Raw genomic sequence first — 144,179 nt, 5'->3', positions numbered from 1 at the left:
ATTGCTAGTTAGACTTGTAGAAATCCTCCCCCCTGAGGACTCTTAAGTGGGTTTCGAATAGAGGATAAGGGAATCTCAAAGAACCAAATCACAGAATAAGAAACCAGATTATTTATTCCTGACAACAATACCTAATACAGACGTCCGGGCTTATCTGCAGTCCCTGTATGCCTACAAGTAAGCATACATATTGAAATCAGATCAAATTATCAGTGAGGAGCATCGCTACTTTTAAAAATATCAGGGCACCTCAGCTGGGCGATGCTAGTTAGACTTGTAGATATCCTCCCCCCTGAGGACTCTTAAGTGGGTTTCGAATAGAGGATAAGGGAATCTCAAAGAACCAAATCACAGAATGAGAACCAGATTATTTTATTCCTGACAACAATACCTAATACAGACGTCCGGGCTTATCTGCAGTCCCTGTATGCCTACAAGTAAGCATACATATTGAAATCAGATCAAATTACCAGTGAGGAACATCGCTACTTTTAAAAATATCAGGGCACCTCAGCTGGGCGATGCTAGCTAGACTTGTAGAAATCCTCCCCCCTGAGGACTCTAAGTGGGTTTCGAATAGAGGATAAGGGAATCTCAAAGAACCAAATCACAGAATGAGAACCAGATTATTTTATTCCTGACAACAATACCTAATACAGACGTCCGGGCTTATCTGCAGTCCCTGTATGCCTACAAGTAAGCATACATATTGAAATCAGATCAAATTATCAGTGAGGAGCATCGCTACTTTTAAAAATATCAGGGCACCTCAGCTGGGCGATGCTAGTTAGACTTGTAGAAATCCTCCCCCCTGAGGACTCTAAGTGGGTTTCGAATAGAGGATAAGGGAATCTCAAAGAACCAAATCACAGAATAAGAAACCAGATTATTTATTCCTGACAACAATACCTAATACAGACGTCCGGGCTTATCTGCAGTCCCTGTATGCCTACAAGTAAGCATACATATTGAAATCAGATCAAATTATCAGTGAGGAGCATCGCTACTTTTAAAAATATCAGGGCACCTCAGCTGGGCGATGCTAGTTAGACTTGTAGAAATCCTCCCCCCTGAGGACTCTTAAGTGGGTTTCGAATAGAGGATAAGGGAATCTCAAAGAACCAAATCACAGAATAAGAAACCAGATTATTTATTCCTGACAACAATACCTAATACAGACGTCCGGGCTTATCTGCAGTCCCTGTATGCCTGCAAGTAAGCATACATATTGAAATCAGATCAAATTATCAGTGAAGAGCATCGCTACTTTTAAAAATATCAGGGCACCTCAGCTGGGCGATGCTAGTTAGACTTGTAGAAATCCTCCCCCCTGAGGACTCTAAGTGGGTTTTGAATAGAGGATAAGGGAATCTCAAAGAACCAAATCACAGCATAAGAAACCAGATTATTTATTCCTGACAACAATACCTAATACAGACGTCCGGGCTTATCTGCAGTCCCTGTATGCCTACAAGTAAGCATACATATTGAAATCAGATCAAATTATCAGTGAGGAGCATCGCTACTTTTAAAAATATCAGGGCACCTCAGCTGGGCGATGCTAGTTAGACTTGTAGAAATCCTCCCCCCTGAGGACTCTTAAGTGGGTTTCGAATAGAGGATAAGGGAATCTCAAAGAACCAAATCACAGAATGAGAACCAGATTATTTTATTCCTGACAACAATACCTAATACAGACGTCCGGGCTTATTTGCAGTCCCTGTATGCCTACAAGTAAGCGGGCCTTATTACAGCGCAGCTGCAAAAAAAGCACCTTTCCTTTCCCTGCCCGGTCTTTTATACATTCGAGGCTGGAGTCCTGATGCTAGAGTCCTGGACCAATCAGCTTTCGCCACTGTTTTTTGTTTTTTGTGTGTGGGTGCGTGTATCCTTTATATCCAAAGTATTCTTTGTATTTATTTATATGTGTTTTGCTTTTATCTTTAGCTAACAAAATTGAGCAAATAGCTTCAGACTGAACTCCACTTGCCACTTCCTTTTCCTTTGACTTGGATCTTTTCCAGACGCTTCACATGACAGGTCTTGTGCCCCCCCCTGTTTGTTTTTGAGTCCATGCATTATCGACTAGTTACGCGGTGCATTGTACAGAACATAATGTGCTTTCCTTCATGTGGGCTTTAAATGAATGTGAGAAGACATTTCTATTGCAAAAAGTCCCCTCGGGTGGGTGGTGTCCTCCTAATAAAGCTTGCTTGGTGGTGGGAAATAAGAAGGATGAGGAGCTAAATGGAGCCTCTGTGGGTACAGTGGTGTTGGCTTCACTCTCATGACCCCCCCCACCCCCCACCCACCCACCTCACATTCACCTCACACCAAGTCATGTGACATCCCCTTTGTCATAACTAATGTCCAGTGTTCGGGGCCTGTCCGATTGTGGCATGTTGGCACTTTTTTCAGGAGCAGCTGTGAAAATGTTATCCTGACATTTTGTTTTCAAAAGCGCCACAGATGTTTGGGACGCTGTTGTCGCCTCGTTGCACAAGTGGCCTTTTCCTTTGCTTTTCCTTTTTTTTTTTTTTCCGGAGCATTCCAGAGTGTAAAAGCACTGACCACAATATTAGGTAGACAGGTGTGCCTTTACTTTTGTAATTTTAAATGATAACATTGACTTCATGGCTGCACGGTGGACGAGTGGTTAACACACAGGCCTCACAGCTAGGAGATACGAGTTCGATTCCATCCTCGGGCATCTCTGTGTGGAGTTTGCATGGGTTTTCTCCGGGTACTCCGGTTTCCTCCCACATTCCGAAAACATGCTAGGTTAATTAGCGACTCCATATTGTCCATAGGTATGAATGTGAGTGTGAATGGTTGTTTGTCTATATGTGCCCTGTGATTGGCTGGCCACCAGTCCAGGGTGTACCATGCCTCTCGCCCCAAGACAGCTGGGATAGGCTCCAGCACCCCCGTGACAATAAGCGGTAGAAAATGAATGAATGAATGAACATTGACTTCATGGCTGCACGGCGGTAGAGTGGTTAGTGCGCAGGCCTCACAGCTAGGAGACCCGAGTTCAATTCCACCCTCATGTTGCATGTTCTCCTCGTGCATGCATGGGTATTCTCCGGGTACTCCGGTTTCCTCCCACATTCCAAAAACATGCTAGGTTAATTAGCGACTCCAAATTGTCCATAGGTATGAATGTGAGTGTGAATGGTTGTTTGTCTATATGTGCCCTGTGATTGGCTGGCCACCAGTCCCTCTCGCTTGAAGACAGCTGGGATAGGCTCCAGCACCCCCGTGACAATAAGCAGTAGAAAATGAATAAATGAATGAATGAACATTGACTTCATGGCTACACAGAGTTCGAGTGGTTAGCGTGCAGGCCTCACAGCTAGGAGACCCGAGTTCAATTCCACCCTCGGTATGTTTGCATGTTGCATGTTCTCCCCATGCATGTGTGGGTTTTCTCCCGGGTATTCCGGTTTCCTCCCACATTCCGAAAACATACTAGGTTAATTAGCGACTCCACATTGTCCATAGGTATGAATGTGAGTGTGAATGGTTGTTTGTCTATATGTGCCCTGTGATTGGCTGGCCACCAGTCCCTCTCGCTTGAAGACAGCTGGGATAGGCTCCAGCACCCCCGTGACAATAAGCAGTAGAAAATGAATAAATGAATGAATGAACATTGACTTCATGGCTACACAGAGTTCGAGTGGTTAGCGTGCAGGCCTCACAGCTAGGAGACCCGAGTTCAATTCCACCCTCGGTATGTTTGCATGTTGCATGTTCTCCCCATGCATGTGTGGGTTTTCTCCCGGGTATTCCGGTTTCCTCCCACATTCCAAAAACATGCTAGGTTAATTAGCGACTCCAAATTGTCCATAGGTATGAATGTGAGTGTGAATGGTTGTTTGTCTATATGTGCCCTGTGATTGGCTGGCCACCAGTCCAGGGCCCGAAGACACCTGGGATAGGCTCCAGCACCCCCGCGACCCTCGTGAGAATCAGCGGCAGAAAATGAATGAATGAATGAACAATAAAACACTACCATGAAATGGTTTGAATCCGTGGATGTATTCCCATGACTGGCACAAGAGTCAGGACCACAGGGAGTTAATCAGCGGGGTCATTTTCCTGCAAATCATTATGCAACATGAGTCCAAATCCTGACCCGTGAGAACAAAATGTACAGAATTCTTTTATTTCATTCCCCACCCACTCTGTGTGATTTCACCCTCGGAGTGCTCTGCCCTCTCCCAATGAGACGGAAGTGAAAAACATTGCTTTGTGTATCCACCCAAGGGTTTGGACGTGCTCCCATCATCAAATGGGCTCTCCCTCGGTCCGCTATTTAGCCAACAAATCCAAACCGACAATGAAAAGATCTCGCAGGAACATGAAGTATAACACAGCTGATCAACAAACAAAGATCCTCCCCTGCCATCCACGACATAATAATGCTCATCCTTCCTAATTAAAAGTTCCACTTCCACGCAATTGGAGCGTGCAAGGCCTGCCCCCCATCTCTGGTTCTAATCAGCACTGTGTTGCTTGTTTGGCGAACGCCATCTGCTGAACCCCCCCCCCCCCCCCACCCCAGCCCCAGCAGGGTGAAACTCAATCCAGATGCCTGCTATTCTATTTGGCAACGCAAAGCGACGTCCCATCCGACGCCACATACGCCCAACGGGGCCTCCGGTGCCTCTGCTAGCATGACAACAACGACAAGCGAAGGCTTAAAAGTAGTGAATGACGCAGGTTGGAGATTCCACTTGAAGTGAGTCATTGGGATTGTGACTGAGAACGATTTCTGGCAACATCATGGTTGTACTCGTCTGGATATGAAGCACGTATGATCCCGCAGGGACATGAACTTAATCATTCTTCTACATCTTGATGCAAAAGGACAAAAACACTGGCAGAAAAACATGTACTTGCATTTTAGCAGTATTGCTATGACAGTATATCTTCTCAAGGGGTAAAATAAAAATATACTTTAGAATAGTCAGTGTACAGCTCGAGTATGAGTCCTGCCAGCAGTAGGGGAGAAGCGGTTGATTGACAGGAAACATGAATTGCAACACAAGTGGGAACCAAAACAAAATATGTATTGCCAAAGTCAAGCATGGTGATAATAGTGTCACGTTCTAAGGCTGCATGAGTGCTGCTGACACTGGGCAGTTGAGGTTCAAAAAGGGAAACATGGATTCCAACACACGTGAGTAGCAAGCTAATTGTGTATTGCCAAAATCAAGCATGGTTGTGATCGTGTCAGGGTCTGGGGCTGTACGAGTGCTGCCAGGAGCAGAACTTCACTGAAGGAAAACATGGATTCCCACACACGTGAGTAGCAAGCTAATTGTGTATTGTCAAAATCATGCATGGGGGTGGTCATGTCACGATTTGGGGCTGCACGAGTGCTGCCAGGAGCAGAACTTCAGTGATGTGAAACATGGATTCCAACACATGTGAGTAGCAAGCTAATTGTGTATTGCCAAAATCAAGCATGGTGGTGGTCATGTTAAGGTCTGGGGCTGCACGAGTGCTGCCAGGAGCAGAACCTCACTGAGGGGAAACATGGATTCCAACACATGTGAGTAGCAAGGTAATTGTGTATTGCCAAAATCAAGCATGGTGGTCATCATGTCACGGTCTGGGGCTGCACGAGTGCTACCAGGAGCAGAACTTCAGTAATGTGAAACATGGATTCCAACACATGTTAAGTCTGGGGCTGCACGAGTGCTGCCAGGAGCAGAGCCTCACTGAGGGGAAACATGGATTCCAACACATGTGAGTAGAAAGCTAATTGTGTATTGCCAAAATCAAGCATGGTGGTCGTCATGTCACGATCTGGGGCTGCACGAGTGCTACCAGGAAAAGTTTACTGAGGGGAAACTTGGATTCCAACACAAGTGAGTAGCAAGGTAATTGTGTATTGCCAAAGTCAAGCATGGTGGTGATTGTGTCACGGTCTGGGGGTGCACGAGTGCTGCCGGGAGAAGAGGTTTACTGAGAGGAAACATGCACTCCAACACACATGAGTAGCTAGCTAATTGTGTATTACAAAAGTCAAGCATAGTGGTGGTCGTGTCACGGTCTGGGGCTGCACGAGTGCTACCCCAGCTACAATAAAGGCTGTGTGTTTCATCGTCCTATGAAGATAGAATAAATTGCATGCTGAAATGTGAGCAGTGCGTGATTTGATTCGAAGTGCGTGCCTCGCATGTAGATTATATATTCACATGGCAGCCTTGTAAAATGAAACACACCCTGGCATGTGGCGCAGCGGTTAAATCACAGCTTGATGAGGCCAAAAACAGTAAACAAAGCTGCACAGAAGAAGAAGAAGAAGAAGAAGTATCACTTTGGGTAAGTCTAATTCTGGTCAAAAGGGATGGAAACACTTTTTTTTTTCCTGACGTCTTCATCTGCCAGCTTAAAACTTCCACAGTTTAGCTTGGAATCTTGCATGCAAAGTTTGTTCATTGATGAATGTTGTCATGCTTTTTGTGTGTGTGTGTGTTTTCAGTCATGTTGTTAAGCGGGAGACTTAATCTGTCATCTTATTGATAATTAACACTTTGGGTTTAAAGCTCTTTTCAATTCATTTTAATAATAACACTTCATTTTAATGAATAGCCTTTAAATGCAAACTGCAGGTTTACAGACATACATGCCCCCCAGGAAGGTGGGGGGGGGTTCGATATAATGATAGCTTTTCTTTTCTTGTGGAGTTAATCATCCTGCTTTTATTGGATTGAATATTACAGCCCCGCGCTGCCAAATCTCTTGACATAAAACACACAAAGATTATGGAAAAATAAACATGCTTATGTCTCCTGTGTTATGCTGCACATGGGTGGTCTATTGTAATATTTCATTGTGATGTATTGTACTGTAAATGTTGTACTCTAATCCATTTATGTTTTAAAATGTGATTCATTTAGGAGCAGGAGGCTAATGAACGGAAGTCTGTGTGAAAGGCACAGGAATGCTCATGGAGGGCGTTCATATTCGCTGACCCGGACTTAGTCTTATCTGATCCCCAAGGCCGAGAGAAGCCCCTATTCATTTGTGCAGACTTTCTTCTACAAGCTAGTAAAGCCTGCTTTTCCAGCGCTGTGTTTTACTTAGCCAAACGTCATAAAAAAATATACATATATGCATTTCTTTATTAAACCCCATAGGTTGTATTGACTTGAAATTTCTCATACAGCTTTACAAAACACACACAGTAACTTTAGCATGTTTGGAAACATCCCAGCAAAACTTTTCTCTTATTGTGTCCATTATTCCATATTGGGTAATACGAGTGTAAAGTAGTAAGCTAGTAGTATTGCCAAAGTCAAGCATGGTGGTGATTGTGTCACGGTCTGGGGCTGCATGAGTGCTGCCAGGACCGAAGTTCACTGAGGGGACACATGGATTCCAACACACGTGAGTAGAAAGCTAATTGTGTCTTGCCAAAATCCAGCATGATGGTGGTCATGTCACGGTTTGGGGCTGCACGAGTGCTGCCAGGACCGAAGTTCACTGAGGGGACACATGGATTCCAACACACGTGAGTAGAAAGCTAATTGTGTCTTGCCAAAATCCAGCATGATGGTGGTCATGTCACGGTTTGGGGCTGCACGAGTGCTGCCAGGACCGAAGTTCACTGAGGGGACACATGGATTCCAACATACGTGAGTAGAAAGCTAATTGTGTCTTGCCAAAATCAAGCATGGTGGTGGTCATGTCACGGTCTGGGGCTGCACGAGTGCTGCCAGGACCAAAGTTCACTAAGGGGACACATAGATTCCAACACACGTGAGTAGAAAGCTAATTGTGTCTTGCCAAAATCAAGCATGGTGATGGTCATGTCATGGTCTGGGGCTGCACGAGTGCTGCCAGGAGCAGAACTTCACTGAGGGGACACATGGATTCCAACACAAGTGAGTAGCAAGCTAATTGCGTTTTGCCAAAATCAAGCATGGTGATGGTCGTGTCATGGTCTGGGGCTGCACGAGTGCTGCCAGGAGCAGAACTTCACTGAGGGGACACATGGATTCCAACACAAGTGAGTAGCAAGCTAATTGTGTATTGCCAAAATCAAGCATGGTGATGGTCGTGTCATGGTCTGGGGCTGCACGAGTGCTGCCAGGACCGAAGTTCACTGAGGGGACACATGGATTCCAACACATGTGAGTAGAAAGCTAATTGTGTCTTGCCAAAATCCAGCATGATGGTGGTCATGTCACGATTTGGGGCTGCACGAGTGCTGCCAGGAGCAGAACCTCACTGACAGGAAACATGGATTTCAACACACGTGAGTAGAAAGCTAATTGTGTATTGCCAAAATCAAGCATGATGGTTGTCATGTCACGGTTTGGGGCTGCATGAGTGCTGCCAGGTAAAGGTGACTATAGGGGGTGTTATTGTTCAAGGGATTACTGTCCAATCATCAGTATGAGCACCATCTTCTTCCAACGGTCTCACCAGCAACCATCTGTCATCCCGAAAAACTCGAATGCATTTGAAGGTACAATAATTCACACATTTTCCAAAATCAGGTCCAAAATTTGATCAATATTGGTTAACAAACATGGCCGCCATCAAGCATAAAGGCCGGGATGTAGACACTAATAGTCCATAAGTCACTGACCATTTATTGATATCTGTATCACAAGGAGGCCAACATGTCTTCCACAAGCACATCCTGTTGCCGCAAAAGTAGGAAACAGGAAGTGGGGAAGCCATTGAATGTGACACACACAGGTGAGCTCCAGAAGGCCACATGCTGCAGAAAACAGGAGGAATATTACCACACTCATAAAGTCTGCTTTATGAATTATGCTTGGAAATCCTTCAGCATCAAAAGTAAGAGCTGTTTTTATTATTCCAAAATCTTGTTGTTGTGTGATTTGCGTGAATTTGCTGTGTTGGTTTCAATGTTAGCTACACATGCTAATGTCTGTTTGATAAGCCTTAACTTAACCTAGCATGATAATGCTGTTAAAATGTGACAGTAACGTTAGCACTGTAGCTATGCTATGCTAGCATTGCTAACATTTGTGGCTGTGCCTGTCCTACTCAATGTTATGTTGTACATCTTATATGGCAACTACAGTATTATTTTGGACAAGTGTAGCATCACAGTGTATGCTAATCCCTCATTTATCACTGTTAATTGCTAATGGTAATGGTTTTATTTCATTTGAACATGCATCAGATTACAATTGAATGCATCACATAATAAGTTCATAGTTCCACATGTCCAAAAGGAGTAGGAAGAAGCAAAGCTTATTAAATCCTACCCCTCCATCTGGCACTTTTACAATCAGTAACTGTTACATTTGTTCACTTCCTGCTTTCCATAATACAGTTTAAGGTTTTTTTGTTTTTTTTTTTAATTTATTTTTTGTCCCGTACCGAAGTACGAGGTGACATGACCATACAATGACATCATGGTTACCATAGTAACTGTCAATATAGTGATATATATATAGCACATCATGACTGGTTCAAGACAAGATTTGTTCACTTCCTGCTTTCCTAATATATATTTTTTTAAACTTGAAACAATTATTTTATTTATTTAATTTTTAAAATATTTTTATTTTTTAATTTTATTTAATTTTATTTTTATTTTTTTAATTTTATTTTTAATTATTTTTTTGTGACGTACCAAAGTACAAGGTGATATGACCATACAATGCCATAATGGGTACCATACCAAGTGTCAATATAGTGATATATATAGCACATCATGACTGGTTCAAGACAAGATTTGTTCACTTCCTGCTTTCCTAATATATATTTTTTAAAACTTGAAAAAATTATTGTATTTATTTAATTTTTAAAATATTTTCATTTTTTTAATTTTATTTAATTTTATTTTTTTAATTTAATTTTTAATTATTATTTTTTTTGTCACGTACCAAAGTAGGAGGTGATATGACCATCCAATGACATAATGTGTACCATAGTAAGTGTCAATATAGTGATATATATAGCACATCATGACTGGTTCAAGACTCTTCATCCTTGTATTGAGCAAACATCAACTGCTTGTATTGTTTCTTGAATTGGCTCATCGTTGTGCATTGTTTGATTTCCTTACTCAATCCATTCCATAGTTTGATTCCACATACTGAAATGCTATAGCTTTTTAACGTAGTCCTAGCATATAAGTGTTTCAAATGTACTTCTTCCCTGAGATGATATTTCTCCTATGATTGGATTGTATTGGATTGGACATTTTTAGCTAATTGGTTATTTTTTAGCCTTATGCATTATTTTGTGCATTTTTGAAGATGAACTATATCAGCAAGTTGAAGTATTTGTGATTTTAGAAATAAGGAGTTAGTATGTTCTTTGTAGTCGGCATTATGAATTATCCTTACTGACCTTTTTTTGCAGTACAAGATTGCTTTTGTAGTTATTACCCCATATTTCCACATAATAAGTAGTCTGTGTTTTTATTGGGGATTATTCTGCCTGTTGTGACGTCATTAACGTCATTGACATCTGTTGCTCTAGCCATCAATCATATTTCATGAACATTAAAGCTATACAGACAGTCCTGTATAGTATTTGTGCTGCAGTGATGTGATCCCAAGTATGTGTGTGTGTGTGTGTGTTTCCGTGGAGCTCACAATCCACACAATGCATTCAAGCAAGCGTTAAATGGCTCTCTTGGCAGTCGGAGTGTGGAGTGAAAAAAAAAAAAAAAAAAAGATCAGAGATATACGAGTGTGGATTTTTACTCCGCTGCTCCGATAATGTTAATGTTGCTTTCATTTTTTGGTACCTTTTAAAGGCAAAGATGCTGATACTAATGAGGCAAAGCTGGATGGAGCCTGCACAGCTGATAACGCAAGGCAAACAAAAAACACATGAACAATAGAAAGTTAGAGGGGCTTTAGTGGGTGGGGGGCCCAGAAAAAAGGGGGGGGGCGTGATGAAAGGTTCATAGCAGGAGTAGATGTTGACGCTGCACAGGACTTTGCAAGCAGGCTCTTTTGTTTTTTGCATCCAAGCGTGTGCTAAATTAGTAGCAACCCGAGTATTTTTTTTTTATGTTGACGTTGACGTTAGGCCAAATTAAATTTTACGTATTCTTTACTTTTAAAAATGGCAAAATTAACAAATATACAAATATAAGGCATTCAAAAGACACATTCAAAGACATTATGATGATCCATCTATCTATTTCCTGTCTTCTTTGTAATGATATGTAGTATTTTACACTGGTCACTGGATGTCAGTAATATTACTGTAATGTACAATGAGACGCACAAGCACCAGACCCGATCACCCAAACAACATGCTTTTATTACAGGTTGAAATAATCTCACCACAGGCGCAATAATCTCTAACTTGTGCATGTAATCCTAATCATCGACTCTGAACCTCTGACATCACTTCCTGTCCTACCTCATTTGAATACTCACATGAATAAGAGTCTTAATTATGTCTTCATTGGCTTATTATTATTATTGGGTAATAGAAGTGTAAAGGTGACTATAGGGGTGTTATTACCTGTCTAGAGGGCTCTAATATTGTTAAAACTGTATTTAGAAGATCGTTCTCTTATTGTGTCTATTATATCGGGTAATACAAGTGTAAAGGTGACTATAGGGGTGTTATTTCCTGTCTAGAGGGCTCTAATATTGTTAAAACTGTATTTAGAAGATCGTTCTCTTATTGTGTCTATTATATTGGGTAATACAAGTGTAAAGGTGACTATAGGGGTGTTATTTCCTGTCTAGAGAGCTCTAATATTGTTAAAACAGTAGAAGATTGTTTTCTTATTGTGTCTATTATATCGGGTAATACAGGTGTAAAGGTGACTATAGGGGTGTTATTTCCTGTCTAGAGGGCTCTAATATTGTTAAAACTGTATTTAGAAGATCATTCTCTTATTGTGTTTATTATATCGGGTAATACAAGTGTTAAAGTTGACTATAGGGGTGCTATTTCATGTCTAGAGGGCTCTAATATTGTTAAAACTGTATTTAGAAGATCGTTCTCTTATTGTGTCTATTATATCGGGTAATACAAGTGTTAAAGTTGACTATAGGGGTGTTATTTCCTGTCTAGAGGGCTCTCAAAATTGTTACAACTCTATTTAGAAGATCGTTCTCTTATTGTGTCTATTATATCGGGTAATACAAGCGTAAAGATTACTATAGGGGTGTTATTTCCTGTCTAGAGGGCTCTAAAAATTGTTAAAACTGTATTTAGAAGATCGTTCTCTTATTGTGTCTATTGTATTGGGTAATACGAGTGTTAAAGTTGACTATAGGGGTGCTATTTCATGTCTAGAGGGCTCTAATATTGTTAACTGTATTTAGAAGATTGTGCTCTTATTGTGTCTATTATATCGGTAATACAAGGGTAAAGGTGACTATAGGGGTGTTATTTCCTGTCTAGAGGGCTCTAATATTGTTAAAACTATATTTAGAAGATCGCAAATAGGTTTTCTGTGCTCTAACATTCTGTCCTATACTCACATGATTATGAGTCTTAATTATGTCTTCATTGACTTATTGTCTCTTATTGTGTTTATTATATTGGGTAATACAAGTGTAAAGGTGACTATAGGGGTGTTATTTCCTGTCTAGAGGGCTCTAATATTGTTAAAACTGTATTTAGAAGATCATTCTCTTATTGTGTTTATTATATCGGGTAATACAAGTGTTAAAGTTGACTATAGGGGTGCTATTTCATGTCTAGAGGGCTCTAATATTGTTAAAACTGTATTTAGAAGATCGTTCTCTTATTGTGTCTATTATATCGGGTAATACAAGTGTTAAAGTTGACTATAGGGGTGTTATTTCCTGTCTAGAGGGCTCTCAAAATTGTTACAACTCTATTTAGAAGATCGTTCTCTTATTGTGTCTATTATATCGGGTAATACAAGCGTAAAGATTACTATAGGGGTGTTATTTCCTGTCTAGAGGGCTCTAAAAATTGTTAAAACTGTATTTAGAAGATCGTTCTCTTATTGTGTCTATTATATTGGGTAATACGAGTGTTAAAGTTGACTATAGGGGTGCTATTTCATGTCTAGAGGGCTCTAATATTGTTAAAACTGTATTTAGAAGATCGTTCTCTTATTGTGTCTATTATATCGGGTAATACAAGTGTTAAAGGTGACTATAGGGTTGTTATTTCCTGTCTAGAGGGCTCTAATATTGTTAAAACTGTATTTAGATCGTAAATAGGTTTTCTGTGCTCTAACATTCTGTCCTATAGTCACATGATTGAGTCTTAATTATGTCTTCATTGGCTTCTTGTCTATTATATTAGGTAATACAAGTGAAAGGGTGACTATAGGGGTGCTATTTCCTGTCTAGAGGGCTCTAATATTGTTAAAATTGTATTTAGAAGATCATTCTCTTATTGTGTCTATTATATTGGGTAATACGAGTGTAAAGGTGACTATAGGGGTGTTATTTCCTGTCTAGAGGGCTCTAATATTGTTAAAATTGTATTTAGAAGATCGTTCTCTTATTGTGTCTATTATATTGGGTAATACAAGTGTAAAGGTGACTATAGGGGTGTTATTTCCTGTCTAGAGGTCTCTAATTATAATGAAACTGTATTTAGAGGATTGTAAATAGGTTTTCTGTGCTCTAACATCGAAACATGAAAATTGGCACACAGTCAGGTCAAGGGATTACTGTCCAATAATCAGTATGAGCACCATCTTCTTCCAACGGTCTCACCAGCAACCATCTGGCTGAAGGTACAACAATTCACACATTTTCCAAAATCAGGACTTGATTAGCCGTCTCTTTAACACATTACCTTGTACCACTGTGGAACATGTGGTCCTGGCCTGTGGTTTGGAGGCTACAAATAGCTGCTGGTCGACGCTACGTTTCTTTCGCTGGTAACCATTTGGCGCACCGCAAGAGTGTAGAAAGATAAATCTTGGTGGGGGTTTTGTGTTGTTTTAGCCAGATCTGGCAACCACAGCATTTGAAAAGCATTGAGTTTTTTTTTTTATGGCAGTACATGTGGAGCACATATGTAGCACGACTGAATCCAAAGTATCTTCTAGAACAAGGGTCTCAAACTCAATTTACTTGGGGGGCCACTGGAGCTAGGGTATGGGTGAGACTGGGCCGCATCAGGTTTTCAAAAAAAAAAAAATGCATTTATTAAAAACAGAAAAATTAATAAACTTTGCTTTGGTTCTGATTTTCGACAAGAAAAGCTCTGATAAAAAAATTCCACTGTTCTCAAATATTATTTTTTTCTACACAAAATAAGATGAAAAATAAACAAATCAAGAATAAAGAAAATCAATCAATCAGTAATAAATAAATAAATATAATAATAATAATAAAACAGCAAATAATAAAAACTTAAGAAACCACATATAGTTGGTGGGTAGACAAATTATTTTTTTCAGATTAAAATGAACAAAGCATTATTAGAGCCCTGTAGACATGACAAAACACGACTATAGTCACATTTATACTCTTTTTATTTACAACATATTGCGCAACTGCAGGGTCTTGAGACACATGCTAACTCGCAAAACTAGAGAGCTAGCGACCTAAACGGTAGCCTTCAAGTTATTTCCTTTCAACTTAAATCGCCAAAAAACTTACCACTTCCACACGGATAGGGAGGATAACTCTTAACAGTTATTTAACCTTTAACATGAACATTAATCAAACGTAATAATTTTTTTTTCTGGGTACATGATACCATACGGCATCCATATCAAACTTGCGCGGGGCCTGCACTAACATTAAACTTTCATATCAAGGCGGGGGCCTCAAACTAGTGTCCTGCGTGCCACATTTGGCCCGCGGGCCGCGTGTTCGAGACCCCTGCCATACAGCATCCATATCAAACTTGCGCGGGGCCTGCACTAACATTAAACTTTCATATCAAGGCGGGGGCCCTCACACTAGTGTTCTGCGGGCCACATTTGGCCCGCGGACCACATGTTTGAGACCCCTGCTTTAAATGTAGGAAAATGTAGGAAAAAGTCAACAAATCAATAAAAATTGGCATTATTCAATACATTATTGATTGTATTATGATACATTTTGCATTAAGCAAGTCTGTTTGCTGTACATTCAAATACATTTGGATTGCCAACTTTCCTATTTTTTATTAATTTTATTTATATATATATATATATATATATATATATATATATATATGGTGTTACCTGTTTGCCCTCAGTGCAAGCTGTGCATTTTCTTGTAAGCAACTTCCAGTATTCCCTCGGCGATCACACAATACATAACACAAAAGTGCAGAAAATAGTCCTGTGAAGACTTATTGTTTTTTTCCCACACTTCCCGTCTTCCTGTTTCACATCCGTTCCAAAAAGGTGGGGAGGGGGCGGCATTGCAAGGTTTTCTGTTCCTGGAAAACACAAAGGAAGTTCATTAGAAGGTACCTAGTTATCTGACAAAGTGCCAGGCAAAGAACACTTTTAACAAGATAAGTAGCTTTAGATGGGGGTTGGGGGGGGGGGTGGGGGTGTGTAGGCGGCAACTCTTGACTGTGATTAAAGACGACGGACGTCATGAAAAAGTAATGATCTTGTTCACTCCTCGTCCTTTTCTTTTAACGAGCTCATGAGACGTAGAGCCTGGAAAAACATCAGCTGACATGGAGGTGCTTTCATGCATGGCCGCCATCTCCTTTTACGGATCACCTCCAGACTAAACAAGGCCTTTTTTTTTTTTTTTGCAGCCAGGTAGAGCGTCTATCTTACATATACAAGTGCAGTACATATACACAAGGGGCTGTACGTATACACAAACACGCTGAGGCTGCAGTGTGTCGGCGAGCTGACAGGAAGCTCAGCGTTTTTTTAGAGGGCGGCCTAAACCGCAACATCAAACGGGAAGAGAGACGTTCAGTCCAAACAGTTGTTGAAGGGGATGTGTGTGTGTGTGGAATGAGAACTTCCAGTACAGGGAAAATGTTTGGAAAGGTCAAATTCCCTGGAAATTGAGTGAAATTAGAAAAAAAAAAAAAAAAAAAGATGAGACGAATCTGATATGATGTAATAAAACACTCACCTACGCCATCTGCACGTTGGAAAAGTGGTGTGGGTTGCTGCTGAGGTTGGATGCCGTAAGATTTGAAACGTCTTCCAAGATCCTGAAGGTGGCGCTATTATGATTCAAGCTTATGTCAAGCTTCAGGTTGTGCAGGGGCGTCAAATGGCGGCTATGCGGAGATGTTGTAGGAGGAAACACATAGTCCTTATGTGTAGTTTTTCATCAGGTTTTTAAAATTTTATTTTTAAAATGAATTTAATTTAAAATTTAATAAAATGTAAAAAAAAATTAAATAATACCACATTTTTATTTTTAAAATGAATTTAATTTAAAATTTCATAAAATATAAAAAAAATAAATAAAAAAAAAATGATCCTTAATTGGCATTTTAATCCAAATTTTCAGTCCAATAACCATCAGGTGGCGCTATCATGAATCTTCAAGCTTCAGGTTGTGCAGGGGCGTCAAATGGCAGCGATGCAGAAATGTAGGGGGAATCGTAGATTTGAGGAATGAAATGGATTCTGTGTAAGTCCTTATGTGTAGTTTTTCATCAGGTTTTTAAAATTTTATTTTTAAAATGAATTTAATTTAATAAAATGTAAAAAAATAATTAAATAATGCCACATTTCTATTTTTAAAATGAATGTAATTTAAAATTTAATAAAATATTTTTTTTTTTTTTAAAGATCCTTAATTGGCATTTTAATCCAAATTTTCAGTCCCATAACCATCAGTTGGCGCTATCATGATTCTTTAAGCTTCAGGTTGTGCAGGGGCGTCAAATGGCAGCTATGCGGAGATGTTGTAGGGGGAATCGCATATTTGAGGAATGAAATGGGTTCTGTGTAGTCCTTATCTGTGTAGTTTTTCATCAGCAGGTTTTAAAATTTTATTTTTAAAATTATTATTTTTTTAAATGTAATAAAATGTAAAAAAAAATTAATAATTATCCTTAATTAAATAATACCACATTTTTATTTTTTAAATGAATTTAATTTAAAATTTAATAAAATGTAAAATAAAATGAATTTAAAAAATGATCCTTAATTGGCATTTTAATCCAAATTTTCAGTCCAATAACCATCAGTTGGCGCTATCATGATTCTTCAAGCTTCAGGTTGTGCAGGGGCGTCAAATGGCAGCTATGCGGAGATGTTGTAGGAGAAATCGCAGATTTGAGGAAGGAAATGGGTTCTGTGTAGTCCTTATGTGTAGTTTTTCATCAGCGGGTTTTTAAAATTTTATTTTTAAAATTATTATTTTTTTAAATGTAAAAAAATAATAAATACATAATGATCCTTAATTAAATAATACTACATTTTTATTTTTAAAATGAATTTAATTTAAAATTTAATGTTTTAAAAAAAATTATTTAAAATTTAATAAAATGTAAAATAAAATAAATTTAAAAAATGATCCTTAATTGGCATTTTAATTCAAATTTTCAGTCCAATAACCATCAGGTGGCGCTATCATGATTCTTCAAGCTTCAGGTTGTGCAGGGGCGTCAAATGGGTCCTGTGTAGTCCTTATCTGTGTAGTTTTTCATCAGCAGGTTTTTTTATTTTTATTTTTTTTATTAATTTAATTAAAAATGTAATAAAATGTAAAAAAAAATTGGCATTTTAATCCAAATTTTCACCAAATTTCAATGGGTTATTTGTCATTTTCTTCAACACCCTTTTATGCAAAATGAAATAAAATGTAAACAAACTATCAGTGAGTCATCAAACATGGCGCGGTGGTGTTTAATGCCAGTTTTGTTGCCAAAACATCCCGCTTAGTCATGCTTAAAAGCTCATGAGGCCCATTACACAGTGAGGCCGCTCATCCAAACTGTCAACGATTCCATTTTGAATTCCACAAATGTGTCCGACATGACAAATGTTATTTTGCCACCCTTCCTGAGGTTTTTTTCGACTGTTTTCCAAGGCTCATAAATCCTACTATGGATCCTGTGAGTGCCAGGCTATTTTATTCCTAAAAGGTTGAGACACTTCTAACCATGAGACAATTATCATCTGCCGTCATCCACCCACTCCTCTGTCCTTTTGGGGTTGTTTACTGTAAATAATACCGCATGTTCACTGTGACCACTTTGCTTGGCAGCGTTATTTGTACTTCTTCACTTTTTGTCCGATTGCTACTCTTGTTGCAACAAACAGACGCACAATGCAAGGTACTGCATACTCATGTACTTCATTAGTACACCTGCACAATCGCAAGGCATGGTGGGCAGCTCATGCATGCATTTTCTCAGCATAAGTTACCCAGCATGCCTTGTGGGTTATAAATACCAGTTTTGTTAAGTGTTTATTTCGATCATATGTTGTTTTTGTTTAGGTTGATGAAATATTTCATCTTTATTCTACTAAAATTATATTTTTATTGTCAGAAAATTGCAATTTTTTGAAATGTTAATATTTTCACTATATTCTTGTAAAATAACTGTTAATGTTTACATTTTTAATTATATATTTTCCTTTTTTAAATAATTATATTTTGAGAATGTACAAATAATAATGACCCACAAGGGTCATTATATGGAATATTTCATCTTTATATTACTAAAATTATATTTTTATTGTCATAAAATTGCAATTTTTTGAAATGTTAATATTTTCATTATATTCTTGTAAAATGACTGTTAATGTTTACATTTTTAATTATATATTTTCCTTTTTTAAATAATTATATTTTGAGAATGTACAAATAATAATGACCCACGAGGGTCATTATATGGAATATTTCATCTTTATACTACTAAAATTATATTTTTATTGTCAGAAAATTGCAATTTTTTTAAATGTTAATATTTTCATTATATTCTTGTAAAATGACTGTTAATGTTTACATTTTTAATTATATATTTTCCCTTTTTAAATAATTATATTTTGAGAATGTACAAATAATAATGACCATGGGGGTCATTATATGGAATATTTCATTTTTATTCTACTAAAATTATATTTTTATTGTCATAAAATTGCAATTTTTTAAATGTTAATATTTTCACTACATTCTTGTAAAATGACTGTTAATGTTTACATTTTTAATTATATATTTTCCTTTTTTTAAATAATTATATTTTTAGAATGTACAAATAATAATGACCCACGGGGGTCATTATATGGAATATTTCATCTTTATTCTACTAAAATTATATTTTTTATATTTTTATTGTCATAAAATGCAATTTTTTAATGTTAATATTTTCACTATATTCTTGTAAAATGACTGTTAATGTTTGCATTTTTAATTATATATTTTCATTTTTTAAATAATTATATTTTTAGAATAATAATGACCCATGGGGGTCATTTTATGGAATATTTCATCTTAATTCTACCAAAATTATATTTCCCTTTTAAAAATAATAATATTTTTAGAATGTACAAATAATAATGACCCCCAGGCCACACTTTGGACACCCCTGACCAAGCGAAACTATTCATGTTTCAGGCAATACAGTGTGACTACTTTCTTGCTGTCTGCGGCTGGAGAGACGTCCAAACTGTGAGGTCAGTGGGAGGGGAAGGTGGTGGAGGGTGTGAGCCAAAAAGGAGACAGAGTAGAGGCCAAGAGGCCAGATCATTATGAAAGACCCGAGCACACAGCTGTGTGTGGACAGCCTCCCACTGTTCTTGCCTATCCACCACAACATCCCGCCTAATCCCGCTTAGATGTGCTTGTCGGCACCCAGACAGTGTACATCCAGTGGCACTGCAGCATCTGGGTTTTTTTTTGGGGCGGGGGGGACCACACGGGTGGGTTAATCTGAGTGTATGCCCATTGCGGGATAAGGATGGGGGGCCCTCAGTGTACCGCTACTCGTAAAGGCTAGTTTATAGAGTACCATTTTGTATCCTGCGTGCCACATTTGGCCCGCGGGCCGCGTGTTTGAGACCCCTGCCATACAGCATCCATATCAAACTTGCGCAGGCCACACTAAGATTAAACTTTCATATCAAGGTGGGGGCCTCAAACTAGTGTCCTGCGGGCCACGTTTGGCCCGCGGGCCGCATGTTTGAGACCCCTGCCATACAGCATCCACATCAAACTTGCGCGGGGCCTGCACTAACATTAAACTTTCATATCAAGACAGGGGCCCTCAAACTCGTGTCCTGCGTGCCACATTTGGCCCGCGGGCTGCGTGTTTGAGACCCCTGCCATACAGCATCCATATCAAACTTGCGCGGGGCCTGCACTAACATTAAACTTTCATATCAAGACGGGGGCCTCAAACTAGTTGTCCTGCGTGCCACATTTGGCCCGCGGGCCGCATGTTTGAGACCCCTGCTTTAAATGATCAAAAATAAGCTAAGATGATTGTGCAAACTTGCGCGGGGCCTGCACTAACATTAAACTTTCATATCAAGGCGGGGGCCTCAAACTAGTGTCCTGCGGGCCACGTTTGGCCCACGGGCCGCATGTTTGAGACCCCTGTCATACAGCATCCACATCAAACTTGCGCGGGGCCTGCACTAACATTAAACTTTCATATCAAGACAGGGGCCCTCAAACTCGTGTCCTGCGTGCCACATTTGGCCCGCGGGCTGCGTGTTTGAGACCCCTGCCATACAGCATCCATATCAAACTTGCGCGGGGCCTGCACTAACATTAAACTTTCATATCAAGACGGGGGCCTCAAACTAGTTGTCCTGCGTGCCACATTTGGCCCGCGGGCCGCATGTTTGAGACCCCTGCTTTAAATGATCAAAAATAAGCTAAGATGATTGTGCAAACTTGCGCGGGGCCTGCACTAACATTAAACTTTCATATCAAGGCGGGGGCCTCAAACTAGTGTCCTGCGGGCCACATTTGGCCCGCGGGCTGCGTGTTTGAGACCCCTGTCATACAACATCCATATCAAACTTGCGCGGGGCCTGCACTAACATTAAACTTTCATATCAAGGTGGGGGCCCTCAAACTAGTGTCCTGCGTGCCACATTTGGCCCGCGGGCCACATGTTTGAGACCCCTGCTTTAAATGATCAAAAATAAGCTAAGATGATTTCGGAAGGGTTCAAATGTCAGAACTGCTGGTAAAAGTTGGCCCCAGTAGAGGACCACAGGACACCAACCAACCCTCCGTGTGACCTTTAGAACTGATCCACAAACATCCTTTTGATGGAGTAACAACATGGAGGTGCTATCACGGCGTGATGCCCGCTTTGTGCTGCTGGAACCACCGAGTGCATCAAAGGAGTGGATGAATCACAGGAGGTGATTTGGAGCAAAAATAATGTCAGCAAACAACATTCATGGTGGTGGTGGGGGGGAAGATCTAAAGTCTTAGAAGAACACCATGAATCAAAGCCGCATTCAAATGGAAAACAGTGCATCCTGACCCATGGAGAACTATGTCAAAAAGTACTACAATACAATCAACTTGGAGATTACTCGAGTTGTTTAGTGTACGTACTTGAAATTCCAAGGGGACCACAAACTCACCACAACTTTGCTGAAAAAAATACCATACAGTATATTTCCAGCAAACAAAGCACAACGGCGACTACTGTAGCATATTAGCGATAAATCCCATAAATTCTTAGCTAGATTAGGTACAAGAGGATTTGCATGACCGGCCCCGACCCAGACTGGGCAGCTGTGACCAAAGAAAGCAGCTGAACTGGACCTAATAATCTTTTTTAGTACTTTTTAGTCAACTGTATACAGTATTGTTTGACGTTGATCAGACTCTATTGGATCATATTCATATTCAAAAGCTGCATTAAAATGGCCAACCAGTAAATATACTATATTTCCCGAGAGTGGAAGGGAATTGAACATGCAAGGAATGTGCTGTATATAAAAAGCCGCTCACTATTTATGCATGCAGTGGAGGTGGATGTTGTCGAGAGAGGCTACACAGCAAAGTTGACTTGAGGTCAATTCCTTACCAGCTCTGTTTTTCCGCCTACAGTACATCCGAGCATGGCATCTCCTTTATTTTTGTTCTGCCCACCTCTTATTCCAGGAATGTTATCAAGCGTATCACAATATGTCTACTATATTGGGTTATATGAGTGTAAAAGTGACTATAGGGGTGTTATATCACGTCTAGGGGACTCTTATAATGTCATAAAGGCTCCGCACAGGTTTTGTGTGGTGTTATATTTTGGTTTAGTTGTGAACTAAGCAAACTAGAGGGTAGCCAGAGTAGACACCTGAGGTACACCGCATTAATGGCTAATGGCTGCCACCATTCTCTCTCTATTAGGATGGTAATGGTAATGTTTTAATTTCATTTGAACATGCATCAGATTACAATTGAATGCATCACATCATCAGTTCACAGTTCCACATGTCCAAAAGGAGTAGGAAGAAGCAAATCTTATTAAATCCTACTCCTCCATCTGGTACTTTTACAATCAGTAACTGTTACATTTGTTCACTTCCTGCTTTCCTAATATAATTTTTTCAAAACTTTTTTACATTTATTTTATTAATTTAAATTTTTAAATATTTTTATTTATTTTATTTAATTTTGTATTTATTTTTATTTTTATTTTTATTTTTATTTTTATTTTTATTTTTATTTTTATTTTTATTTTTATTTTTATTTTTATTTTTATTTTTATTTTTATTTTTATTTTTATTTTTATTTTTATTTTTTTGTCACGTACCAAAGTACAAGGTGATATGACCATACAATTACATACTGGTTACCATAGTAACTGTCAATATAGTTATATATTATATAGCACATCATGACTGGTTCAAGACTCTTCATCCTTATATTTAGCAAACATCAACTGCTTTATTGTTTCATATTTTTCTATATTGGGTTATATGAGTGTAAAAGTGACTATAGGGGTGTTATTTCATGTCTAGGGGACTCTTATAATGTCATAAATATATTTTAGAAGGCTCCTTACAGGTTTTGTGTGCTCAAACTTGATGGAAATTCACTGATCACGGTCAGAGATTATATTAGTTGTGAACTAAGCAAACTAGAGGGTAGCCAGAGCAGACACCTGAGGTACACCCCCATTAATGGCAATGGTAATGGTTTTATTTCATTTGAACATCAGATTACAATTGAATGCATCACATAATCAGTTCACAGTTCCACATGTCCAAAAGAACAATCAGTAACTGTTACATTTGTTCACTTCCTGCTTTCCTAATACGATTTAAGTTTGTTTTTTGTTTTTTTTTTTTGATCTGGTTGTGGAATTTTGTACCCTAATTCATAGCGTCTTCCAGTCAGGACTTTGCTTCAGGTTAAGGCAGGGCAAGGATCAGGCTAAATCTCCAGGAAATGAACATGAGTCGACGTAAAGTTCTTTGAAGTCATGGAAACTTCCTGTCCTTTTAATCAACTCACTTTTTTAAAATTGCTTCCACAGTCCTTACAAGATTGAATGTCAGCCTTCATGTTTGACTACCATTTTGTACTCTTGGATGCTGTTCTTGTGGCCATTATACTTCTTATTCAAGGACATACAAGCATCACTTGTATTCATAACATCAGAAAGGATAAGCCCGAGACAGATGGGATAGGAATATTAAAATTCATCATCAAAACTCTTCAAAAACACAGAAGCACCACCAGCTTAGAAGACAGGCTTATGTAGTGTTAATCCAAGCTGTTTTTAGTCTTTTCTGCAACAGTTTCCTGTATATTCTGTACATGGGACACTGTGTGAAAGTGCATAAGACACACAATAAAACAGTGTTCATGTCGACCGCAAGTGCATTTTTTTACCTCAAGGGAAAAGCCTCTTTTCTGGGAAATCTTCTGACGAGATGACAGATCTCAGTGTGACACAAACACAAAAAGCAAACCGGAAAGGTTAATAGTGACGTATGTATGAGCTTGGTTTGTCTTGTGTAATATTGAGCATTTCTATGAAAAATTAAAAAATGGCTTTACCCCAACATAATGATCTAACCCTCTTGCAGAAAAAGTCAATTGACTGAGTTTAAATTGGTAATTGTCAGTAATTAATGGCTGCTTGAAGAATTACAGTTGTAGGAGTCCTGATCTTAGAGAATACCATAATAACCATAATAGGTGAAAACTGACAACTAAAAACCCAGGAATGTACTACTTGGCTGCAACCAGCACAGACGCTGTTGAGTCGGTGTATTCTTATTGCGGTTAATCATTTCCAGATAAATAAAAAAAAAATTGCGATCTTCTAAAACAAATGTTTATACTATTAGAGCCCTCTAGACATAAACTAACAACCCTATGTTCACCTTTTACACTTGTATTACCCATTATAGTAGACATTCATTCATTCCTTTTCTACCGCTTATCCTCACGAGGGTCGCGGGGGTGCTGGAGCCTATGCCAGCTGTCTTCAGGCTGGACTGGTGGCCAGCCAATCACAGGGCACATATAGACAAAAAACCATTCACACTCACATTCATACCTATGGACAATTTGGAGTCGCTAATTAACCTAGCATGTTTTTGGAATGTGGGAGGAAAACGGAGTACCCGGAGAAAACCCACGCATGCACGGGGAGAACATGCAAACTCCACACAGAGATGGCCGAGGGTGGGAAAAGACAAAATAAGAATCCAAAAAATTACCACTTCCACAAAAAATAGGAGGAGAACTCATTAATTCATTCATTTTTTACCGTTTATCATCACAAGGGTCGCGGGGGTGCTGGAGCCTATCCCAGCTGTCTTCGGGCGAGAAGCGGGGTACACCCTGGACTGGTGGCCAGCCAACCACAGGGCACATATAGACAAACAACCATTCACACTCATATTCATATCTATGGACAATTTGGAGTCGCCAATTAACCTAGCATGTTTTGGAAGCAAGAGGAGAACATGCAAACTCCACACAGAGATGCCCGAGGGTGGAATCAAACCCCGGTCTCCTAGCTGTGAGGTCTATGCGCTAACCACTTGAACACCGTGCAGCCCTATAGTAGACATAATAAGAGTAAATAAGCCATTTAACACATACATAAGACTGATGCACATGTGTGTTGCAAAAAATGTGTTCCCTAGGGGAGCAGAGCGAGGGGGGGCAAACAGGAAGTGATGTCAGGGGTTCGAAGTTATTATCACGCCTGTTGTGGGGTAATTCAAATCTGGAATAAAAGCCTGTTATGAACATAAGGGGTAACATTACTGACGTCCAACAAAAAGTTAAGTCTTTGAATGCGTCTTCTAAATGCCTTATATTTTTATTTCAGTTTATTTCAGTTGATGCTTGAAAATGCTTCACTAAAGCAGACACTTTGCTTCAAGGTGCATATGTTTTACTACAAATAGCAGGATTTATTTGTATTTTTTTAAAAAAACGTGACAAAGTGAAACAATTGCTGAAAACAGAAAGTACAAATTTGATAACCAGAAGATGCTGCCATTCTAAGCTGAATATTCTGAGATGTCCCAAGCACTGGACGTCGGTGTCTGGTCCCGACCACACTACAAGCACTTAATGAGCTTAATGTGCACTCCCGGGTCTTGCAGCTTAAATGCATGTGCACTATATAGTACTGCTGTAGTCACCGCTTGGTGTTGCATGACAGTCTTTGCTCCTTAAAATGTTTTTCCCATTGAAATGAGTTCAATCTGATAAGAAATCATTAGACGCTCACATTACTTGTCCGTGACCATCTGGTGCCAAAGTAATTGTGCAGACAGCTGACAAGCATCTGGGGGTAGGGGGGGGGGCTGACTGAGAACTCAATACATAGACTTTCATTTATAAACAAGGCGCGTGTGTCGTCATGTGACCTAGGAGTCTTTAGCGCCTTCAGGGGAGTACAGACTCTAGAGCCTTGCAGTGCCGCTAAAGTGTCCAAGAATAGGAAGAGATTTTACAGCCTGATTGGAGATAAAGTGTGCTTTAGCCCTCAAGCCTAAACCTTAACGCTAATGACATCCATTTTCTCCCATGTTGCAGCAAACCACCGCACAACACAACACAGCAGTTTCATTAATTGACACTCATAGTGGATGACTCAGCATAAAATATTAAGTGTCCCGCTCATGGTCATCACACTCAAAATGCATTTAATTCTGGTTCTACCATATCTGACTTCATTCATTCATTCATTTTCTACCGCTTTTGCTCACAAGGGTCGCGGGGGTGCTGGAGCCTATCCCGGGCGAGAGGTGGGGTACACCCTGGACTGGTTGCCAGCCAATCACAGGGCACATATAGACAAACACCCATTCACACTCACATTCATACCTATGGACAATTTGGAGTCGCTAATTAACCTAGCATGTTTTTGGAATGTGGGAGGAAACCGGAGTACCCGGAGAAAACCCACGCATGCACGGGGAGAACATGCAAACTCCACACAGAGATGGCCGAGGGTGGAATTGAACTCGGGTCTCCGAACTGTGAGGCCTGCGTGCTAACCACTTGTCCGCCATGCAGCCTGAGAAGAAGCACATAAAAGCAAAAAAAAAAAAACACATTAAAAATACCACTTCCACAAGGAATGAGAGGAGAATTTTTTTTTTACATCCTGGACTGGTGGCTACCCAATCACAGCACACATATAGACAAACAACCATTCACACTCACATTCATACCTATGGACAATTTGGAGTCGCTAATTAACCTAGCATGTTTTTTGGAATGTGGGAGGAAACCGGAGTACCCGGAGAAAACCCACGCATGCACGGGGAGAACATGCAAACTCCACACAGAGATGGCCGAGGGTGGAATTGAACTCGGGTCTCCGAACTGTGAGGCCTGCGTGCTAACCACTCGTCCGCCATGCAGCCTGAGAAGAAGCACATAAAAGCAAAAAAAAACCACATTAAAAATACCACTTCCACAAGGAATGAGAGGAGAATTTTTTTTTTACACCCTGGACTGGTGGCTACCCAATCACAGCGCACATATAGACAAACAACCATTCACACTCACATTTATACCTATGGACAATTTGGAGTCGCTAATTAACCTAGCATGTTTTTGGAATGTGGGAGGAAACCGGAGTACCCGGAGAAAACCCACGCATGCACGGGGAGAACATGCAAACTCCACACAGAGATGGCCGAGGGTGGCATTGAACTCGGGTCTCCGAACTGTGAGGCCTGCGTGCTAACCACTCATCCACCATGCAGCCTGAGAAGAAGCACATAAAAGCAAAAAAAAAACCACATTAAAAATACCACTTCCACAAGGAATGAGAGGAGATTTTTTTTTTCACACCCTGGACCGGAGTACCCCGAGAAAACCCACGCATGCACGGGGAGAACATGCAAACTCCACACAGAGATGGCCGTCATATCACCTTGTACTTCGGTACAAGGTACATTATTTAAAAAAAAAAACACCAAAAAAACATACTTTATTATGGAAAGCAGGAAGTGAACAAATGTAACAGTCACTGATTGTAAAAGTACCAGATGGAGGGGTAGGATTTAATAAGCTTTGCTTCTTCCTACTCCTTTTGGACATGTGGAACCGTGAACTGATTATGTGATGCATTCAATTGTAATCTGATGCATGTTCACATGAAATAAAACCGTTACCATTACCATAATTACAGTTGAATTAGCTCAACACTTGTCCAAAACCAGCTCACCTTAAACCCCCCGCGCATAAGCATCACGCAATGCAATTAATCCCGCACATAAGACGATTGAGGAATTATAGCATTAGCTATTCCGCACCTTTGCAAATATGTTATTCATATCCGGGTTTGCAGGTGATGACATGTTTGTTGTTGCAACTGGGGGATGTGGGAGATAATCCGTCAGATCTTCACCATCAGCAACACTTAATACATGTAGTGTTTTTGAGTTGCATTGAAAAAAATACTACTCTTTTACTCTACTGTTCATGCAGCTGTGGGAAATGTAGTACTCATTTGTAGTACTCGCTTAAATGACATGCAAAAAAAATAATGAACTGTCTACGGGCTTGCTCACTAACTAATTAAATTCCATTGCAAATGTGCATTATTGTAATTCTTCATATGGTCCCTGAAACTGTAGCGTGAAACAGATATTGCGCATATTGTTTATTAATAATGCAGCGTCAAGACACAGGTGGCTCAAGTAACAGATATATATTACCAAAAGAACTACTTCCTGTATTTGTGCTGTGGATTCAGGATAAATGATATCAGTGTTTTTTTTGCATTCTTCCTAAATATAGCTTATGCTGGTTCTTGTTGGTACATTGCTTGAGTGCCTTGCTCAATCCGCTGCATAAATTTACTCCACATATGGATGTAATAAAAGTTTTTCATGCTGTGTGGGCATACAGATGTTTTGTTTTCATTCCCCCTCGGAGGTTTCTTTTTCTGTTTGAATTGATTAGTTATAGAGGGTTTGTCTTTATATAGAGCGACATCCCACAGGTAGCCTGGAAAACTTCAGTTTTGTTCTGTGAAGTTGCAGCACTTTTGTTTAATTGTTTAATTTTTTTTTGATATTTTGTGTTGTTTTTTTTAATAATTTACCCTTGTGGACCACCATACTTTGTACCTATACTACCACAGTAATTATTTTTGCGTGATTTTGCAGCAGTTTCCAAATAACATTATTTAATAAAGTAATATTTGGGATAAAATATTGCAAAACAGATAACTAACTCTATTAAAAGCTTTTAACTTCTTTTCCAGCACTGAAAACACGAAGATGTGTGTGCCTGTGTGTGTGTGTTATTCCTCCTCTCTATAAAGTCCCGCCCCTTGTGCCTTCTGGCCAATCAGAGCGTACTACGTCATCTGGTGGCTCGCGACCCGAGCTCAGCAGCTCAGCAGGGAGAGAGGGGGGCGTCAAGTGGGGGGAGGGGTCACATGTGTACACATTGTAGATCGTAACGTCTACAACGGACGGCCCACTTTTTTCTCAACAAGCAAGGGGAAAAAGTTGATACTCGAAGGCTCTCCATTTGGATTTTGCTGTCTGATTACTTTCTCGTAAAGGATTTTACAAGCGCTGGGAGGAAGGAGAGGTTGTTTTTTTATTTAAAAAAAAATTGTGCTCCAAATGAAGCCATTGAGAAATGCCAGTGGAAATGCTACATCCTGACCCGATGCCTCCGTAGGGTTGTCGGACGACAGGCAGCCAAGTCTCCAACGTCTCTGGTAAGTTCTTTTATTTGACTTATCCCTAAGAAAAAAATTATATATTTTCTACTCTTTATGTTTGTCCGCTAAAGGCATAAAATGTTGAGTAAACCGTGACAGCTAGCTAGTATCTGTGGCATCAAGTGCCATAAAGGTTAAGACAAATATTCCAGTTTGTGTCCATAAATACTGTACAACGTAGTAGTATTTTAATAATAATTATGTAATAGTACATTACATGATTAGCAAGGATGCGTATAACGGCGTGGAACTAGTTTTGACAGTTTTGTTTACTTTTTGTTGTGTGGTTTTTTTAGATAAGATACATATTACGCTATGTGATGTAGCATTTTTTACAATTGAGCTTCTTAAATTAACATTTATCTTTTAAGTCCTTTTGAATACTGCTTAATTCCAATTTTAATTTAACCAGGATATTTATTGGTGGATTCTGTGCAAAAAGTACTGAAACATTGAGCAGTTTGGACATGTGCATTGAACGCATCATCACCTATTAAGGTTCTACCCAAAAGTCCTAACTTTCTGTTGGTGTATCTACTTAACATAAATGCCAGTATTTGTCTGTTTATTTAACAGGGACAATGAACATATTCACATTTATACCAGATAAACCAAACCTGAGTATAGTGTGAAATCAAATACTACTTAAAAGTACTACAAGAACAATTAAGACAAATTCAAAACATAATCATAGATCCGCTGTGGCGACTCCGGAATCAGGAAAAAGCCGAAAGAAACAAACAAAACACAATAAATCTGTCTGATGTGAAGCCACTTTTAACAGTTTTTATCATGTATTATTCCCTGTATTTTTTTTGTGAATTAAACAAAACAAAACAAAAAAAACATGTACTAGGATACACACACCACTCCAAAAATCCAATACAAGATGTATATAAAACTCCTATCATTCAAAACCAAACAGGCTGGAGCCTATCCCAGCTGTCTTCGGGCGAGAGGCGGGGTACACCCTGCACCTGGTGGCCAGCCAATCACAAGGCACATATAGACAAACAACCATTCACACTCACATTCATACCTATGGACAATTTGGAGTCACCAATTAACCTAGCATCTTTTTGGAATGTGGCCGGAAACCGGAGTACCCGGAGAAAACACTTACCAGTCACTCAATCCAATAGACAGTTGATAAAGTTGATAATTCCAATCTGTTTGACACTGAGGGGTATTAATTAAACGATATGTTGGACTTGTAGTGGAACTTCACTGCATTATACGGAGAAAATACTGTAGTACAACTCCATTAAAGTGTACTTAGCTATGTTTGCATAGGCAACGTTTTGGATACATAGTTACATCACCTCATTGTGTGCTTAGATGTGTGTGTTTTGTCAATGAATACATCACCTGGTCGTTTGAGCGTCCTCTCCCATGAAACCCAACTCAAACTGTGCGTAAGACAATCACAATATCCATATATATATATATATATATATAAGCAGCAGTAGAAATATAACGTTGTCTTACGTGTAATTGCAAACAGATGACTGCGTTTTTGAGAGCGAAAGCTACAGTTTGACAAAATACTTTACCGCTGTAATCTTCCCCGCTCAGCACATTAAACGCCGCTTGAGATTTAAGGCCCCTAGCCGTCAACTTTATCCACGTGACCAAAGGCGACATGAGCGTGCCGTGTGTGACGGGGGGGGGGGGGGGGGGTGTGGCGTGGCTTAAGTGCGCTTAAGCCTGCTTTGTGCTGACCACTGAACTCTGACTCTTGTTGACGACTGTGACAGTTCAAAAACACCGGCATAGTGAAGACTGTTGAAAACGTGATCAGGTCTTGACTGGAGGATGTGGTATTATACGGCATAACGGCGCAAAAAACACAAAAAAAACATCCTTGGTAAACTGTAAAGTGGATAAGATCGGGGTAATTATGATGCTCGGGTGCTAAATGTACAAGCTAGTTGACTAAACACATCAGTACACCAGTCGGTGCTAGCGAAAAAAAGGTACGACCGTTAGTCGATCATCAGTTTCAGGAAGTAAATGTGGTTTTTCGTCCTTGTCGCAGAACACTGGACCAGTTCTACAACCTTGCATGGGTACTGAAGTGTGCACGGGAGTTTGTCCAACATGTGCTTTGTGGACTTGGAAAAGGCATTCAACCGTGGCCCCTTCAGGTGTCCTTGGTTAGCATGCTACCATGTCCATTCATTGCTTGTATAAGCGGCACAGGATCCCGGTTCACATTGTCCAAGGCTGCCATTTTGTCACTGATTCTGTTCATAACTTTTATAGTCAGAATTTCTAGTTTCAGCCAAGGCGTCAAGGGCGTCCAGTTTGGGGACCTTGCAAATGATGTAGTCCTAATGACCTCATCAGGCTGTGATATTCAGAATTTATTTGGGCGGTTTGCAGCTGAGTGTGAGTGTTTTTGTAAACACTGAAAATTGCGGGAAAGGATCATGTATTTTAATATTTGTATATTATTTAAATACCACTCACAATGGTATTACTATAGCTCGGATTGCCTCGTTGTTAAACTTGCAAGAATTATCAGCAGCTGAGGAAATGGCCCCGGAGACATTGAAGGGACTTTTTCTTGAAAGATCCTTTGGTATTTTAATGGTCTCTCAGAAGTAGCTCTGTGGTTCTGATGTGGTTCTTTTGCTGTGAATTATACACCAAGAAAAGAGAAGAAGGAGGGGGGGTAAAAATATGCACTGAATGTCACTTGACTCCTGTCAACGCCGCACAACCACAAAGTTTGTGAATGTGAGTCACGTAGTCTTGTTTTGATTTGAGTAGTATTTCTCCCGACGCTCCTCTGTACTGTTGCAATGAATCATGTGACACAAAGCGGTCATTTCTCAGAAATGTCTGTAAATTCCTGTACGGATATAAGACAAGAGGGTGTGGCCCCCTCGGCGTGTTGCAGTACTCCCATCAGACGGCCAAGCGCTGACACATGGAGCACGTGGGGGTCACACTCTTACGACAGCGTGTTTGGTGGGCCTTCCCCATCTGGGAATAGTTGACTCCCATCATGCTTTGACGCAAAAGCGGTGTAAAAAGTTCACACTGTGGGCTGGACTGCCGACATGTGCAACAAGAAGCAAAACAATATGTCTTGTAATTGTTATTGTGGTGCCATAAGGCTCAATATAATTAATTATGTGTTGTTTACTGTGTCTTATTATCCGAGGGTCGTTTAAGATTCCTGATGGTAGCGGACCATTAGCATGTAAATACTGTATGAGCTTTTTAGCAGGGAAAGTTCTAGTAAATGATTCACCTCGTGGTGTTTGCATGAGGGTAGCTTCTGAAAACAGACTTTTGTAAAAAGTAACTGGATACTTTCTCTTCCTGCTGACCCTGTTTCCAGTCCAAATTTTTTTTTTTTTTTTTAGTTCCAGCCTTCAGCACAGCCTCATTATAGCCAGCTGGAGAAGTACAGAGACGGACTGACGTCTCTCCCCCCCACTCTCCTTGAGACCAAAACAGCCCACTCTGTAGTGGCTCTCTTACGTAAGTGAAGGGGGGGGGTGCTCCCCCTTTACTGGCAATGAAAACACAACCGCCTTCCTGCACTTTGTTGCTGGTTATTGTCAATCTCTGCAGAGAATCTGCAGCCATTAGCGCATGTTTTGTTTCAGAGGATATTTACTTATCAAGGTAAAGATTTTTTTTTTTTTTTGAATGGAAACGGCGCCCATTTTCCTTGACCTTGCCTTGAACTCCCAGTGCGCCTCCACCGCACGCCTGCTTCAAATTTCACTCTTTATAAATCTCGTCTTCGCCGTGTGTCCCAGTCAACAGAAGCGCAAAGCCGAGGACGCTATGCCAAATTGTCAACATATTCTAAAATGCACCCGTGCATGTTTTAAATGAACAGGATTCCTATTGGGCCAACACACATTTCTAATGAGAAATGGCAATGTAGCATAAAATAAGGCATTAGTTAGAAGTACAGAACCAAAGTAGTCCAGTTCTGAAGAATCTTGTTGTAGAACCAGGACTTCATATGTGCCAACACACATTTCTAATGAGCAATGACAATGTAGCATAAAATAAGGCATTGGTTAGAAGTACAGAACCAAAGTAGTCCAGTTCTGAAGGGTCTTGTTGTAGAACTAGGACTTCATAGATTCACAACAAACTGGACAATAATTGCCGTGAGAACTAATTCCCATTTTTGACCTACTCCATATGTTTACAAATCACATCCAGTATCATGGATCATCATATTTGCACCGCTCCATATCATGTTTACAAGTCACATATCCTGGATCAACATATTTGCACCACTCCATATCATGTTTACAAGTCGTGTATCATCATATTTATAAATAAGCCGCTTTTCCGTCGTCTTGTTTTATGTCTTCATGTGCACTCCCGTTGCACCAAATTTCATTTGACACTTTTAATCCCAATGTGTCTTGTTTCTGTTGTAGGCAGGCATAGTAATAAGATGTACGTAAATAAAATGCAGCATACAGAAGTGAAGCAAACTAACTGTACTGTTTGGTTGCAGACGGGGGGGGGGGCTTAAATGTCATTGTTAGGCCATGTGGAAAAGCAGCGAGCCCGCATGTGACCGTGACAGACAGACAGACAGACAGACAGACAGCCAGGCAGAACAGAAGCTTGCAGAGGCGTCAAGACAATTGAGTTTTGTGTGCCGCCACCAGAACAAGGCCATCATTGGCGGCAGCTATCAGTTTTTTGTTTTTTTTTAGGGCCTATGCACACTGCGAGCTGTTCATATTCAGCCAGTCGGATGCAGTGAAGTGAAATTAACTGTGTTACTCGGGGTTGAACAGTGCTTTGTGTGTGTGTGTGTGTGCGTGTCGGGCTGCTTGACTAGCGAACATATATGTATGTACAACGACTTAATATTTAATGCACTTTGCCAACAACAACAAGTCTTTTTCAAGGCTCTAAGGTACCTTCTGGAACATGTGTGCTTGATCATATAAGACACGCTTGTGCTGAAACGTTCAGTAAAAACAAAGAAAGCCATGCAATGAATCAGTGTGCAGTGTTTCTCACAGGGCTGCAATCTACTTGTGGCAGCATGGTTAGCATAATTAGTTGCATGTGTGGTAGAGGCACAAAGTACATGAAAGCAAAAAATGTTATATAATGGATATAGAAATTAACTTTCTTCTTTTGTTTATTTTTGTGCTTAATATAGCAACAATGTGTTGATGGCAGGCCGTCACAAACTAATGTGTAAAACACTGACGCTAACCTGCATGGTGGGCGAGTGGTTTGCACGTAGACCTCACAGCTAGGAGACCCGAGTTCAATTCCAATTGTGTGGAGTTTACATGTTCTCCCCGTGCATGCGTGGTTTTCTCCGGGTACTCCGATTTCCTCCAACTCCAAATTCATCCGACTCCAAATTGTCCATAGGTATGAATGTGAGTGTGAATGGTTGTTTGTCTATATGTGCCCTGTGATTGGCTGGCCACCAGTCCAGGGTGTACCCCGCCTCTTCGCTCGAAGACAGCTGGGATAGGCTCCAGCACCCCTTGCTGCCCTTGTGAGGATAAGCGCTAGTAAATTAATGAATGAATTAATATTACTAGAGCCCTTTAGACATGAAATAACACCCCTATAGTCACCTTTACACCTTGCAATGTAACTTAATGGACACCGACTGACCCCTAGTGACCTGTGTGAAATACCTTATAGTCGTATTTTAGTGAAGTGTAGCCATTTTTATGCTTTATTAGCAACTACAAATTGTCCATAGGTATGAATGTGAGTGTGAATGGTTGTTTGTCTATATGTGTACTATGATTGGCTGGCCACCAGTCCAGGGTGTACCCCGCCTCTTGCATGAAGACAGCTGGGATAGGCTCCAGCACCCCTTGCTACCCTTGTGAGGATCAGCGGTAGAAAATGAATGAATGAACATGTTCACGAGGCCAGAGTGGGAGACACAAAAAGCCAAAGAAAAAGCAAAATACATGCACTGAGCTGAGGTCTTGTACTATGACTGGCTGTTAATGAAGTTCTGTGTCACGTTGGAGGCATATTTCTGTCTTCTCTTTATGGTAGAAGTCCAAATTGGACAGTCCAACGCCTAGGGCGTCCAGCTGGAAAAGTTCTGCTTGACTTCCAGTTAATAACTTCTGTGGTATTCCTAACGAGTTTCCTAACGAAGTCTTCTTTTCCTGCTTGCAGTCCACCTGCGGCGAGCGCCTGTCCTGGTCCCAGCAATGTGGATCTGCATGGTTTACAATGAGACGGAAAGCAGCGTGGACTTCCGCCTCTGCCAGGACTTTGGCCTCATCCTGTCCGTGCTGTCCCTGGTCTACCTCCTGGTCTGCTTCCCGCTGGGCCTGTGCTACAACGTGCTCCTGGTGGCCGTCAACCTCTCCAACAAGGTGTCCATGACCATGCCGGACGTCTACTTCGTCAACATGGCCATCGCCGGCCTGGTGCTCAACGTGGTGGCGCCCGTGGAACTGCTGAGCTCCACCTTCACCCGCTGGCACGCGTGGGAATACACCAACGAGGTGTACATCACGCTGCTCATCCTCTTCAACATCTCCTCGCTGGTCATCATGTACTCCACCACGCTGCTCAGTCTGGACTACTACATCGAGCGGGCCTTGCCGCGCACGTACATGTCCAGCGTGTACAACACCAAGCACGTGTGCGGCTTCATCTGGGGCGGCGCCGTGCTCACCAGCTTCTCCTCGCTGCTCTTCTACGTGTGCAACCACATCTCCACCAAGATGGTGGAGTGCTCCAAAATGCAGAATAAAGAAGCGGCCGACGCCATTATGATGTTCATCGGCTACGTGGTCCCGGCCGTGGCGGTGCTCTACGCCTTTGTGCTCATCCTGCGCATCCGGAAGGAGTCCACACCTCTGGACCAGGACTCGGCACGCTTGGACCCGTCCATCCACAGACTGTTACTGGCTTCAGTGTGCGTGCAGTTCATACTGTGGAGTCCCTATTACATGACGCTGCTGGTCCACACGGTCGCCGGCGCCCCCGGCTACGTCGGCAGCACGCATTACTTCCCCACTTACTACTTCCTGAGGTGCGTGTCCAAGCTGATGGCGTTCTCCAGCAGCTTCGCCATGCCGCTCATGTACCGCCAGATGAACAAGAACTTCTCCAATAAGCTGCGCCGGCTCCTCACAAGGGTGCGCTGCCGGGACCAGTCGTGCCCCCACGAACGATCCACAGTTCAGCAAGTGGTCACGTGAACCCCCCCACCCCCCTGCTCTTCTTGCCTCTACTAAGCTAAGCCGGCACTTATCTCCCCCGTCTGCCCCGCCTACCTCCCCACAGAGCCAGTATCTTGCCGCCGCGCCCTCGCCGCTCTGGACTGCGTTAAAGTGCGACATAGCAAACTGTGGAATTTCCTGTCACCTTCCAGAGCGCAATCCAAAGGATCAGTTCTGCAGAGCAAAAAGAAAAACCACTAAGTGCTGACATTTTTTTGTGTGTGTGTGTGTGTGTGTGTGACTAAGGGAAGCGTTCCACTCCGTCACTTTGGCTTCTTGTTGTGTGTGTGTGGTGACTTAGCGCCTACGCTAGCTAGCTTTTAGCTCCTTGCAGTGGCCTGAATCCTGGCAATGTGACCAACGTATGACGGAATGTCGCCCGTACATTCACTAAGCTCTTCCGCTATGTAACAATGTATCTCGTCTGATCTATTTAGCTCCCCCGCGTTTAGCAAGGGGGATCGTATCGGAATATAAGAAGTAGCTCACGCCACCGCGCAGGCGACATGCGTGTTGATTCTAACTATGAAATGAAGTCGAACATTAGCTAGCATGTTCACAAAGCACTACGCGTACCAGGTAAGCTGCTCGGCCTTTAAGTGTATCACATTTTAACTCGGAAAAAACTTACTCTTCTAGTTGACGGATCTCCTCTCGGGGTACAGCGGAACCTCCGTAATCAAACACGGGTTTTAATTTCAATTTTTAAAAAAATTCCCAAAACTGTCATTAAGTGTGCAGTCAATCTTCTAAGCGTCATTATAAAGGGGACCTATTAAGCTCATTTTTGTATTGAATTGTGGACTTCTATAGAGCAGCTACACACAATAACCCCCACAGAAAGCTTTCTAGATCTTCCAGAATCTGCACCAGCTGTATTTTCTTGGATTTCCAAAACGGTCTGTTTTAGTTTATTCCATCCGCGGTTGCGCCTTTTTTTCCAAACCTGCACAAATATTTCTTACAAGCCATTTTTCCGTGCTAACAAAACTCTCCGAAACTCTCTTGAGTACACAGAGCCATCCCAAACTTCTTTCAGGACACCATTATGTGAAACACAAACATAATCGAAACATAATCAGTCCCCTTTAACATACCTAAAAAGTGTAAAAACGATGTTAACCACGAAACCAAAATACTACGAGACTTCTATAGAGCAGCTACACACAATAACCCCCACAGAAAGTTCTCTAGATCCTCCAGAATCTGCACCAGCTGTATTTTCTTGGATTTCCAAAACGGTCTGTTTTAGTTTATTCCACCCACGGTCGCGCCTTTTTTCCAAACCTGAACAAATATTTCTTACAAACAAAACTCTCTGAAACTCTCTTGAGTACACAGAGCCATCCCAAACTTCTTTCAGGATGCATTATAAATAAAAACATAATCGAAACATAATCAATCCCCTTTAACATACCTAAAAAGTATAAAAACGATGTTAACCACTAAACCAAAATACTACAAGACAAATAAATGTGAGTGCTACTGTCATCTAGTGGCATTCTATAGGTATTGCAGGAATCACATACAACTTGTGGGATACAGTGGAGTCCCTGTAGGGCAACACTATCCACAGGTTGACTTTCAGGTTGTTCTAATTTCAAGATTAATTCAGTCCAGACTCAAACTGTCGCCATCATAAAACCTTTTTATTAGGTGTACAGGCAAGTTTATAAGTCATGAGTGTAACATAAACGATGTAAACCACTATATAATAAAACTAAAATCAAGTAAAACTACTCCTAATAGACATTTAACAGGGGAGGAACATGAAAATATGTTTCTACAGTTTGGAGGTTCCGCTGTATTTTGACAGAACCCCTGCATGCGTATTTAAAAAAATAAAAAATAAAAATCGAAATACCTTAACCGTTGTTGACGGTTCCAAACAGAACCGATTTACCTCATTTACATTAAATCCTCCGAAACCCCTAAGAACTTCAGCTGGAAACCCTGGAACCTGGATTTGTGAAGCTATCATTTTGGTTTGCTACTGAGGGTGCCCCCCGAGGGATTGTTTGGTACATTCCCACTTTCTCATTACAGAGGGATGTATCTTCCCCCCGACACCTGCAAACAATTACAGTATAGCACTTGGGTGGGAGGGGGGGTCACCTTGTGTGAATTAGAATTTATTCAATACCGTATTTCCGCAAGGTTATGTTATATACTCAACTGCAGAGAGTACCAGGCATTTAATATCACGTCCTTTATGAGCAGAGGCCACTATTTGAGGGATTATGGGAGTTTTCATTTCAAAGTACACACACAATGCTGACCCTTATTATGTGTGTACCCTAAAAAAACAATTTTTTTTTAAATGGCAAAAAAAAGCATCTTAAGTCACAATTTCAGTTCATTCAAGTGAGCTTTCTTCTCCATGTTCTACTCACCATGTTGTTGCAGTGCCACCTGCTGGGAGAACACCTAGCATGTTTGGGATTTTTTTTTTTAGCTTTAACAACCTCAAAGGTCTCCAGTGTCTTTTTTTTTTTTTGGCTATTTCAACATCAAAACCTCATCGGGTCCAAAAACGAGTCAGAAAGTGAGGCTTTTTCCTGTTTTATGAGTGTACAGTATGATGTGAAATGACTGTGTGTGTGTATATATTGAGATTTTACAGTACAGATACTGTATAGGGTGCTCTTTGGAACACATAGCAGTATTTTTGGGGGGGATTTGTGAGAGATTTATTTAGATTCTTTAAGTAATCTACTGTCATCTGAGTCAAAGACTGAATAAACGATAAACTAACAACGACCTCTTCTTGTTTATTTGGGTCGTAAGCATCTATTTAGTATGTTTATTATTCTGCCTTGCGCTGTAGATCATTTGCATATTTACTGCTTGACTCGCTGATAAAAACACGAGGGTCAAGCTAGCATCTTCTGTATGTGTGTGTGTGTGTGACCTGGATGGAGCTGTTGCCTAGCAACCTGAGAGGACACAGCCAGTATCTCATTGTCAGACCAAAGCGGTGTATCGGGATGACAGATTTGATCATAAACCGATCAGTGTGATTTACAAAAAGGTTGCAATGATGTAACAAGTTTAATCTAATAATATTACATCATGTAACATAAGGGATATCATTAATACATGAGCTGTGCCTTTAAAGAAGAAATCATGCATTTTTTATGCACTTTTAAATGCCTTTATATGTGATTATAGTTTGTCATTAAGTCAAATTACACTACTGGACCATACAGGCATTTTTAATATTTTAGTCACTATATTTACCAAACACAAAATGAATCAAATATTACAAAAAGTTCAAATAATCAGCATAAATGCTTCAAATTATATGAATGATAATGGACATTTTTGCACAATTTTTCAAACAAAAGCATTCAAAATAATGTCTGTGGCTGTTTTGGTCACCTAAAGACGTACTTTTCTCTCTCGTTATTTCCAATTACGCTTTTAACTGGGCACAAATGAGCTACATTGACGCCATATCAAAGGCTGTTAGGCTTTGGCTTTGAAAAAAAAAAATGTTTCCTCTCAAATTGCATGGAAGTGAACCAGGAAAAGCTCTTAACCCAACAAGCATCGGCGGGGGGAATAAGGTTACGCTGACATTGCACTCCTGGTGTACAGCTTCCTCCATTAGGCTTGTTTTTCTTGTTGTTTTTGAGACACCAAAGGTACACGGACCACCCGGGTGGATGGCATTTGGTTTTGAAATGTTTTATTTGGTCAGTCAAGTCGTAACTTGACACCCTTTTTTAAGTGTTGAGTCAAGGAACAGGACAGTGAAGGATGCTTCACACCTATGAACAATTTGGAGTCGAACCTAATGTTCTCATTACTGCTCTCAACTTCATTTTGCATGAACCTGTTTCAACTTCAAGCACAAATTAGTCTACATGTTTTTGTAAGCACTAAAGACGATTCAGACTTCAACAAACCAAGAGTGTACGTTTTTGAAGTTGATTCAGTTTCTGACGAATCAAACGTACACAGTTTTTGCAAATATAAAACCTGAATTAGTCTTCAATGTATCCACCGTATCCGGTTTTGCAAGCACTGAAGACCATTCAGTCTTCAACAAATCAAAAGTGCACACTTTTGAAGTTGAGGTTGATTCTTTCAAAATTCAAAATATATATTTTTTTCCATTAGAGCCCTCTAGACATGAATTAACAACCCTATAGTTAAATTTTCACACCTATTACCCGATATAGTAAACATAATAAGAAAAACTAACCCATAAGTCATAAGTGTGTGTTGCTGTAAATGTGCTCCAATGTTAGTGGAAGTGAGTTGGGTACAAACAGGAAGTGACATCAGAAGTTCAGAGTTGACTTTTAGTTTGGTCTCAGCTTTGGCTGAAACAGTTACCCAATATAGTAAACATAAGAAAAACTAACCCATAATTCATACGTGTGTGTTGCTGTAAATGTGCTCCAATGTTAGGGGAAGTGAGTTGGACACAAACAGGAAGTGACATCAGGGGTTCAGAGTCGAATTTTGGTATTGTCTCGGTTTTGACTAAAACAGTTACCTGATATTGTAAACATAATAAGAAAAACTAACCTATAAGTCATAAGTGTGTGTTGCTGTAAGTGTGCTCCAATGTTAGGGGAAGTGAGTTGGACACAAACAGGAAGTGACATCAGGGGTTCAGAGTTGAATTTTGGTATTGTCTCGGTTTTGGCTAAAACAGTTACCCAACATAGTAAACATAATAAAAAAAACCTAACCCATAAGTCTTAAGTGTGTGTTGCTGTAAATGTGCTCCAATGTTAGAGGAAGTGAGTGGGGTACAAACAGGAAGTGACATCAGACGTTCAGAGTTGACTTTTAGTTTGGTCCTAATTTTGGCTATAACATTAGCATTAACATTTTAAGGATTTTTATCATGGCTTATTGTGTCTGTTTACATTTTTACATTTCAAGTCTGGTGCTTGTGTGTCTCACTAAAAATTACAGTAACATTACTGCCACCTGGTGACCAGTGTGTAATACTACATTGTCAGACATTGACTGGGCCTTGTGCAACCCACCCAGAAAGGATCCACGGCTGATCTGGATGACAAAAATATGACTTACTTGACGTGCTAGTTCCATAAATCCACCAGAGCATGTCGGGCCTTCATCTTTGACCCCGCCTACTTCTGTCTGCATCATTCTCCATCTTCTCCTTGCTGTAGAAAGAAAAATGGCTGAGTCAGCAGTGCATAAGCGAGAAAAGCTGGACTATGGCAGGTTTTTTTTGGGCGGGGGCAGGGGGGGAGGGGTGTTGTGTATGTGGTTGCGCGGTCTTGGAGATGTTGAGATGCTGTCGCTTGCTTCCAGGCGGATAAGTGGAGGCAGATGAGGTGTGGGGTGGACCTCCCACTCTCATCTAAAACCACAGACTGAACCCCACTCCATTTTAACACCACTGCTAACTTAATTCAGGCTTCATTTAGGTGCCACTGGGTGCTCGGGAGTTTTTTTTTTGTATTAAAAAAGCTTATTTTGACTCTATAAAACATTTAATTGTGTTTACTGTTGTGCTACACTCACAGTGAAGCAACAGTGCTTAATCATATTAGCATTGTAATGAATCTCACCAATATTCTACCATTGAGTATCATCAAATATCTTATTTTATAGTATGTAATGTGTGATGGTGAAGTTATTAACACAAATAAAGTCCAAACAGACACTAGAATGTTAGAAAATATGAAATATTATTACCACATCGGTAGTTATGCTAATGTCAAATCCGTTGTTTATGCTAGGGGTCCCTCTAGCGGAAGTACACCGAAAGTGCATCTTTAGTCATCCTCGCCAACCGAACTAGTCTCAGTTAAATGACCTTTCACCCCAATTCCCGCGCTATCTAGTTCTTGATAGCGGTGCTTTAAAGTAATTTATTGTGTTAGCTTCCTAGCTAGCTATAGGATTTACCTTAGCCGCCGCAGTCGACCAATCAAGTAAAACTTCGGAGTGGGCGTGGCTTGTATATCCTTATTTTTTAATTGGCCTCTTCAGATGAGCTCTCAATGAAATCTGCCTAGCAACAAGGCAACTATACACTTAGCGAGATACAGAGGTGCAATTTTAAAGTATTAAGTGATTAAAAAAACAAAACAATATTTATTAACAAGTAATTTGCATTGACTATGTGATTTTTTTAAAATTAATTGTTTAGATGACAAGAGAGAGCATATGCATGCTTAATATCCCTGTTAATTTATTTTAACATGGACGCCAAAGGCAATCAAGTTGCCACTAGACAGGCCTCGGCATAATCAAGGCATTTAGATTAGATATTGTGCATATACGCATCTCAGGCTTCAGTGCTAGTTAGATTAAAAAAAAGCCTGTCTTGTTGTAGCATGTTGTATGAATATAATTGATTATGACTGGGGAGGAACAAAAATATACATAATTAAGACTTGTTTACCTTCTTTTTGCGGTGAGGGTGACCCATTTTGTTTCTGTATTTTTATTATTTCAAGTTTGTTAAATGTTTTTCCAGGGTATGCTGGAGCCTATCCCAGCTGACTTCGTGCAAGAGACGGGGTGGACCCTGGACTGGCCGCCAGCTAATCAAAGTTTAATTACTGTATATTAATATTTATAATACAAACATTATTTTTAAAAATACATATTTTTTGTTAATTTTAAATATTAAATAAACATAATAAGCATAAATAAACATTCATTCATTCATTCATTTTCTACCGCTTTTCCTCACGAGGGTCATGGGGGGTGCTGGAGCCTATCCCAGCTGTCTTTGGGCAAGAGGCGGGGTACACCCTGGACTGGTGGCCAGCCAATCACAGTTTAATTGCCATATATTCATATTTATAATACAAAAAATATTTTAAAAATACCTATTTTTTGTTTATTTTAAATAAATAACATAAATAAAGAAAATTTTAAACACAATTTTTAAATGTGTTTATTGTTGTCTGTAAAGTGTCTAAGGGATGTATAAAAATAATAATAAAATAGAATATTGTTATATATGAATATTTTTATTTCAATAGGTAAGGTAATAGGTAAAAATACAATTTGATTGATTGATTAAAAAAATCTTAACTACATAATAATATTACTTTATTATTAATCTGGTCCTCGTGTTATTCAACCAGGAGCTATGGTTGTGGTCTGTTTAACTAATTGAGGTATATTATATTATATTGTATTATATTTATTCATATTGTATTATAATTCTTATCTAAATGTCATATTGAGATTGTCCAGTCAATAATAGTAGCTGGCAGTGATGTAATAAGAATGAATGAAAAGAAAAGAATAAATAAAAAAAAATACACATACTGGATAAATAATGAATATAATAAATAAAAATAAAATTTTGTTAAATTGTTAACTAGTTGTTTGAATTAACCTTTAAAAAAAATAGCGAAGAAAAAGGATGTCGGATGACATTTTGTCCAACCCGCGTCCCCTCCCCAAAAAACAGGCAGTGGCGGGCGGGTGTGGGTTGTGGGGGGGTGTTGGGGGGGTCAAACAGCAGGTGGTGAAGCAGAGGAGTCGGGACATGGGATTTGGAAATCATCGCTTCGTGATAAGGGGAAGAGAAATCCGAAAAAGTAAGTTAATTACTTCTTAATGTTAACTTAATTTGTGCCAATTAATATCATGTATATATTTCATATAAATCCATTTATGCTGTCTTTATATTAGCTCATTTTTTTTTCATGATGCGGTGGTCAGGAAAAAGTTGTGGTTCACAAAGTTTTTTTTTTTTTTAATCGGAAAAGTTGATTTTTGTGTAGTTTTTTGCATTAAAAACTCAGTTAGCATTTATGACCTATTTAGTTGTTATTCTTTAAATCCTGCAGATATTTTTAATTCAAAACATTACCATGAAATAAATATATTGATTATATTTGTAGTATTTATGTTCATGACCAATGCTTCTCTAAATAATTATATTGCATAAATTCAACACAATAGGTTGCAAAGCCTCCGTTTACTATTTCAAGCAAACCTATCCCATCTTTGCTGCAAAGTGCATGCATGTTGATGACGCCGTCTCTTTAATAAGGATGCATTCATTTTGCCGAGAGTTTCCCCGAGGGCTGGGAATGTTTGCTAAAGGTCACGTTTGCCAAACAGATATCAGTGTTTCTATCCTCCCGGGAACGTCTGAGATTTTTGGGATCCACGAAAGGAAAGAACAAGTAGATAATTAAAAAAACAGTAATGTTTTTACTGATAATAATAATGGGAGCCGGTAACACATAAAAACACTTTTCATGTTTTTCGCCTCGCCATCTGGATAAACGCGTGAGCCGGAATCGGCGAAAGGAATTTTAAAGGGAGAATTTCAATGCATCTGTTTAAGGCTGCCGTTTGAATTTTAATGAAGGCGCTTAGTTAGGACACCTTGGAAGGAACCGCAAAAGCGGCACATTTCTGCCATTTTTTTTTTTTTTGGTTTCTGATCTTGTGCAATATCCAATAATTCTAATGGTAATGGTTTTATTTCATTTGATCATCAGATCATCAGATTACAATTGAATGCATCACATAATCAGTTCACAGTTCCACATGTCCGAAAGGAGTAGGAAGAAGCAAAGCTTATTAAATCCTACCCCTCCATCTGGTACTTTTATAATCAGTAACTGTTACATTTGTTCACTTCCTGCTTTCCTAATATAGATTACTTTTATAATCAGTAACGGTTACATTTGTTCACTTCCTGCTTTCCTAATATATTTAAAATGTAAAATTTTACATTTAAAATAAAAAATTAATCCATCCATTCATTCATTTTCTGCCGCTAAAAAATATAATAAAAAAATTAAAAATGTAAAATGTAAAATGTAAAATTTAATTAAACAAAAAATAAATTTAAATAAAAAAATAAAAAATTTAAAATGTCAAATTTAAAATGTCAAATTTATTTTTTTATTATATTTGTAATATTCCGCGACCCTCATGAGGAAAAAGCGGTAGAAAATGAATGAATATAATTACATTAATTATTTCAATTCAAATAATAACAATTAATAATAATAATTAAAATAATTAATTATTTAATTATTTTTAATATAATTTTTTATAAAAATATAATAAAAAATTAAAATTTTAAATTAAATTTTTTATTATATTTTTGAATGAATGGATGGATGATTTTTTTATTTTAAATGTAATATTTAAAATTTGTAATTTTTAATTTTTTTAATTTAAATTTTTTGAATTATCCTTACTGACCTTTTTTGCAGTAAATTTAGCGAGTGAAGATTTTTATAGTTATTGTGATTGCCAGAAATGTATTTTCGTTCACCTTTTCAATGTCTACACTGTCTTATTTGTATTTGCTGGTGCGTGTCCTTTCTGCTGTAAGCAAACAGCATGATTTTAGTTTTATTTAAGTTCAATGATAATCTATTATTAAATAATTATATCAATTTTGTTTTGCTTTAGACTCTTTTGTGTGTTTTTTTTTAAACAATCATCAGCATCGTCTCCTGCTGAGGTGCGCTGAATAAAGATGGACTCCGGTTTGGAAGTCGGCGCCCCGTGACTCGGAAAAGACAGCTGAGGCCAAAGGTGACATGGAGCTCCTTCGGCGTTGCGTCTGGAGTCGGTCGCTCGCCTGACCTCATTGCGACATCGATGAACCGGCCCGCCCATCGCAACCATGTAGCAGCGACAACCTCATCGAGACATTCCGACGCAAGCTAGCATGGAAGTGCAGACCACCTCTCTGGTTTGGATTTACGTCAACGGTACCGTGGCAGCTAACGCCTCCGATGAGTACAACGCCACCGATATTGCGGAGAAGTACCACTCCTACGTGGTCGGCCTCTTCCTGTCCTGCCTTTACACAATCCTCCTCTTCCCGATCGGCTTCATCGGAAACATCCTGATCCTGGTGGTCAACCTGAACCACCGCGAGAAAATGACCATTCCCGATCTTTACTTCGTCAACCTGGCGGTGGCCGACCTCATTCTGGTCGCCGACTCGCTCATCGAGGTGTTCAACCTGAACGAGAAGTACTACGACTACGCCGTGTTGTGCACCTTCATGTCGCTTTTCCTGCAAGTCAACATGTACAGCAGCATCTTCTTCCTCACGTGGATGAGCTTCGACCGCTACGTGGCGTTGGCTAGCTCGGTCAGCTGCAGCGCGTTGAGGACCATGCAGCACGCTAAGCTAAGCTGCGGCCTCATCTGGATGGCGTCCATCTTGGCTACGTTGCTGCCTTTCACCATCGTGCAGACGCAGCATCGCGGAGAGTTGCATTTCTGCTTCGCTAACGTCTTGGAGATCCAATGGCTGGAGGTGACTATCGGTTTCCTGGTGCCGTTCTCCGTCATCGGTTTGTGCTACTCCCTGATCGGACGAATCCTAATGAGGGCTCAGAAGCACCGCGGACTGTGGCCGCGTCGGCAGAAAGCGTTACGTATGATCGTGGTGGTCGTGATGGTCTTCTTCATCTGCTGGCTGCCGGAGAACGTCTTCATCAGCATCCAGCTGCTGCAGGGCACCGCCGACCCGGCTCGGAGGACCGCCACCACGCTGTGGCACGACTACCCGCTCACGGGGCACATCGTCAACCTGGCGGCTTTCTCCAACAGCTGCCTCAATCCTATCATCTACAGCTTCCTGGGGGAGACCTTCAGGGACAAGCTGAGGCTCTTCGTTAAGCAAAAGGCCAGCTGGTCGCCCGTGGATCGTTTTTGTCACCACGGCCTCAATTTGGGCCTCAGGACTGAGGTGTCGGAGGTGTGAGGGCAACCCCCCCCCCAACTTTAAGTCGACGAGGAACCTGATCACTTTCTGAACAAAAGTTTAGAGTAGTCTGTGTACAGCTTGTATAGCAGTATACATTAGGGATGGAAGAAAATATCGTTTCAGCGATACTTTGTTCCACGATACTGTATTGATATTAAAAATAAAAATAAATAAATAAATAAATAAATAAAAATAAAAATAAAAATAAAAATAAAAATAAAAATAAAAATAAAAATTTAAACAAGATTCACGAGTTAAATGTGTCGGTGTCGTGTTTTCCCGAATAAAGTATTCGGAAAACACGACAAATCTGCGAGTCCACTTATCGAGACACCATGAGGACCTGCCGCTAGCAAGCAATGCCAAGGTCCTTTTGTATACTACAGAAGTAGTACTGTGATATTGCAGGTATTTTGTTTTTCAAATTGATATCACTATTTCATTAAATAATTATTAAAAATTATTTAAAAAACATTTTAAAAATATTAAAAATTATTAAACAATATAAAAAAATATTAAAAATATAAAAAATTAGTAAAAAGTAGTAAAACATTTGTAAAAAATTATTAAGAATTATTAAAAATTATTACAAAGTATTTAAAATTGTTACAAATTATTACAAATTATTAAAAAATATTACAAATTGTTACAAATTATTACAAATTATTTAAAATTATTTAAAATTATTTAAAATTATTTAAAATTATTTAAAATTATTAAAGTATTAAAAAATATTTACAAATACTTACAAATATTTAAAAATCATTAAAAAATATTTTAAAAACATATTAAAAAATATTACAAATTGTTAAAAAATTGTTACAAAATTGTTAAACATTGTTACAAAATTGTTAAAAATTATTACAAAATTATTACAAAATTCTTAAAATTATTATAAAAATTATAAAAATATATAATTATTTCAAGTATCCTAAAAGGACTTTTTACTGATGTTAGTTACTTTGTTCCACAAAAATACTCTTCTGATGGTGTATAAGTCAGGGACTGTATAGCTTGAAAAAGAATTTAATTTATTTGTTTTTTATGGGGTTTTTTTTTTGTAAATTTAAAGCTTTATTTATCCAAATGCTTTTTAAAGAGTTTTACAGCCTAACATACTCTTCTAATCAAATAAAAATGTGTTTAGTAAGTTCATATTGCTGGTGTAATTCAGTTTTTCCAGGAAATAATCTTTAATTACAAGAAAAACAAAAAAATATCGCCTTGTTAACAGTATCGTGATACGTATCGTATCGCCAGATTTTTGCCAATACACAGCCCTAGTATACATATCAACATCCATCATCTAAATTACTATAACAGTAAATATAGTAAATATACACTGTGATACAAGCTGTACATTGACTACTCTAAAGTGTAGTATCCCTTGAGAAGATATACTGAAATATGAGGGTTGTATTGACACTTCATATACACATTTACTACTTATACACATAAGCGTTATGTAAAAGCTGGCATTTTACCACCTTTTTTCGTCATTGTTCTGTATGAACAGCACCCAACTCCTGTGTAAAAAGGGCAATTCTGCACTTTTCACGCTAATATTGTGTCGAAAGGAATTGTCGGACAATTGTCTCACAGTGTTCCGATCTCCATTCAGGCTAAAGACGACTCCGCCAAGACCGGACTCTTATGGTTGACTTTCAACGTCAACGATTCGGCAAGTCGTGTTTGTGTTTCGGTTTCGTTCTTACGCCGTATCGGTCACATTTATCCGGGTTTGGGACCGGCAACGGACAGCCCCAATGGGTTAGTTTTTAGCTTGGATTTAAGCTAACCTGGGTACAAAACCCCTACCAGTACAAGGCTAATGCTACATTATCATAGAAGTTGATGCTGTTCAACTTTTGGCCATTAGATGGGGGTATTTTGCATTAAATAGTAGCCAACCGAGAGACATCAATTCAGGGTCACGCCACAATTATTAAATATGATATCTGTATCAAATTTTCTTCCCGATCATGAAAACCGATTTCACGTTACACATATCGGTATCAGTATCATCTGATATCGGTATCGGACATTTTTTGACCACGTCTCTCATCTATGTTTTTATGTTCAGACTTAAATGTTAGCGTAGTTGGTGACGCCGATAAATACATACATTTCTATCAATACATACTTTTCATATATCTTTAAAGTGCCTATTATCTGACTGTAAGTGTGCGCATACTCTATAATATACACCATAAATACCATTATACTGTATGCCAACTTAAAGCACTGCATTGTGTATAACGTTTGAGCATAATGGCTTACAGTATAAGAATTATGTAACCTGTCAATAACTTTGGTTCTTCACGGCTTTCATCTCTTTATTGTTTTATCACTTTCATGTTTTTAGTCGCCCCTTTATGCACATTTTTAAAATATCTTTTCAAAAGAGTTTGCTTTTATTTTTGCCAATAAAGGTGAGAAAAATGTTTGATGTCTTAAGGATGTCATAAAGTGGAAAAAAAAAAAAAAAAGGTCCTGTGATTGGACTTTGAGCTTTTTATGCAACGTTTGTGGAAAATATCTGAACTTTGCTTTCTCTTTGTCAATAATTACAATAAAAAAAATAGTCGTTGGGATTCCAATTTCCAAGACCCGTCACTGATACGCTGGAGTGGAAGGAAGGAAAAGAGCGGAGCTAATAGATAAACGGGTGTACAGTATGAGTCTTATGTTGTTTGTATGTGACGCAGCTTGTGTCCAAACCACAAGCTGTTGTTGCAGCTGTAAGCGGGGCCCAGAAGCCTGGGAAAGTAGCACGGGTGGGTTATTGTTTTAACTAGTTTTCATTAAAAGGGGGGAAAAAAACAGGCCAGAATCCCGTCTATTATTACATAATGTTGTTGTCGTCAGTGTGCGGAAAAAGGCATACCCAGTCCATATGACAATACTATGTCTTTAAGATAGTAAATGTGCTTATAGCTAGTAATATTATGGTACATTGTGGTACATTTTCTCATAAAAATGAGGAACTCGAACCGTAAAAGTTGTGAATCTGGGAGAGGCTGTGTGTGCAGCTGAGACGACTGAGGAAGGTTAAAGGTCACTGCAGTCGCTGACGTTCCTTTAGGCAACACAACTTTAGCAACTTGTAATGACACAATCCATTAGAAAGTCACAATAGTAGTCATAGAATAATAGAAAGGTGCAAGATGATCAAGGGCCTCCGGGTTACTAATGTACCTGCAAGGTTCAAGAGGATCAAGAACCCTGACGAGTTTCTAATATACTTGCAAGATGTAAGATTATCAACATCCAGTGGGTTTCTAATGCATATGCAAGGTTCAAGAGGATCAAGATCCTGATGAGTTTCTAATATACTTGCAAGATGTAAGATTATCAACATCCAGTGGGTTTCTAATGCATATGCAAGGTTCAAGAGGATCAAGGTCCTGACGAGTTTCTAATATACTTGCAAGATGTAAGATTATCAACATCCAGTGGGTTTCTAATGCATATGCAAGGTTCAAGAGGATCAAGATCCTGACAAGTTTCTAATGTACTTGCAAGATATAAGATTATCAACATCCAGTGGATTTCTAATGTACCTGCTAGGTGCAAGATAGAAGAATAGAAAGGTGAAAGATGATCAAGAGCCTCCGGGTTACTAATGTACCTGCAAGGTTCAAGAGGATCAAGATCCTGACAAGTTTCTAATGTACTTGCAAGATATAAGATTATCAACATCCAGTGGATTTCTAATGTACCTGCTAGGTGCAAGATAGAAGAATAGAAAGGTGAAAGATGATCAAGAGCCTCCGGGTTACTAATGTACCTGCAAGGTTCAAGAGGATCAAGATCTTGACAGGTTTCTAATGTACTTGCAAGATGTAAGATTAACAACATCCAGTGGGTTTCTAATGTATATGCAAGGTTCAAGAGGATCAAGATCCTGACGAGTTTCTAATATACTTGCAAGATGTAAGATTATCAACATCCAGTGGGTTTCTAATGCATATGCAAGGTTCAAGAGGATCAAGATCCTGACAAATTTCTAATGTACTTGCAAGATGTAAGATTATCAACATCCAGTGGATTTCTAATGTACCTGCTAGGTGCAAGATAGAAGAATAGAAAGGTGAAAGATGATCAAGAGCCTCCGGGTTACTAATGTACCTGCAAGGTTCAAGAGGATCAAGATCTTGACAGGTTTCTAATGTACTTGCAATATGTAAGATTAACAACATCCAGTGGGTTTCTAATGTATATGCAAGGTTCAAGAGGATCAAGAACCCTGACGAGTTTCTAATATACTTGCAAGATGTAAGATTATCAACATCCAGTGGGTTTCTAATGCATATGCAAGGTTCAAGAGGATCAAGATCCTGACAAATTTCTAATGTACTTGCAAGATATAAGATTATCAACATCCAGTGGATTTCTAATGTACCTGCTAGGTGCAAGATAGAAGAATAGAAAGGTGAAAGATGATCAAGAGCCTCCGGGTTACTAATGTACCTGCAAGGTTCAAGAGGATCAAGATTCTGACGAGTTTCTAATGTACTTGCAAGATGTAAGATTATCAACATCCAGTGGATTTCTAATGTACCTGCTAGGTGCAAGATGATCAAGATCATCTGGGTTACTAATGTACCTGCAAGGTGCAAGAGGATCAAGATCCTGATGGTTTTCTAATGTACTTGCAAGATGTAAGATTATCAAGATCATCTGGGTTACTAATGTACCTGCAAGGTGCAGGATGATCAAGACCCTGTGGGTTTCTAATGTATCTGCAAGTTTCAAGAGGATCAAGATCCTGACAAGTTTCTAATGTACTTGCAAGATGTAAGATTATCAACATCCAGTGGGTTTCTAATGTACATGCAAGGTACAGGATGAACAAGACCCTGTGGGTTTCTAATGTATCTGCAAGTTTCAAGAGGATCAAGATCCTGACAGGTTTCTAATGTACCTGCAAGGTGCAAGAGGATCAAGATCCTGATGGTTTTCTAATGTACTTGCAAGATGTAAGATTATCAAGATCATCTGGGTTACTAATGTACCTGCAAGGTGCAAGAGGATCAAGATCCTGACGGGTTTCTAATGTACTTGCAAGATGTAAGATTATCAACATCCAGTGGATTTCTAATGTACATGCAAGGTGCAAGATGCTCAAGACCCTGTGGGTTTCTAATGTATCTGCAAGTTTCAAGAGGATCAAGATCCTGACAAGTTTCTAATGTACTTGCAAGATGTAAGATTATCAACATCCAGTGGGTCTCAAATGTACATGCAAGGTGCAGGATGATCAAGACCCTGTGGGTTTCTAATGTACCTGCAAGGTTCAAGAGGATCAAGATCTTGACAGGTTTCTAATGTACTTGCAAGATGTAAGATTATCAACATCCAGTGGGTTTCTAATGTACATGCAAGGTGCAAGATGATGAAGATCCTGCAAGTTGCGAATGTATCTGCAAGGTTCAAGAGGATCAAGATCCTGACGGGTTTCTAATGTACTTGCAAGATGTAAGATTATCAACATCCAGTGGGTTTCTAATGTACATGCAAGGTGCAGGATGATCAAGACCCTGTGGGTTTCTAATGTACCTGCAAGTTTCAAGAAGATCAAGATCCTGACGGGTTTCTAATGTACTTGCAAGATGTAAGATTATCAACATCCAGTGGATTTCTAATGTACATGCAAGGTGCAAGATGCTCAAGACCCTGTGGGTTTCTAATGTATCTGCAAGTTTCAAGAGGATCAAGATCCTGACAAGTTTCTAATGTACTTGCAAGATGTAAGATTATCAACATCCAGTGGATTTCTAATGTACATGCAAGGTGCAGGATGATCAAGACCCTGTGGGTTTCTAATGTACCTGCAAGGTTCAAGAGGATCAAGATCTTGACAGGTTTCTAATGTACTTGCAAGATGTAAGATTATCAACACCCAGTGGGTTTCTAATGTACATGCTAGATGCAAGATGATCAAGACCCTGTGGGTTTCTAATGTACCTGCTAGGTGCAAGATGATCAAGATCCTGCAAGTTGCAAATGTACCTGCAAGATGATCATGATCCTGAGAATTTCTAATGTACGTGGAAGGTTCAAGAGGATCAAGATCCTGATGTATCTATATACAGGTTGCTAATATACAGTAGCAGCAAAGATTAAAAACAAGCTCAGCTGTAGTTGAAACTGTCAGTAACGTATTCAATTAGCGATTATTGTGGTTTTAAGATTATAGTGGTGTAAAACGTCATAATTTTAATTTTTTGTTTCAAATGTACAGACAAATTAAACATGCAAAATCTAAAAAAAAGTGACATTTCCCTCCAAAGCAGGAGAAGTATTGGACAAAGTGTGAGAGAGGGTGTCTGGGTCGAGCATGCCAAGGTAATTACAAGAGCCAGGCCGATGCATAATTACGAGGCAGGGCACCCAGTGCACCTCAGTGGCTGAATAATGGATTTAAAGTATAATTGCATTTGTAAATTGAAATCCCTTATGAGTGGAGGGGGCAAAAAAAAGAGTGTGAAGAGAGTCGCACATGGAAAAATAACTCAAAATGTTCACATGCAGTGTAATGATGATAAATGAATGTCAACAATACATTGCTACAGAGAGTATATGAGATACCAGAGATGGATATTGTTTTAATTTCTCCAGGAGAGCCACCATAAAAGTACCTTTAAATCAGAGTACAAGTTTCTTTTGTAGTTTTGAGTTAATATGTTGCTTACTTTTACTCGTATTGGAGTAAAATCTCAGCAAAGAGATGTGCTTTTACTTTATTGGTATTATGAAAATGTCAACGGTTATCATTAAGAACTTGTGAGAAATGACATTTGAAGTTCGACGTTTGAGTTCCACTGCGGACAAAATTACTTTAAAAAAAAATAAATTATATTCTATTTTATAAATTATAAATTTATAATTTTTTATTTTATTCTAAATTGTAACAAGTTGTTGTTGTTGTTGTTGTGATATTATCATAAAGTAAACATGCTATCATTTTTGAAAAATAAGTCGGAATTAAATAAACAATCAAATTAAAACAAATTTAAAAAAATAAACAAATAATAATACAAAAATAAAAAATAGAAATAAATAAATAAATAAAAACAGAGTTACAAAATAATGAAAATGAAGCTCCATTACAATGACAAAATAGATATAATAGTAATTTTAAGAGAACAAATGTTGAACACATGGGCATAATATTAGAGGTAAAAGTCATACTTTTATATATTATTATATACATAATTTTATACATAATATATATTATGTATAATTATTATTATTGTGTATATATATATATACTGAATTTTATATGTATTATATACATAATTTTACAAAGGGGTATAGAAAATGTGTGGCATCTTTTTTGTGTTATTGCATTGTTTTTTGTAAAAGTGATACAGTAACAGTAGCTTAAAATAGCCCAAAAATTATTGCAATTAGTTGCCTTGAGCAAGGCAATACTGGAAATAAAATTATAATATCAAGTCAGAATTGTATGTCAATAACGGAAGTTATGATTGATTTGATTTGATGCCAGACAGAGATTTTAATTGAGTTTGAGTTGCATTTGCGGTAATCCGGACAAACCATATTCGTGTGTTTACAGCAACCCCACACGTTCACCACTGGAAGTGCGCGCGCTTGTGTGGGGAAGCGACGTGCATGCGCTGGAGCAACAGATCCCCCCGCGCATGCGTATTTGATTGTTTTGACTGAAAATGCCGTCGGTTTCGAAAACGGCGGCCAATGCGTCTCCTCAAACCGAGAAACCTACCCACTATACGTGAGTACACAGCCGCCGCCTACACAGACGGCAAACCTCGGCCTCGAAAAGCGTCGCTTTCTTGTTCCTTTCTCCCGCGTTGTCTAAACTCTTTATGTGTGCGCGCTGAAAAGATGGTTGCTTTGTGACTGCCTTAACATTGCATACCCCCCCCCTAAAAAAACAGTCGATACGCCAGTGCTTTAACGTCAATTGACTAACCCACCGTGAGCGGAATAAGTCAAAAAACGTTTCTTTAAGGTGTAAAATCGCATTTAGGTATCTTTTACGCGTCGTGCCGTCAACTTTTTTCCCGAGCTCGTCTTTGTAGCCAGGAACTGACTTAAGCTAGCCCCGTCTGCTTGTAAATAGCTCGGCCTTATTTTGTGTTCCCTCTCGCTACGCGCTTTTATTGACGTACGCTCAAGGGATTCCCACTGGAGTTGCGTCGGAATCCGTACGCAAGTTGCTATGTGAATACCCAACCAACGTAAAGCGACCCAAAATACAACAGGCTTGTCTTGCGTCATTTCGGGACTCATATTTTTATGTTTTGCTCGTCAATTGAACATTTTTATTATCACTTGACTTATTTCCCCCTCTGCTCTCTTCGTTGTTTTCAGCTACTTGAAGGAGTTTAGGACCGAGCAGTGCCCGCTGTTCCTGCAGCACAAGTGCACGCAGCACAGACCGTTTACGTGTTTCCACTGGCACTTTCTCAACCAGAGGAGGAGGAGACCCATCAGGAGGAGAGACGGAACTTTTAACTACAGCCCGGACGTCTACTGCACCAAGTACGACGAGACCACCGGCATCTGCCCCGATGGAGACGAGTAAGTTGATTTGGTGCTGTGGCCCTTTAAAAAAATGTCCTAAGTTATGTTTACATAAGTGGTCTCCAACAGGTGGCGACCCGTGTTAGAGTACAAGCATTAGTACATTACAATGTACATTACAAACTTTCTTTGACGGACCCGCACATGAGTGCAGGGTCAGGAAGTGTGGACAGGAAGTGAAAATTGTGGACAGGAAGAGGTGTAAAAATTGTGTTTACAAAATTTGTGTTTGTATGTAAACATGTTTACAGGTGGCTTGAGACCCGTGTTAGAGAACAGCCAAAATAGAGAATTACAAACTTTGTTCTGTCACTTTTTCTTTGACGGACCCGCACATGAGTGCAGGGTCAGGAAGTGTGGACAGGAAGTGACATCAGAGGTTCAAAGTTGACTTTTAGCTAGATTACAGCCACAACTAAAGCCTGTGTTGTTATGATTATCATGGAAATTTGTGTTATTATTATTATTATTATTATTATTATTATTATTAGGGCAATTATGACATAATTCAAACCTGCAATTTAAGCCTGTTGTTCCAGTGATCAAGTCTGGTATGTATGTTACCAGTGACCACCGGCATCTGCCCCGATGGAGACGAGTAAGTTGATTTGGTGCTGTGGCCCTTTAAAAAAAAAATGTCCTCGGTGATGTTTACATAAGTGGTCTCCAACAGGTGGCTTGAGACCCATGCTAAAGTACAGCCACATACTTTCTTCTGTCACTTTTTCTTTGACGGACCCGCACATGAGCGTAGGGGTGAGTGGACAGGAAGTGACATCAAAGGTTCAAAGTTGACTTAGCTAGATTACAGCCACAACTAACGCCTGTGTTGTTATGATTATCATGAAAATTTGTATTATTATTATTATTAGGGCTATTATGACATAATTCAAACCTGCAATGAAAGCCTGTTGTTCCAGTGATCAAGTCTGGTACGTATATTACTAGTGACACCCAGTGACCACCGGCATCTGCCCCGATGGAGACGAGTAAGTTGATTTGGTGCTGTGGCCCTTTAAAAAAATGTCCTAAGTTATGTTTACATAAGTGGTCTCCAACAGGTGGCGACCCGTGTTAGAGTACAAGCATTAGTACATTACAATGTACATTACAAACTTTCTTTGACGGACCCGCACATGAGTGCAGGGTCAGGAAGTGTGGACAGGAAGTGGAAATTGTGGACAGGAAGAGGTTAAAAAATTGTCGCAGGTTATGTTTACATACAGGTGGCTTGAGACCCGTGTTAGAGAACAGCCAAAATAGAGAATTACAAACTTTCTTCTGTCACTTTTTCTTTGACGGACCCGCACATGAGTGCAGGGTCAGGAAGTGTGGACAGGAAGTGACATCAGAGGTTCAAAGTTGACTTTTAGCTAGATTACAGCCACAACTAAAGCCTGTGTTGTTATGATTATCATGGAAATTTGTGTTATTATTATTATTATTATTATTATTATTAGGGCAATTATGACATAATTCAAACCTGCAATTTAAGCCTGTTGTTCCAGTGATCAAGTCTGGTATGTATGTTACCAGTGACCACCGGCATCTGCCCCGATGGAGACGAGTAAGTTGATTTGGTGCTGTGGCCCTTTAAAAAAAATGTCCTCGGTGATGTTTACATAAGTGGTCTCCAACAGGTGGCTTGAGACCCATGTTAAAGTACAGCCACATACTTTCTTCTGTCACTTTTTCTTTGACGGACCCGCACATGAGTGTAGGGATGACTGGACAGGAAGTGACATCAGAGTTTCAAAGTTGACTTTTAGCCAGATTACAGCCACAACTAACGCCTGTGTTGTTGTTATGATTATCATGAAAATGTGTATTATTATTATTATTATTAGGGCTATTATGACATAATTCAAACCTGCAATGAAAGCCTGTTGTTCCAGTGATCAAGTCTGGTACGTATATTACTAGTGACACCCAGTGACCACCGGCATCTGCCCCGATGGAGACGAGTAAGTTGATTTGGTGCTGTGACCCTTTAAAAAAATGTCCTAAGTTATGTTTACATAAGCGGTCTCCAACAGGTGGCTTGAGACCCGTATTAGAGTACAGGCAAAAAGTGAGTAAAAAAAACATAAAACGGAAAACACATGTATTGAGAATTACAAACTTTCTTCTGTCACTTTTTCTTTGACAGACCTGCACATGAGTGCACAGGAAGTGACATCAGAGGTTCAAAGTTGACTTTTAGCTAGATTACAGCCACAACTAAAGCCTGTGTTGTTAAGATTATCATGAAAATTGATATTATTATTAGGGCTATTATGACATAATTCAAACCTGCAATGAAAGCCTGTTGTTCCAGCGTCATTTACATATGTTACTAGTGACACCCAGTGGCCCACGTGGAGTACTACATTTAATCGTCTTTTAATACCGCATACAGTAATGCATTTGTATTTTTGTTCACCATTTTCATGCTTGAAAATGCTTAATTTAGTACAAGAAAATGTCAGATTTGCTTAAATCAGCACATTTTTGACTAAAATGTGGCACTTTTGTGAAAATAAAGTCACACTATTATGATCTGTTTAAAAAAAATATGATTAAGTATAAGTGTAATTAAGTATGGCAACGATGTAATTTTAGGTCCCCAAGATTAAAGCTGTAATTTTTGTACATTTTTGGAAGAGGATTACGTATTCTTCCTGTGATGGAACTTTGAAACTTTATCGCTCCTGTACACACTTATGTGTACATAATGCAGTAATGCAAAAATTCATGAAAGTAATTATTTGTGCCTTGAGTCTTTATTACGTATGTTCTATCATTTTTAATATTTTTAGATGAGGGCAACTCCACTACAGTATGTACTTGCAATCGAACACTTTGTTTTCTTTGTTTCTGTGTGTGTTTGCATACAAAGTTATTCTTTTCCCGGCGGCTTTTTTCCTTTTGAGTCAAAAATTTGGCAAAGACGGGACGTGCTAGATAGTAATGGATAATGAACGACTGCAGCTCCCGCCTCTGACAATGGCAGCTATTTTTGTATGACCTTACCTGTTGCCATGGCAACTGTTGCTGCTCAAGATAGAGGGAGAAATGGATGCAACTTTTCTGGCTTTTTTTTTTTTTTCCTCATACTTGCAGGGTTGCCCAATACCGTTGTTGTGCTTTATCATTTCCAGGCTAACAAATGTTGTGTTTTTCCGCTCCCATGCCGTCCCCAGTTGTCCTTATTTACACCGGACCACCGGCGATACAGAGCGCAAGTACCACCTCCGCTACTACAAGACAGGCACGTGCATCCACGAGACGGACGCCCGGGGACACTGCGTGAAGAACGGCCTCCACTGTGCATTCGCTCACGGGCCGCATGATCTCCGGCCTCCCGTCTACGACAGCAGGTTCTTGTTTTAACATTTTATTGTTTGTCTATATGTGCCCTGTGATTGGCTGGCCACCAGTCCAGGGTGTACTCCGCCTTTTGCCCGAAGACAGCTGGGATAGGCTCCAGCATGCCTGGGACCCCAGTGAAGATAAGTGGTAGAAAATGGATAGCTGGAGCCTATCCCGGCTGTCTTCGGGCGAGAGGCGGGGTTACGCCCTGGACTGGTGGCCAGCCAATCACAGGGCACATATAGACAAACAACCATTCACACTCACATTCATACCTATGGACAATTTGGAGTCGCTAATTAACCTAGCATGTTTTTTGGAATGTGGGAGGAAACCGGAGTACCCGAAAAAAAAACCCACGCATGCACGGGGAGAACATGCAAACTCCACACAGAGATGGCTGAGGGCGGAATTGAACTCGGGTCTCCTATTTGTGAAGCCTGTGTGCTAACCACTCGTACACTGTGCAGCCCCTAAAAGGTTTTATTTCCTTTTATTTACAAAATTGGGTAATAAGAGTTTAAAAGTCAATATAGGGGTGTTATTTCATGTCTAGAGGGCTCTAATAATGCTTAAATATCCATTCATTTTCTACCGCGTATCCACATGAAGGTCGCGGGCGGTGCTGGAGCCTATCCCAGCTGTCTTCGGGCGAGAGGCGGGGTTACGCCCTGGACTGGTGGCCAGCCAATCACAGGGCACATATAGACAAACAACCATTCACACTCACATTCATACCTATGGACAATTTGGAGTCGCTAATTAACCTAGCATGTTTTTTGGAATGTGGGAGGAAACCGGGGTACCCGGAAAAAAAAAAACCCACGCATGCACGGGGAGAACATGCAAACTCCACACAGAGACGGCCGAGGGTGGTTATATATATAATATATATATATTTTTTTTAACAGATGTGTCTGCACCTACTTCACCAAAAACAAATTCCTAGTATGTGTTTGATCATACCTGGCAATAAAACAATTTCTGGTTCTGATTCTGATATAACGTTTAATTATCATAAAAAAATAGATTTTATTTTTGTTATGATAATAATAAAAAAAATTCAATCTGTTCCAATAATTTTTCCTATTTTAATTTAGTTTCCACGTGTTGAGTATATTGCAATGTGCCATGTCTAATGTCCACACAATGACCCGTGACAACAGAGAGATCCAAGCACAAGAGGCGCTCCAGAATGGACAGCTGGGCTCCGGTGAAGGCATCCCTGACCTCCAACCCGGCGTCTTAGCCAGCCAAGCCATGATTGAGAAAACGCTGACTGAAGACCCCAGGTGGCAAGGTGAAAGACCACCCACTCTCCACTTTCTGTCATTTTAACCTTTTATATGATCACAGAAGAAGACAACATGAGCCTTTTTTTTTTCTTCTTCTGCAGACACAAACTTTGTTTTAGCCAACTATAAAACCGAGCAGTGCACCAAGCCGCCCAGACTTTGCAGACAGGGCTACGCTTGCCCACACTACCACAACAGCCGTGACCGCAGACGCAATCCACGCAAGCACAAGTACAGGTGAGCCTCAAAGCCCGCCTTGGGTCTCAAAAGAACCAAATTGCTATCAATGGAAGCGCAGCAGTGGGGGAACCGGATGTGACCTTGTATAAAAAGGTTGTGACGTTCTAACAGGTCGACTCCGTGCCCCAGCGTGAAGCATGGCGACGAATGGGGCGAGCCCTCCAAGTGCGACAGCGGCGACACGTGCCAGTATTGTCACTCGCGCACGGAGCAGCAGTTCCATCCAGAGGTGTGTGTGTGTGTGTGTGTGTGATGTCTCTTTTTAAATAAAGGCAGCACTCGAGTCTGAAGCCGCCATTTAACTGACTTTGCTGTTTTTCGTCTTCAAAAGATCTACAAGTCCACCAAATGCAACGACATGCGGCAGACGGGCTACTGCCCCAGAGGGCCCTTTTGCGCGTTCGCACACGTAGAAAGTGAGTCCCGACGGTTCATTTTATCCGCCACACGTGACCCTGACAGTCTTTGACCCCCCACTTGAATGTTTACCCACAGGGATCCCCTCCACAGAGGAGACCATGAGCTCGTTGCTGACGGCGATACAGTCCGGTTCGCAGCCTCTTCTCGGCTCTCAGCATTATCCAGAGTGTCCGGTGGGCGAGTGGACGACCGGATGCTCCAACAACAGCAGCAGCAACGGCCAAGTGGCGAATGTATGCACGCTGAATATCGATGTAGATTTGTAGCGTTTGTGTTGTTTTGGGGTAGAACATTAGGTACATCTGCACTAACACATAGAGGTGTTTCTACTATTTTGGTCATTTAGCTACACACAGTGGCGGCACGGCGGTCTAGTGGTTGGCGTGCAGACCTCACAGCTAGGAGACCAGGGTTCAATTCCACCCTCGGCCGTCTCTGTGTGGAGTTTGCATGTTCTCCCTGTGCATGCGTGGGTTTTCTCCGGGTACTCCGGTTTCCTCCCACATTCCAAAAAAAACATGCTAGGTTAATTGGCGACTCCAAATTGTCCATAGGTATGAATGTGAGTGTGAATGGTTGTTTGTCTATATGTGCCCTGTGATTGGCTGGCGACCAGTCCAGGGTGTACCCCGCCTCTCGCCCCAAGACAACTGGGATAGGCTCCAGCACCCCCGCGACCCTCGTGAGGAAAAAGCGATAGAAAATGAATGAATGAATGAATGAGTTTTCCATAGCCGTGGCCATGTTCTTGAGATTTCTTCAGCCCGCCCCGCCCCGTTAGCCGAGGAGTCAGCCGCTCTGCATAGACCTCTCTAAGAAAGCGTCCTGTATGATGTGCATGATGCATACTGCTTAATCCTTTCATGTACAGTATCAAACTTTATGTAGTTAAATTCCTTGAACATGGCTAAAATTGTGTGTGTGTGTGCAAAATGCGCTACTGTTTGTGTCAGCGGTCGTCAAATAAGACGCCATTGCACAGTGAGTCAAAGTCAAACTTTGATGTTTTGCCTGTCTTGGCACCAGTTTAACATCAGAACCGTTGCGTCTATTCAGGATTCGAACCAAGACAAACAGGTTTGTGAGTACAATCTTTAAACATCATGCATATACAGATGTGGACTTTTTAGCAGGGGCGAAGTCCACCCTGATTTGTTTTTGTTGTACCAGCTGTGAAATATTGAGTCAGGTTTACAATGTATTAAAAGTAGCAGCAACAATTGCAATCAATTGTTTGTGATAACTTGCAATGACCCTCAGTTTGGACCAAGTTTGGACACCCCGGTAAACCCGAATTGTATCGATTTAAAAATCAACACTTGTCTTTGTTTACTCCGTTCAGACTCAAAACACTGTATTCAGCGCCGTGAACCCCCTGGCATCCAGCTTCACCTCCAGCATAACGTCCAGCTTGGCTTCCAGCATCGGCTCGGACAGTTCCTCCCCCACCACCTTATCCACCATGAACGCGAAGGCCACGCCCTTCTACCCGGGGAGCAACACGGTGGAGTCTGTCATCGGTACGTCAAAACGTGAGCTCCTGCTGTGCTGTTTTTGCCGCACATCTTGATGAGTTGTCTTTTTTTTTTTTTTTGGTCTCTCTCACCCCCCAGGATCCGCCCTGGACCTCAACTTCAGTGACATTAACGTGGCATCTCTTGACAAGGAGCTAGAAGAACAAGACAATCACATTGGGCTGGAAAGTAAGACTAATGACAAAATACAGAGCTCATATTCATAAGTCAACTCATAATGTCTTTATTGTGTCGCCGGTACGTAGGTCAAAGGGTGCTCGGCAGCTCGGCCCCCGTCAACATTCCCGGCTCGCTGGCGCGCTCGTCCTCCTTCAATTCCTCCTCGTCGCTGTCCACCTCGCCGCTGAGCTCCCTCTCGCAGTCGCTCTCGCAGTCCCTTCTGTCGGCGGCCGTGTCGCAGCAAAATCACACCGCTAGCATGCTAGCCAAGCCGGAGCACGGCCTCCTGGGAACGCCCACGTCCTCTTCCCAGAACTCCTTAGGTAAGCTTATAACAACTGGAAATGCTTTGAGAAAGGGAAAAATATGACAAAACCTAATATCATGTTTATTATTATTATTATTATTTTTAAAGAATGGGATTGAATAATTCCTCATATAGCTGGCATCTATAAACAAAACAGTGGTAGTTATTTATTTGACTATCGTCACTGCCATTGGATTCCCATCAATGCATTAAAGTGCACATATCAGCTGGTTCCCATGGATATCAGATACATCATTCCCATCTTTATTTTTCAGGAAAAAAAAATCAGTCGGGATTTCACAAGAATACGTCAAAACATTCAGAACAAAACATCAGAATTTTACAAGAGTATGCTGTAGTATTATGAGGAAAAAACCTTCATTTTAGTAGTATAAACCATAATGCTGATAATAGAGAGCATTTTTTGTCCTGAAATCCGAATTCTTCAAATTTTCTTATCTGGTAAACCTTCAATCAGGTAATATAAAAAAACAATAACAATAATCTGCTACCCAAAAACATCATACAAAGGGGGGTCGGATGAAATTAGCTTTGCATCTTCCTAATCCTTTTTAGACGTGTGGAATTATGAATTGTCACGTGAAAAAATCTAATTAAGCCGTTACCATTACCCTAAATTTGAAATATTAAACAAAAAGTACTTAATTTATTTTTAAGATCCAACTATTATGAGAAAGAATAAACCAATTTCGATTATTTTCTCTGACCAGGCTTGAACGGCACAGGCAACATCTGGGACTTTGTGAGCGGCAGCTTCTCGCCAAGTCCGTCGCCGGTCTTCAGCAGCCTGGCGTCGGCGAGCAGCGGCGGGGGTGGCGACGTGGCGCGTCTCTTCCGGGAACTGGACGAGGCCAAAAAGAAGATTAAGCAGTGGGAGGAGGCCTGGCACCAGGTCAAACAGGTAATATAATATAAGTCCACCCGTTGCTGGAGACTACCCCTGACTTGGGGCGGCGGGGCGGGGGGACAACACCCTGTACTGGTCGCCGGCCAATCACGAGGCACAGAAGCATTCACGCTCACATTCACACCTATATGAGTCCTATCTGATCAGGGCATGCCTAAATATTTGATATATTGAGCATCTCCGGTCACGACATCGACTTGTCTCCAGGCTTACGAGGCCTGTCAGAAAGACGCCCGCGAAGCCAAGGAGCAAGCCAAGACGGCGGAGGGGGAGCGGCAGCTGGCCGAGCAGAAGTGGGAGGAGACGGAGCGCAAGCTGAAAGAGCTGCGGGGGGACTTTGACGCCGTTTGCCGCGGGCCGGGAACGCCGCTCCTGCGCGGCTACGGCGAGCTGGACCAGCTGCCGCTGTCCAAGCTGCACTCGCTCAAGAACCAGCTACGCAACGACCTCGACCTTATAGATGGGGTGAGAAAGACCACGACACACGCACACACACACACCAAACTGAACATTTACCACCACACATGCACTTCCTGATGGTTCTCTTCTCCGCCCCCCCACAGGTAATATATCAACTTCAGTCAAAGAAATGTGTAGTTTGCCAAAAGCATGACCGATGCATTGTGCTGCAGCCTTGCCAACATTACGTTCTATGTGAGAGCTGTGCGCCTGGCAAAGCCGAATGTCCCTACTGTCGAACAAAAATACTCAAGTGGTGATGTACCACCAACGCAAAGGTACTATGTAAAGAATTTAGCCTATTTTGGGTATTTTTTGGGGGGGGGGGCGGGGGGTCAAATAATAGATATCAAATTTTTATATAGCTCATGAATGAAATGATGTTTGACTCGTACACGCAGGGGGATATTGGGATGTGCAGTTTTTTGCTCATTTTACGTGTGTACAATGTGTCGTCTCGACTGCAGATACTCGCAGTACTACTCGCCCTTCTGGAGGTTTTACTGCGAGTGCTATTGAAAGTTTTCTGACAGAACTGAATGTGGGGATCTCCTTTATTGAATGCACTTAATCGTTACAACCCACACATTTCATTAAAAAAACACACTGCAGAGATCCTGTTAAATAGTTTTTTTACTAAAGAGAACAAAACGTAACTTTGACACCTGAAAATAGTACCGTAAATCCCGGACTACTGAGCGCACCTAAATATTTTTATACCTGTATACTGAAGGCCGCACTTATAATACATATAAGCCCGTAGATGTCCATGTTGTAATATGGGTTATTTACACAGAAAGACACACTATAAACCTTGCAATCTTACCTGCACTGTTTCAAGAAACTGTAGTTCTAAACTTGATCAAAGTTACTTAAGACTTGTCAGATCAAAACACAATCCCTTACTGAATCTGCACTCTAATCTAAACACCATGTGAACTGTTGTTAAAAACATAAATAAGTAGTGGCTTACAGTTCCGAATTTACGATGCATATAGTTTACCACCTACACAGAAAGACACTATAAACCTTGCAATCTTACCTACACTGTGTGTTCCCAACATTACTTTTTGTTGCCAATGAGACGTGAGACGATTTTGCCGCGCTTCCAGCAGTTCAAGCAGAAGCTGTAGTTGTTCTAAACTTGATCAAAGTTACTTGAGATTTGTCAGATCAAAACACAATCCCTTACTGAATCTGCACTCTAAACACCATGTGAACTGTTGTTAAAAACTTTAAAATAAGTAGTGGCTTATAGTCCCGAATTTACGATACATATAGTTTACAACCGACACAGAAAGACACACTATAAACCTTGCAATCTTACCTACACCGTGTGTACCCACCATTACTTATTGTTGCCAATGAGACGTAAGACGATTTTGCAGCGCTCCCAGCAGTTCAAGCAGAAACTATAGTTGTTCTAAACTTGATCAAAGTTACTTTAGATTTGTCAGATCAAAACACAATCCCTTACTGAATCTGCACTCTAATCTAAACACCATGTGAACTGTTATAATAAGTAGCGGCTTATAGTCCGGAATTTACGATACATATATTTTACAACCTGGTCTGCAGTCATTCAAGAGCAATACCGTTTGGCTGATGTGTGGTTCACTCAAAAAAAAAAATTACCACCTAAAATGGGCAAAACTGAAACCGCTATTTAGTAAAAGAGGGACAAAATCAAGTATTCACTCATTTGTATTTGGGGGACTATAACAAAAACACTATGCAGATGTACAAAAAAAAAAAAAAACTATCAGAAAAGAAGTATTGTTCAAAAAAGAAATTAGGTATTTGTCGCAAATGCAGTGTTCCTCTTTCAGTACAGAACAAACCCACGTGTTTTTATGATTTATATTACCAGTCAAGCATCATTATTTTGACCAATTTCCTGAAGAATTTCTTAATTAAAAGCACTTTGTTAACATGGGACTATTATAAAAGGGTATGTAGACATTTTCTGTAAAGCTGCTTTGTAGGTATTCATTTTTTTTTTTTAAATTAGCTATACTTTTTCTTAATAAATATACCCATAAATAAATATATATATATACATATATATATATATATATATATATATATGTATAAGCTAATGATATTGTGTGTACTGTGAAACATCAATGGAATATTTCATGTTTCCTATTGTTAATTCATAGCATGGTTCTACATATTGAGGTTTAATAGATGGAGAGAGAAAAAAAAAGTATTTAATAGTTTCTACTTTCATAGTTAGATTTATAAACAATTTCAATCAAATAAGTGCAAATTTAAGATTTTTTTTTTTTTTTGGTATATTGTTCTTAGGCATAACCAGCAGCTGTAAGGATATCTTGTCAAGGCACATGCGCTACATGTCATTCAATCAAGTTACTTTTTTTTTGTCAAGATTTCTATAGAATAGTCCTTAGAGGAGCATGTATTGTAATTACTAAGGTTTTTCTTGTTTGTTTTTTTGGGTAGGAAAACTAGCCTCTAGAACATATCGGCCTCCAGCTCGAAAAAAAAAGTGCCTTGCCTTAAGCTCTCAATTTGTCGTCGGAGCAGGATTTGAAAAAAACAAAACAAAACAAAAAAAAAATGCCACAGTGTATTTGGCCCAGTCTCGTTGTTTTATTTTTATTTTTTATTTTTTTTCATTGAACATTGCCAGTGCCTGTGACTTTAAAAAAGCTCATTCCTTGGCCGCGGTGCTCCTTCAGTGCAGCTTCACTCTTTTTTGAGATTAGCTTGTTTATTTTCTTGATTTTTTTTTTTTTTTTTTTTTTTCAGGCCATATGCAAAACAAAGGGCACATGCATTTTTGTACAGGCTCATACAAACATCTCTGCAACCATTTCAGTCCATTAAGACTTTGACTTTGGAGCATGGAGTCCGTCTAATTAAAATGACCTTCTACTGTGCTTAAAAAAAATGGATATCGCTTTAAAAAGAAAATAGAATCAATAAGACGTAGTATTTCCAGGTACAATTTTTGCTACTCATTAACGCATCAAATTGAAATTGTTTACATAGACACGGACATGCGAATGATATGGAAACAGGTATTTTTATTGTAATAAAAAAAAAAGTGGACGTAGCTTATGTGTTTTTATGCGGTTTATAAGGACCCTTCCACTTTTTTTTCAGACTTTATGGATGTTATAATGTCTATTCACTCAACATTTTCCAGCAGGAAGATGCTTTGACAACACGTGATGTTGTGTAACTAACTGCACGTTTTTGTACGTTTAATTTCTTGACGTGTAAAAATCTATTTAAAATGTCTATAACTGTGTTATACGGTTTAGAGCATGGGTGTCCAAAGAGTGGCCCGTGGGCCATTTGCGGCACACTGCTCATTTATTATTGGCCCACGACACATTGTAGAAAATAACATTAAACATTAAAAAAAAAAGCAAATGGCACAGTGCAAAGAATAAAAGCTGATGTGTTGATAAAATAAAAGTTAAATTAACTTTGTAATATTATGAGGATTTTAGTAGCTAAAGGTTGAAATATTAAAGAATTTTTTTATAGGTCTTAATATGACAAAAAACGCATGGAACAAATAAAGTTAAAAAAAAATTAGAATGCGGAAAAAGTTAGGAGAATAAAGTCAAAATATTGTTAGAATAAAGTCTTAATTATGAGAAGAAAGTTTAGTAAGTTTTTAAGATTTTTTTTTCAATTCATTATATCAGAAACAATTATTTTTGAAAAATTAAACTGAGGAAAATAAATATGGTTTAGAGCATGGGTGTCCAAAGAGTAGCCCGTGGGCCATTTGCAGCAGAGAATTTTTTTTTAATAGGTCTTAATATGAAAAAAAAAAAAAACGCATTGAACAAATAAAGTTTTTGGAAAATTAGATTGCGGAAAAAGTTAGGAAAATAAAGTCAAAATATGATTTGAATAAAGTCATACTTATGAGAAGAAAGTTTACAAATTTTTAAGAAAAAAAATATTTTTAAAAATTCATCATATCAGAAACAATTATTTTTGGAAAATTAAACTTAGGAAAATAATATATTATTATGGGTATAAAGTCAAAATATCACACAAGAAAATTTACCAAGATTTTTTAAGAAGAAAGTTGAAATAGTCAGATTTTTTTTTTAATAACGGTAAAAAAATGGGGGAAAAAGAGGCCAGTTCATACTCAAAATATGTGTAATAATCGATAGGCCTGCTGGCCAGTAGGAAGAATGACAGCACAGGAAGCTACGTCCACTTCTTTTACATATTTTCATAAAAAGCTGTGTTAAAATGTCCGGTGTCGCATGGAATGATTAGCAACTACAGGAAACAAACAAGTTCAATACCCCCACTGTGTCGCACTGCCACTACGAGTAAAGCTACTTTTGTATTTGTAGGAATTTATCGTTGGATTTGGTTGTTCATCAATTGTAACTTGTGCAATCGTTTTTATTTTTTTTTTAATAATGTCGCAGATCCGTACTGCTGTAGATTGTCCAAACTTTAGGTTAAGTCAACTCTTCATCCATAAAAAAAAAAAATAATAAGAACGATGAATGATGTGTTGGTGCGTGAAAGTTAGATAAATGAACCAAAGTGATGTCCTAGTAGCTGTCCAAATATTCACAATATTTCATTTTTTGTCTTTTAAACAGTTATTATTTGCTTTGATAAATCATTCAACCCTCTTAACGGCGCTAAAAAAATGGGATTATGCCAAAAAAAATTTATTTGGCTTCTAACGTCAGCCCGTGTTTGTTGCAGTTTTACCAAAGACCCGTGCTTGTTATTGTTTTTTGTTTTTTCCCCACTAAGAAATCTACATAAATTAAGTCTAAAAAGAAGAAAATAAAAAAAATCACCTACTACCTTAAAAAAAAAAATTGCTGAGTTGACAAAAAAAAAATTCAGTGGTCACAGTTTCGACATATTTCGATTTGTTGTGTGTGTTAATTAATTTTAGTTCGGTAAAAGTGAAGGAATTTAATGTGCAGCTGAAGTGGCCATATCAAGTTCGTTTTGGCGTATACCGACGGAGGGTTACATGTTCGTGGTCCCGGTAGGACGCTGTAACCTGCTTTTTTTGAGCGCCCATGGCAGATACAGACCTGAGTTTTTCCCATTTGGAACAAAGCACAGTGGTTTATTCCCACTTTGTGAATATTTGTGCCTTTTAGCAACTGGATTTCCGAGAGCGAAAAAGTCAAATTCCCCTCCTCAAATTTGAAGCCGAAAAATGGAGTGCCTTAAGATGCTCAGTGATCGAGGATTGAGCTAAAAATCCCACGTCTCCACCTTAACGCCACCTGTATTCGCTAATTTCCGCTAAATACGGCTAATACAAATCATTAAAGCAGGTGAACATTCGAGCAATTTTGCCCAATAATCGATTAAGAAAATTACAAGTCTTACAAGAGCTAGCATACAAGCTAAGTGCAAACAACAGATTTTCTATCGATTCCCCATCTGATGCTATAAAAACCTCAAAAGAACTTGAAAAACCGCTATCTGAAGCGCTTATCTTGGCTAATTGCATAGCCCAGAATGCTAATGCTAATGCTAGTGCTCTTGGATGATTTATTCACATAAAAAATAACCCCCAGTGTGTCTTTTATCGTAACCACAAGAAACCGTGTGGTTGTTAGATACGTATGCTAACTTAGCCTCGTTAGCATGGCCGTATATGCTAGCAATGCCGCTTCGTAGCTGCGTTGCATTGGGTACCAACGTTCCAGATTTTGCCGAATCTGGCAAAAAAAAAATAAATTCATGGATAATTGCTTAGCCGACGGTGCTAATGCCAGTGAAGCTTGTTTGTTTTCCCCTCATTTAGCCTGGTTAGCGAAGCGGCCCGTGGTTAGATACGTATGCTAATAACTTAGCCTAGTTAGCATGGCTGTATGCTAGCAATGCCGATTCGTAGTAGCGCTGCATCGGTACCAACGTTACAGATTTTGCCGAATCTGGCAAAAAAAAAATAAATTCATGGATAATTGCTTAGCCGACGGTGCTAATGCCAGTGAAGCTTGTTTGTTTTCCCCTCATTTAGCCTGGTTAGCGAAGCGGTCCGTGGTTAGATACGTATGCTAATAACTTAGCCTAGTTAGCATGGCTGTATGCTAGCAATGCCGATTCGTAGTAGCGCTGCATTGGTACCAACGTTACAGATTTTGCCGAATCTGGCAAAAAATAAATAAATTCATGGATAATTGCTTAGCCGACGGTGCTAATGCCAGTGAAGCTTGTTTGTTTTCCCCTCATTTAGCCTGGTTAGCGAAGCGGCCTGTGGTTAGATACGTATGCTAATAACTTAGCCCAGTTAGCATGGCTGTATGTTAGCAATGCCGATTCGTAGTAGCGCTGCATCGGTACCAATGTTACAGATTTTGACGAATCTGGCAACAAAAAAAAAATGTAATGGGTAATTGCTTAGCCGACGGTGCTAATGCAAGTGAAGCTTATTTGTTTCCCCTCATTTAGCCTTGTTAGCGAAGTGGTCCGCTAGCGACGCCAATGTTAGCTGTTTTATTCATCAACGTTCACTTAAAAAAAAAATTATTATTTTTTTTTACAAAAATGCTACGACTGTCACAGAAATGTTTCTGACATATTCTTTCATGGCTAGCTGCATAGACGAGTGTGCTAATGCTAGCAAAGCTCTAATTGAACTCATGAACGAGTAAATAAAGGTCAAATTAGCAAAATTCTAATACTAAATTCTAATAATACATTTCTAAAAAAATTGTCTACAGTGGTTAGTTTAGAAAAGCGGCTTTAGGTCCTATTATTTATTTTTAATTTTTTCTGTGAGATCCTTTTTGGACAAATTTTGAACACGGTAGCATTAGCGAATACAGGAAGTTACATCAACGTGAAAAAAAAGCCTTTATTGTTAGTCGTAAAGGTCTGTATCTACCATCCCGATGTTCAAGAAAGCAAAACTAAACAGAAATACCCCGCCACCGTGGAATTCAATCTTACTGTCAACACGTAAAACGGAACAAAACAGCAAACTAGGAAGAACTTTGTAAATGAACTGTACTTTGTGTATAATCCTGCTCTACGTACTTGGAATCAACATTTTTACATTATTTCTTGCTATTCTAGTACGTCGTGTCGTCTGTCTTTTTTATTTTATTTTTATTTTTTTATAAATACTATGAACATTAGAGCCTGAAGATTTATGCAATCTTGTACCTTGTATGATGTTGGAGTCACACACGTAAAAAAAAAAAAAAAAAAAAAGCGTGAGTGTTCAATTGAATGTGGAACCAAGTGAACGTTCCATGTACTGTAATGTAGTTCTTGTTATTTCTTAACATTCTGAAGCCCGGGAAATATTGAATGTATTGTTCTAAATTAGATATTCAATGAAGAGGTCACTGGAATTAATATTATTATTATTATTATTATTATTATTATTACGGAGCGTTCATTTTCATGTAGCATCTACTTGTAAACTCATATTCAATAAAAATTAAAAATATGTATAGGTTTCATCAGAGGGAAATGAGACTTTTTCTTTTTTAATTTCCAGGTTATTAATGCAGTGATTTAATGGAGGATGTGTTCAATCTGTGGATTTAATAGCTTTTGATATTTATAGATTTAAAAACAAAAGGTCCCGTTTTGTGACACCATGTAAGGATTATGTAAGAATTCAACCTGATAAATCACAAGAATTCTTCTGTGGGTATCTTGATGACGTGTTGTGAACACAGAAATATCATAGATGCAAATCTTAGAATGACTACCAGATTTTTTTTTTTCCCTCGATTTATTATGATTTTTTTTCTACATTAAAACGATTGTGTAATGCATATTTTCTGTAGTGTATGACTAGTTTGTTAACACTTGTTAAATTGTTACACTACAGTGTTGTAATGGTTTACAGAGTTCACACAATTATTTTTTATCATCTTGACAATTAAACAAAATTTTCATCTGCTATGTTGCCTTTTTAATTAATTATTATTATTAATTTAATTAATCAAACAGTGTACGACCGGGCAAATGTAACTTTATAGCAAAGAACAAAATGGCTATAATTTTACACAATATTAAAAAATATTTTAAATTATTTTCAATATCTAACATTTAAATAATTATGTATTTTTTAATTATTTTGTAATTATTTTGCCACAAAATATGCATAAAAGCATGATGGGATTTTTTTTATTAAAAAAATATACATATAGCTGTGATACATAATAGTAAGAGTGTGACGCTGTTTTTACAAATTTATTAAATATGTAATTATGTTAAATGATGACTATTTTTATCAAATAATTTAATTATACTGTGAAAGTTAATGCAGTTTTCTTCCCTACCACCAGATGGCAGCCTAGCCTCGGTGCCTACTATACAAATCTTAATAACAATGCTCAATACCAGAAAACTACTAATGCTTGCAAGGTAAGTCGAATAAAATTTTGTAAAAATATAAAAATATGTCAATATTCTATTTATGTTTTGCATTTTAGTTTAGTTAACTGTGTGTGTGTTCCAAAAAAAAGATGTTTGTATAACGCTGCTGCCAGTGATGAGAGAAGATGTGCCAATCTAAACAATATTGATCAATCATGCAATATTTCCAGGAATGTAACAACATTAACTTTAACCTAACAGCTAACTCGTCAACACTAATATATTAAAATATTTTGGGAAGTAGATTTAATATCATATTGATGCATGTATTGAAAAAGTATTTAAAATTGACACTACGCGGTATTCTGTTTTATAACAATATTTTAAATTACCTCAATTACTAGTTTTTCATGAATGACACATCTTCGGGGATGCATTCAGCGACCCTCGGAAAAACAAAGCCGTTATTTGTATCGAACATTTATGTTATTTACTTTTCTTATTTTGTCTAAAATAGACCCATATACCGTGAGCCGATATTTCGAAGCATACACTCAGAAATTTCACCATAAACACCCTTTAGAAAACGTATAATCATAATCAGCGTCCTTGCCCATAATGCCTACGTTATGGGCGTTGCCTTCAAATATTCCTCGGACGTTTCACTACCGGAAGACACCCTCGAGTGACAGCTAAGTTAAAACATTTTTAACATTTTCTCCAAACTTCTAAAAATTGCTCAACAAATCCGCGTAAACGAATTACTGTAACATATCCCCCTCAAACGAACTGTTTACTTGCAATTGTTGTTTTATTATTTAAAAAGTGTAAACGATCTTTGTAGGTTAGCTAGCTAGCTAAACATAAATCGCCATATTAGGTACACCTGCAACGTCATTGTGGGCTAATTGTAAATTAATTGTATAATATAGTATAGTTATATATTATTAACAGTCTACAGTAATATATGAAATTAAACAACTTATTAATTGTATTGTTTAAAACTGGAAGTCGTTTTTAATATAATATGGGTTACTTTATGTGGCTAAATACAGGGAGCTGTCAGTGTACATTGCAATGCAAAATGTTTTTTTTTTAATTTGTGCTATTCTATAGCACTCTATATATTCTATAGCATTCTGTATATATTGGAACTCTTGTAGTGGTGGTAAGAAAATGGAGGCAGTACAGTTTTTGATGCATTTATTGCACTTTGGAGAAACTTATATCACAAACTACATTCAGGTAAACACATTTCCACTCATATCTACATGCCAGTCACGTTTTTAATTGTCACCATTTTTCCTAAGCAAGAAGATCATTTGATTCAAGATTTGTTTCATATTAGAGCTTCTTCTGCACAGATTATTAGTGTGCAGCTGCTCTGCAAGTCTGGAAAAGTTCTGCGTCGATATCCCTTAGATCCTGTCCCGCTGACCGTGTCGGGCTAACGCATGTTATGTTGTTGTATATCGTGATAGTACTATCCGGTTCCTCTCCCTCGGCGTGGGTTTCCACTCTCCGAGGAACCACTTGCGGATTTCTCAAACTGTAGTTCCGTAGCTGAAGTGCCCCGCAGTCGCATCTCCAACGGTTTCCAGAGAGCAAGAGTTTCTCCATGTCCTCGGTGAAGTCCGGGATGAGTCCGGTTAAAGCGTTGGCTCTCAGATCGAGGTAACGCATCCTCGGCAGGATATTCTTGGTGCCGTTTTGTAAAAATTGGCGACATTCGTTATTGGACAGAAGCAAATACTCCAGATTCTTAAGTCCGGAGAATGTATGGCTTGTGAGAACATCCAGTTTGTTGAAACTCAGATCCAATCCCAATAATCCCACCAGGTCTACAAAGCTCTGGCGTTCCACCGCGGAGATATTATTACGTTGCAGGAAAAGTCTCCTCAGACCGGAGAGACCTGTGAAGGCTTGGGTTGTGATTTTTGTAAGGCAGCCATTGTCCAAATGAAGACTGTGAAGCTTTGATAGACCTTTGAAGACCTGATCCGGTAGACTTTGGAAGCAGCTTCCGGATAGGTTGATAACAGCCACATGGGCTAGTCCTGTAAAACTCCCCACTTGTGCTTCCTGGACTTGATTATGCTCAAGTTCCAGAACCTCGAGATGACCAAGACCTTCAAAAATTCTCTCGCCGAGTGCACGGATTCTGTTATGGCTGAGTCGTAGCTCTTCCAAGAACTGCAGATCACGGAATGTCCTGGGTCTGATTCCGGCTATGGAATTGTTGGAAAGTCGTAACACGTGAAGAGTGTGCAAACCCAAGAAGGTGTCCTCATGGAGAGAAGTCAGTTTGTTGTTGGTAACATCTAACCATCTTAGCGCTCTCATGCCTATGAAGGCTCTTGGTGCCAGGGTCACGATTTGGTTCTGGCCCAGGTAGAGTTTTCGTAGTTTAAGTAGCTTAACAAACACATTAGCTTTAATGACTTTGAGGTGATTTCCCATTAGATCCAACTCTTTTAACTCGGCTAAATTCTGGAAGAGTTGCGGCTGAAGGTAAGCTAGTCGATTTCCAGCTAAAACGAGCTCCCTCAGGCTGTGTAAGTCATGGAAAATTGTCTCAGGTAAAACCGCTATGGAGTTCCACCCCAAGTTCAGAAGCCACATATGCGAAAGTCCGGAAAAGAGTCTCTCGTCGATGCGACCGAGTTGGTTGTTGTGAAGACTAATTGAAGCCAGGTTCGGCGTGTTCTGGAACACGGTACCCGGTAACGTGCGCAACCGATTCCGTTCTAAATGAATATGAGCCAGGGACCTCAATCCTCTGAATGCCTGAGCATCAACGCTTGCTAGCTGACCACTTTGCAGCGTCAAGAAGTCGAGCGTGTTAAGATCCTTGAACGAAGCAGCCGCGAGCGACGTGAAGAGGTTTCCGTCCAACCAAAGGGAGTGTGTAGATCTCGGCATATTGGACGGGACTTGTGTGAGATTACGTGCGCTGCAGTACATATTGAGCTCCAAACTGTACTCATCATGTAAACAGGTGCATTCTTTAGAACAAGGGATTGGTTCTTCTTTAGTGGGGCTGGGGTCTGGCAACACCGCTGATGTTCCCAGTACCCACAGAAAGGACAGAACGATTCTTTGCATCCCAGCTGTGGACAGAATTTTACTCAGAATTTACGATCTTTCCTTATTATTAGCGAAGTTAATCAGTCTTACCTTAAACCCGGTCTTGCTTTAAGGAGCGCGGTGCGTCAACTGCTGAAAAACCGGACCTGATGCAATCGTTTGTATGCTGAATAGAGTCACGGCAAAGACAAACCCCGACTGAAGTTAACCCATTTTATTCCATCTGGTTTCAGTTGACTGATAAATCCCTGGTTCTCGCCATTAATGAATGACTAACCCTTAAACTCTAAACCCGGACTAAGCAGAATTGGTTCACATTGAAGTTAATGTCCTTTTTTTGAGCCTACTAACCCTACCACATACATACCATTGTCTACCTAATCAGTGCTCCAGTGGCCTTTGGTGTTTACTGAAACCTTGTGTATTTACTGTAAATGATATACAGTGGGACCCCCCCCAGATAAGATAGTCCGCTAGACTTTAACTCAAACAGCTTTGTATACATTGTCCATTCACAAAAAAAGACCAGTCTACCATCTGTATTTAATCCTTTACATTTTATAATGTACATTAATGATATCTTCAAAGTAACAAAATATTTAAAGCTGGTATTATTTGCAAATGATACCACTTTTTGTTCTGGAGGGAGTACAGACGAAATCATTAGAAAGGTCAGAGAAGAAATGCTCTCACTAAAAAGATGCTTTGATGATAATAGATTGTCCTTGAACTTAAATAAAACTAAAATCATGCTGTTTGCTAACAGCAGAAAGCATACTTTTTGTTCTGGAGGGAGTACAGACGAAATCATTAGAAAGGTCAGAGAAGAAATGCTCGCACTAAAAAGATGCTTTGATGATAATAGATTGTCCTTGAACTTAAATAAAACTAAAATCATGCTGTTTGCTAACAGCAGAAGCATACTTTTTGTTCTGGAGGGAGTACAGACGAAATCATTAGAAAGGTCAGAGAAGAAATGCTCACACTAAAAAGATACTTTGATGATAATAGATTATCCTTGAACTTAAATAAAACTAAAATCATGCTGTTTGCTAACAGCAGAAAGGACACGCACCAGCAAATACAAATAGACGGTGGGGACATTGAAAGGGTGAACGAAAATAAATTTCTGGGGATCACAATAGATGAAAAATATGAGCTGGAAACCTCATATTACAAATATACAACATAAGGTAGACAGAAATATTTCAATATTGAACAAAGCAAAATTTGTTATCAATCAGAAATCACTCCACATTCTTTATTGCTCTCTGGTTCTACCATATCTTACTTATTGTGTGGAAATATGGGGTAATAACTATAAAAGCAATCTTCACTCTTTACTCTAAATGTACTGCAAAAAAGGTCAGTAAGGATAATTCATAATGCCGCCTACACAGAACATACTAACTCCTTATTTCTGAAATCACAAATACTTCAACTTGCTGGTATAGTTCACCTTCAAACAGCTAAAATAATGCACAAGGCTAAAAATAACCAATTAGCTAAAAATGTCATCCAATACTTCTCTACAAGAGAGGAGAAATATGATCTCAGGGAAGAACTATGTGACAAAAAAAATAAAATTAAATAAAATTAAATAAAATTAAATAAAATTAAATAAAATTAAATAAAAATATTTTTAAAATTAAATTAATAAAATAAATTTTAAAAAGTTTTTAAAAATTATATTAGGAAAAGCAGGAAGTGAACAAATGTAACAGTTACTGATTGTAAAAGTACCAGATGTTGGGGTAGGATTTAATAAGCTTTGCTTCTTCCTACTCCTTTCGGACATGTGGAACTGTGAACTGATTATGTGATGCATTCAATTGTAATCTGATGCATGTTCAAATGAAATAAAACCATTACCATTACCATAATTACAGTTCATACTCCCTTTTTACAATATAGTCCCAAATGTCCCAATCTTTGATCATAATAGCTAACCTTTTGTTGACTCTTTTTGTTTGGTATCTGGCTCGTTTTAAACAGCCGTGAACCGATGATGCTCTTGAGGACAATGTTTCCACAAAGTTTTTTTGTAACTTTTCTGTAGCCAACTGTTTTGAAGTGACATTTCACAACCGCCATCTTTCATAATAGAACTCAGCAGAAAGATAGACGTCCCCAATAATACGGCAAGTGAAAGAAACACTGCGCCCTACGATGTCAGGTAAATTCATGAAATAAGTCTTTAAGTAGCTGTTAAATGTCTTTGGGTTAATCCTATCAAATCACTGGAAATGTTGCGTTTTTTCCCCCAACATGTCCACTAAGTTTGTGGAGTTTACTACTTGAAAATTGTCAAGTTATTAATATAAATGTCACATTACCAACTGAATTGTTGTTGTATTCTAGTTCAAAACTGTACTTTGTTCTTTGTTTATGAGTTTAGGCCACTCTCCAAGTATTTGTACCAGCTCCTAGTCTGAGCTAATTCACCTTTGAAACCGTGCAACATCTCCACTTGGCATTACTGTATGTACAGTTCCAAAAATATCCTGGATACATTTGGACTTGAGAGAATTATACCTGCTGAATTGGTACAAACCTTTTGGCTTTCTAACCTCAGGGATTAATACTGTAGAGGGACTGAAGGATTGTTATTCTAGTGAAGAAAAGCAACAAACCACCATGTTTAAAGCCTCAAAACCTCAAAGAAGAACATAAGAAGTGGAATTATTTAAGTGTTGAGCAGGACAGTGATAGTAATCCGCCCGTGAAACTGCTTTTCTGTCTGGAGATGATGCTGGTTGTCCATTATGAGAAGAAGAACATAAGAACCTGAAGTGGAATTATTTAAGTGTTAAGCAGGACAGTGATAGTAATCTGCTCATGAAACTCTCTTATGTCTGGAGATGATGCTGTGCATTGGATGATTGCTGGTTGTCCATTATGGGAATTCTACAAGAAGAACATAAGAAGCTGAAGTGGAATGACTTGAGCGTTGAGCAGGACAGTGATAGTAATCTGCTCATGAAACTGCTCTTCTGTCCGGATATGATGCTGTGAATTGGATGATGCTGGTTGTCCATTATGGGAAGTCTGCAAGAAGAACACAAGAACCTGAAGTGGAATTACTTCAGCGTTGAGGAGGACAGTGATAGTAATCTGCCAGTGAAACTGCTCTTCTGTGTGGAGATGATGCTGGTTGTCCATTATGGGAAGTCTGCAAGAAGAACACAATAACCTGAAGTGGAATTATTTAAGCATTGAGCAGGACAGTGATAGTAATCTGCTCATGAAACTGCTCTTCTGTCCGGATATGATGCTGTGAATTGGATGATGCTGGTTGTCCATTATGGGAATTCTACAAGAAGAACACAAGAACCTGAAGTGGAATTACTTCAGCGTTGAGCAGGACAGTGATAGTAATCTGCCAGTGAAACTGCTCTTCTGTGTGGAGATGATGCTGGTTGTCCATTATGGGAAGTCTGCAAGAAGAACACAATAACCTGAAGTGGAATTATTTAAGCATTGAGCAGGACAGTGATAGTAATCTGCTCATGAAACTGCTCTTCTGTCCGGATATGATGCTGTGAATTGGATGATTGCTGGTTGTCCATTATGGGAAGTCTGCAAGAAGAACACAAGAACCTGAAGTGGAATTACTTCAGCGTTGAGCAGGACAGTGATAGTAATCTGCCAGTGAAACTGCTCTTCTGTGTGGAGATGATGCTGGTTGTCCATTATGGGAAGTCTGCAAGAAGAACACAATAACCTGAAGTGGAATTATTTAAGCATTGAGCAGGACAGTGATAGTAATCTGCTCATGAAACTGCTCTTCTGTCCGGATATGATGCTGTGAATTGGATGATGCTGGTTGTCCATTATGGGAAGTCTGCAAGAAGAACACAAGAACCTGAAGTGGAATTACTTCAGCGTTGAGGAGGACAGTGATAGTAATCTGCCAGTGAAACTGCTCTTCTGTGTGGAGATGATGCTGGTTGTCCATTATGGGAAGTCTGCAAGAAGAACACAATAACCTGAAGTGGAATTATTTAAGCATTGAGCAGGACAGTGATAGTAATCTGCTCATGAAACTGCTCTTCTGTCCGGATATGATGCTGTGAATTGGATGATGCTGGTTGTCCATTATGGGAATTCTACAAGAAGAACACAAGAACCTGAAGTGGAATTACTTCAGCGTTGAGCAGGATAGTGATAGTAATCTGCCAGTGAAACTGCTCTTCTGTGTGGAGATGATGCTGGTTGTCCATTATGGGAAGTCTGCAAGAAGAACACAATAACCTGAAGTGTAATTATTTAAGCATTGAGCAGGACAGTGATAGTAATCTGCTCATGAAACTGCTCTTCTGTCCGGATATGATGCTGTGAATTGGATGATGCTGGTTGTCCATTATGGGAAGTCTGCAAGAAGAACACAAGAACCTGAAGTGGAAGTACTTCAGCGTTGAGCAGGACAGTGATAGTAATCTGCCAGTGAAACTGCTCTTCTGTGTGGAGATGATGCTGGTTGTCCATTATGGGAAGTCTGCAAGAAGAACACAATAACCTGAAGTGGAATTATTTAAGCATTGAGCAGGACAGTGATAGTAATCTGCAAGTGAAACTGCTCTTCTGTCTGGAGATGATGCTGTTCATTGGATGATGCTTGTTGTCCATTATGGGAAGTCTGCAAGAGGAACATAAGAACCTGAAGTGGAATTATTTAAGCGTTGAGCAGGACAGTGATAGTAATCTGCTCATGAAACTGCTTTTCTGTCCGGATATGATGCTGTGAATTGGATGATGCTGGTTGTCCATTATGGGAGGTCTGCAAGAAGAACACAAGAACCTGAAGTGGAATTACTTCAGCATTGAGCAGGACAGTGATAGTAATCTGCGCATGAATCTGCTTCTGTACAGGTGAGTGAGATTGGTGGAGCAAAAAAAAACTTATAGCGTTCTCATGTGTTTTTTCTATGATTTAACAAGCGTCTTTTGTTGTCTCTGCAGATTTACGGCAGAGACAGTGCATCCTTTCCGACCGTCTGACGTAAGGTTGGTTAAATTTTTGTATATTTCCTCTCACCCTTGCCAAAAACGGTTATGATTTGTTGTGATTTTTACTTTTTTTTGATTACTTTTTCTTTTAATATATGACTATTTATTAGAGAAGTTGAATGTATGACATTAGTCCTTAGATTTCTGTGACACCCAGAACAATTTAGTTAAATACTCCCGGTCCACTGGCTCAGTCAACACCGCCATCCACCGGCACGTTGTTAAACCAATATTGTTAGTGGTCAGGTGGTTGTAGTCCAGCCTTGCTGTGAGCTGTGGTGCTTTCTCTGACAGCCAAATATACCCTCCAGACCTCAGCTGGGGGGGGGGGTGGGGGTTCTATTCATAGCACCCTGAGCTCTCGCAATCATTTCACTGCTTTCTAGGAGAGCAGAGCATCAGATAGGAGAGCTGCAAGTCAACCACACTTTCTTAATTGATTGCGACCATTGTGACAGGAGCCTGTCAGTGCACACCAAACTGACCGCTGCCAGATTCTCTTTAGGCCATCACATTTCCCCTTCCAAGGTCCCCTATTATGCAAAAGTATTTTTTTTGCAATGTTCTAATATTAATGTGTCCCTCGAGCCTGTTTATAAGCACCAAACGTGAGTAAAATCTATCATCTCCATCACTTGCTTGTTCCACTTTGGAGGAAAAGAGGCGCTAAAATGCTCAGTTTTGCGGTCATGAGGGAACAATCTCCTCCGTCATGGACATGATAGTGCTAGCCTGTCCTGTTTATATGTCCGCCACTTTAAAAAGAGACAAGTTAAATCATTTTTGTTGTCTTCGACGAATATGCTAACATAGCATGATGTCACTTTATAATGAGAAATGTGAGAGTGTGATGAATTATGATAAAATGCATCTCTGGTATTGAATTACACACGTGTACCTAATGTCTAGTCAATCGAGAGTCTTTATTTTATTCCCATAACGAGCCCTCCGTCCCTAAAATGACCCATTTGTGTCAAGTTTGTCACAAATAAAGCAGGTTAAAAAAAAAAAAAGTGTGTCTTTTGGAAGGTGATGAAAAGGCTTGTGTGTGTTATGAGTCTGTTGCCCAGGGCTCCTGTTCCACATTGAGGGTAGTAGAGTGAATAAATATAGACAGAAGTAGTGTAGGTCAATAAGGAGGGGGATGATGCCTGTGGGATGATTGGAATATTTTAATAGTTCCTATTTTGTAGGCAGGGGCACATACTGTGGGGGCCCTTTCTTTGAAATAATCTGTTCCAGGGTCAAACTGTTACCATCCAAAATTTTTTTTAACTGTGCAGGAACAGTAAAATCATATAAGTCATATGAGTAATCATAATCATGGTAATAATGATTGCAATAATAATAATAATAATCCAAATAAATTAATAACAAAAAATAAATAAAAATATAAAAATAAAATAATAAAAACTAATAAAATAAAAAATGTAATAATTTTTAAATTGCAATAATAATAATGGTAATAATAATTATAATAATCCAAATAAATTAATAACAAATAAATAAATAAAAATAAAATAATAAAAATTAATAAAAAAAATGTTTTATAATTTTTAAAATAAATTACAAAATTAAAATAAATACTACCATATTTTTCATTTTTTTCCCCAGCAGAACCCTGTTTTAATGGTTTCTGTACTTATCCTGCGTTTTAACTTTCATGGAAAAAAATGCTGGTTCTGGTTCTAGTTCTGGTTCTGCCGGCGTAACTGAATGAAGAGGTGCTTTCTAACATTCCATCTAGTTTATATTCACACGTTCTTCGTTAATTGCCCTTTGATTGAGGGCAATTGGTGCAACGTTGGGTGCAACGTTTGGCCTATTTTTCCTGAAAATGTTGGTTGAATTCTGAATTGTACGACCTCCATTGAAATGAAAACACAAAGGCGTCTATTTTTCCATTAAAGTCGCGTAGTAACTTTGCTCTCCGTGTTGTCTCCCTGACAGTAAAACAACAACAACAACAACACAAACAATATCAGAATATATTTAGATATTTTCAGACATGTCAGTTGGGTGCGTCTTTGTCTATCTACCGATACAAATAACCACAAACACAGCCAGACAAAGTTGACTTTTTCCCTCAGTCTACCCTTGAACTTGGTGCTGGGACTTCCCTGAGGACTTCTAATCTTTCACTCTTGTGTTTATGGCATGTCTGTCAGTGAGAACTCAACACAAGCACATCAATTCTTGACGAAAATATCATATATCATTGCCAATGTGAACTGAATGTGTAGCATAAAAAGTACTTTTTTAGCTGGGGATGCCGGTGGAAAATACTGATACGTATTTAAGAGAGTCTGAAGCGCTATTAAAAAACATTTTAATGTGAACAATATTAGGACACTTTATATTTTACTGCAGGAACACACAAACAGAAACCTGTATTACACAGCATACAGAACAAAGTGGTGCAGTGAATGAAGTAGTAAACCGTGGTAGTTTTTACATCCACCACAAATTAAATTAGTTGGGATTAGAGCTGCAACAATCAATTAATCGACAATTTTTGGTATTTAAAGTGGCTGAAAAGTAGAAAACACAAAAAAAACACCCGGAAAACGACTGTACCGAATCTGAGTTCTCGGAAGTGCTTTTTGTTAAAGTGTTTTGCATTTCAGAAAAACAATGTCCCAACTCCCTGAATCTGATTGGTCCAAATGCTATCACTTCCTATATCACTGGGATTTGGTACATTCCCCTTCCGGCTGGTGTAATTGTAACTGTTTTGCACTTCTCAGGTATTCACTGTAGGACCTCCCTCTTTAGCAAAGCCAAGTCCACCCATATTCTTTAGTAATACTTAGTAATATAGTAATAGTAATACTATAATATCGTAATATAGTCATACTATGTGTAAGTAAGGTTTATAATTTCATATTAAATTGCAATGTCAGCGCTGGAGAGAACGGTCAGCCCCCCCCCAGCCAAGGTCTAGCAAGGTCCAAGCTGTGTCTAAAGTGAAACTGAGTTCCTCTTCTTCATAAGCCTGTAATGGAGGCTGTTGGTGTATTACTCTGATCTGGTTTCAACCAATCACGGCTAGGGGGCGGGGCGTCTCAGCCATGTCACAGAAGGGCGAATCATAACGAAACGTGAGAGATGAATTCAAAACAACAGTGGGTCTTTCGTCCAAGTGATGTGTTGCGATCAAAACTACTAATTTTGTGTTTGCTTCATATTGTTTCGGTCCATTGACTAATTACTTGATTAATCGGAACAACACACTTCAGATTAATCATTAGTTGCAGCTCTAGTGAGTATATACTTACAGTGTAGCTTATTTGGTCCTTTGTCAGCTACTCTCCGTGAACGGTTCATTATAAGGCTTTTCATGTTAAAAGGTTTCAAATAGTCGTTTATCACCATAAAAAGCTACACCTTTAAATTACTAATTTTTTAAAATACTTTGAAATAAAAACAACTGCACAAATTGCACAGCACAAATCAGGTACTCTATAATGCATATGGTCAAATATTCCGACCTTGACCTGTGACAATATTTTTATCCAATAAAAATAAACGATTCCTATTTACACCATTCAATAGTAGTGACGAGGCAATACTTGTACAAAGGGAACAGACTTAGATTGTGAATTGTTTACTATTTGAACAGTAAAAGCACAATATTTTGTAAGGTTGTGACAGCATCAACATAACAGTCGGTGTCATTTTTCTGCCCTTATGATTAAGGTTATCGAAGTACACAAAATTCGGCGATGACGTTTTTAGTCTCTCTTACATCCTCTGTAATAGGATAAATATTTTCCCCATGTAAAAGAATAAATACTGTAAATATTTACAAGGAAAAAACATGCTAACATGACTTTGCATTGCCAAAACAGTAGAATGAACCAATTATTCCGGCATTGCAGGAAGTTTGAACGTTAATACCGATTAGAGATGATCGTCGATCATTTATGGAGAAAATTAACCAGTTTATCGATTAATCTGAATGTTCTGAACTCCTGTTTCAATGCCATATTAAGGATATTTTTCCGTCTTGATTAATCAACATCATTCATTCATTCATTTTCTACCCGCTTTTCCTCACGAGGGTCGCGGGGAGTGCTGGAGCCTATCCCAGCTGTCTTTGGGCGAGAGGCGGGGCACACCAGCCAATCACAGGGCACATATAGACAAACAACCATTCACACTCACATTCATACCTATGGACAATTTTGGAGTCGCCAATTAACCTAGCATGTTTTTGGAATGTGGGAGGAAACCGGAGTACCCGGATGCACGGGGAGAACATGCAAACTCCACACAGAGGCGCTAACCACTAGACCACCGTGCCGCCCTAATCAACATCAACGTCAATCGATTAATCAACAATTTCGCTCAATCAACAGAATTCATACCATCAGTTAATCAATTCCGCCCTAATTGTTTGGCGTAGGTTGAAGTCTGTGCTCTTTGAGTGATATTTGTGTTTTTTTTATGATAAATAAATAAATAGTGATTGGTGTGTATATGATTTGGCTATCAATTTGTGTTTTGGTATTGTCGTTGGCTTATACGCATATGATTAAGGACATTTTAATTCCCGTTCTGCAGGAACGGTGATCCATGATCCATGACACTCCATCGTGGTATTTGACACCAATGCACGCAGTCACACCGCAAGCGCCTCCCCCCCCCTCATACCGTCACCTCCGTTTTGCTATTGGTCACGAAGTAGGGCTGTGGAGGCAGGTAACGACTGTTATGAAGCTCCTTCTCCACCACGCAGAGTTTCTTAGGACCGTAGCCGTGCCTTAGTCCCAGCGCGTCGTTGCTGTCCCACGGCCTCAACATGGCCGCAGGGCTGGCTAAAGCGGCGCACGTGTAAGACAGCGACTGGGAGCTGTGGCTCTTAGGGTTCTTGTGTTTACGTCCGCTCTGCTTGGTAGACACCTGTCTAAGAGGACTGTAGGGATTGCACGGTTCCGGTTCTGTGTCCATAGGTTCCATCGGGAGGCTCCCTTTGGCTGCCATCTCCATCACTTGCCGGCGGTTGGTGTAGAAGCTGTCGTTGGCTTTTTCTGCTAAGAAGTAGAGAAATGGAAGTCATTATTAGTGTCCTGAGTGTAGCTGGAGATTCGAACTCGGCGTCTTATTCAAATGCGGTCACCTTCTAATCTTGCAACATCTCATGTACTTCACAACTTCTACTTCTATCCTCATTATATAAAACAGCTTTAGCTCAGAGAGGCTGACAAGGTGTGTGATGAAGAAGTGGTAGCTAACTGTTAAATTAGCTTTGTTACCCATTTCTTCCTTTAAATTTACTGTCTGCGGTTTATATTCTGGTGCCCTCATTATACAAAACAGCTTTAGCTCTAGCAACGTTTGCTCAAGTCTGCCATTGGATCCTGACAGCACGGGGCGGTGTCAAAAATCTGTTATCACCCACAGGTTTCCAAAAGGCTGGACTACTGCACGATGAAGAGGACAGCACAAGCTCAGGGCTGATTTACATCAAAACGAAAGTGACACTGGGAGCGACAACAATAAAGAGTCAGAGAGGCTGACAAGATGTGTGATGAAGAAGTGGTAGGTTACTTTTAAATTAGCTTTGTTACCCATTGTTTCCTTAAAATTTACTGTCTGCGGTTTATATTCTGGTGCCCTCATTATACAAAACAGCTTTAGCTTTAGCAACGTTTGCTCAAGTCTGCCATTGGATCCTGACAGCATGGGGCGGTGTCAAAAAATCCGTTATCACCCACAGGTTTCGACGATGAAGAGGACAGCACAAGCTCAAGGGCTGATTTACCTCAAAACGAAAGTGACACTGGGAGCGACAAGAAAAAAGAATCAGAGAGGCTGACAAGGTGTGTGATGAAGAAGTGGTAAGTTACTGTTAAATTAGCTTTGTTACCCATTTTTTACTGTCTGCGGTTTATATTCTGGTGCGTTCAATGGTATGGAAATTGCAGTATATTGTACACAATTTTTTTTTTTTTTTGAGGTACCACTGTATGTGCTTTGTGTTGCATCACCACACCACAACTCACATCATTTGTGTTTCCATTGGTCCCAAATCCTCATTAGCTAAAACTTGCTCTACTTTTCCCTAATGATCGGTTTCGTTGATGGCGCTTTTTCCGTGGTGCTCCGGGCTGCTCGTGTAACGAGAGACGAGCTTGAACTGTAACCGTCGATGTAACCACATCAAAACATTACAAGGACCGTTTTAGGACGCTACATGAAAGACTTACCGTTGTGTTTTATGATATTTATCGATACTGACATATAGTTTCCGACATGTTTTTAAGTCATCCTTTTTTTAGCGCTTCTATTTCTGTCCACTTTAAAGGGTCCGCATCTCACTGTCTCACTTGTCGAGGAAATTGCATCTTGGCGGTCCGAGTTCCAAAATTATCACTTGAGACGAGCGACAAAGGAGGTCCTATAAATACATTTCACTTCCTCTCCCTCTGAACATTGATGGGCTATTGATTAACTGGGAGGGACTTCTACAGATATTTTGAGAAGCTCCTGCTGTGAAGTAAACGGAGAACCAGGGAAAAAGGGTTGGTCTTTTTGTTGCTGTGGTCAAATCAACTTTTATGTCTTACCGACAGCTTTAAGCGTGGCGTACTTGTTGAGGTCCTTGATGGATGTCTGCGGCTCATAAGGGCTGCTGATTTGTTCCAGGACCGCGTACGGTTCAGTTATCAGAGGCGATGCCGGCGTCGTGTTGTTCATCTGCGGACTATCTGAAAGAGTAGAAACAAAGATGTTTTTAATGTTTACAATATCTTAGGGAACATCATTAGCGATTGTGCTAGGTAGTGCAATTTGGAAATTCAAAGACCGAATTCAATTCTCTCTGACTCTGGTCTAGCTATGACTGACTAACAACAATGGTTCTGTTGCACTCTCATTTATTCATTCATTTTCTACCGCTTATCCTCACGAGGGTCGCAGGGGGTGCTGGAGCCTATCCCAGCTGACTTCACACTAGAGGCAGGGTACACCCTGGACCGGTGGCCAGCCAATCACAGGGCACATATAGACAAACAACCATTCACACTCACATTCATACCTATGGACAATTTGGAGTTGCTAATTAACCTAGCATGTTTTTGGAATGTGGGAGGAAACCCGGAGTACCCGGAGAAAACCCACGCATGCACGGGGAGAACATGCAAACTCCACACATAGATGGCCGAGGGTGGAATTGAACTCGGGTCTCCGAACTGTGAGGCCTGTGTGCTAACCACTCGTTCGCCATGCAGCCTGAGAAGAAGCACATAAAAGCAAAAAAAAAAATCATTAAAAATACCACTTCCACATGGAATGAGAGGAGAATTTTTTTGTTGTTGTTTTTTTTACACCCTGGACTGGTGGCCAGCCAATCATAGGGCACATATAGACAAACAACCATTCACACTCACATTCATACCTATGGACAATTTGGAGTCGCTAATTAACCTAGCATGTTTTTGGAATGTGGGAGGAAACCTGGAGTACCCGGAGAAAACCCACGCATGCACGAGGAGTCTGCGCGCTAACCACTAGACCTCCGTGCAGTCCTGTTGCACTCCAAATTATTTTTTAAATTTAAAAAAGGACAAGGGCTGCATAGTGGATAAGTGGTTAGCGCACAAACCTCACAGCTAGGAGACCAGGGTTCAATTCCACTCTCGGCCATCTTTGTGTGGAGTTTGCATGTTCTCCCCGTGGGTTTTCTGCGGGTACTCCGGTTTCCTCCCACATTCCAAAAACATGCTAGGTTAATTAGCGACTCCAAATTGTCCATAGGTATGAATGTGAGTGTGAATGGTTGTTTGTCTATATGTGCCCTGTGATTGGCTGGTGTGCCCCGCCTCTCGCCCCCGCGACCGCCTCTCGTTAGTGCAGCGAAATGATCAAAAGCCAAAGAAAAAGCATAGTTAGTCTTTTGATGCTGTGTGGGTTTTTTTTTAGGGGGGGGGGGGGAGAGACTCTCGATGGTGAACATAGGATGATGTCACCTCCTTGTGCTGTATGTAAAGCCTCTCTGCGGACCCAGCTGGAAGATCATGGCCACTCTTTTGAAGGAGAGGTCTAATCCTACAGAAGACATCTGCTTAATTAATGGCTGTGCAGCAAGTCGACTGCCCCCCCCCCCCCACGACCCCCCTCCTCCCCTTTCCCATCGCCTGTCACAGATGTTTGGAACGTCTTTTAGATTGGAGGAGATGAGTTTGGGAATGTTCCATATGGTATTATTATTATTATTATTATTATTATTATTATTATCACAGGCTTAATCAATCAACTATGTATAACTTTTGCATAAGACCTCATCGTCATTGCCGTTGTTAGTGGTTGACAAACTTCAGTCCGCACCTCCTGCGGTCTAGAACTCCTCCGAAAAACAGATCATTAATACAGAATGAGGTTAATTAGGCTCTTATTCCCCACTGGTCAGCAAGAAACTTTATTATATTTTTGTGCTAGTTCATGCGGAAGCTGTCTCTTCTGAAGATGCAGAGGATTCATAGACGCCAACAATTTGGAATCATCGCCAACAAAACTATATTTTTATTGATAACATTAAGAGATTATTACATGCAAATGTTTTTTTTTTCCCCACTTTAGGGCCATTCGCTTGTGAGATTATAATGACAAAGAAATCTTTACAACCATAACTGCATCCATTTGTGTTATCTTGTCAAAAGTTGTTGACCTGCTTTTGTTTCATACAATTTAGTGCAAAGTGGGCCAAAGTCATTTTCAGTGTTATGCTGCTGCTGCTACCAAGGCTTTTTAGTTTACTTCTAATTTGTTATCTCCGTACAAATGAGTAAAAGGGTACATTGGCCTGGAGTCTGATTGAATTACTTAACGGTCAGGGTTTCCTTATCCGGGATCGATACATTATCGACCCGACCGAGCCGAGGATGCCTACTCAAGTTTAGAGACCTGATTTTTCCCTCCCCCGGTACATCTCTGCAACAACAGGTACAAGCGCTAAACTACAAATAGAACACGCACAATCACATTTATTCTACTCCCAGAATGCCGAGCATGAACGTGTACTTGTTTGTCTTTAGACCAAGCGGCTGTTCGGGGCTGGTGGCGCTGTCAGTCACAGCTTTTAATGTACGAAAGTAGGGCGCCGTTGACGCCTCGTAAGGTTAAAGACATGCTTGTCGCCACTTAGCGCTACGACACGAGACCACCTCTGTGGGACTCATAAAAAAAATTTGACAGGAGTATTTTTCCGTGTTCGAAAAAAAAAAAAACGGCAGAACAGGCTGCCAAATTTGATTTGAATAATACAATAGATATGCAAATTATCATAAAATAGGACTAATTTTGAGTCAGCGTTTTAAGCAAATATATGTGAAAGAAAGTACTGCATTACTTCATAACCTTTACGATAAAAATTATTTTATATCGTTATCAAGAAATTGGATAACAAAGCATGACGTTCGGTGAATAAGTGTGAAAACATCGAGGCAAAAGGTTTTGATAGCCGCTAAAAAACTACACCAGTTTCCTCATAAATTGGTGAGTACTGAGTGAGTACTAAGGAAGTACCCTTTCAATTTTAGTGAGGACACAACATTTGAATTTCCCCCACGCCCCAAAGTGCAAAGTGGTACACTCCTGTCCGTCCGTCCATTCAAGAATGTAGTATTCCAAATAACACACATATAAACACAAACACCGCGCTTCATTTTTAATTTCAGTTTATTTGTGTTCGAATCTCCAAAAAAAGTAGTCCTACCGCCCTTGATTGGGTACGGTATGCTCCCTCGTCGTCTAATCTTGTAAAATATTTGGTCAGTGATGCTCGAATATTCTGCGACAAACGATTTCTTCAAAATGCCCATGAACAAGGAAGCGCGCTGTCAATTTTTACTGAAGATATAGCTATTTCTTTTCACTGTTGTGGATCCAATGAAGCCGTCCGCAAGAAAGTTATCTGCTAATTAACAAACGGTACAGCTTCCCGATAAATTTTTACAATTGTTTTGCGGAGGAATTTTCCTTTGATATTGTTTAAGTCGCTTTAGAACTGATCCCTCGACCGCAGAATCAGTATAGTGTGTCCTTGTAATGGTTGCCAGTTGGTGCAGCTATGTGAGAGTACATCGGTAAACTTCAATTTCTGGCGCCTTAAGAGTCATGCAGGACATCGAGCTGACAGTCGACTGACCCCGGTTCAAACCCAGGTGCCATGATCTTTGACATTCATAATCTTGCATTGTCCGTTTATATAAAAATACAGACAAATTGCCTTTTTTTTCTCAACTCCATTCCATTGTCATTGTAGGTATTCCTAAAACTGTCGCTTCAGAATGTCTTTTTCCCAGCTGATGGCACAGATAATATCGTTGAAAGACATTTTAATCTCGCTTTAGAAGAACCAGCAACCCACAGATAGTTGGCCGTGACATCAAACTTCTTTTCTCTCTGTGTTATGAGTGCCTGGAGTGTAAAGAAGCCAAACTTCCCAGTTGCCCCCTTTTGGCACATTACCAGTCACAAAATAATAATAATAATAATAACAACCCAATAAAGCTGAGAGACTTTTGGAACTGCTGCTAAGGAGACTAATCCTCCAGACAAAATGATCACCATCAACACTCAGAACCCGTCCAAGACTGTCGTCATGGGAACGGCAATATCCCCCCCTGTGCTGTTGTCGACTCAATTAACCTGAACCATTCCCCTTTATCACTTTGAATGGGGAGAATGAATGGGGAGAACATGCAAACTCCACACAGAGATAGCCGAGAGTGGAATTGAACTCAGGTCACCGAACTGTGAGGCCTGCGTGCTAACCACTCGTACGTCATGCAGCCTGAGAAGAAGCACATAAAAGCAAAAAAAATAACAATAAAAATACCACTTCCACATGGAATGAGAGGAGAATTTTTTTTTTTTTTACACCCTGAACTGGTGGCCACCCAATCACAGAGCACATATAGATTTATAGATATACATTTATTTATTTATTTATTTATTTAAGGAGACTAATCCTCCAGACAAAATGATCACCATCACCACTCAGAACCCGTCCAAGACTGTCGTCATGGGAACGGCAATACCCCCCCCCCACCCCCGTGCTGTTGTCGACTCAATTAACCTGAACCATCCCCCTTTATCACTTTAGTTATTTGGCAAGTGGTTGCCAGTCTTAGATATTAGAATGCTCAATCGACTCTATGAATGGCATGTGTAGTAAACATAGTCGCACCGAAATACACATAGTACGCTGTCTTAAAGTTTATTTCGAAGTATACCAAATACTGCTTTTTGGTAAGAACTTGACTGCTTTGATCCAAGACCACTGTCTTCTGTTTTTTCTGAGAATAAGAATGACACTTACTTAGGCTGTTGATGGCCACTCTGGTTTGTATGTTCTCATAATGGAGGCCCAGGCTCATCTCATCTGTATGATCCGAAGCGGGATGTCGGATCACATGTGCCAAAGCCCTAAAAAGACAAGTGTAATTTCAGACTTTAATTTGACTCTATAAAGTATGCGTGCTAACCACTCGGCCGCCATGCAGCCTGAGAAGAAGCACATAAAAGCAAAAAAAAAAAAAAAAATCATTAAAAATACCACTTCCACATGGAATGAGAGGAGAATTTTTTTTCTTTTTTTTTACACTCTGGACTGGTGGCCAGCCAATCACAGGGCACATATAGACAAACAACCATTCACACTCACATTCAGACCTATGGACAATTTGGAGTCGCTAATTAACCTAGCATGTTTTTGGAATGTGGGAGGAAACCGGAGTACCCGGAGAAAACCCACGCATGCACGGGGAGAACATGCAAACTCCACACAGAGATGGCCGAGAGTGGAATTGAACTCAGGTCTCCAAACTGTGAGGCCTGCGTGCTAACCACTCATCCGCCATACAGCCTGAGAAAGAGCACATAAAAGCAAAAAAAAATCATTAAAAATACCACTTCCACATGGAATGAGAGGAGATTTTTTTTTTTTTTTTTTTACACCCTGGACTGGTGGCCAGCCAATCACAGGGCACATATAGACAAACAACCATTCACACTCACATTCATACCTATGGACAATTTGGAGTCGCTAATTAACCTAGCATGTTTTTGGAATGTGGGAGGAAACCGGAGTACCCGGAGAAAACCCACGCATGCACGGGGAGAACATGCAAACTCCACACAGAGATGGCCGAGGGTGGAATTGAACCCTGGTCTCCTAGATGTGAGGGTAACCACTCGATCGCCGTGCCGCCGAAGGGCTTTTTTAATGTTATAAAAGTTACCAAAAAAAACAGTAATTACCCTTCCTACTGTATATTATTGTACATATGACATGAAGCAGTAATTGTAAACAAAGTCACGTGACAAGGCATCCACGTGCCTACCTGGACATGTTGTCTCTGTTCGGACGCTGCGTCTTCTCCAGCCCCAGCTTGGTGAAGATGCCAATCAGAGCCATGATGGCCACCAGCCCGCAAATGACGTACACGATGAGATTGGTCTTGTCCTTAGCCGAGTCCGTCGCCACGTCCACTTTAGAAGGCGGCCTGCCCGTCATCATCCACGGCGGCGTGTCGTAGTTCTTACAAGTGGTCTGGTCCAGGCGCGAGCTTCTGAACGCGCAACAGAAGCGGAACCCACAGGTGCCGCAGCAGTACAGGTAGTTGCCAGTCCGGCACACGAACGGCGGGTCCCACTGGCCCATGACGTCGTAGTAACCGCGGCACTTGTCCTCCGTGTGCGGGGTTTCAGTCACGCCGATCGTCGTGGCTTCCGCCGAGTCATTGTATCCGGTTAGCAGCAGCAGATCCTCCGCCGTATGCTCCGGTGGTTCGCCTTCCGCTGTGACTTTGATGAAGAAGTAAGCGAGCAGCAGCTCAGTGCCGCGCATTTTAGCTCACTTTGTTTTGTTTTTTTTTCTTTTTTTTCTTTTGTTTACCACCACGCGTGGACGAGCTTACATCTTCCCTGGAGACGACCGCAGGGCCGCGCGTAAAAGTGCGCACAACTTCCCTTGCAACCAACCACCGGTGCGCACCCGTACTTCTCTCAATGTAAATCGGTTCCGGCTGCCACCTTGCAGCCCACCCCGGTGATGCTGGAGGTTGTCAGCCTCCTCCAGGCTGCTTCTCTCCAGCAGCGAGAGGTAGCAAATAATGGAAAGTTGGGTGAGGGAGGATGGAGAGGAGGGGAGAACCAATGGGATGGGGGGGGAGTAAAACTGTCTGTTTGTGTGCGTGTGTGTGCATGTGTGTACGTGTACTTGCATCAGCTACAAAGACAACTATACACATATATATATATATATACACAAAAATACAAGAAATGCATGACTATTTGTGATGAGTTAAAGGCGGCCATTTTTTTTTTTTGGTACAGCTCTTATTGAACGCCAAGGAAAAATCTGAATACCGGACCAGTGAAAAGTTTGGAGACACTCTCCATCGCTATTAAATGGGAAGGTGTGACCCGGATAATGGATGGATGTTACTACTACAGACATTTTGTTGGTGAAAATTATTGCCAATTCTAGTATGTTTTGGTTTTCATACACTGTCTTGGTTATCATACAGCGTAACAAACTAGTTTGTTTACTTGCGTATCATCTTTATTATATGTGTGTGTGTGATTTATTTGTTCACAGAACACACACAGAAAACGATGAACACTCAGTTTCTGTCTCCTTTTTTCCTCTAATAATCTCTGTGCTCAATTCATGTGCAGTGTGTATTTCTGAATGTTCTCTTGTGTGTTTTTGTCTCCTTTTTTCCTCTAATAATCTCTGTGCTCAATTCATGTGCAGTGTGTATTTCTGAATGTTCTCTTGTGTGTTTTTTCTTACAGCTGCAATATAGCAAATCCTGAGGCCAAAGAAAGTTGCAAGAGCCGGAATTCAGACTAACAAGGTGAGAAACACTATTAAATTCCAGAAAGAAGTGGTAGCAAAGTACGACTTTTACAATGGAATTGTAATTAAAGGTTCCGAGTTAACACATGTTGCAGGGGGAACAGTTTATTGGAGACATAACAAAGCAGGTCTGGAAAGTGTGTAATCATGTACTGGTGAATTTTACAGTCCTGATGCCTCCCTCGTGAGGTGTTAATGGCATGGAATTGATTAATTGGATTAACATCATTTCTTGTGGAAAAAATGTTATCAGTTTTTGTACGTTTTTGTTAACCCTTAGATGCATGAGTGACTGGACCCTACACTCTTCCATAAGTTACTAGAATACTAGAATCAATGTGTTTTTATGCCAATTTTGCCATTTTGGTTAGGAATAATCACTTGTATGATATTAAGTATTATATTTAGGAGTTGATAAGTTGATAAGAATCAAAGGTTCCTATTGGATTCCATAGAAAATGCATACAGGTCATTTTTGACCCACTTATTGAAGGTTGGGGCAGTAACACAAAAACAAAAAATTATTTAAAGAAGTTAAAAATGTGAATGGCATGATATCAAAAACATGTTTTTTGAGGAATACCTGGAATATGAAATGATGAAAAAAAAATCATTACAAAGATATTTCAAGAAAACAACCTGACCGGGTCATTTTTGACCCACTTATGGAAAATTGGGGTAGTAACACAAAAACAAAAATTTCTTAAAATGTATAAAAGTTAAAAATGTGAATGGCATGATATCAAAAACATGTTTTTTGAGGAATACCTAGAATCTGAAATGATTACAAAAATTTCATTACAAAGATATTTCAAGAAAACAACCTGACCGGGTCATTTTTGACCCACTTATGGAAAATTGGGGTAGTAACATAAAAACAAAAAATTCTTAAAATGTATAAAAGTTAAAAATGTGAATGGCATGATATCAAAAACATGTTTTTTGAGGAATACCTAGAATCTGAAATGATTAAAAAAATTTCATTACAAAGATATTTCAAGAAAATAACCTGACCGGGTCATTTTTGACCCACTTATGGAAAATTGGGGTAGTAACACAAAAACAAAAATTTCTTAAAATGTATAAAAGTTAAAAATGTGAATGGCATGATATCAAAAACATGTTTTTTGAGGAATACCTGGAATATGAAATTATAAAAAAATTTAATGACGAAGATATTTCAAGAAAACAACCTGACCGGGTCATTTTTGACCCACTTATGGAAGGTTGGGGTAGTAACACAAAAACAAAAATTTCTTAAAGTGTATAAAAGGTAAGTTAAAAATGTGAATGGCATGATATCAAAAACCTGTTTTTTGAGGAATACTTGGAATATGAAATGATAAAAAAAAATTAATTATGAAGATATTTCAAGAAAACAACCTGACCGGGTCATTTTTGACCCACTTATGCATCTAAGGGTTAAGCCTTTCGGAAAGGGATAACAATGAAAACTGAAGTTCCACTGGACTGTTGTTGTTGTTGTTGTTAGGCGGAATATTTTTGCCACTAAACAAGCTGCTTTGTGACACAATTTTTATTACCCTTAAAAGTTCCTCTTCATATGAACAGGCAAGATGTCACATCCCTTAGCTGTTCTTGTGTGATCTTCTGGAAGAACCAGACCTTGACACTCACGCATGTGTAACGAAAAAAAAAAAAAAAAGCTAGTCAGCAATTTATTTTTAGACTATACTTTTTTTGTCCAAACTTGTGATTAGCGAAAGGATGCTTTGCCATCTGCCGCTTGAGAGATCTCACTCTTTTGGGTTTGATGTTGAATCATCTTAGCAGTGGGAGGCTACTTTTATTTACAATTGGCCACCAGGGGAGTTTTGGCTTGTTTCATCTTGTACGGCTCCTATAAATAGTTCGCCTCGCCAGTCCCTCAAGGAGGAAACTTTCGGGTTTGTTTTCAAGTGCATGCTTCTCTTAAGGAGGTCCGGTCCGGGTTGCAAAACAACAGGCGTCATAGCCTTTAACCAGCTCGCTTGTATGGTTATTGGAGGTGTTATTGACACCCTGTGAGTCAGTGCCACTCGCGCCGGGAATGCTTCATTACGCCGATGACAAACGTTGTTCACCTTTCGCAAAAAAAAAAAAAAAAAGCCCAATTTACGACTCTGATGAGCAGTCCGTCTAGGTTGTGTTTATGCCCCAATTATCTCTATGGGGATGTTTTTAGTAGTCGGTAATGAGGGTTGCAGCAGTGGGGACTTTTGAGGCAAGACAGCTTTTCTCGACTTTCCTCGTCAAATTAGCTGAAATCCTATACACAATGCTTGGCATCTTCCGTCCAAAGTTGCCTGTGATTGCTGTGTGTGTGTGAGGGAGGTTGGAGGTTTCAATTCCCCCTAACGAATCATCAGAGACCTGCCTAGTTAAAGTGTAATGTGGGAAATTTGCTACAAGAAATCCAAAGCAAAATGCTTATTTTGCACAATAGCCGCAAATTTGGTCAATTCGGTCGGTAAAAATTGGGCTTTTATTCAGTTTTTGTATTACATTGATATGACATTATCTATGGGAAGACCTCCATGGTTTGATTATTGCTCCTTTTTCATAAATCAGTTGGATTATGGTCTATTATGAGTCTAAAAATTATGACTCTGACAATATATATAATAACCTTGGGCAAAAATATAACAGTTTGATGGTGTCATTGCATTATAATTACAGTTATTTTGAAATATTTTTTACTGAAAAGAGAAAAAAAAAAGTCAAGTCGAAACAAGTCAAGTCATTTTTGATGAAATTGTAACATTCATTCATTTTTTTACCGCTTATCTTCATAAAAGTCGCGAGGGGTTGCTGGAGCCTATCACAGCTGTCTTCCGGCTGTACTGGTGGCCAGCCAATCACAGGGCACATATAGACAAACAACCATTCACACTCACATTCATACCTATGGACAATTTGAAGTCGCTAATTAACCTAGCATGTTTTTTGGAATGTGGTAGGAAAATGGAGTACCCGAATTGAACTCGGGTCTCCTAGCTGTGAGTCCTGTGTGCTAACCACTCGACACCGTGCAGCCCCTTTTATTTTCTTTTATTTACAAATTTGGGTAATAAGTTCAATTCCACACTCGACACCCTGGACTGGTGGCCAGCCAATCACAGGGCACATTTGGACAAACAACCATTCACACTCACATTCATACCTGTGGACAATTTGGAGTCGCTAATTAACCTAGCATGTTTTTGGAATGTGGGAGGAAACCGGAGTACCCGGAGAAAACCCATGCATGCACGGGGAGAACGTGCAAACTCCACACAGAGATGGCCGAGGGTGGAATTGAACTCGGGTCTCCAATTTGTGAAGCCTGAGTGTTAACCCCTCGTACACCATGCAGCCCCTAAAAGGTTTTATTTCCTTTTATTTACAAATTTGGGTAATAAGAGTTTAAAAGTCAATATAGGGGTGTTATTTCATGTCTAGAGGGCTCTAATAATGCTTAAATATTCATTCATTTTCTACTGCTTATCTTCACAAGGGTGGCCGGGGGTCCCAGCTGTCTTTGTGGGGAGAGGCGGTGGTACACCCTGGACTGGTGGCCAGCCAATCACAGGGCACATATAGACAAACAACCATTCACACTCACATTCATACCTATGGACAATTTGGAGTCGCTAATTAACCTAGCATGTTTTTGGAAGAAAACCCACGCATGCACACAGAGATGACCGAGGGTGGAATCGAACTCGGGTCTCTTAGATGTGTGGCCTCCGCGCTAACAACTTGACCGCCGAAAGTGTAAATATTTATTTAAAATAAACATTCTAAATAAATAATAACCAACATGTCGTTAATGGACAATATCGTCCATAGTAGTGTTCGACATCACGCGATTAAAATGAGCGTCCAACCTCGGTCTCACTCGTGTGTGACATACGCTCAAAGACTTTGATGCAGCCGCCGCATTCATGGTGACACGAGCGGAATATTCATAACGCCTTTGTGAGCGTGCGTTCACTTAAATTGCTTCTCCGTCTGCTGGTCTTCAAAGCAGGTCTAATCTAATTCTGCTCATTTGGGCTCTATATTTATCTGTTCTTCTTTGAAAGCGGACGCTTTTAACATCAGCACAGAGAAGAGGTTGACAGGAAGGAGGACTTCAAATAGGTAATTTAGAGAATAAGGTCGCATTAGGTAGCATTCTTAGACTCCTTTACTCCCGAATAGCATAGAAAAACTACATTATTGTACCTTGTTTTTTTTGGTAGCGGCATAACGGCATACATCATGACGGTTTGGTGCGTACCTTGACTTTAAGCATGCATGCATGCATGCGTGGGTTTACTCCGGTTTCCTCCCACATTCCAAAAACATGCTAGGTTAATTAGCGACTCCAAATTGTCCATAGGTATGAATGTGAGTGTGAATGGTTGTTTGTCTATATGTGCCCTGTGATTGGCTGGCCATCAGTCCAGGGTGTAAAAAAAAAAAAAAAAAACGAAAAAAATTTCTCCTCTCATTCCATGTGGAAGTGGTATTTTTAATGATTTTTTTTTTGCTTTTATGTGCTTCTTCTCAGGCTGCATGGAAACGGAGCGGTTAGCACGCAGGCCTCACATTTCGGAGACCCGAGTTCAATTCCACTCTCGGCTATCTCTGTGTGTGGAGTTTGCATGTTCTCCTCGTGCATGCGTTGGTTTTCTCTGGGTATTCCGGTTTCCTCCCACATTCCAAAAAAATGCTAGGTTAATTAGCGACTCCAAATTGTCCATAGGTATGAATGTGAGTGTGAATGGTTGTTTGTCTATATGTGCCCTGTGATTGGCTGGCCATCAGTCCAGGGTGTAAAAAAAAAAAAACGAAAAAAATTTCTCCTCTCATTCCATGTGGAAGTGGTATTTTTAATGATTTTTTTTTTGCTTTTATGTGCTTCTTCTCAGGCTGCATGGCAACGGAGCGGTTAGCACGCAGGCCTCACATTTCGGAGACCCGAGTTCAATTCCACTCTCGGCTATCTCTGTGTGGAGTTTGCATGTTCTCCCCGTGCATGCGTGGGTTTTCTCCGGGTACTCCGATTTCCTCCCACATTCCAAAAACATGCTAGGTTAATTAGCAACTCCAAATTGTCCATAGGTATGAATGTGAGTGTGAATGGTTGTTTGTCTATATGTGCCCTGTGATTGGCTAGCCACCAGTCCAGCGTGTACCCCGCCTCTCGCCCGAAGACAGCTAGGATAGGCTCCAGCATCGCCCGCGACCTTCATGTGTATAAGCGGTAGAAAATGAATGAATATTTAAGCATTATTAGAGCCCTCTAGACATGAAATAACACCCCTATATTGACTTTTAAACTCTTATTACCCAAATTTGTAAATAAAAGGAAATAAAACCTTTCAGGGGCTGCATGGTGTACAAGGGGTTAACACTCAGGCTTCACAAATTGGAGACCCGAGTTCAATTCCGCCCTCGGCCATCTCTGTGTGGAGTTTGCATGTTCTCCCCGTGCATGCGTGGGTTTTCTCCAGGGACAAACAACCATTCACACTCACATTCATACCTATGGACAATTTGGAGTCGCTAATTAACCTAGCATGTTTTTGGAATGTGGGAGGAAAACGGAGTACCCGGAGAAAACCCACGCATGCACGGGGAGAACATGCAAACTCCACAGAGAGGTGGTTGAGTGTGGAATTGAACTCGGGTCTCCTAGCTGTGAATCCTGTGTGCTAACCACTCCTACACGGTGCAGCCCCTAAAATGCTTTATTTCCTTTTATTTACAAATTTGGGTAATAAGAGTTTAAAAGTCAATATAGGGGTGTTATTTCATGTCTAGAGGGCTCTAATAATGATTAAATATTAATTCTAGTTTTCTACCGCTTATCCTCACGAGGGTCGCGGGGGTGTTGGAGCCTATCCCAGCTGTCTTCAGGCGAGAGGCGGGGTACACCCTGTACTTGGTCGCCAGCCAATCACAGGGCACATATAGACAAACAACCATTCCCACTCACATTCATACCTATGGACAATTTGGAGTCCCTAATTAAAACCCATGCATGCACGGGGAGAACATGGATGGAATTGAACTCGGGTCTCCTAGTTGTGAGGCCGCCATGAGACCAATGGAACACGATTAAATTCTGTCTCGACAGGAGCCCAAACAGTCGGATGAATTGTATTTGTTAGGAACAAATGAACAACAAAAGAAGTACATATTCAACTACATTACAGTTATGTGTTTTCCACGCTGACACTTCTAAATGTCACAGTTGATTGCTGCCTCATGGTCTATTATCCTAATTATAAAAGCTTTCTGGGGCACCTGTTGGAGAGTTATACAAGCTACTTTTAATGCGCCATTTACATAATCTATCGCGGGTTGTTTGGGGTTAGTTTGTCTGTCATTGTTCAGCCTTTTTCGACACTATTGAAGCACAGGCATTCACCATATTTTTTCTAGTACGGTTTTAAATGGGGAAAAAGTTGCCAAAAAGTGGTCAGCATTAGTGACTATGTTATATGTTGAAGCTTGCTGTACAATGAGCATGCAAGAAACTGCGTTGTTTGGTGGAAACTTGTCTGAAGTTAACCTTAATTGTGTTATATTGGTAATGGTAATGGTTTTATTTCATTTGAACATGCATCAGATTACAATTGAATGCATCACATAATCAGTTCACAGTTCCACATGTCCAAAAGGAGTAGGAAGAAGCAAAGCTTATTAAATCCTACCCCTCCATCTGGTACTTTTATAATCAGTAACTGTTACATTTGTACACTTCCTGCTTTCCTAATATAGTTTAGTTTTTTTTTTTTTTTATTTATTTTTAATTTTTTTTTAATTTTGATTAAATGTATTTAAATTTTTTTTAACACAATGAAACACATTTAACTGAATAGAGACTTTAATTGGAGAATGTGTGATTTTTTTTGTTTTCCTCAAATTTAATTTTTAATTTTTAATTTTTAATTTTTAATTTTTAATTTTTAATTTTTAATTTTTAATTTTTAATTTTTAATTTTTAATTTTTAATTTTTAATTTTTAATTTTTAATTTTTAATTTTTAATTTTTAATTTTTAATTTTTAATTTTTAATTTTTAATTTTTAATTTTTAATTTTTAATTTTTCCACATATTGATTCTAATATTAATTCTTTTTCAAGTTTTAATTTTTTCAAGTTTTTATTTATTTATTTATTTATTTATTTATTTATTTATTTATTTATTTATTTATTTATTTATTTATTTATTTATTTATTTATTTATTTATTTATTTATTTATTTATTTATTTATTTCAATTTGATTTATTGTTGTATACGCTTATAATAGTTGATGGAACAGTTCTGAACACTTTTTGCGTTTTCGGTCTTCTCGACTAGGTCTTCTTCTTCTAGAACGATTGTGTCCAATCACCTTTGCTGATACTCGGATGTGAGCGAACCCGATCAAAGAGATTTATGGACACAGACAGTGAAAGATGAAATGACACACTTTCTCATCCCTATAGATAGATGAGCACACTGAGTGGCAGCGAACATACAACATGGCCGAACACGCCGAACAGCGCGCCTGCGATGTAATTTGTCCGTAAATTATCGAGACCCATTCACTGGTGACAGTTCATCAGCTGCTCGCTCGCTTGACATTTTTCCCCTTTTGTCTTCCTATTCATTTTTTCCCCACCGCCACGACACACACACACACACACACACAGACATGCACATACACACATAATAAAAGAGGCAGCGGAGTGCAGGGAAAACGCTGTCATGGTAACAGAAGAAGTAGCCATCGTGATGATGATGATGACCGTGAGCTAGACGGGCCTGATCTCCCCCCGTGATGTGATATCACAGCTGCACATCATTACCAGAAGATGGACTTGGGGTCATCTTTAAAGGTCACCCATGGATTTTTGGGAGGGTCGCTGGCTTTGTCGTACACACATAATTCACGCTTTAATTGCAATTTTCTCATATAAATGTCATTCATTTGTGATCGTTTGCCTTGATGACCATCCTGCATGTGAATTATTATTATTATTATTTTTCACTTTAATTACAGGCCTGCATGCAGAACAATGCATCTTCTACTTAAGGGGTGTCCTAACTTTTTCCAGTAAGGGCCACATATTGAAAAATGAAAGGATGCCACTTTGATATTTGGCCAATCTCAGCTTTGTAATATATTTGAAAAAATATATATTTTTTCATAATTATGACTTTATTCTCATAATATTTAGATTTTATTCCCTTAACATTATAACCTAATTTTCTCCAAAATACAACTTTATATTGTTATGTTTGTTTCTCATAATATATCGTCTTTAACAATTTTTAAAAAATATTTCAACTTCATTATACTAAAATAGCATTATTATTCCTCATAATTCTTATGCTTATTCTCTTGAAATTGTGCTTTTTTCTCTAAATATTTTTGACTTACTTTTGTAAAATTACTCTCATATTATTCCCATAATATTTTGACTTTATTCTCGTAACATTATAACTTTTTCCTCCAACCTAATTTTCTGACTTTATTCCTTGTTTGTTTTTCCTATGATATTATGACTTAAAAAATATTTTTAATTATTGTTTTTTAATATTTAAAAAATATTTTTTAATATTTTTTTAATATTTAAACTTTATGCTAACAAAATGCAGTTGTTTTTTTGCTATCTTATTTTTGTAAAATTATGACTTTTTCCTCATAAGATTACAACTTTTTTCTTTTAATATTTTGACTTCATTCTTTAAAATTACTGCTTTGTCCCTGCAGGCCGCTGCTCTAGTTGCTAGCTGTTAGCATGCTAGCTGTTAGCATTTATATATTTTGGGAATTTGAGGGCCTATAGCTTTAGCAATTGAGATCTGTTTATTGAAGCATGTTATCAAAATGTATCTATACCTGTTGCTAGCATGGTATCTATTAGCATTGTTAGCATTTCCATTTTGTTGGCATGTTAAAAAAAGTTTAGCAGGCAAAAGCCATCAAGTTGGTCTGAAAATCAGCATGGAATTCGAACAAAAGTGCTTGTCACAGTGAAGTTTACCACTTTGGTCTAATTACCGCAGTATCAAGTACCAAGTACCAAGTTGTGCACCGAGTGTCAGAGGCGATGAAGCTCCCGGCAGGAAGCTACATCCTACCTAACAGCCCATTGAGGACCGCCATCACAGCCTCTGCTTATTTCCCCGCCTTTCACGAGTCTCTCTGGTGTCTTGTCAGGCTCATTACGACGAGACAAGAGTTCACTTCTCCTAACGATGCGAGCTTCACAGGCGATAACGAGCCTCCCGACCGCCGCGTGTCTGCATCCAACAGGCGCTGCATGGGCACGCCATGTTTTTACTTCCATAGCCGAAAGTTATATGGTAGAATATGCTGTATTAGACAAGGTTTTGATAAGGGATGTGAGCATTAAAAATCGACCCCCGTTTAGTTAATGAAGACATTTAATGCTAATAATGACAAATATTTAACAATAATACTGCATGATGCTTAAATATATAATATTAATTATAAAATATTTTAATTGTAATTTTTTTATTATAAAAATTAATATAATAATTAAAATAATGAAATTATATTAAAATAAAATTATTAAAATTAAAATAATTAATATAAAATAAGTTATAAGATATAAGAAAAATATTTAACAATAATACAGCATGATTGATGCTGAAATATATGATATTAATTATAAAATATTTTAAATAATTGTTTAAATATTTTTTTAATTACAAAAAATAATATAATAATTAAAATAATTAAATAAAAAAAATATTATTAAAATTTAAATAATTAACAGAAAAATAAGTTAGAAAATATAAGAAAAAGATCTAACAATAATACAGCATGATGCTGAAATATATAATATTAATTATAAAATATTTTTAATTGTTTTAAAAAATTAATTATAAAAATTAAAGTAATAATTACATTAATTAAATTAAAATAGATGTATTAAAATTATCAAAATTAAAATAATTAATATGAAAAAATAAGAAAAATAAGTTAGAAGTTAAGAAGAAAAATATTTAACAATACAGCATGATGCTGAAATATATAATATTAATTATAAAATATTTTTAATAATTTTGAAATATTTATATTTAATTATAAACATTAATATAATAAAAATAAAATTATTACAATTAAAATAATTATTATAAAAATATGTTTGAATTTCGAAAGCTGTTTAATGGAACACAGTGCAATTTTAAATGTGCATTATTCCTGGTTGACCTTAATGACTTGACTTTTCCGCACATACTTTGAAAATGTGCTATACTATTTCCACTTAATGACTTTAACTTTTCCGTCTTTCTTCTATTTCCAGGTTGGCTAAGCCGAGGATGTCCTTGCAAATTTTTTTTTTTTCCCTTTCCAAAGGAGGTGGTAGTGTCGCTGCAGGCGATGCTAGATGAGTGTGGACAGTATATCTCTGTCACAGCACACACGTATACCAGCACTGTGCTGCCAACCCAGTGAAATGTGACTCAACTGCGGCCCGCCATTGCTCCAGTCTACGTCCTGTCATCTCCCAGGTGAGTCGGCCCCGCTAAATGTCCGTCACAGCTTTGTGGGCCTTGTCAGTGTGACTTTGGGCTAAAGACAGTCACACTTAAACAAGAGTACTTGGAGAGAGTAGACCTACACCGTTGCTGTGACATTGCTGGAATTGAACTCGGGTTTCCTAGCTGTGAGGCCTGTGTGCTAACCGCTCCCGATTGCCGTGCAGCCTAGCTGTAACATGAAATCAATCAGTGGTTACAACCTCAGCCAGTCAGTGTATAAAAGTACTACTAGTAATACTGATAACTCATAAATAATTAAGGGCATGCCTGTTTTGATACGCTGTGGTTATCTAAAAATTTTTTAAATATATTTTTTATACATTTGTGTTACGGTTTGATACTTTTTCAATACAAAAAAAATATTATCTTGCCTTTTTTTGATAATTATTGGTATCAATACTTATTGGCCCAATATTGGTATCGGAAATTGAGTGTATATATATCGGCAATATCGGCAAAAAATCCAATACCGTATATCCCTTTTTTTAGGTTGCTAAAATCCTCACTCATTTGATTATTACAAAAATTATATTTGATTGTTGATAAAACGGCTGCATGGTGGACGAGCCCCGAGTTCAATTCCACCTGCGACCCTCGTGTGGATAAGCGGTAGAAAATGAATGAATATTTAAGCATTATTAGAGCCCTCTAGACATGAACTAACACCCCTATATTGACTTTTAAAGTCTTATAACCCAAATTTGTAAATAAAAGGAAATAAAACCTTTTAGTGGCTGCATGGTGTACGAGTGGTTAGCACACGGGCTTCACAAATAGGAGACCCGAGTTCAATTCCAACCTCGGCCATCTCTGTGTGGAGTTTGCATGTTCTCCCCGTGCATACGTGGGTTTCCTCCCACATTCCAAAAACATGCTAGGTTAATTAGCGACTCCAAATTGTCCATAGGCATGAATGTGAGTGTGAATGGTTGTTTGTCTATATGTGCCCTGTGATTGGCTGGCCACCAGTCCAGGGTGTACCCCGCCTCTCGCCCGAAGACAGCTGGGATAGGCTCCGGCACGCCCGCGACCCTTGTGATGATAAGCGGTAGAAAATGAATAAATATTTAAGCATTATTAGAGCCCTCTAGACATGAAATAACACCCCTATATTGACTTTTAAACTCTTATTACCCAAATTTGTAAATAAAAGGAAATAAAACCTTTTAGTGGCTGCATGGTGTACGAATGGTTAGCATACGGGCTTCACAAATAGGAGACCCGAGTTCAATTCCAACCTCGGCTATCTCTGTGTGGAGTTTGCATGTTCTCTCCGTGCATGCGTGGGTTTTTCTCCGGGTACTCCGGGTTTCCTCCCACATTCCAAAAACATGCTAGGTTAATTAGCAACTCCAAATTGTCCATAGGTATGAATGTGAGTGTGAATGGTTGTTTGTCTATATGCGCCCTGTGATTGGCTGGCCACCAGTCCGGGGTGTAGAAGACTCGTGAGGATAAGCGGTAGAAAAATTAATGAATGTTGATAGAAACGCTTGTCACTCCAAACGAAACCAAATGTGGGCGTGCCGCATGTTGGAGACCACTACCACATAAACCTAATAATGCTCAGCTGTGCCTGACGCAGTCAGAGAGATCCATGATGTAACTAAAAGAGGTTTTCTCAATGGAAAAAAAAAAAGTATCTTTTATTAGCGGTACTTTTCTTCTGGCATCCTCGATGGAGCTGCATTCCATGTCGTCTGCATCCGTGAAGGACGCTGGCTGGCGTGCATATTTTTTGACCAATCGAAAATGTCAGAGCAATTTGAGAGGAGGGACGTTGTCGTTTTGGTTTAAAAAAACATCCAAACGCCACATCATCATCATGCGGGAAAGCGGGACGTTTGTGAAGATTGTGTGTGTGGTCGGTGCGATTGGAAATATCATTAATTCATTTCAAATGTGTGATCATTTCTGCAGATCTGCATGTTTTCGGATTCCATTAGTAGGTAATGATGGAAACACCTGCGTCTCGTCCCTCTGAGGTCAAATTTAGCCTCCATGTATGTGTATGTGTGTGTGTGTGTGTGCCTGCCAAATTGTGCTCCTGTGCATGTCAGACAGATCAGCTTTGCTCTAGTCCAAAAAAAAAAAAAGGGGGGGGGGGTGTTCTGAAAATAGTCCTGATCGAAGAGTACTGTTTCACATTACATTGCACAAAGGAGAGCCATGCAGACACGGCAGCCATGACTGTGGTGTCTTCTGTCACTTTTATGGACGCTTATGGACCCAAATAGCACAACCAGGCTGCTTCAAAGGACAAACAATTAATATCATCGCATAAAATACTGCGGAAATTGACATAATTTAATTTAGTTTGTCTGCAACTGCCTATCAAAGTGGATTTTTTTTTAATTTTCGATATTTTACATACATTAATTGGTGTAATAATAAAACCGAATAAAGCTTAAAATCAGAACCTGCTCATTTCTAAATCCCTAATTTAAATAAAATGTGCTTCTCAAATGGTGGACTGGGGCCCCCTGGTGTTTGGCTATGATTGGCAAGTCTATTAGTGTGTTGGTGCCAGCAATGCATACAATGGTTTGTACATGTAAATACATTCATTCATTCATTTTCTACCACTTTTTCCTCACGAGGGTCGCGGAGGGTGCTGGAGCCTATCCCAGCTGTCTTCGGGCGAGAGGCGGGGTACACCCTGGACTGATCGCCAGCTAAAAGCAAAAAAAAAATCATTAAAAATACCACTTCCACATGAATGAGAGGAGAATTTTTTTTTCGTTTTTTTTTTTTTTTTTACACCCTGGACTGGTGGCCAGCCAATCACAAATGACAAGTATTGAAATCCGACCGAGTTGCTTCTCGTATCAAAACAACGTATTGATAGATTGATGAATTATATTTATGTTTTTTTCCATTTCAATGAAAGGAAAGTACATTTTAGCGGTCTAAAAGCTCAAGAAATGATTGATTAGCCCCATGTGCGAAGCCTGTTCCTAATAAAATAAACCAAAACAACATTAATCCTTCTTTTCGTCAAAACTGAACCAGGCGAGTGAACTTTTATGACAAAAAAAATCAGCTTTTATGGCACAAATTCAATAATAATATTATTGTGACTGATGTGAATGAGTGACATATCATTCAAATGCAGTAGATTGATCAGAAATGATGACAGGAAGTCACGTTTTATGGTTCTTGTGGTTTGAATGTTCCTGTTGTTTATTATTATTATTATAAATTTATTATTATTATTATATATAAAGCTTTGTATATATAAAGCTTTGTATGAAACTGGCAGGGAGCAGTTATTATTGTTGTTGTTGTTATAATGTTGTTGTTGTTATAATAATAATAATAATAATAATAATAATAATAATTGGCTGGAGATTTAAAGAACAGATGAAGCCGTCCTCCATCTTGATGGATTATAATATTAATTAAATAATAATAATAATAATAATAATAATAATAATAATAATAATAATAATAATTATTATTATTATTAATTAAATAATAATAATAATAATAATAATAATTATTATTATTATTATTTAATTAATATAATAATAATAATAATAATAATAATTATTATTATTATTATTATTATTTAATTAATATTATAATAATAATTATAATAATAAATATATATTATAAATATAATAATAATAATAATAATAATAATAATAATAATTATTATTATGACTATTATAATAAAAATAATAATTATGATTATAATTATAATAATAATCATAATTATCCAGCACCCCCCGTGACCCTCGTGAGGAAAAGCGGTAGAAAATGAATGAATTAATTATTAATAATAATAATAATAATAATAATAATAATAATAATAATAATACAGCAACATCGCCGGTTCTAATAACTTGGCTGGAGATTTAAAGAACAGATGAAGCCGTCCTCCATCTTGATGGATTCACTTCTTTTACAATTTCGTAATATAATGGCCGCTTTCTCACATTATTGCTCCCTGGCAGTTTCATACAAAGCTTTATATATCTGGCTGAAAAGGTAATCATACAAAAAGGCTCTGACTCAGTCATAATTTTAATCACACATATTCAGAACAGAGTGAATAGATATAAGATGGAGCTCCTAAAGACCTCACTGTCCTCCTTGTCTATCTTTAAATGTAAAAAGAGAAAAAAAAAATCATCATTATTTGATCTATTTTAGTCTTAATTGAACGCACTGACCTTACTATCCCCTGTTGTTCCACTAGAGGGCGACATTTGTCCGTGTTCTGTCATGTTTAACTCTCCAAAGAATGCTGTTTAAGACTTATTTATATAAACAATGAGTTTTACCATCATTTTATCACTTCATCCATCATAGTGATGTTATGGTTTAATATTGCAAAGGTGTTTTTATTCCCTTCTGTAGCTCCCAAAATAAATGTAGAGTTCATAACTGCGTATCCTCTTCTTGTTGACGTAGTAAAACCACAAAGTTCCCGACTCTTTTTCTTTATTATTGATTATGTTTGTTTTAGTTCAGTGATGGCACATTGATGTATGAGCACGGATAAATGTCATGGTGAGCGTTTTCAAAACACTTTTTGTGTTCAAGTTGGAAATGCATATTTGGCATTTGAGGTACTTTGACTATTATAATTATAGGATTTTTTTTGTTTTTCGTTCATTAAATGACCGTCAGACCACAATGAGAGAAGGTCCTTGAGCGTTCGGGCGAGAGGCGGGGTACACCCTGGACTGGTGGCCAGCCAATCACAGGGCACATATAGACAAACAACCATTCACACTCACATTCATACCTATGGACAATTTGGAGTCGCTAATTAACCTAGCATGTTTTTGGAATGTGGGAGGAAAACCGGAGTACCCGTAGAAAACCCACGCATGCATGGGGAGAACATGCAAACTCCACACAGAGATGGCCAAGAGTGGAATTGAACTCAGGTCTCCGAACTGTGAGGTCTGCGTGCTAACCACTCGTCCACCATGCAGCCTGAGAAGAAGCACATAAAAGCAAAAAAAAATAAAATCATTAAAAATACCACTTCCACATGGAATGAGAGGAGAATTTTTTTTTTGTTTTTTTTTTTTAAACCCTGGACTGGTGGCCAGCCAATCACAGGGCACATATAGACAAACAACCATTCACACTCACATTCATACCTATGGACAATTTGGAGTCGCTAATTAACCTAGCATGTTTTTGGAATGTGGGAGGAAAACCGGAGTACCCGTTGGGGGAGAGATGTATTATCGAAGCCTCAAATTTTGTTTATTACACAACAACAACATTTTGATTGCATAATGGTGTTTTAGGCCAAATTCACATCTCGATCTCCGATTGGTTTTTACATTAAACAAACAGTATCTAGCATGTCAGGGGTCTCATGGTCCCCAGAGTCGTATGAGATATCAGCTAAGCTACTCGAGTCACTGAAACTCATCACGGTGTTCACAAAAGAATCATGTTTTCCGTGCGGGAATGCTCCCCCCCTCCCAAAAAAAAAAAAAAAAAAACCCTTGTGGCCTTTGCAAGGCCGTGATGCAAATGCCATGTGGGTGTGGGATCTGGAGTTGACGGCTTCGGGCCTGAGTAAATACTGCAGCAGCCATTCCTGGCATTGCTGTGTATGGCGCAGGAAGGAAATGTCTGTAATCAGGGGGGAACTTCATGGTTTCCCATAGCTGCCACAGGAAGTGGATCGGTAGCAGGCTAGATGACGAGGAGTTAAAAGTTGAGCGTTCAAAGGCGCCTCTGCAGCTCATATGCAACTTGGTTTGTTAATATCGTATCGTATTTCTCATTTGCATCTTGAATTTATTATTGCGTTATACTTTTAGAGTGACTTTTGTAGTCAAATAGATGTTTCCCATGAGGAACGTTTTTATTATCTCCTGAGGTTTCAGAGAGACTGACTTGTACTGCCATTTCCTGCCTTCCAACCGACCAAAAACGCCTCCTCCCTAATGTGTGGAGGATTAATGCTCTTATAGCCTCCATAATACAATTTAATATATATTATATCTTAGTTTGTTTAGAAAAACAGTGGTTCTAGACAAGAACCCTGGGGCACTCCTTGTAGCTGACAAGGCTAATGTGTGGAGGATTAATGCTCTTATAGCTTCCATAATTACAATTTAATATATATCATATCTTAGTTTGTTTAGAAAAACAGTGGTTCTAGACAAGAACCCTGGGGCACTCCTTGTAGCTGACAAGGCTAATGTGTGGAGGATTAATATTCTTATAGCCTCCATAATTACAATTTAATATATATTATATCTTAGTTTGTTTAGAAAAACAGTGGTTCTAGACAAGAACCTTGGGGCACTCCTTGTAGCTGACAAGGCTAATGTGTGGAGGATTAATGCTCTTATAGCTTCCATAATTACAATTTAATATATATCATATCTTAGTTTCTTTAGAAAAACAGTGGTTCTAGACAAGAACCCTGGGGCACTCCTTGTAGCTGACAAGGCTAATGTGTGGAGGATTAATATTCTTATAGCTTCCATAATTACAATTTAATATATATTATATCTTAGTTTGTTTAGAAAAACAGTGGTTCTAGACAAGAACCTTGGGGCACTCCTTGTAGCTGACAAGGCTAATGTGTGGAGGATTAATGCTCTTATAGCTTCCATAATTACAATTTAATATATATCATATCTTAGTTTCTTTAGAAAAACAGTGGTTCTAGACAAGAACCCTGGGGCACTCCTTGTAGCTGACAAGGCTAATGTGTGGAGGATTAATGCTCTTATAGCTTCCATAATTACAATTTAATATATATCATATCTTAGTTTCTTTAGAAAAACAGTGGTTCTAGACAAGAACCCTGGAGCACTCCTTGTAGCTGACAAGGCTAATGTGTGGAGGATTAATATTCTTATAGCCTCCATAATTACAATTTAATATATATTTTATCTTAGTTTGTTTAGAAAAACAGTGGTTCTAGACAAGAACCTTGGGGCACTCCTTGTAGCTGACAAGGCTAATGTGTGGAGGATTAATATTCTTATAGCCTCCATAATTACAATTTAATATATATTATATGTTAGTTTGTTTAGAAAAACAGTGGTTCTAGACAAGAACCTTGGGGCACTCCTTGTAGCTGACAAGGCTAATGTGTGGAGGATTAATATTCTTCTCGCCTCCATAATTACAATTTAAAATATATTATATGTTAGTTTGTTAAGAAAAACAGTGGTTCTAGACAAGAACCCTGGGGCACTCCTTGTAGCTGACAAGGCTAATGTGCGGAGGATTAATGTTCTTATAGCTTCCATAATTACAATTTAATATATATTTTATCTTAATTTGTTTAAAAAAAAACAGTGGTTCTAGACAAGAACCCTGGGGCACTCCTTGTAGTTGATTCTCACTGACTTTTTGGAAGTTCTGCTGTTGAAATCTTCTCCCTGTCAATCAAATACCCTTGATTTAAACACAATTTGAAATTTGAAACATACATCCATTTATTTTTTAATACGGCTTGTCTTCACTGGGGAGGTCGGCAGCCAATTGCAAGGAATTTTTACTCACTTTAACACTTCAAAATGTTAAATAATTAAATTAAAAATAATTTTAATAAAAATTAAATAAATTTAAAATAAATGTTCTTATTTAAATAATATTAATTTTAATTAAATAATAATAATTTTATTTTTTCATTATTTAAATACATTTAAATAATCTTAATTATATTAACGCACACTTGCTATGTCTTACAGTACTTTTGTGTGATCGGGCTAATGTCGTGGAGTTCTTCAACTATCGGGGATAACATCAGTTTCCTATGCCAGAATAAAAATACGGGTTAAGGAGAACAACCTTAAACTGAGCCCCTAATTACATGCCCCGACAGATTTTTCCTTGTAATTATTTGCCCCTCTAAGATGTTCGATTCTAATGGACATTCAGTGTGCCGGTGTGGAAAAGAGTAAGTGGTTCCAGGTTTTGACGCCGTTTCCCTACGCGGGTCACTTTATACACAGTAATTTATTAATTACTTCGAAACCTCAAACACATATACGGTATCTAATGCGCTTTTAATACTGTTGCTAGCCTAATTTAAAAGTTCCCGTTGAGTCAGCAGAACTTCATGGTATGCTATCATATACGTAAAAAAAAACTCAAATTGTTGTTTCTTTTATTAATTTTAAGACCAAATATTTTTTTTTTCTGTTAGGTTTCTGAGTGACTGTTTTCCTGCCGACTCGCCTTGTTCTTTCTCTGCTGTATGGGGCGGGATAGAAGAAACAGCATACTAAGCACTTTTTTTTTTTTTTTTTAATCAGGGCTGCAAGTGATGATGCCAAATAAAATCTGCCTGGCAACAAGTTGCCAATGAGCAAATGAAGTTATTTTTAAGTCTGTTTTTGTTTGGAAGCGTATGTCATGAGTCAAGGCCGTCGGAGGGTTAATTAGAGCTATGGGAAAGTCACAGTCTGTTGAAATCTGGGAATGTTGGACAAGTGTGAAGGAGTCACCCAACCCTTTTGGTGTCGCCGTAACATTCCGTTTTTTTTTGATGACGTGAGGGAAGTGCTGGATTCCAGATGCACGAAAAAAAAGCTTTTTTATCCCCCCATTTTTTGTCCGGGCTCTTTGTGTTTATAGCTCCCTAGCTTATTTGTGCTAATGGAAAAAAGTGGTATCCGTTGACCAAATTAGCTCATATCAAAGTCACTTAGACGAGATAAGTGGACGATGACAAAAAAGTCTCAAGAACTCATCTTGGCAAATGGACATGAAGGTGGCCATTTTGGCTTGAACCGGGTATTTGGTCAAAGTCCTGCAAGGGGACTTTGACCAAATTAGCTCAAATCAAAGTCACTTAGACGAGATAAGTGGATGATGACAAAAAAGTCTCAAGAACTCATCTTGGCAAACAGACAAGAAGGTGGCCATTTTGGCTTGAAACAGATATTTGGTCAAAGTCCTGCAAGGGACTTTGACCAAATTAGCTCAGATCAAAGTCACTTAGACGAGATAAGTGGACGATGACAAAAAAGTCTCAAGAACTCATCTTGACAAATGGACATGAAGATGGACATTTTGGCTTGAACCTGGTATTTGGTCAAAGTCCCTTGCAGGACTTTGACCAAATGAGCTCATATCAAAGTCACTTAGACGAGATAAGTGGACGATGACAAAAAAGTCTCAAGAACTCATCTTGGCAAATGGACATGAAGGTGGCCATTTTGGCTTGAACCGGGTATTTGGTCAAAGTCCTGCAAGGGGACTTTGACCAAATTAGCTCAAATCAAAGTCACTTAGACGAGATAAGTGGATGATGACAAAAAAGTCTCAAGAACTCATCTTGGCAAACAGACAAGAAGGTGGCCATTTTGGCTTGAAACAGATATTTGGTCAAAGTCCTGCAAGGGACTTTGACCAAATTAGCTCAGATCAAAGTCACTTAGACGAGATAAGTGGACGATGACAAAAAAGTCTCAAGAACTCATCTTGACAAATGGACATGAAGATGGACATTTTGGCTTGAACCTGGTATTTGGTCAAAGTCCCTTGCAGGACTTTGACCAAATGAGCTCATATCAAAGTCACTTAGACGAGATAAGTGGACGATGACAAAAAAGTCTCAAGAACTCATCTTGGCAAATGGACATGAAGGTGGCCATTTTGGCTTGAACCGGGTATTTGGTCAAAGTCCTGCAAGGGGACTTTGACCAAATTAGCTCAGATCAAAGTCACTTAGACGAGATAAGTGGACGATGACAAAAAGTCTCAAGAACTCATCTTGGCAAATGGACATGAAGGTGGCCATTTTGGCTTGAACCGGGTATTTGGTCAAAGTCCTGCAAGGGGACTTTGACCAAATTAGCTCAGATCAAAGTCACTTAGACGAGATAAGTGGACGATTACAAAAAAGTCTCAAGAACCAATCTTGGCAAATGGACATGAAGGTGGCCATTTTGGCTTGAACCGGGTATTTGGTCAAAGTCCTGCAAGGGGACTTTGACCAAATTAGCTCAGATCAAAGTCACTTAGACGAGATAAGTGGGCGATGACAAAAAGTTTTCAAGAACTCATCTTGGAAAACGGACATGAAGATGGCCATTTTGGCTTGAACCGAGTATTTGGTCAAAGTCCTCCAAGGGACTTTGACCAAATGAGCTCATATCAAAGTCACTTAGACGAGATAAGTGGACGATGACAAAAAAGTCTCAGGAGCTCATCTTGACAAACGGACATGAAGGTGGCCATTTTGGCTTGGACCGAGTATTTTGACAAAGTCCTTCAAGGGACTTTGACCAAATTAGCTCAGATCAAAATCACTTAGACGAGATAAGTGGACGATGACAAATTGTAAAGCGTTTTAGTTCATGTCATAAGATGTGGGCGGGGCATGGCGACAATCTTTTACGGTCAATCTGACGAATTGCCAAAAATTACAAAAATTTGTAATTATCAGCGCAAAGTCATATCTTGATCCTAATTGGTGTATATAATGAACATAACACCCTAAAGCCACACATTGCTTAAAATAATTATTCGTCAAGACAAAATATTTTCTCAAAATTATCAAATAGTTATTAAATAAAATGAAAATTTTAAGTTTTTAATGACAATTTATAAAATTTTTTGTACATACAAATTATTTTTTTTCTCTCTAGCTTGTGCGGATTGCGTTGCCGCAGTATGACACAATAAATGTTAGTTATTGGCGGTTTATGAATGAAATATTGTGCTCCATTTGTTATTTTCCATACAATCCTCTGTAGAGAAAGTTGCATTTGGCGCCATAAGCCAACATCTTGCAACCATCAACATAACTGAACCATTTGATGACTATTTATAGAAATTCTATGAAGTTATTTAGTCATTTGAGAGTGTAACACAATAGATCACCATACGGGGCGTAATGAAGCATCTGAAGAGAAATGATGTAATGCTTAGCTCGATGCTATAATCATGTCGTTTGAGTGAGGTAAATCACTTGAGTCACATTTCTCAGAATTACGATGACAACATAGTAGTTTGCGAGATTATCGGTCAATTTTAATTCAATGGAATTTCGTTTCATTTGGTAGTAATTTTGGAGGCAGAAAGTTGTGTCCAAAACGGGCTGATGTGCTTCCTGTTGGATGCGAGGCGTACCGCAGGCTCGCCTCATACCCGAGCTACCGTTGAACAACAATAGGGCCTTCATTGTGTCCTCGGGGCTTTGGTGACAGATCAGTTTTTAGCCACCCCACTAACGAAAAACACCCGTCTGGGGCGGCTCTGCTTTTTATGCACAGTAGTTTAAACCCCTCGGTGAACCTCTGGATCAGCTTCTGCTCAAGTTCCTGTCAGTCAAAACAGCTCTGCTTTGAGCTTCTTCAACTCTTTTCCCAGATGTGGGTGACTTGGCCCGGGATGTCCTGCACGCTATTCGTTTTTTTTTTTACGCCTTTTGTGCGGTTGTCTGTGCAGCACGCAAAGAGACTATCTTTGTTTTCGGATGTACGTTTTTTTTTTTTCACCTTACGATATTTGGCATTCTCCAAATCTGCAAGTTTGGGTTTTATTTACACTACCGCTCAAAAGTTTGAGATCACTTGGATATATTTTTTTTGGCCAGTCTGAGATATGTTTTTTTTTTTTTTTTTTTTTGGGCAGTCCTGCCATGAAGTCCAGCATTCTGAAGTCGCCGCTTCACTCTTGATACTGATACCGGTGTTTGACGGCTACTATTTAGTGCCTGTGAGGCGTCGTTGTCTTAAACTACACACTCAGATGTGCATCGTTTTTGTATCCTTGTTAGACCCAGTTTGTGCTGCTCTCTGAAGGGAGTAGTTAACAGCATGGTAAGAGATTTTAGTTTTAGTTTAGATTTTTTGATGGGTTTGGAATAATCTATTAGCCTTATAAAATGATGAACTTGGATTAGCAGAGGACTGACAGTTGTTGATAGTCGGCCTCTATGCAAAAATGTACATCGTTCTTTGAAAATCATCTGATTTATTTTAATTGTTTGTGAAATGGAAAAAAATTGTTTGTGAAATACATGAAAATGTGTTTTTCTTTAAAAAACAAACAAAATTTGCAAGTGATCCCAAACTTTTGAGTGGTAGTTTATGTGGAGAACGTAGTCGTGGTGACCATGAAGGAGTAAGATCTCGACACTGGTATTTGACGGGTACTATTTAGTACAGCTGCCAGACAAAGACGACCTGTGAGGCATCTTTGTCTTAAACTACACACTTGATGCTCAGATGTGCATCGTTTTTGTGTCCTTGTTAGACCCAGTTTGTGCTGTTCTCTGAAGGGAGTAGTTATGCTAAGAGATTTTAGTTTTAGTTTAGGTTTTTAGATCTATTAGCCTTATAAAATGATGAACTTGGTAGTAGGCCTCGATGCAAAAAATGTAGATCGTTCTTTGAAAATCATCTGATTCATTTTAATTGTTTGTGAAATGCATGAAAATGTGTTTTTCTTTGGAAAACAAACAAAATTTGCAAATGATCCCAAACTTTTGAGCGGTAGTCTATGTGGAGAACATAGTCGTGGTGACCATGAAGGAGTAAGATCTCGACACAAAATCTCGTCACAGGTATTTGACGGGTACTATTTAGTACAGCTGCCAGGTGACGACCTGTGAGGCGTCTTTGTCTTCAACTACACATTGGATTCACAGTTGTGCATCGTTTTTGTGTCCTTGTTAAACCCAGTTTGAAGGGAGTAGTTAACAGCATGGTAAAAGATTTTAGTTTTGATTTTTAGGTGGGTTTGGAATAATCTATTAGCCTTGTAAAATGATTATCTTGGATTAGAGATGAGATTGATTCAGAGGACTGACAGTTGTTGATAGTCGGCCTTTATGCAAAAATGTAAATTGCTCTTTGAAAATCATCTGATTCATTTTAATTGTTTGTGAAATGGATACAATTGTTTTTGAAATACATGAAAATGTGTTTTTCTTTGGAAAACAAAGAAATTTGCAAGTGATCACAAAGTGACCCCGTGAGGTGTCTTTGTCTTAAACTATACACAGTTCTGCATCGTTTTTCTGTCCTTGTTAGACCCAGTTTGTGCTGCTCTCTAAAGGGAGTAGTTAACAGCATGGTAAGAGATTTTAGTTTTATTTTAGATTTTAATCTTTTAGCCTTATAAAATGATGAACTTGATAGTAGGCCTCTATGCAAAAATGTACATCATTCTTTGAAAATCATCTGATTCATTTTAATTGTTTGTGAAATGCATGAAAATGTGTTCTTTTTTTTTTGGAAAACAAACAAAATTTGCAAATGATCCCAAACTTTTGAGCGGTAGTTTCCATGAAGGAGTAAGATCTCGACTGGCAGGTGGCGACCCCGTGAGGTGTCTTTGTCTTAAACTATACACAGTTCTGCATCGTTTTTCTGTCCTTGTTAGACCCAGTTTGTGCTGCTCTCTAAAGGGAGTAGTTAACAGCATGGTAAGAGATTTTTCTACGAGTATGTAAGTTTGTCTTGACCATATCCTGTCCCATTTTTTTTTTATCCCATGACTGAAATCCCAATGTGGTTATGGTTTAAAGGAAATAGAGAGTAACCTCAGGAGTTATAAGTCCCACTGGTTGCTTCGATGAGTCTCATTTATAGAGTGGATGAATGAGGTTCAATGCCAGGGTCTTCGCTTATCAGCCACTGAATGGTCCAGTTGAGTTCGGTTTTCGTGTTTATGATTGGTAGTTCAGAAAAGTGTTATTTATTTGTTATATTATCTCATCTAGAAAGCTCAGTAACGAGATGAATGGCGGCCTCGCATGCAGCTGCGTGGAACACAGCTTCAAAGAATTACTCAAGGCCCACGGGGATTTTCTTCTGGCTTTCCCACCGTTTGCTGAGGCTTAAAGTCCGGGGATGTGACGGCAGTGAGTGTGAGGGTGAGGGTGAAGACTCGGCAAGAAAAGAAATTTAAAGTTACTAATGCGATCTTTCCAAACATTTTATCAGATTTTTTTTTTTTACTCAATCCAATCAGGCTTCGTAAAAAAAAAAAAAATACAAGCACAGCTTCATGGCCTTATAAATGTTTACAAAAGACATTTTTATATATTTTATTTATGTTTTTTTTAATTTTATTTTATATAATTATATATATTATTATATATATTATTTATGTATATTTTTTTATATATTTTTTGATAATTTTGCATTTTGTTCATCAGTCCTTAAACGCACCACAGTCACACACCAAAGTGCTTCCTAACTACAAACCATATAAGGAAGTCCCTTTGTGACATCACAAAGGGGCGGTTTTACCACGCCTTCTGAAATCGAGCGTTTTGATCCATCCTAAACTCAATTTCAAACGCGCAATCTTCATTATCTGACAATCTGGCATCGTTTAACACAAGAATACAACATTTTAACAACGTTTATCGGTCAGAAAAGACGAAAATGCATAATAGGTTCCTTTTTAAAATTTAAATGTGAAACAATAAAACTCCATTTTAGCTTTCAAGACAAAACAACAACCTTTCACTTTTTGCCTGATATTTCTTGTTTATGCCAACTTAAGAGGTGCATTTTCAGGCCTCACCCGAGTTCGATTCCACCCTCGGCCACCTCTGTGTGGAGTTTACACGTTCTCCCCGCGCATGTGTGGGTTTTCTCCGGGTACTCCGGTTTCCTCCCACATTCCAAAAACATGCTAGGTTAATTAGCGACTCCAAATTGTCCATAGGTATGAATGTGAGTGTGAATGGTTGTTTGTTTATATGTGCCCTGTGATTGGCTGGCCACCAGTCCAGGGTGTACCCCGCCTCTCGCCCAAAGACAGCTGGGATAGGCTCTGGCAACCCCCTCCCTGCGCCCCTCATGAGGATAAGTGGTAGAAAATGAATGAATGAAAGTCTAAAGGTGACTATAGGGGTGTTATTTCATGTCTAGAGGGCTCTAATAGTGTTAAAAGCCATGTTTTACGAGGTCGTGAACACATTTTCGACGCACTAACTAGTAAAATATTCCTACATTGCATTGCAATGCGCATTGCAATTGCGCAGGCCTCATAGCTAGAATACCCGAGTTCAATCCCATCTTTGTGTGGAGTTTGCATGTTCTCCCGTTCTCCGTTGGGTTTTTCTCCGGGTACTCCGGTTTCCTCCCACATTCCAAAAACATGCTAGGTTAATTAGCAACTCCAAATTGTCCATAGGTATGAATGTGAGTGTGAATGGTTGTTTGTCTATATGTGCCCTGTGATTGGCTGGCCACCAGTCCAGGGTGTAAAAAAAAAAAAAAAAAAAAAAAAAATTCTCCTCTCATTCCATGTGGAAGTGGTATTTTTAATGTTTTCTTTTTTTGCTTTTATGTGCTTCTTCTCAGGCTGCATGGCGGCCCGAGATTTGTTGGTTGAATCCTGGATTGTACCAAGTAGACATTTAAAGGTTCTACTTTATATTCTTGCTTTCTTGAGCTCCACCAAAACTTTGATGGGGATGCTTTATGATGCATCTAATACCACGATTGAAAACGTTGCCACGATATGACCCAGACATTTTTTATTTTTTTTTTACGACAGATTAATAACTGCAATGCCAGCTTTTTATGAGCCGACAGTGAGTCAGCCGGAGCCCAAAAACCATCTTTGCTCACCAAGTGTCATTCAATAGCTAACCCCGAACGGCCTCACTTAGGACGACGTGGAAGCTTCTCAGCGATTCACCTCGGAATCAACACCAGTCCAAAAAAAAAAAAACCCAGAAGGAATTTGTTGTCTGGGTTTTACCTTAAATTCTCATGTGAGCCTCAAAGGGATGACTCTTTCATTACAGTACACCTGTGTTTGATTACCACGTGCCAATCATCAGACGAGGACAGAAGCCCTCCTAAAGCTTTTAAGTGCTGCTTTATGGTCAGCTGATGGTGTTTTGGAGTTTGGTTGACATCGCACCGCTGTAACGTGAGTGAGATTAGACTGAATATTATCAGGAGTATTTGTATCGTTGCTGATCCTTGCCTCCGTGCTAATGCTAGCTTTTCATCTTCAAAGAAAACCGGGAGGAAAATTTGATTTTTTTTTTGGCTTTGAAGACCAGTTTGACGCTGAGGGTCACGTTTCTCGGGAGTTTTTCTTCACCAGGAAAAATTCAATATTATGCTTTTTTTATATGCATCTAGTCGAGTGAATCAGCAGCGCCTCTGCTGGCCATAGACAAGTAGTGCACTCAATTTTTTTTCAGTACAATTGGTTGTTATTATTAGGTGTACTGTACATAACACTGCATTATATTAGGAACAGGGAGTGATCTGGTCACTCGTCTACTCCGTAAACGGATACAGTGAAGCCAGGGTTTGAACACAATGACAAGTGGACAAGATGAAAGCAGTGTCCCGTCATTGGAGATTGTTTATTTTATTTTATTGTTTTATCATTTTCCATTTATTGTTTTATCATTCTCCAAATGTTTTGAGGACAACTAAAAAAAAAAAGAAAAAAAAACAAAATGAATGGTAAAATCATCAGTCATTTTACAATAATAAATTCAAACCATTGAGAGAAAATGGTGCAGCCCAAGAAAATATATATAATATGTAATATAATAATGAGGAATTTTTTTTTTTAAATATTTAAAAAATAATAATTTTAGTCTCATTTATTTGAAATATTAAAGAAAAAAGTGAGACGTAAACAAAACTGAATAAAGTTGTATTTTTTTGAAAATTAGATTAGAAAAAGTCGCATTACAGGAATAAAGTAAAAATATTATAGGAATAAAGTCATCATGATGAGAAGCAGATTCACCAGATGAAAGTTCAAATATTAATAATAAAATAATAATAATAATAAAAATAACAACAGCAAAAATAGGGGAAAAAAGGCTGAAATCTCATTTATTTTAAATATTAAAGAAAAAAGTGAGAAGTAAACAAAACTGATTAAAGTTCTATTTTTGTTTTTTATTAGATTGCTGGAAAAAGTCGCATTACAGGAATAAAGTAAAAATATTATAGGAATAAAGTCATCATGATGAGAAGCAGATTCACCAGATGAAAGTTCAAATATTAATAATAAAATAATAATAAATAAAAAATAATAATAAAAACAGCAAAAATAGGGAAAAAAAAGGCTGAAATCTCATTTATTTGAAATATTAAAGAAAAAAGTGAGAAGTAAACAAAACTGAATAAAGTTGTAATTTAGATTGCTGGAAAAAGTCGCATTACAGGAATAAAGTAAAAATATTATAGGAATAAAGTCATCATGATGAGAAGCAGATTCACCAGATGAAAGTTCAAATATTAATAATAAAATAATAATAAATAAAAAAAAATAATAATAAAAATAACAACCACAAAAATAGGGAAAAAAAGGGTGAAATTCAGACAAATGTATGTTTTTTTTTTCAGCTTCATTTGCGTTACAATAAATCAAACTTACTCTTGAAACCTTTCATGTCCCACGCTGCAAAAGTCCGGACACGCCCGCCTTACCGTCCCGGACCATGACCTTAAAAACAAGGTTTGAAGACCTCCTCATGAAATAAAGCAACTGCTTTCTCATGCAGTTTTCTTTGCAATACATCAGAAAATTCAAATAAAGCTAATCAGCGGGCTACATTATAGTCGTCTACAAGGGAGCAATCTTAGTTTTCTTTCTAAAAGCGAACTGTTTGATGCGGCTCTTGCATTGGATCGTAGTGGTTTCCGTTCCTAATGTTGCGGCTGGCGAGAGTACATGACTTCATTTGCGGCCAAGCCATAGAAAAGTGCATTTTTTCAATGAAATTGTAAGCAACTGTGAACGTATTCAATGTGACTGTTGTACAGACAGCTGGTCGGAGGGGGGGGTTGGGGGGGGGGGGGGGGGGGCAACACATGGATGCAATAATCCGATAATGAATGTGATCGTCATCAAAAGCTGAAAATGACTTGTTGCGGCGCAGATGAGAGTTCACGTCATCGTTATCGCCGCGTCCTCTAATCGATGCCTTGTTCTTGTTTATTGGCTTTCGCGGCAACCAGAAACAGCCGTGTTCTTCTGTGGAATGGAATGGGAGCTTTTTAGAACCAGACACTGGTTCTTTCTGTCTGTTGGGCACAACAGATGTGGAAGATGTTGATTATTGTTCTGTTCCCGTGTTGAATTGCACATTCCTGATGCTTTCAGAGCGCTCCGGGTGCCAAACGTTATTCCACGTAAAATAAAGACTCATCACATGAATGGTTGTTTGTCTGTATGTGCCCTGTGATCGGGTGGCCACCAGTCCAGGGTGTAAAAAAAAAAAAGAAAAAAAATTCTCCTCTCATTCCATGTGGAAGTGGTATTTAAAAAAAAAAATTTTTTTTTGCTTTTATGTGCTTCTCAGGCTGCATGGCGGCCGAGTGATTAGCATGTAGACCTCACAGCTAGGAGACCAGGGTTCAATTCCACCCTCGGCCATCTCTGTGTGGAGTTTTACATGTTCTGCCAGTGCATGCGTGGGTTTTCTCCGAGTACTCCGGTTTTCTACCACATTCCAAAAACATGCTAGGTTAATTAGCGACTCCAAATTGTCCATAGGTATGAATGTGAGTGTGAATGGTTGTTTGTCTATATGTGCCCTGTGATTGGCTGCCCACCAGTCCAGGGTGTGAAAAAAAAATTCTCCTCTCATTCCATGTGGAAGTGGTATTTTTAATGGTTTTTTTTTTTTTTGCTTTTATGTGCTTCTTCTCAGGCTGCATGGCGGTCGAGTGGTTAGCACGCAGGCCTCACAGTTCGGAGACCCAAGTTCAATTCCACCCTCGGCCATCTCTGTGTGGAGTTTTACATGTTCTCCCCGTGCATGCGTGGGTTTTCTCCGGGTACTCCGGTTTCCTCCCACATTCCAAAAAAAACATGCTAGGTTAATTAGCGACTCCAAATTGTCCATAGGTATGAATGTGAGTGTGAATGGTTGTTTGTCTATATGTGCCCTGTGATTGGCTGGCTACCAAGAACCCGCTAACGTGGTCCTGTCAAATTCTAGGAAGTCACCACAATTAGCGTTTGTTTTTTAATCTCACTTCCTGTCAGCGTGTTTAGCTGTATCACGACTATAACGACACTGCAACGTTTACTTTTCTTCGTTTTTACGTTCTTTTTACAAACAGTGAAATGACAGAAATAGCAACACCGCCGCTGCGATGGGGAAATTACGATAAAACATATTGAGAGGGGGGGGGGGGTACATAAATTACCATGAACGAGATAAGCTTCTGTGTCCCTGAGGGATTTGCGTGTGTATGTTTGCTCATGTTGTTGTTATTTAGGACTTGATAACGCGAAAATAAAACACTTCTCATGGGAAAGACGCCCGCTGTTTGTTAGAATACGTCCATAACGAAAAAAAAAAAGTGTCCAAATTGTCTTCACGTTTCATCAGTTATGTCATAAAGTCAAACACAGCGGCCTAGAAAGGGTTAAACACGACGTTCCCTCCTACTGATCTTAGCCAAGCACACACACACACACACACACACACATTGGCTGAACACACACTTTTTTTTCCCCTCCTCAGCTGAGTCCAAAGCCAGAGAAGAAGAAGAAGGAGGAGGAGGAGGAGGAGGAGGGGCGGCCGGCCGCTAGCGAGCCCCAGCTGTCGTTGGCTCAGAGTCTCGTTTGTCCCCGCGCCGTCTTCTCGTCTGGCCTGGACACTCCATGGGACTCCAGAGGTGGCCCCCCAGCACAGCAGCACTGTCCTCCTCCATGGCCTGCCTCCATGTGGAGACCCCCTCCATCTGCAGGGGGAAGTTCAAATCAGGTAACTTTATTGATATTTTTACAGTGCATGCAAGGGGAGGTTATTAAGAAGAGGGGGGGGGGGTTGTGATGAGTCACCCTCCCCGACCAGGAAGTGACAAGGCAGAACTTAAGCTCTTTGTCTGAATGGGACGACATGCTGCAAATGCTCTAATGCTCTATGTTAATAATAATAATAATACACAGGCTCAGCTGCACGGTGGTCGTGTGGTTAGCGTGACATGCTGCAAATCAAATGCTCTAATGCTATAGTCACCAGATACGTGGTCTACAAGTAGATACCAGCCTCTCTAATTCATTTAATAGCATTAACAGATGTGGCTGTAGGCAACCTCCTGGTATGATTTTTGGCATTAGCTTGAATTTGAAGCATCCAGCAGCTTGATCTAGCTCTACATGCGCTTTAAAATGTGTGGTACACTTGGCCGTCATGCTATAGTTGCTAGGAGCGTTGACTAAATAAAGCAAATAACCAAGTCTAAAATTAATCTTTCAATAAAAAAATAGCAGTTTTGTCTACCACTGTATGCGCTTTAAAATGTTAGCGCTTTACAGTACTGTTGTTTACAATGACAATAATTTGTAAAAAAAAAAACTATTAGAAGTCTTTATGTTAATAATAATAATCCACAAGGCATATGAATTTAACTTTTTCATAGACCGGCTCAGCTGCACGGTGGTCGTGTGGTTAGCGTGACATGCTGCAAATGCTCTAATGCTATAGTCACCAGATACGTGGTCTACAAGCAGATACCAACGTCTCTAATTCATTTAATAGCATTAGCAGATGTGGCTGTAGGCAACCTCCTGGTATGATTTTTGGCAGTAGCTTGAATCCAGCAGCTTGATGTAGCTCTACATGCGCTTTAAAATGTGTGGTACACTAAAATTACTACAGTAAAATTAATCTAAAATTAGATTAAAACAAAAAGCAGCTTTGTCTACCCCTGTATGCGCTTTAAAATGTTAGCACTTTGCCGTACTGTTGTTTACAATGAACTCATCAATGCTATTAATGCTAGCTATTACAACATTGGTTCTGGTGAAGTTATAATTATCGAATTATCGCCTAATTCCATTTAGCGGTTTAAGTAAATAAACTCCCCGCTGAGATGCAATTACGTTAGCATCAATATTGCTAATAATAACGTTGCTAATATTTTCCTCAATATTTTCCCCAAAGGACGCTCATACTAATTGACGCCTTTGACAAGCATTTAAATTGTGCGAAAAGGAACAAAACAATAATGTATAATGAATAATAAATAAAAATAAATAAATAATAAAATAATAATAATAAATGTACATTTATTATTGTTAAAAAAAAATGTTAGAAGTCTTTATGTTACTAATAATAATCCATAATTTAACCTTTTTATAGACAGGCTAGGCTGCACGGTGGTTGTGTGGTTATCGTGCAGACCTCACTGCTAGGAGACCCGAGTTCGATTCCACCTTCGGGCATCTCTGTGTGGAGTATGCATGCGTGGGTTTTCTCCGGGTACTCCGTTTTCCTCTCATATTCCAAAAACATGCTAGGCTAATTAGCGACTCCAAATTGTCCATAGGTATGAATGTGAGTGTGAATGGTTGTTTGTCTATATATGTGCCCTGTGATTGGCTGGCAACCAGTCCAGGGTGTACCTCGCCTCTCGCTTGAAGACAGCTGGGATAGGCTCCAGCACCTACGCGACCCTCGTGAGGATAAGCGGTAGAAAATGAATAAATGTTCGAGTATTCTGGATGCTAACTATTAACACCAGGATTAATGAAATGCAGTTAGCTCGTATCTGATGACGCAGACTGTAGCCAAGGCTAATTGGTGTTTGATTTCCCAACATGCAGTGCGAATTCAAACATAGATTGACGTCAGATAGATGTGTTCGGACGCAGAAAATGCGAAGGTCTGTTTGTGATACGTATGCTACATCAGATAGCGCTAAGAGCCGTTTTTTGGATATTTATAAGCAATAAAGCTAACATAACTTGGCATCGTGCTCTTTTTAAACTTTATTCATCTTTGCCTTGGCAAGAAGGCATCTCCAGTAAACCGCTATTTGTTCTCTTTACAAAAGAATCCAATCAAATCGGAATCAAACAGGGGGGCCGGGAGAGGAGAGAGGTTGCGTCAGTCGCCAGGGTTTTTTTTTTTTTTTTTGGTGGTCGTTCCTCCACAAGCTCTTGTTTACGCTCTGCTGGAGAGCAGGAGAGAGCGTCAGGCGGCTGACATGGCAGCCAGGAGGTTAGCCAGGGTTCACGACAAGCTGTCACATTGTCAGGAGCACCTCCAGGCACTGGATCGTGCCCCCTTATATTAAATGTTCCAAAACTACGAGGTGCTTTTTGATGTTTCTTGATACGCAGTCATAAATTTCACTGCTTGGGGCATTCTTTCCAGGTCACAGTGACTGTAAATACTCGGACTCGGACTCTTGAGTATGCTAGCCTGGTCTCTGCAGATCCCGGAGTCTGCTTTGATTCTGGACCCCTTTTTTTTTTTTGCCCTCCTGAGTTGATAGCCCGCAATCAGCCCCCGAAAACCCTGCATCCCGCCCCCCTTAAACTTACATTTCATGGTTCCCAGGCCTTGTTCTCACAGCTGCCCGGTTTATTTTTGCTAGCATGAGTCAGAGTGGCCTGTTCAGACGCAGCGCTTGTCCCAGTGGAGACGTGTGTGTGTGTGTGTGTTGTGTGTTTGTTGTGTGTGTATTTATGAGGGGGTGGATGTTTCCCTTGAGTCGATCTGTAGATGTAGCTACGCTGACTTTTTATGTCACTAAGGGGGCGGCGATCCTGGGGCCTCCGTCAGTCACCATCAACTTCTAAACTACCTTGACCACACCCACTTAGCTGTAGACACTGTTTGGACACGCCTCTCAATCAGATCAATATTTTTTTTTAAATAAATCAACTCATTTTTATAGGAGATCAGGGTTCAATTCCACGTACAGCAATGAATCTTGCACACAATAAAACTAAAATAAAGTAAAATTATTTCAACAACATGCATGCTAGGTTAATTGGCGACAAATTGTCCATAGGTATGAATGTGAGTGTGAATGGTTGTTTGTCTATATGTGCCCTGTGATTGGCTGGCCACCAGTCCGGGGTGTGATAGCTGGGATAGGCTCCAGTACCCCCTGTCTCTCGTGAGGGTAAGCGTTAGAAAATGAATTAATTAATGTGCACTTCGGGGGGGGGGGCGTACAACAGTGAATCTTGCACACAATAAAACTAAAATAAAGTAAAATTATTTCAACAACATGCATGCTAGGTTAATTAGCGACTCCAAATTGTCCATAGGTATGAATGTGAGTGTGAATGGTTGTTTGTCTATATGTGCCCTGTGATTGGCTGGCCACCAGTCCAGGGTGTACCCCGCCTCTCGCCCCGAAGACAGCTGGGATAGGCTCCAGCACCCCCTGTCTCTCATGAAGATAAGCGGTAGAAAATGAATGAATGAATGTGCACTTGGGGGGGGGCGTACAACAATGAATCTCACACACAATAAAACTAAAATAAAGTAAAATTATTTCAACAACATGCATGCTATGTTAATTAGCGACTCCAAATTGTCCATAGGTATGAATGTGAGTGTGAATGGTTGTTTGTCTCATTTTTATTTCCTGGGTTAGATTTCCAGTTGCACACTTCCTGTATATGGTCTGTCCCAATATTTTCGTCCATGAAGTGTCTTCACTGATACTAAAAACAAGTGGCTATGACTCATTGATGACACATTAACAAGGTTTATACCACCCTAACTCCCCTTGGGTAATCATATTGTTTACTTTCATGTCTCAATGAAGTGTATGAGGTTTTGTCCACTTCCTCTCCGTCCCAGTACAGGAAGTGAATTGTACGTCTGCTGTTGTTAGCCTTTGACCTTTGCCGTTTATTCTAAAACACCAGGTGCATTGTAGGACTCAGCGTGACATCTTAGGATGACTTAGTGGAGCTTTTCAATTAGAGTTATTTGACTTTTTTTTGTTGTTTTTTGTCTTTGCACTCGCAGCTCTTCAGCTCTGCCTGCAGCACAGACGAAGTCGCGAGCAACTTGTGGAGCAAGGCATCATGCCCCGTGAGTGTATACGTGAAAAGTATATTCATTACATGCTTTTATCTCATCTTCTTTCGGCAGACTGGTAGCCAGCCAATCACAGGGCACATATAGACAAACAACCATTCACACTCACATTCATACCTATGGACAATTTGGAGTCGCTAATTAACCTAGCATGTTTTTGGAATGTGGGAGGAAAAACGGAGTACCCGGAGAAAACCCACACATGCACGGGGAGAACAAGCAAACTCCACACAGAGATGGCCAAGGGTGGAATCGAACCTGGGTTTCCTTGATGCCGTTCACTGGACTAGCAATACTGGCCTTTTTTTAGGCCTTTATATAGGCCTCTGTTTATTTGGTCCACTTTTGCACAGAGTAAATTCATTATCTCAACTACTCGAGCACTAAGTCAACAATAAATCCACAAAGTATTTAAAGGGCCATCCTTAAAGGGCCAGCCTTAAAGCTCCAGCCTTAAAGGGCCAGCCTTAAAGGGCCAGCCTTAAAGGGCCAGCCTTAAAGGGCCAGCCTTAAAGCGCCATCCTTAAAGGGCCAGCCTTAAAGGGCCATCCTTAAAGCTCCAGCCTTAAAGGGCCAGCCTTAAGGGGCCAGCCTTAAAGGGCCATCCTTAAAGCTCCAGCCTTAAAGGGCCATCCTTAAAGGGCCAGCCTTAAAGGGCCAGCCTTAAAGCTCCAGCCTTAAAGGGCCAGCCTTAAAGGGCCAGCCTTAAAGCTCCAGCCTTAAAGGGCCAGCCTTAAAGGGCCATCCTTAAAGGGCCATCCTTAAAGGGCCATCCTTAAAGCTCCATCCTTAAAGCTCCAGCCTTAAAGGGCCATCCTTAAAGCTCCAGCCTTAAAGGGCCAGCCTTAAAGGGCCAGCCTTAAAGGGCCATCCTTAAAGGGCCAGCCTTAAAGGGCCAGCCTTAAAGCTCCAGCCTTAAAGGGCCAGCCTTAAAGGGCCAGCCTTAAAGGGCCATCCTTAAAGGGCCATCCTTAAAGCTCCAGCCTTAAAGCTCCAGCCTTAAAGCTCCAGCCTTAAAGGGCCATCCTTAAAGGGCCAGCCTTAAAGCGCCAGCCTTAAAGGGCCAGCCTTAAAGGGCCATCCTTAAAGCGCCAGCCTTAAAGGGCCAGCCTTAAAGGGCCAGCCTTAAAGGGCCAGCCTTAAAGGGCCAGCCTTAAAGGGCCAGCCTTAAAGCTCCATCCTTAAAGCTCCAGCCTTAAAGCGCCAGCCTTAAAGGGCCAGCCTTAAAGGGCCATCCTTAAAGGGCCATCCTTAAAGGGCCATCCTTAAAGCTCCAGCCTTAAAGGGCCAGCCTTAAAGGGCCAGCCTTAAAGGGCCAGCCTTAAAGGGCCAGCCTTAAAGGGCCATCCTTAAAGGGCCATCCTTAAAGGGCCAGCCTTAAAGGGCCATCCTTAAAGCGCCATCCTTAAAGCGCCAGCCTTAAAGGGCCAGCCTTAAAGCGCCAGCCTTAAAGCGCCAGCCTTAAAGGGCCAGCCTTAAAGGGCCAGCCTTAAAGGGCCAGCCTTAAAGGGCCATCCTTAAAGTGCCAGCCTTAAAGGGCCAGCCTTAAAGGGCCAGCCTTAAAGCGCCAGCCTTAAAGGGCCATCCTTAGTAATTACAACCCTTTCGCATACATTACTACCTCAAAGTATTGACTGTCAGTGTAGTACTCCAAGGACAGCACAGTAATACTAGCTTGTCCAGGCTCAGTCAGTGTCGTGTTTGTAATAAAAGATGATTTAGTCATGCTGATAAGATAAAAGCTACAAAGAAAAGTCATTTTACGTGTTGTCAGTCAGCTCCTCCCTGTCTCCGCACGGCTTCGTGAATCACAGCCTGGGCCTTCGATGGAGGTCAGTCACCCCTTTAGTGTCCTAGTCGAGCGTGCTGACTCCCCCAGGCCGTTCTCTATTAAAGCCCCCACATGTATCCATCCTGGATGCTAAGGTTTGCAGTTCAGGCTTAGTGATGGTTGTTGTTTTTTTGTCTCCGTCATGTGTACTTAAACCAAACCGTTAGTCATAACGGAGGTGACTCAAAATGGCTTTTGCTTTGTTTTTGTATTTTTGACTAATGCACAGCCTCTTTTTATGGCAAATGTTTTCACAACTTGATAGAAGATAAATAATATTTAAGAACATCATAATGTTCTTTTTGGTGTTGCAAAGGGGTGGGACATTTCTGGAAGCGTTCCATGGAAAGTTAAGACGGGGTATTTGGGGAAAACATTCAAAGTTGGATTCTTTTCCATGGGAATTAATGATTCCTTTTCTGAAACTGTCATTTTTTTGTTTGCTTTTCCGATTTTAAACCTCACTGCAACGGTTCAGATTCATCTATCCCAGTGCGGTAGTGGCGTCGAAATTCCTCTGATGTGGCATGATTTTAGTCATTATGGGATGTTGCTGAAATATTCCTGGAGTAAATAATGTGCAAAGCTTGAGGGACGCACAGACAAGGAGGGGGAAGTTGCACTAAATTGATAGAAAAAAAATGTTTTTAAGCAATATTCTGCAGTTCGGCGCCACTCCAATCTGCAACCACAGTAAACATATTGTGAAAGACAGAATTGTGGATACAGCCGGATTATTGTCATTGTTATATTTTGCAATTTTGATTGTATTTGGCGCAAGCTGTCTTTATTTTTGCACAAAGACTTTGCACTAAAACGTTCATTTACCTGCAAAGGTACATCTTGCAATGTGTATCTTATATTGCCTTTTTAACTACTTATAATAATTTTTATTTTATTTTTAAATAGCTTTTATCATGTAGTATCATTTTGGATTCATTGTCATTATTAACAATTATTTATACGTATTTTTTATTATTAATAATTAATAATAATGATTATTATATACAATTTTAAATAATTCTTTATTAATTTTTACACTATGATGCATTCATTTTGGACAGAAAAGGTACATCTTGCAACGGGTATCTTAAATTGCCTTTTTAACTACTTATAATTATTTTTATTTTATTTTTAAATAGCTTTAATCGTGTAGTATCATTTAGGATTAATTCTAATTATGAATAATTATTTCTACGTATTTTTAATTATTAAAAAATAATAATTATGATTATTATATACAATTTTAAATCAATTGTTATTTATTTTTACACTATGATGCATTCATTTTGGACAGCAAAGGTACATCTTGCAATGTGTATCTTAAATTGCCTTTTTAACTACTTATAATAATTTTTATTTTATTTTTAAATAGCTTTTATTGTGTAGTATCATTTAGGATTAATTCTAATTATTAATAATTATTTATACGTATTTTTTATTATTAATAATAATGATTATTATATACAATTTTAAATCAATTGTTATTTATTTTTACACTATGATGCATTCATTCTAGACAGCAAAGGTTAATCTTCCAATGTGTATCTTAAATTGCCTTTTTAACTACTTATAATAATTTTAATTTTATTTTTAAATAGCTTTTATTGTGTAGTATCATTTAGAATTAATTCTAATTCTTAGTAATTATTTATAAGTATTTTTTATTATTAATAATAATGATTATTATATACAATTTTAAATACATTTGTATTTATTTTTACACTATGATGCATTCATTTTGGACAGCAAAGTAAGAATTTCTGATTTCTAATTTGACTGTGCGTGTGACAAACACTCAATCTCTGTTGTGGTTCTCATAAGACTGTTTAGGTGTACCTAATATTATGGTCAGGATTGTGCACGAGTAGAAATAGTCACTGATTCCTTCTCCTTCAGCTCTGAAAACGCCCGCCACCTTCCATGAGCGTATTCGCAGCCTGGATAGAGCCAGGGTAAGCCCTAAAGCTTCTATGCTGTCTTCTGCATCTCCTATCATCCGACATTTTTTTTCTATCAATCAGACAGGGAACCTTCTGAAGCACAAGCTGTGCAACAGACCCACACGTTCCGAGCTGGTCCATATGCACGTCTTACAAGGTAGTCCTCCTCTTGGTTGCATCCTTTGGATTTCATCCAAGCAGCTAAAAAAACGATGCTTTTCCCTTCAGCAGAGGCCGACGCAGAACCTTCAGTGCAGGCCGATCGAATGAAGCTAAAGAGGGCAAGACTGGTTGATGATCTGAACGAGAAGATCACCCACAGACCTGGACCTATGGAGCTGGTGGAGAAGAACATCCTGCCTGTGGATGGTGGTGCCAAAGAAATCCACGAGGGTAGATAATTATTCAATGTACCCAAGTCCTACCATCATACTAGATGATGATGGATTTCATTCTGGCTTCTTCTTTGACCCTGATGTAAATATTATTTATGTGTACTCTTCATAACGCCATAAAAACATAACCCCCTTGGCAATGGCGCTTGGGACTGAAAAATAGATGAATATTTCACATTCCTCTCTATTTCTTATCTTTATTGTTGTTTTCTTTATCCTCAAGGGAGAGAGAACAACCCGAGGAAGCCAATCAAACAAACCAAAATCCCTTTTCCATGTGTATCTTAAATTGCCTTTTTAACTACTTATAATCATTTTTATTTTATTTTTAAATAGCTTTTATTGTGTAGTATCATTTAGGATTAATTCAAATTATTAATAATTATTTATACATAATTTTTATTATTAATAATTAATATTAATGATTATTATATAACATTTCAAATCAATTTTTATTTATTTTTACACTATGATGCATTCATTTTGGACAGTAAAGGTACATCTTGCAATGTGTATCTTAAATTGCCTTTTTAACTACTACTTTTAAATAGCTTTAATCTTGTAGTATCATTTAGGATTAATTATAATTATTAATAATTATTTATACATATTTTTAATTATTAATAATTAATAATAATGATTATTATATACAATTTTAAATCAATTTTTATTTGTTTTTTACACTGATGCATTCATTTTGGACAGCAAAGGTACATCTTGCAATGTGTATCTTAAATTGTCTTTTTAACTACTTATAATAATTTTTATTTTATTTTTAAATAGCTTTTATCGTGTAGTATAATTTAGGATTAATTATAATTATTAATACATATTTTTATTAATAATAATTAATATTAATGATTATTATATAAAAAATGTAAATCTTTTTTTTTATTTTTACACTGATGCATTCATTTTGGACAGTAAAGGTACATCTTGCAATGTGTATCTTAAATTGCCTTTTTAACTACTTATAATTATTTTTATTTTATTTTTAAATAGCTTTAATCTTGTAGTATCATTTAGGATTAATTCTAATTATTAATAATTATTTAAACGTATTTTTTATGATTAATAATAATGATTATTATATACAATTTTAAATACATTTTTATTTAATTTTACACTATGATGCATTCATTTTGGACAGCAAAGGTACATCTTGCAATGTGTATCTTAAATTGCCTTTTTAACTACTTATAATAATTTTATTTTTAAATAGCTTTTATCGTGTAGTATCATTTAGGATTAATTCTAATTATTAATAATTATTTAAACATATTTGTATTATTAGTAATTAATAATAATGATTATTATATACAATTTAAAATAATTTTTTATTTATTTTTAAACTTTTAAAATGTCCTGAAGGGACACTTTGTTCTCCAGGTGATGATCCGGACAAGATGGTGGACGTGTACAGCTTCGATGAGGACAACAACAGCGATGCTTTATCTACGCCGGAACCTCCGTGCCAAACTCCTCCGAGCGCCATGAGCTCATCGGCCAGCCCGACCGAGTCCAACACGAGCTCCTCCATGCAGGTGAGCCCAAGATGTTAGCTCATGGAGGCCCGGCATGGGATTGCATTCAATAGCATTAGCATCCAGGAAGTAGGGATGATTAAGTTCACGTTGTAAAATCCGTGAAAACGGACCACAAAATGTAACGAGTCTGAAAAAAAAATACCTGGAATGTCATACGCTAAGTTCTTTACCCAGATCTCAACTCCGTGGGACATGTTGGACCAACGTGTTAAAGGTGCAGCCGAACTAGGGAATGTCTTCTGGAAGAATCCGCCATATAAAACACACAAATATTGTGTTTTGTTTTTTCCCACAGCATTCCCCGTCATGTAACGCCACATCACCCGCCGCCGCCGCCGCTGCCAGTGAGCAACCATCTCAGCCGAGCGTTGCTTCGCCTGCGAAGGTGAAGCTGACATATTGTTGTTGCTTTCACACCCGACATCATAACTACGCGCCCTTTTCCCGTGACGTCATCGCATGTGTGTTTGTTTGTGTGTCGTCGCTTCACAGCAAGGCTCGCCAAAACCGCCGCACGAAAAGAGCCGCGGTAAAAAGAACCGCGAGGCCAAACCGCGGGTACGCAAGTTGAAGTATCATCAGTACATCCCCCCGGATCAGAAGCATGAGCTGCAGGTGGCGGCGGCGCAGATGGACTCCGCTTACGTGCGAATCCTGCAGCAGCAGCAGCAGTTCTTGCAGCTGCAGATCCTCCGTCAGCAGCACTTGTGCCAGCAGGGGGCGCCACCTGCCACACACAAGTATGGACAATATTATTATGTAGCAACATTATTTATCAAAGTTTATTCATTCATTCATTTTCTACGGCGGGGTACCGCGGGGTACACCCTGGACTGGTGGCCAGCCAATCACAGGGCACATATAGACAAACAACCATTCACACTCACATTCATACCTATGGACAATTTGGAGTCGCTAATTAACCTAGCATGTTTTTGGAATGTGGGAGGAAACCGGAGTACCCGGGAAAAAAAACTCAGGTAGAACATGCAAACTCCGCACAGAGATGGCTGAGGGTGGAATTGAACCCTTGTCTCCTAGCTGTGAGGTCTGCGCGCTAACCACTCATCCGCCGTGCAGCCTCAAAGAAGTTTAGATATTTAAATTTAGATTGTAATATTAGCATATAATATGTATTTTTATTTCTAATTATTTTATATAATAATTATATATATTATTTTATAATTAATATTATTTATTTTTACTTTATTTTACTTTTTTCTAACTATATTAAATTAAATTTAGGCTGCACAAAATTACCAAATGGAACACAATACCCAGAAAAACAACAAATCTGGCTAACCGAGTGGTTAGTGCACAGGCCCCACAGCTAGGAGACCAGAGTTCGATTCCACGCGCGGCCATCTCTGTGTGGAGTTTGCATGTTCTCCTCGTGCATGCGTGTTTTTTTTTCCTCCCACATTCCAAAAACATGCTAGGTTAATTAGCGACTCCAAATTGTCCATCGGTATGAATGTGAGTGTGAATGGTTGTTTGTGCCCTGTGACCCAGTCTCGCCCGAAGACAGCTGGGATAGGCTCCAGCACCCCTGCGACTAAGAAAATCAAATTTGGTATTGTTTCACTGTTTATAAGTGTTCCCGTGTATTTTAACAACTGTTGCATTGTGTTTCAAACTGTGCCGCCATCGCCAATGACTCTCTTACACCCTGTTTGCCTTTCCCCTCTTCTTCCGAAAGACCATCGGCCGAGATCCAAAATGGCTGCTCCGGTGCCGTCCTGAGTGAAAACTGCAAGCCCGATCAGTTACCGGCCAATGTTGACGAAATGAAGGTGACAAAGTTTTTATATGATACGTATGGTAAGACCGCATCAGGGGAGTCCAGGCCTAGGAATTTTGCCTTGAAAGTAGAACATTAATTGGTTAATACTTCTTTTTTAAAACTACATCAGGAGGTTTCCTACAGCCACAGCTAATTAGTTAATACGGACCCAGGCAGACTTTCGAAAAGTCTATGGTTTAGCCACAAAAATTAAATTAAGTTCACAAGCTAGCAGTTACTTAAATATTAAATTAAATTTCTTCTGCTTTGTTGTTGCTAGCAGAGTTTACGGGGCAAAGTCATGTGTGCCCCAAACGCACAATTTAAAGAGAAAAAAAAAAATGCAAGCTACGCATAGGTGTGCCATATTCATGCTGATACTTTTGGTCATAGGATTCTGCTGACCTACACAGTAGAGGAAGGACAAGGAAGGTCGGCAGGAAGGAAATTGCTTTAAAAAAAAAAAAAATTAAAAAAAAAATTATACTGTGTGAACTGAACTTGGAACCAGTTCATGAGAACAACGATCTAAACTTTGAACTAGTACTATATACTATATATAGTACTTTGTAGAAGTACACTGCTGCCTGACAGATGGTTCATGTTCTGTTTGGTTCTGTTAGGTGGCTGAGCTGAAAGTGGAGCTCAAACTCAGGTCGCTTCCTGTCTCCGGCACCAAAACAGACCTGATCGAGCGGCTAAAGGTCTACCATGAGAGCGCTGTTGCCATGGAGACAACCCCTCCTGACAAGTTGACCCCACCTGTGTCCCCCGTGGCGTCTAAAGAGGACAACGCGAGGGCAGACAGCCCCAAGAAACATGGAGACGCCACGTCATCTCAGGAGGACCCGATGTCCGGCGAGAAGGACAGGCGTCTCCACGAGAAGGAGCGCCAGATCGAGGAGCTGAAGAGGAAACTGGAGCAGGAGCAGCGTCTGGTGGAGGAGCTGAAGTTGCAGCTGGAGGTGGAAAAGAGGAGTCAGCAGGGAGATTCCCCGCTTCGCCTTAGCCCTCTGCCCGCTTTCCACCACGTCAAGGAGGAACGTCTTTCGCTCTCCAGCTGCGCGGGAGGTGCCGTGGAGGTGAAACACGAGCGGGACGCAGAGCGGCGCTACTTAGCGGCGTCATCAAATAAAGATGGAGCACTTCCTGTCTCCGTCCAGCTGCCTGTTAATGGCATCAAGATGCAAAGCAGAAGCAGCGTCCTCGCATCTGGACACGGGCCATCAAACATAAACGACTCCGAGCCTCTGACGAAGGTGACGTAAACATCTGACTGCCTGTCTTTGTCTGGATCGCTTCACCCTCTCGTGTAACGTTTTATTCTTCTTCTTGTAGTTTTCACACTGCAGTACTTCGTCGCCTCCTCTTCATCATCACAGCCGTCACCCGGCCTTCATCCTGCCGCAGCTCAAATGCAAAAACCTCAGAGAGCCTCCTCCCTATGAAGACGCGGTGAAGCACACGCGCATGGCGACAGCTGTACAGGTACCACCCCCCCCCACCCACGACCAACACACATCACGTGACATTTAGCATTCATTAGCATTACCAAAAAATACCATTTATGCAGCACATTTTGTCTCTCTATTTTCAACATGCTAATATTAGCATCGTAACTTTTTCTGCTACTTTCATGGGGAGACATGTGTAAACACGTTCGGTGTTAGCATGCTAGCCCCGGCATTTTTTGCTATTTTTATGAGTAGACACTTTATATAAACACTAACAATATCATGCTAGGTGTTAACATGGTACCGTTAACATGTTAACATTGCTACTATGCTGACATTAGCATAGTAGCGGTTTGACCCATTGTCATTAGTAGACACATAAAAACCTAGCACTATTATGCTAGGTGTTAGCATGTTAAAATTAGCATGTTAATGTTGCCAGCATGCTAACAATTGCATACTAACATTTTTTAAGGGTAGACACATGAAACCCCACTATTATGTTAACATGCTAATATTAGCATGTTAGTTTTGCTAGCTATTTTCATGGATAGACACACATATAAACACGTATTAATATAATGCCAGGTGTTATAGCATGTTAACATTAGCATAGTAGAATTTTCGCCCATTGTCATAGACACTTAGCACTATTATGCTAGGTGTTAACATTAGCATGTATTATTACTAGCATGCTAATATTAGCATAGTAAAATTGTTTGCTATTTTCATGGGTAGACATACTGTATATATAAACACTTTCCATTATCACATTCGGTGTTAGCATGCTAACATTAGTATGTTAATATTGTGTGAATGCTACCTTTAGCATAGTAGCATTTTTAGCCATTTTCAGAGGTAGACATGCACCTACTAGCATTTTTTGCAATTTGTCATGAATATGAACTTGGACACTGCTATCGTGTTAAAAAAATAGCATGTAATGTTAGCATGCTAACATATTTATATGAACTTTTATAGCATTTCCAGAGGTAGGCACTTATATAAACACTATTAGAATGAAGAATGTTAAATGTTTTTGATTTGTCTTCCTGTAGGGCGTCTCTGCAGCCAGCCAGCAGATGGACGACCTGTTCGATGTCTTGATTGAAAGCGGCGGTAAGAATAGCGAGCCAAAGTGCCCAAGTTTGAAACCCCAACGCTAGTTAACTCTAAAGCAATCATCACCTTGTTTTTTTATTCCGGTATTTTGCAGAGATAGCACCTTTCATCAAGCAGGATCCTCCCAGCATCCACAAGCGCCTTCCCGTCACACCCAGCGTCACCCTCCTGCCTGTCAACACAGTCCTATCACGTCCACCGCCTCTGGTCCAGGTGGCACATGTGCCGCCCACAGCACTGGCACCCGACAGCCGCTTGGACTCCCTCCTGAGTGCAGACGCTGAGCCGCTGAAGCTGATGGAGGAGCTTCACTCGGACCTTCACGCTATGGACTGGCTGGACCTGACGCTGTGCCCGCCGGCGGAGGGCGTCGACGCAGAGACCGTGTCAACCCCTGAAGGCGTCTTCACCACCACGGACTTCCTTAACGCCCATGAGTTGCTCTAAATGCACCTGACACATTTTCTTCCTATATGGAAAGAAAACAGGAAGTGAGAATGGGGTGTGTTGATTTGCTGCAAGGTCCTAAAGTCCTCTGATTTGATGGCTGGGTACTTTAAAAAAAAAAGTTTAAAAAAAAGTCTGGTACTGTTCATCTGTTCTCATTATTTATGCCTCCTTTTGTTGATGTCAAAGTCAGAATGTACAGACAAAGACAATCAGTGATGAGGACTGCTGCAAATGTTGTACTGCATTGCCCTCTACTGGCCACATCTATTATTGCTCCCATGAGTCAGGCATTGAAGGACTGCAATGACAAATATTTACTATACGAGAATGACTCAGCATATTCTTCTAATGTATATTTTGTGTTGTGTTTTTTCTTACCTTTTATACAAACATGGCCGTCACCTTGTGTTTTTCTCAATAAACTAAACACGGCTCAATTGTGTCCTTTTGTCTGACTTTTATAAGATAAGATAAGCTAAGCTATGCCTTTATTCGTCCCTCAGTGGGGAAATTTGCATTGCACAGTAGCAGTTAAGCAGTACAAAATACACAATATAGAAAAATAAACAATATAAACAACCCAAGTATTAATAAAAATCAACAGTTATAATGTGTTTGTTGTTACTATAACAAGGTATAACTGACATTTGAGGTACACATTTGTCTAAAATATTACCTGCAATGAAACAAGTACACTGTCCCCAATGTGAGGTAAACCCAAAACATGAGGTGCACAAATAGAAAACAATAAAGTATACCTCATCAGCGGTCCAAGCAGGAACCCTAAAAATGCAGAAAAAGGCCACATGTTAGCATTTTTTCAACTACCTTGGGCTATACATTAAAAACAAACATTACTTGCCCATAAGGTATCCTTAAGGTGAGAACTACTTGCCCCCATGTAAAATGAAAAGACTGCCATAATATCATCAAATTTTTGTGACATCACATAAGAATCTCAAATAAAGACTAAATGACTATCATTTCTTGTGGTTTTTTCCTACATAGATCATGGTTAAATAGATCAAATAGTGTATATGTATGTTAGCATAGCATGTCATACTACCTTAAAACATCGTCGTCGTAGTTAGCAGTGATATTTATAAGTTGTGCACCACAATGAAACATTATTTGTGTACTAGTAAAGTGTTTTTAATCCAGACAAAAAATGCTCAATGGTCAAAACAATAATTTGTGAAGCAAAAGTGAGTAAAATACAACAGAGAAATGGAACGGCTCGTTTTTGTAGCTTGTGTTCGTATTGGATCTAATCGGTGGTGTTTCATTGTGACGACTTCAAATTGTCACAGCAATGTGATTCACTCACCTGTGCCATCATTTCATTTGCTGCCGCTAGTAAAAATACTTCTTTAGGAGGCACTCTTTCATCCGTTTTTGGTGTTTTCCTTCCGAAGTTGTTGAAGAATCACACGATGTTGGCACGGACGCCATGATAGATGTGTTTCTAGTAAAACGATCGCTGATTGGTTGATCGCGAACATGAACGGGTGTAGGGAAAACAAGGATTGTGGAGTACGGACCGCGGTCTAAATAAACGATTCTGATTGGTCCATTTCAAGATTTGCAAGGATTGGTTTGCAAATTACCACCGGAAGTACGTAATCCGTGTTTTACCAAATCCAACAAGCACTTATCAGATCCAAAATCAACTGGAAACCTCTCACACACTCATCGGGGGTCCCAGAAGGACCCCAAAATGTTTTTTTTGAAAAAAAGGTAAGGGGTTAGCCTTACATTTTGTTTCATTTTTTCAACTTAAAAATAAACACGGGAAACCTCACACACACTCAACAGGGGCCCCAGGATTATCCAAAAATGGCATAAAATGCCAAAATTTTAGGGCGTCAATTTTTGAAAAAAAACGTAAGTATGTATGTCGTTTTTTTCAGTTTTTTCAACTTGCTCAAAATGCACTTTTCTGTTAAAATAAACACGGGAAACCTCACACACGCTCAAGAGGGGCCCCAGGAGCATCATAAAAAGGCATAAAATGCCAAAATTTTAGGGCGTCAATTTTTGAAAAAAAACGTAAGGGGTTAGTATGTCGTTTTTTTCATTTTTTTCAACTTGCTCAAAATGCACTTTTCTGTTAAAATAAACACGGGAAACCTCACACACGCTCAAGAGGGGCCCCAGGAGCATCCAAAAATGGCATAAAATGCAAAAATTTTAGGGCGTCAATTTTTGAAAAAAAACGTAAGGGGTTAGTATGTCGTTTTTTTCAGTTTTTTCAACTTGCTCAAAATGCACTTTTCTGTTAAAATAAACACGGGAAACCTCACACACGCTCAAGAGGGGCCCCTGGAGCATCCAAAAATGGCATAAAATGCAAAAATTTTAGGGCGTCAATTTTTATGTCCCAGAAGGACCCCAAAATGGCATAAAATGCCACTTTGTAGAGGTGATGATTTTTGAAAAAAAGGTAAGGGGTTAGCCTTACGTTTTTTTTCATTTTTTCAACTTAAAAATAAACACGGGAAACCTCACACACGCTCAAGAGGGGGCCCAGGAGCATCCAAAAATGGCATAAAATGCCAAAATTTTAGGGCGTCAATTTTTGAAAAAAAACGTAAGGGGTTAGTATGTCGTTTTTTTCAGTTTTTTCAACTTGCTCAAAATGCACTTTTCTGTTAAAATAAACACGGGAAACCTCACACACGCTCAAGAGGGGGCCCAGGAGCATCCTAAAAAGGCATAAAATGCCAAAATTTTAGGGCGTCAATTTTTGAAAAAAAACATAAGGGGTTAGTATGTCGTTTTTTTCAGTTTTTTCAACTTGCTCAAAATGCACTTTTCTGTTAAAATAAACACGGGAAACCTCACACACGCTCAAGAGGGGCCCCAGGAGCATCCAAAAATGGCATAAAATGCCAAAATTTTAGGGCGTCAATTTTTGAAAAAAAACGTAAGGGGTTAGTATGTCGTTTTTTTCAGTTTTTTCAACTTGCTCAAAATGCACTTTTCTGTTAAAATAAACACGGGAAACCTCACACACGCTCAAGAGGGGGCCCAGGAGCATCCAAAAAAGGCATAAAATGCCAAAATTTTAGGGCATCAATTTTTGAAAAAAAACGTAAGGGGTTAGTATGTCGTTTTTTTCAGTTTTTTCAACTTGCTCAAAAAGCACTTTTCTGTTAAAATAAACACGGGAAACCTCACACACGCTCAAGAGGGGGCCCAGGAGCATCCTAAAAAGGCATAAAATGCCAAAATTTTAGGGCGTCAATTTTTGAAAAAAAACATAAGGGGTTAGTATGTCGTTTTTTTCAGTTTTTTCAACTTGCTCAAAATGCACTTTTCTGTTAAAATAAACACGGGAAACCTCACACACGCTCAAGAGGGGCCCCTGGAGCATCCAAAAATGGCATAAAATGCAAAAATTTTAGGGCGTCAATTTTTGAAAAAAAACGTAAGGGGTTAGTATGTCGTTTTTTTCAGTTTTTTCAACTTGCTCAAAATGCACTTTTCTGTTAAAATAAACACGGGAAACCTCACACACGCTCAAGAGGGGCCCCAGGAGCATCCAAAAATGGCATAAAATGCCAAAATTTTAGGGCGTCAATTTTTGAAAAAAAACGTAAGGGGTTAGTATGTCGTTTTTTTCAGTTTTTTCAACTTGCTCAAAATGCACTTTTCTGTTAAAATAAACACGGGAAACCTCACACACGCTCAAGAGGGGGCCCAGGAGCATCCAAAAAAGGCATAAAATGCCAAAATTTTAGGGCGTCAATTTTTGAAAAAAAACGTAAGGGGTTAGTATGTCGTTTTTTTCAGTTTTTTCAACTTGCTCAAAATGCACTTTTCTGTTAAAATAAACACGGGAAACCTCACACACGCTCAAGAGGGGCCCCAGGAGCATCCAAAAATGGCATAAAATGCAAAAATTTTAGGGCGTCAATTTTTGAAAAAAAACGTAAGGGGTTAGTATGTCGTTTTTTTCAGTTTTTTCAACTTGCTCAAAATGCACTTTTCTGTTAAAATAAACACGGGAAACCTCACACACGCTCAAGAGGGGGCCCAGGAGCATCCTAAAAAGGCATAAAATGCCAAAATTTTAGGGCGTCAATTTTTGAAAAAAAACATAAGGGGTTAGTATGTCGTTTTTTTCAGTTTTTTCAACTTGCTCAAAATGCACTTTTCTGTTAAAATAAACACGGGAAACCTCACACACGCTCAAGAGGGGCCCCTGGAGCATCCAAAAATGGCATAAAATGCAAAAATTTTAGGGCGTCAATTTTTGAAAAAAAACGTAAGGGGTTAGTATGTCGTTTTTTTCAGTTTTTTCAACTTGCTCAAAATGCACTTTTCTGTTAAAATAAACACGGGAAACCTCACACACGCTCAAGAGGGGCCCCAGGAGCATCCAAAAATGGCATAAAATGCCAAAATTTTAGGGCGTCAATTTTTGAAAAAAAACGTAAGGGGTTAGTATGTCGTTTTTTTCAGTTTTTTCAACTTGCTCAAAATGCACTTTTCTGTTAAAATAAACACGGGAAACCTCACACACGCTCAAGAGGGGCCCCAGGAGCATCCAAAAATGGCATAAATTGCAAAAATTTTAGGGCGTCAATTTTTGAAAAAAAACGTAAGGGGTTAGTATGTCGTTTTTTTCAGTTTTTTCAACTTGCTCAAAATGCACTTTTCTGTTAAAATAAACACGGGAAACCTCACACACGCTCAAGAGGGGGCCCAGGAGCATCCAAAAAAGGCATAAAATGCCAAAATTTTAGGGCGTCAATTTTTGAAAAAAAACGTAAGGGGTTAGTATGTCGTTTTTTTCAGTT

The 144,179-nt window shown here is 39.3% G+C and overlaps 6 protein-coding genes and 1 long non-coding RNA gene across 14 annotated transcripts; 4 read left to right on the top strand and 3 right to left on the bottom strand.

Annotated features, from left to right (window-relative positions):
- The first annotated feature begins 28,749 nt into the window (after positions 1–28,749).
- Positions 28,750–38,166, top strand: gpr146 (G protein-coupled receptor 146). Its single transcript, XM_058048896.2, has 2 exons — positions 28,750–29,040; positions 35,206–38,166. Exon 2 carries the CDS (start codon positions 35,241–35,243, stop codon positions 36,240–36,242), a length of 1,002 nt encoding a protein of 333 aa, XP_057904879.1. The 5' UTR covers positions 28,750–29,040; positions 35,206–35,240; the 3' UTR covers positions 36,243–38,166.
- Positions 38,167–43,754: 5,588 nt separating this feature from the next.
- gper1 (G protein-coupled estrogen receptor 1) lies at positions 43,755–47,114 on the top strand. Its single transcript, XM_078797147.1, has 2 exons — positions 43,755–43,819; positions 45,698–47,114. Exon 2 carries the CDS (start codon positions 45,925–45,927, stop codon positions 46,972–46,974), a length of 1,050 nt encoding a protein of 349 aa, XP_078653273.1. The 5' UTR covers positions 43,755–43,819; positions 45,698–45,924; the 3' UTR covers positions 46,975–47,114.
- A 7,471-nt stretch (positions 47,115–54,585) lies between these two features.
- On the top strand, positions 54,586–65,063 carry unkl (unk like zinc finger). The gene is made up of 14 exons (XM_058049636.2): positions 54,586–54,739; positions 55,342–55,551; positions 58,737–58,913; positions 60,072–60,205; positions 60,302–60,437; positions 60,552–60,669; positions 60,772–60,856; positions 60,936–61,093; positions 62,203–62,380; positions 62,474–62,563; positions 62,641–62,877; positions 63,593–63,783; positions 63,997–64,254; positions 64,353–65,063. Exons 1-14 carry the CDS (start codon positions 54,675–54,677, stop codon positions 64,506–64,508), a joined length of 2,193 nt encoding a protein of 730 aa, XP_057905619.2. The 5' UTR covers positions 54,586–54,674; the 3' UTR covers positions 64,509–65,063.
- Positions 65,064–73,790: 8,727 nt separating this feature from the next.
- On the bottom strand, positions 73,791–76,002 carry igfals (insulin-like growth factor binding protein, acid labile subunit). Its single transcript, XM_058048935.2, has 2 exons — positions 75,754–76,002; positions 73,791–75,686 (listed from the first exon to the last, which is right to left on the bottom strand). The coding sequence occupies exon 2, from the start codon at positions 75,679–75,681 to the stop codon at positions 73,945–73,947; it is 1,737 nt and encodes a 578-aa protein (XP_057904918.2). The 5' UTR covers positions 75,682–75,686; positions 75,754–76,002; the 3' UTR covers positions 73,791–73,944.
- A 2,554-nt stretch (positions 76,003–78,556) lies between these two features.
- mrtfbb (myocardin related transcription factor Bb) lies at positions 78,557–139,811 on the top strand. Of its 7 annotated transcripts, none has more exons than XM_078797383.1 (19): positions 78,565–80,535; positions 80,626–80,670; positions 86,080–86,217; positions 86,396–86,516; positions 94,483–94,544; positions 104,848–105,055; positions 124,521–124,763; positions 128,778–128,843; positions 132,580–132,635; positions 132,705–132,780; positions 132,855–133,016; positions 134,390–134,562; positions 134,861–134,950; positions 135,058–135,305; positions 136,265–136,358; positions 136,972–137,607; positions 137,687–137,836; positions 138,861–138,921; positions 139,019–139,811. In XM_078797383.1, the coding sequence occupies exons 7-19, from the start codon at positions 124,661–124,663 to the stop codon at positions 139,369–139,371; spliced, it is 2,268 nt and encodes a 755-aa protein (XP_078653509.1). In that variant the 5' UTR covers positions 78,565–80,535; positions 80,626–80,670; positions 86,080–86,217; positions 86,396–86,516; positions 94,483–94,544; positions 104,848–105,055; positions 124,521–124,660; the 3' UTR covers positions 139,372–139,811. The 7 variants fall into 7 exon arrangements, with proteins under 7 accessions (XP_078653507.1, XP_078653505.1, XP_078653506.1 ...); XM_078797382.1 differs by having other exon boundaries at positions 78,566–80,535; positions 132,852–133,016; XM_078797381.1 differs by having other exon boundaries at positions 78,557–80,535; positions 132,580–132,780; positions 132,852–133,016; positions 134,408–134,562.
- On the bottom strand, positions 85,324–93,574 carry shisa9b (shisa family member 9b). The gene is made up of 4 exons (XM_058048936.2): positions 93,024–93,574; positions 92,000–92,106; positions 87,246–87,386; positions 85,324–85,709 (listed from the first exon to the last, which is right to left on the bottom strand). Exons 1-4 carry the CDS (start codon positions 93,527–93,529, stop codon positions 85,324–85,326), a joined length of 1,140 nt encoding a protein of 379 aa, XP_057904919.2. The 5' UTR covers positions 93,530–93,574.
- On the bottom strand, positions 134,247–140,849 carry LOC131103061 (uncharacterized). 2 transcript variants are annotated; one of them, XR_013630036.1, is made up of 4 exons: positions 140,702–140,849; positions 140,133–140,157; positions 138,991–139,393; positions 134,247–135,292 (listed from the first exon to the last, which is right to left on the bottom strand). It is a non-coding gene; the product is annotated as an uncharacterized LOC131103061 (long non-coding RNA). The 2 variants fall into 2 exon arrangements; XR_009119544.2 differs by lacking the exon at positions 134,247–135,292 and having other exon boundaries at positions 137,861–139,393.
- Between the last annotated feature and the right edge of the window lie 3,330 nt (positions 140,850–144,179).

This window comes from Doryrhamphus excisus, linkage group LG16, assembly GCF_037039965.1.
Source record: "Doryrhamphus excisus strain RoL-2023G ecotype Guam linkage group LG16, RoL_Dexc_Guam_v1.1, whole genome shotgun sequence".
Classification (NCBI taxonomy): domain Eukaryota; kingdom Metazoa; phylum Chordata; class Actinopteri; order Syngnathiformes; family Syngnathidae; genus Doryrhamphus; species Doryrhamphus excisus.
This window is presented reverse-complemented; position numbering and strand designations above follow the sequence as displayed.

What these genes read in the sequence shown, in the direction of transcription:
- gpr146 (XM_058048896.2), top strand. Translation starts at nt 35,241, where the DNA reads ATGTGGATCTGCATGGTTTACAATGAGACGGAAAGCAGCGTGGACTTC.
- gper1 (XM_078797147.1), top strand. Translation starts at nt 45,925, where the DNA reads ATGGAAGTGCAGACCACCTCTCTGGTTTGGATTTACGTCAACGGTACC.
- unkl (XM_058049636.2), top strand. Translation starts at nt 54,675, where the DNA reads ATGCCGTCGGTTTCGAAAACGGCGGCCAATGCGTCTCCTCAAACCGAG. An exon ending in GAGAAACCTACCCACTATAC is followed by an intron (nt 54,740 to 55,341) that starts GTGAGTACACAG and finishes CGTTGTTTTCAG; the next exon opens with CTACTTGAAGGAGTTTAGGA. An exon ending in CCTGGCACCAGGTCAAACAG is followed by an intron (nt 63,784 to 63,996) that starts GTAATATAATAT and finishes ACTTGTCTCCAG; the next exon opens with GCTTACGAGGCCTGTCAGAA.
- igfals (XM_058048935.2), bottom strand. Translation starts at nt 75,681, where the DNA reads ATGCAAAGAATCGTTCTGTCCTTTCTGTGGGTACTGGGAACATCAGCG.
- shisa9b (XM_058048936.2), bottom strand. Translation starts at nt 93,529, where the DNA reads ATGCGCGGCACTGAGCTGCTGCTCGCTTACTTCTTCATCAAAGTCACA. An exon ending in AACAGAGACAACATGTCCAG is followed by an intron (nt 92,107 to 93,023) that starts GTAGGCACGTGG and finishes TTGTCTTTTTAG; the next exon opens with GGCTTTGGCACATGTGATCC. An exon ending in AGTGGCCATCAACAGCCTAA is followed by an intron (nt 87,387 to 91,999) that starts GTAAGTGTCATT and finishes CTACTCTTTCAG; the next exon opens with ATAGTCCGCAGATGAACAAC.
- mrtfbb (XM_078797379.1), top strand. Translation starts at nt 124,661, where the DNA reads ATGGGACTCCAGAGGTGGCCCCCCAGCACAGCAGCACTGTCCTCCTCC. An exon ending in GCGCCACCTGCCACACACAA is followed by an intron (nt 135,306 to 136,264) that starts GTATGGACAATA and finishes TTCTTCCGAAAG; the next exon opens with ACCATCGGCCGAGATCCAAA. An exon ending in CCAATGTTGACGAAATGAAG is followed by an intron (nt 136,359 to 136,971) that starts GTGACAAAGTTT and finishes TGGTTCTGTTAG; the next exon opens with GTGGCTGAGCTGAAAGTGGA.